The 110,848-nt window shown below is 33.3% G+C and overlaps 9 protein-coding genes and 3 non-coding genes across 22 annotated transcripts; 3 read left to right on the forward strand and 9 right to left on the reverse strand.

The window, feature by feature from the left end:
- Positions 1 to 1,178: 1,178 nt before the first annotated feature.
- Positions 1,179 to 3,929, reverse strand: LOC111022633 (vacuolar protein sorting-associated protein 55 homolog). Of its 2 annotated transcripts, XM_022299809.2 has the most exons (6): positions 3,769 to 3,929; positions 3,252 to 3,328; positions 2,783 to 2,915; positions 2,660 to 2,699; positions 1,758 to 1,842; positions 1,179 to 1,601 (listed from the first exon to the last, which is right to left on the reverse strand). In XM_022299809.2, the coding sequence occupies exons 3-6, from the start codon at positions 2,879 to 2,881 to the stop codon at positions 1,406 to 1,408; spliced, it is 420 nt and encodes a 139-aa protein (XP_022155501.1). In that variant the 5' UTR covers positions 2,882 to 2,915; positions 3,252 to 3,328; positions 3,769 to 3,929; the 3' UTR covers positions 1,179 to 1,405. The 2 variants fall into 2 exon arrangements, with proteins under 2 accessions (XP_022155501.1, XP_022155500.1); XM_022299808.2 differs by lacking the exon at positions 3,252 to 3,328 and having other exon boundaries at positions 3,769 to 3,928.
- A 5,053-nt stretch (positions 3,930 to 8,982) lies between these two features.
- Positions 8,983 to 14,801, forward strand: LOC111022632 (putative methyltransferase PMT14). Of its 2 annotated transcripts, none has more exons than XM_088119016.1 (7): positions 8,983 to 9,355; positions 10,164 to 10,829; positions 11,116 to 11,326; positions 11,932 to 12,214; positions 12,781 to 13,167; positions 13,612 to 13,689; positions 14,272 to 14,801. In XM_088119016.1, exons 2-7 carry the CDS (start codon positions 10,191 to 10,193, stop codon positions 14,510 to 14,512), a joined length of 1,839 nt encoding a protein of 612 aa, XP_087975142.1. In that variant the 5' UTR covers positions 8,983 to 9,355; positions 10,164 to 10,190; the 3' UTR covers positions 14,513 to 14,801. The 2 variants fall into 2 exon arrangements, with proteins under 2 accessions (XP_087975142.1, XP_022155499.1); XM_022299807.2 differs by having other exon boundaries at positions 8,984 to 9,359.
- A 2,347-nt stretch (positions 14,802 to 17,148) lies between these two features.
- Positions 17,149 to 22,720, reverse strand: APRR2 (CheY-like two-component responsive regulator family protein). 4 transcript variants are annotated; one of them, XM_022299813.2, is made up of 12 exons: positions 22,561 to 22,720; positions 21,587 to 21,793; positions 20,844 to 20,923; positions 20,593 to 20,659; positions 20,360 to 20,406; positions 20,188 to 20,265; positions 19,547 to 20,092; positions 19,290 to 19,430; positions 18,824 to 19,096; positions 18,667 to 18,735; positions 18,489 to 18,566; positions 17,149 to 17,870 (listed from the first exon to the last, which is right to left on the reverse strand). In XM_022299813.2, the coding sequence occupies exons 2-12, from the start codon at positions 21,714 to 21,716 to the stop codon at positions 17,703 to 17,705; spliced, it is 1,677 nt and encodes a 558-aa protein (XP_022155505.1). In that variant the 5' UTR covers positions 21,717 to 21,793; positions 22,561 to 22,720; the 3' UTR covers positions 17,149 to 17,702. The 4 variants fall into 4 exon arrangements, with proteins under 4 accessions (XP_022155505.1, XP_022155503.1, XP_022155504.1 ...); XM_022299811.2 differs by having other exon boundaries at positions 18,489 to 18,569; XM_022299812.2 differs by having other exon boundaries at positions 18,489 to 18,569; positions 21,587 to 21,859; positions 22,561 to 22,703.
- A 15,695-nt stretch (positions 22,721 to 38,415) lies between these two features.
- Positions 38,416 to 51,899, reverse strand: LOC111022634 (phenylalanyl-tRNA synthetase, putative / phenylalanine-tRNA ligase). Its single transcript, XM_022299810.2, has 18 exons — positions 51,665 to 51,899; positions 51,059 to 51,181; positions 50,735 to 50,827; positions 50,460 to 50,516; positions 46,933 to 46,988; positions 46,568 to 46,660; positions 45,912 to 46,002; positions 44,529 to 44,566; positions 44,397 to 44,435; positions 43,822 to 43,898; positions 43,654 to 43,738; positions 43,455 to 43,551; positions 42,226 to 42,322; positions 42,010 to 42,081; positions 41,831 to 41,897; positions 41,625 to 41,750; positions 38,944 to 38,998; positions 38,416 to 38,845 (listed from the first exon to the last, which is right to left on the reverse strand). Exons 1-18 carry the CDS (start codon positions 51,809 to 51,811, stop codon positions 38,786 to 38,788), a joined length of 1,473 nt encoding a protein of 490 aa, XP_022155502.1. The 5' UTR covers positions 51,812 to 51,899; the 3' UTR covers positions 38,416 to 38,785.
- Positions 51,900 to 71,348: 19,449 nt separating this feature from the next.
- On the forward strand, positions 71,349 to 77,356 carry IP5PII (myo-inositol polyphosphate 5-phosphatase 2). Of its 6 annotated transcripts, XM_088118413.1 has the most exons (11): positions 71,349 to 71,597; positions 71,725 to 71,744; positions 72,675 to 72,770; positions 72,851 to 73,163; positions 73,635 to 73,719; positions 73,809 to 73,913; positions 74,509 to 75,340; positions 75,577 to 75,761; positions 76,232 to 76,340; positions 76,516 to 76,664; positions 76,879 to 77,356. In XM_088118413.1, exons 3-11 carry the CDS (start codon positions 72,741 to 72,743, stop codon positions 77,099 to 77,101), a joined length of 2,031 nt encoding a protein of 676 aa, XP_087974539.1. In that variant the 5' UTR covers positions 71,349 to 71,597; positions 71,725 to 71,744; positions 72,675 to 72,740; the 3' UTR covers positions 77,102 to 77,356. The 6 variants fall into 6 exon arrangements, with proteins under 6 accessions (XP_087974539.1, XP_087974542.1, XP_087974537.1 ...); XM_088118416.1 differs by lacking the exon at positions 71,725 to 71,744; XM_088118411.1 differs by lacking the exon at positions 71,349 to 71,597 and having other exon boundaries at positions 71,604 to 71,744.
- A 1,974-nt stretch (positions 77,357 to 79,330) lies between these two features.
- Positions 79,331 to 79,426, reverse strand: LOC148208771 (small nucleolar RNA Z101). The gene has a single exon (XR_015788608.1). It is a non-coding gene; the product is annotated as a small nucleolar RNA Z101 (small nucleolar RNA).
- Positions 79,427 to 79,521: 95 nt separating this feature from the next.
- On the reverse strand, positions 79,522 to 85,702 carry LOC111022669 (ribose-phosphate pyrophosphokinase 1). The gene is made up of 8 exons (XM_022299865.2): positions 85,390 to 85,702; positions 85,048 to 85,221; positions 83,737 to 83,985; positions 83,322 to 83,465; positions 83,075 to 83,242; positions 82,391 to 82,460; positions 81,981 to 82,062; positions 79,522 to 81,225 (listed from the first exon to the last, which is right to left on the reverse strand). The coding sequence occupies exons 1-8, from the start codon at positions 85,525 to 85,527 to the stop codon at positions 81,045 to 81,047; spliced, it is 1,206 nt and encodes a 401-aa protein (XP_022155557.1). The 5' UTR covers positions 85,528 to 85,702; the 3' UTR covers positions 79,522 to 81,044.
- LOC148208772 (small nucleolar RNA snoR14) lies at positions 79,543 to 79,628 on the reverse strand. The gene has a single exon (XR_015788610.1). It is a non-coding gene; the product is annotated as a small nucleolar RNA snoR14 (small nucleolar RNA).
- Positions 79,695 to 79,788, reverse strand: LOC148208773 (small nucleolar RNA U61). Its single transcript, XR_015788567.1, has one exon. It is a non-coding gene; the product is annotated as a small nucleolar RNA U61 (small nucleolar RNA).
- A 1,933-nt stretch (positions 85,703 to 87,635) lies between the features above and the next one.
- On the forward strand, positions 87,636 to 89,933 carry LOC148208774 (uncharacterized). The gene is made up of 3 exons (XM_088119180.1): positions 87,636 to 87,977; positions 88,174 to 89,330; positions 89,417 to 89,933. The coding sequence occupies exons 1-3, from the start codon at positions 87,636 to 87,638 to the stop codon at positions 89,931 to 89,933; spliced, it is 2,016 nt and encodes a 671-aa protein (XP_087975306.1).
- A 6,026-nt stretch (positions 89,934 to 95,959) lies between these two features.
- LOC111022640 (uncharacterized) lies at positions 95,960 to 97,721 on the reverse strand. Its single transcript, XM_022299819.2, has one exon. It carries the CDS (start codon positions 97,545 to 97,547, stop codon positions 96,300 to 96,302), a length of 1,248 nt encoding a protein of 415 aa, XP_022155511.1. The 5' UTR covers positions 97,548 to 97,721; the 3' UTR covers positions 95,960 to 96,299.
- Positions 97,722 to 99,697: 1,976 nt separating this feature from the next.
- On the reverse strand, positions 99,698 to 106,329 carry LOC111022668 (protein NRT1/ PTR FAMILY 7.3). The gene is made up of 5 exons (XM_022299863.2): positions 106,174 to 106,329; positions 105,661 to 105,784; positions 102,921 to 103,138; positions 101,437 to 101,999; positions 99,698 to 100,785 (listed from the first exon to the last, which is right to left on the reverse strand). Exons 1-5 carry the CDS (start codon positions 106,201 to 106,203, stop codon positions 99,915 to 99,917), a joined length of 1,806 nt encoding a protein of 601 aa, XP_022155555.1. The 5' UTR covers positions 106,204 to 106,329; the 3' UTR covers positions 99,698 to 99,914.
- Positions 106,330 to 110,848: the final 4,519 nt, after the last annotated feature.

Consider the following 110,848-nt stretch of genomic DNA (forward strand, 5'->3'; position numbering starts at 1 on the left):
TCAAACATTATTATAAACAAAATTATAAAAATTTATTAACAATGCACTGATATATCATTAAATTATTATTTTATTAACAATATTTAGATAGAACGTCCTCTAATACAAACCTAACAATTCATTAAAAAATCACACCCGTAGATTAACAAAACCTTAGACCTGTAGATTAACAAAACTTTTTTTTTTCAAGTTAAATTTCTTTATTGAATGACCAAATTGAAATTATTTTATATATTGAAGGTAAAATTGAGGAAAACAATATAGATTAGGGACCATTTGAGCTTTTTTAAAAAATAGTTAAAAGAAATTGTTCCATAGGAAAAAATAAGTAGCTTACAAATTTAGTCCTTTAATTTTGAATGGTGTGTCAATCTGAACTTTAATAATGGTCTAATAACAAGTTGATTAATATTTTATTTTTATTTTTATGTCTAATAAACTAGCTTTAAAATGTCTAATGAACCATTTTAATTTTGTGTTTAAAACTGAATTTTACCTATAATTAACCTTGACCTTTCAAAATTGTGTCTAATAGAATCGTTAATTTTATTTTTTTACTGTCTAATATGAAAAAATTTAAATTTAAAAGAATAAATTTTTAATTTAACACATAAAAAAAAAATCTAAGCTTACACTCCACTTATATTGTTATACATGAACACTCTATTGATAGACCATATTCAGTAACAATTTTGTTTCTGATTTTTTTATTTTGAAAAATTAAATCTGCTTATTAAGCCTTTGTTTGACTAAGATCTTATTTGATAAGAATTTGTTTCCCTCTCAATTGTTCTAAAACAAAGGTCATCTCCAAATTGAAAAATAAAAAATAAATAAAATGATAAATGTAAGAGCTATCACACCCCACCGCATCCCCTAAGCCGAATCTAAAACTGACGAGACATCGAGAATTTTTCTCATTAAACTCATCAGAAAGTTCAAATGTGCTATCTCTAGAACGAGTTTTTTATCGAAGGATTAGGAAAAAATGGTTCTGGACCTCCCTCGGGAATGATTGGAAAATCCAAAACAAAAAATAGTTAGAAAATGCAGGCCATAAAAGAACGATTAAAATGCAGTTGTCCAAACAGTCCTGCAGTTCTTTTTAAGCATGAAGTGAGAACAGTCACAAGTCACAATTGGTTCAATGCCCATTCCTTTCCAAATACACTCAACAGTAAAAAGAATATCAACCCTTTTCTTTTCATATCAGTTTTGGTACAAGAACAAATCTTCAGAGAAAACACAACAAACCAACAAAGAAATGAAGAAATAAATAATGAAGAATAAACTTTCATTAAACATATGCAGAGGTGAGAGGTGAAACTCAGAAAAGAATGAACACAGCCAGAAGCCTCACCTGATGGAGATATGCACGGCTTCACTGCCATGGAGATGCAGTATCTCAGAACATGGTGTAGCTGTCGTCGTCTTCGTTCATCCATAAGAAACACAAAATGGCGATCACGAATACTAAAAATGATGAGAGGTCCATAGCCAGTGCCCCCCAGCCGATGATCCCGGCATGCTTCAGAATGATGGGGATGGCAATGCTTCCTATAGTCGAAGCTCCAGTCAAGAATTTCGTTGCGTTGATCCAGCTGTCTCAACGATTAGGATATTCGGAGAGAAGGGGACAAGAGTGTGAACTTTAGGAACATAAAAGTTTGTTTTTGATAGAATTTTTAATATTAAAAGTGTTTTTGACTGATTAAAAGAACTCATCAAATGAATTGTTACAGAGGCAAAAGTCAAACCTGTCGTTCGATTCGGTATATAAGGAAGAACTATCTGACCCCCCAAAGAACAATAAAGGCATGGGGAGAAGCACATACATTATCACTGCAAAGAATAATGCCACGATATTAGTCAAGAAATATATATCTCTTCTCCGCAGATAATATATTCCAAATTCAACACAGCTTGATAAAAAACAATTCATAATATATAAGCATCCATTATAGTCAACACATTACATTCAGTTTGGGTTTTTTAATCAAAACGTGATGAACGTTAATTTTACTTTCCACTTCATTCCTCCCTCAAATATAAGAAGATAAATCCACATTTGTACGGAAGAAAGAAACCAATGTTAACAGGTGAGAATAAGGAGATGTCCTGATTCTAAAGCCATTATACCGATTCTCTAAAACGCAGATTAAAAAAATCAATCACCACTCAACCCTTCAACCGATCTCTCTGGTTGAGAGGTTCATCATGTAAGAACCATTCAAAACCCTGGCTCTATCACTATGCGAATCATGTACCAGAGAAATACTGGAAAGAAAACTTCGAGTGGCAGTGCAAATGAGATGAGAATCATTTATAGTTATGTAATTAAAGGTATGTTTAAGAGTGCTTTTAAATAGTTAAAAGCACTTCCAATCAGATGTATATTAATAAACGTTTCCTCCCAAACATACCCGAAGTCACTTCACAAAACTAACAATTCCATTATTATAAGATTCTACAAATAAACAGAAGTTAAGTGGATGAAAAACATACACTCACATTGTTGATGGACAAACAAAAATCAGTATTGTAACTAGCATATGGGATATGGTATATATAAAAGGAAAAAAAAAAAAAAGTTAGCTGCAGAGAGATTTCACGTTTAAAAATGCTAGAAGATTGTCTGAGAGAGATTTTAGTCATATACCACTTAGCATTGGCCACCAATTATTGTACAGGGCACATGCCTGTCATAGTAACAAAAAATGATTTCCAAAACCAAGAATCATGAAGTTATTGCTCAGAAGTTGCAAAAGAGAATTCTACTGACCAATATCTGCATTACAATTCCTCCAGAAACCAAAATTGCTAAGAATGCCACCTTCCCCATACTAAAGCAGGCTTGCAAGGAACCTGGTAAGTCTGCCATTGGTTGGATAGCCTCACCTCATTGAGGTAAAAGCCTACACAATAGAATTCTACATGAGAAATCTATAAAAGGATAAGCAGTGAAAAACACAGTTTCATAAGCAAGTCAGTTTTACATATAAATTGACACTTTTTTTTTAATAACTGGGAGTCGGACATTACTCCCCTGTACCCAAGGACACCCGCGCCTGCCCGAACCTGATAAATATAAACTCACGATAAGGTTTAAACATGAGACCTCTAAACTAGTATGACCAAAAGACCACAAACCCTTGCCAACTATGCTACTCCCGAGGCATATAAATTGACACTCTGAATCGTATAACTTTTTTTTTTTAGTACAACATGTTGAAGGGATTCGAAGTCACAACCTCTTGGTTGGAGGTATATGTCAATTGCCGCTGAGCTATGCTAGCTTTGGCTTTGAATCATATAATTCTTCATTGAGCTGCATTGTTACTCAAACATCCATATTTACAACGACTGAGTAAAACTAGCAGAAGGGAGTCAAAATACTGGGATAATTTTGACATAGACAACAAGATAAATCTAGTGAGCATACATATGAGCATTTATAACAGAATAACTTGCCTTCATAAATAACAATAAAATCAATGAGAGATTGATATTCTTAGAAATCTAAAATGCTTAATGAACAGTGAAAATCGAAACAACTCCTCCCACAAGAATTCAGAATTCAACAACTCCTACATCCTTCCAATTCCTGTTTCATCTCAACCGTAATAGGCGAACGATTCTCGACCCACGTTTTTCAGAAGGGCAAACAATTATTTGCAGTGGCAGAGAAACTATCAAAATTGAATTTCAGCACCAGTTGCCGACGTTGATACATTGCCGAATTCTCTCAGAAAAGCAAAAAATGGGTACCTTGTGCAATCCGATTCCGAACACCGGGACGGCGTCTCAGCCACTGTCGAGGTGGAAATCGAATCAAGAGATTAAGTTGATGGACGAATTGATGAGGATAACTCCAAATAACTTTATTGTAATTGTAAATTTGTAAACTGTTGTCGATGTGGATGGTGCGAATAGAGAATAATGTTTAAAAAGGAACCAGGCGTTGAGTTATCGATTTATAGAATTGTTGATTTTTTTTTAAGTACACGCAGAACTTATAACTTATAATCTTATGGTTGAAGGTATATGTCAATCATCACTGAACTATGTTAACTGTGACATATGGATTACACTTAGTTAAAATAATGATTTAACATCAATTTTAGTGTGTAATGATTTATTCTTTGTATTTTTAATTACTAATAATTTAGTCCTTATAATTTATAATTTATAATAATTTAGTCTCTTACAAAATCTTGTCAAAATTAAGTATCGATTTAGTCTTCGTAGTTTATAAATATATTTGGTCATTCATCGATTTATCGATCTAAATGTGTTAGAAATTTAACAAAATTTTTCACAACGACTAAGTCATTACAAATTCAAAACTATTAAGACTAAATTGTTACGTATTATAATTTTATGACCAAATTTTTACAAATTTGGAAGTATAGAGACTAAATCGTTTCAAACCAAAGTTTATGGACTAAATCATTACTTCATTGAAAAAACAATGATCAAAAGTAACTTTTAACCATGAAATTATCGAAGATATTTTTAAAAATGTATCAAATAAATATTTCACCGTTTTTAAATAACTTACAAATTATTAAGGTCACGTTTACTTATCTACAATCGTAATGAAAATCAATCGTAACGAAAATCAATCATAATGAGGTCTCGTTTACTTATCCGCAATCGTAATCAATGAATATGAAAAATTTGATTTCCTATGGTGTTTACTACGAATGTAATCAAATGGTGGGATACACCTCAAATTTTGTAATCCAAATGTGTAATCTCATTAGACTCCTAGAACCTCATTAATCTCATTCTCATTCCTTATTTCGTGAACCTCACATATATATTATAATTAATGTACTGCTTTTATCCTATTATCTCTCATCTCATATAATTTTTAATTAGTTTTTTTTTTCTTTTATAATTTACTCTCCATTTATACTCCAATTCTTATTGGTTGATGTGATTTTATTATATAACAGGATAAATTAATATCAATAAATTTTTTAAATAGATATTATTACTTTTAAATATTATAATAATAAAACTTAATAATATATTATATTAAAGTTCGGTGGTTCTAAAAAAATATATATTTTATTACTATAAATTTTATTTTAATTACTCGTTATGTATTAATATTAGATGAATTGTTATAATAAAAAATATTTACTATCAATAATATAGTAATAAATTAAATTAAAATTTATTATTGTTGTAATTTAAAAAATATTAGCACAATAATATATTTTTAATTAACTAAAAGGAGAAAGGGGTATATTAGTAATTGTTATATATCTGATTCCGATTCCGATTCCAGACAGTTTTAGTAAACAATATCAAAAGAATTATGATTACGATTCCATAAAATTCCTAGAACATCAATGAAATAACCCATTACGATTGCGAATAGGTAAATGTGGCCTGAAATCAATCATAATGTTATTCCATTGACGTTGTTTACCATAAATTTTCTAAAATCATAATCAGAATCAAATATATGACAATTACTAATATACTCGTTTCTCCTTTTTAACTAATTACAAGTATGTTATTGTGCTAATATTTTTGGTAATAATAAATTTTAATTTAATTTATTACTGATAGTAAATATTTTTTATTATAACAATTTTTATATAATATTAATACATAATGAGTAATTAACATAAAATTTATATTAATAAAATATTTTTTTATTGATAGTAAATTAATCTAACAGTTAAATAAACATTAAATGATAAAAAGTAAAGTTGGATGGTATTATGTCAGAGTTATATTTTTCAGAAAACATTATCAATGACTAAATTATTATTATGCCGTAAAAGCAAAGACTGTAATATAATTATAATAATTAAAATTATCTGCTAAAATGTGGTCAAACTATCAAGATTTTCATTTCATTATGCATGATATGGATATTTTTAAATTCTTACAGTTACTTAAATAAAAATTAAATGATAAAAAGTTAAGTTTTTTTTTTTTTTTTAATGGTATTATGTCAAAGTTATATTTGTTAGGAAAAAAATTACGAATGGCTAAATTATAATTATGCCGTAAAAGTAAATACTATATTATATTATAATTATCCCTAATTAATGAAGTGTCAGTTTCAAACAAAAAAAAAATCAAAATTTTCATTTCATTATGCTATGGATATTTTTAAATTCTTACAGTAAGACATAAAATTAAGAATATGATATCATAAATAAATTGTTCTGATTAATTTAGTTTCAATAATATTAATATTATTAAATTTTACTCCACCAGCAAAATTAAAAGCTTATTTCTACACTGCTCTATAGCAGAAGATTAAAAACTACCACAGTTTAAAGAAAATACAAATCTAATAACAAGAAAAAAAATCAGCCTTGAAACATGTATTTGTGCCAAAGACTAAAATTAAATTATAAAAACATGTAAATAAGATATCAAAGTAAACAAAATTAATTGGTAGGATAAAGATATGTGATGCAATTTATATTTAATTAAAATTTTTTATAAATATGGTTTTAAAAAAATTATTTATTTAAAAAATATCATGTTGAGAATCAAGTCCGGTTAAGATATATCGTATATGGACATGTGAATATTGACATATTTATGAACAATCGTAATTAACTATATTTATACATATTCGTTTAAATAAAAAAAAGAACTATATATACACATATATATATAAACTTTAATACTAACTTAATCCATGCTTCTTAGCTCGGGATCGGGATAAAATAAGTGTTTTCACTAAAAAAAACATTTGTTTTTTCTTATTACAAAAAGCCCATCATAAACTAATCATTAATAATACTTGTTAATTTATTTTTATAAATTGTTGTATTAGTATTATGACATGTTTTTGAAGAAAAAAAATAAAAAAACATAAAAATATCCTCGAGGATCTGTCATTGTTTGTTTCAGAGGATTTTTAGATATTCGAACTTTTAGATATCTACAAATTTATACCTTCGATATTTTTAGATAACCACATTTGTTTTGTACTCGAAAATATGTAAAAACTATATATTGTTCTAAAAAAGTTTTGACAAATATTTATATAATTTTTTGTATGTAATTGATATATGTTCATGAAAGGATCCTTAAAGTCCCGTAAGATAGCCGAAAAATAATTAGCAAACACTTTGACAAGATGTTCGATTTTTCATGTCTTTTATCAATTTAGTTTATATTAATTTTAAATTTTATTTTGCACATTAATTTATATTAAATTGAAAATTTTATAAAATATTTAATACTAGCTATTAATTACAATTTTAACATGAAATTTTTTCCTATGAAAATTATATAATTGGTGACATTTTATTGAATTATTTGTTTGCATTATCAAACTAGAAAAAAGGATTGAGGGAAAGAATATTGGTTTCTATGAATTTTTTTTACACATATAATGAATGACAATTAATTTCCACACTATTTCTCAAAAAAGAAAAAATTCCACACTAGATAAATTGGGATATTATACCGTTTAATTGAAGTTTATTTTATATATAAATATACATGTTTTATTAGTTGAGCTATAGTCTAATTTGAACTAAAGTTACAAAATAAAGGAAAACAAATTACACATTTGATCTCGACATACTTTCTATTTGATTATAAATATTTTAAAAATTACATTTTTTGTCCCTATCGTTTGAATTTGCTTTCCATTTGATCCCTTAAGTTTCAATAACGACACTTTTGGTCTATTAAGGTTGGGATTTTGTTTATATTTTATATTTGAGGTTTCACAATCTACACTTCTACCTTTTAGTCATAGATTTGAAGTTAGGTTTCAGTGTAACTATTGAATTAAGTTGATCATTAGTTGATTTAACGAAAATATTACACGACTGAACAAAATTGATATTAAATGAGAGACTATTCGCAAATATAAATTAAATTATAATTTCATGGATAAAAATGGTTAGTTTTGAAACCATAAATACCAAATAGAAACTAAATCCAATATTTATAAATTAAAAGTATAATTTGCCAAAGAAAAAAAAAAGTTTTTTTTAATAGGAATGGAGAAAATGTATTTTTATAGAAAAATATCTTCTGACTTTTGTTTTCCCCATTGGTGTTTGTCAGTATAATTATTTATTTGAAAATACATCAAGCATGGGACCATCTTTATGACGCAATAAATGCTAGCTATTAGAAGTTTAGAATATAACTCCAATGTGTCGGTTAACTGTCTTTCTATTTTTAATTTTGTTAATTTTATTTCATCATTTAAAAATTTCTCTCTCTCTCAAAAAAAAAAAAAAAAACTTAATTATAAACTTACATGTAAGTAAGAATTCAAATCTTCACCATGTTATAAAGAATTTTTTATCAAAGAAAAAATCTACTATTGGCAAAGCAAAATATAATAATTCGGGCTAGTCTTCCGACCACCCACAGTTTAAATTATTAGTCACGATTAATTGAGCAAATTCATAGATAACTATATTCAGTAGAATCGAGCTGAATATAAAAATCATCATAATCTATATAAAAGATCATGAAATAGCTCATCTCATATATATCTTCTATTTCATTGTATAGGAGCTAAAAAAAATGGGTAGATAGTCTGTTTCAACGTGGAACAATGAGAAGGTCAAGCCCATAGATAATCGTATATCATCTGTCATATTAAATCGATAACAGTTTAACAGTGACTTAATTGATGTAAGAAGTACTCTTACCCAATAATAATATTAGTCCAAACCTATCAAGTTTATGCAATAGACCATGAATCTATGTTAATCTTATAAAAATCGCTCAAAAAATCAATGTTATTAATACTACAATGGTTGAGTTATGACACCTTGACAACCAAAATTAAATAAGTGACAATAAGGATGTATACGTCACGTTAATATTAAATTTAAATATATTTAAGGGGTAATTCTCTAGAATTAGTATAATATAGATTAAGTATTTTCAAATTGACGAGATCAAAATTGCACCCTTATAAGTTCATAAAATTGAACAATCCCTCTCTCTATTCTTTCTTTCTTTTTTGTTTTTTTTTCTTTTTGTGTGAGAATGAATAATAATCTCCAATTTAAAATTTAGAAATATTTTAGTTTTAATTTTTCTCATTAATTTCCCGTCAATCAATGGATCTCTACATTAGAAATCTGTCGGCGGGATAAATTCTGACCATATTTTTTTAATTCTGATTAAAATCTTCCGTTTCTTGTTTTCTATTTTAGTGCATCGATCCCACTGATCCTACATTCCCACTTTCCAGCGCCACTCTCGTTCTCTCCAGCTCAGTGAGGGCAGATCGGAAAGCTCGCCGGAGCCTCGTCGGAGATCGGCGGTGGTTGTGTCCGTTTGAAGGAATTCCGTCATTTTGTTTTTGAACTTCCAGATCCTTCGCACTCTGGCAGGTTCACGTTCATTGATCCATTAGATCTTAGCTACTGTTTTCTCTTCCGTTTATTCTTCTCGATGCAATCGTTTGAGCAGCTCCTTTTGCTTCATTTTGCTCATTTCTTTCTGGGTTTTGTCAATTTTCCGGTTAAATGAGTTTGATTCTGCTTAGCCATTGTATTGCTATGGAAGTGCTGAAATTCTCACTTAGATTGAAGTTAGCAAGGACTAAGGAGAAAGCAAATCAGATTTAGTGGACCCATTTGAGCTGACATATTTGTACTGTTGTACAAAATGTTGTTCGATCTGAATTTTTTTAAGTTAGTTTGAGTTCTCCTGAATATTTTTTCTTACTTGAGATTATAACAGGAGTAAAAAGAAGTTGAAGGGAAAAGCGAATCTGTACCTTTTCTTGGACGAATGTGAAAGTTTTATTCATTTCTTTTTTTATGAATGGTCATATTCTGTTTGTACGAATGACAAGGAGTCTATCACAGTCATGGTTGGTAACTTCAATGGTGGTTTTCAATTTTACTTACTTCATTATCCAATTTGTAGATGATGTTTTTCTGTTTATGTGTTACAGTTTTTATAATTCTTCCCACGTCTAAGTTTTGGATTTTGATGATTCGTTGAATCGCAATCTGACAAGTATAAAAATTGTTATAACCTTGAAATGGTCAGTGAAATGAAAATTATATCTTCTGTTTCGATTTCCATGGATTTCCCCCCATCTGTCAACTTGAATGCAAATCATTGGTTGCTTGATCATGGTATCTACTTGAAGTCCATGCTTCTGAGAGTTAGCTAAACTGTTGCAGGTTTGAGAGATTTGTTACATTTAGATAATGGGCTCGAAGCATAATTTGCCGGGGAACAGAACTCGGAGCCCAATATCTCTATTTGCTGTGATTGGTCTATGCCTCTTCTTTTACATTTTGGGAGCATGGCAGAGAAGTGGATTCGGGAAAGGAGATAGCATAGCAATGGAAATCACCAGGCTATCAAACTGCAACACTGTTAAAGAATTGAACTTTGAAACCCATCACAGTATCGAGATTATTGAATCTTCGAAACCAAAAATGCAGGTGTTCAAACCATGTGATGTTAAGTATAAAGATTATACACCTTGCCAAGAACAAGACCGAGCTATGAGATTCCCAAGGGAAAATATGATATACAGGGAAAGACATTGCCCTCCAGTAGAAGAAAAGCTGCACTGCCTCATTCCAGCACCCAAAGGTTATATGACTCCATTTCCATGGCCTAAAGGCCGTGATTATGTTCATTATGCCAATGTTCCATATAAGAGCCTGACAGTCGAGAAGGCAAATCAGCATTGGGTAGAGTTTCAGGGTAACGTATTTAAATTTCCTGGTGGTGGGACAATGTTTCCTCAAGGAGCAGATGCATATATTGATGAATTAGCATCAGTTATTCCAATTGCAGATGGTTCCATTAGAACTGCTCTGGATACTGGTTGTGGGGTACGTTTCTGACAAAAACTAATGAGCCGTCTTCCTGCAATAAGAGTGTCAATAGTATGGTTGAGTACAAGTATTTTACTAACTTCCTTCGCCACATTTGGATGATAATAAAGTTTATTTTATTAAGAATGTAAAGATTTGTGCATTATTCTACAAATGTCTAATGATTTTTTACCGTGTTCTATAGCATTCCATCTTTAATCTTCCAACTGCTTCTGAATTTAGTTTCAGATTGTACTTATTGAACAATTTTGTTGTATCCCTAATTACACTAAATGTGACACAGGTTGCAAGCTGGGGTGCATATTTGTTCAAGAGAAACATATTGGCCATGTCGTTTGCACCAAGGGACAATCATGAAGCACAGATACAGTTTGCGCTGGAGCGTGGTGTACCTGCTATTATTGGAGTGTTGGGTAGTATACGGCTTCCATATCCATCTAGAGCATTTGATATGGCTCAGTGTTCACGATGCCTTATACCATGGACTTCAAATGGTTAGTATCAGGAGCAATAAAACTCTGTGGTATCTTTTTTAAATTTTTAAGTGGTTTCCAATTTGTTTCTCTAATCTCTTTACTAGGAACACGGAATTTTCTAAAATCAATTAAATTTGGGAGACGTCTCTATCAAAAACCCTCAGACAAGGAACATCTTCTTGAGAAAAAAAAAAAGAAGCAGCAGCCATAAACTGGAGAGTCTTGATCAATTTGAAAGATCATTTGATAAAAAACAATAGTGAAGGGTTACCTTTACAAATTACAAGTATCATAAAGATTCCACAATTTCTCCCTAGCCAAAGAACCTAGCAGGTAGCTGTTATAGGTTTGATACACAAAATCATCTGTTTTTCCTTTAAAAGAATGACCTGTAAGCAGTTTCCACAAAGAGTCTTGAGCCTCATTTGGATAAGACCAAATAATACGTTACCCAACGATAAATTAAGAAAATCTCATGAAGTTAAATTGTTTAATAACATGCGGCAGTCATTATACTCTGTTCCCAAGATCCTAACTATCCTATCACTGCTTTTACTGATAATTTTGATTATACATTGATCTAAGTATCAATCCTTCTCTATGCTTTGAACTTGTGTATACAGATGGTATGTATCTTATGGAAGTTGACAGAGTCCTTAGACCTGGTGGATATTGGATCCTATCTGGCCCTCCGATCAACTGGAAGACGTATTACCAGACATGGAAACGTTCTAAGGAGGATCTAAATGCAGAGCAGAAGACAATTGAAAGGCTAGCTGAGCAGCTCTGCTGGGAGAAAAAATATGAGAAGGGAGATATTGCCATCTGGAGGAAAAAGGATAATGACAAATCCTGCAGAAGGAAAACTGCAAAAATATGTGAAGCAAACGATGCAGAAGATGTCTGGTGAGTTTCTGCAGATTGCTATCGGATATATACAGGTCCTGTGATATATGTTACTACTACACGCTAAATTAATTACTTTGTACATTGCTTTAGAGCTCATCTGTCTTTATGGTGTTCTATTCATTTTTCTTCCAAAGGAAGCAAGAAAAGTATTACGGCCATTTCATTATCTTGCATATAAGCTCCAACTTTTGGCATAATGAGTTAGTCTAATCCTGAAATGGCCCAGGACCAAATACTATCTGGTCTCTTGGTGGCATTATGGGAGGATAATCATAAAAGTCATCTTTATTTCCTATGCTCAACTTGAAAACTTAGGACTTCATTTTTTGGAGCACGGTATCATTGTACGTTTAGAAATGATCCATTTGACTGGAGATCAACAATAGTTGGGCGATATCTATGTTTGGCATCGAGTTCAACTTGTCTAATTCTGTATTGTTATTTCAAATAGTAGAGATGTACAAAACTTTAAAGTCAATTCTTGAGTTTGTATATTTTTCTAACCGTGACCCTCATTTTTGCATTCTCTCACTATCTTCTTTCTTTATGTATTATATTTATAGGTACCAGAAAATGGACACATGCATCACCCCTTTCCCTGAGGTAACAAATGCTGGCGAAGTAGCTGGAGGGAAATTGAAGAAGTTCCCAGCCCGGCTTTTTGCTGTACCTCCCAGAATATCCAACGGCCTGATTCCAGAGGTTACAGCTGAATCTTTTGAAGAGGACAACAAACTTTGGAGAAAGCATGTTAACGTTTACAAGAAGATAAATAACTTGATTGGCAGCCCAAGATATAGGAATGTGATGGATATGAATGCAAACCTCGGTGGATTTGCAGCTGCGCTTCACTCGAAAAATTCTTGGGTGATGAATGTTGTGCCTACGATTGCCAAGAACACTCTAGGAGTCATTTACGAGAGAGGTCTAGTTGGCATATATCATGATTGGTAAGTTCCTCTATCTCTTTCCTTTCCCAGTTATAGCCACTTGATTGAATTTAGATTTTCTGTAATCTTGATCTTTCTTACACAGATCTTTGAAACTAAACCATATTCATAGAGAGAAATCACAACATAGCTATAATTGGAACTGCAATTTGCATATTAAGTAAATTGGCTGCCTGCATTCGAGGCCTTTGGTGTTGAAAAATTCTCATCTCACAAACAGTATTTCGATATAAGGCGATAAATAGTTGCAGTTTCTAATGTTTATTGGAATTAGAGAAGAGACCTTTCAGACTCAAAATGAATTTTAACCCATAGGACTGGCTTGGTGGTGAGGAAGTTTTGTGCTAAAAAAAAAAATTCATTATTTTAAGAGTGAATGGACGTCTTCTGCTATGTAATGAGTTTATTGCCTTTAGTCTCAACTTGAGCTTTTCTTTTGTCAAGGTGTGAGGGCTTCTCTACTTACCCAAGGACATACGACTTCATTCATGCGAATGGTGTATTCAACCTGTACGAGGACACGTAAGTGTTTTAATCCTCTTCTTCTTCACTACATTGTCGGTAGCATTCGAGGCAATAGGGTTATTTGAGAATAGTTAATAATTGAGTGCCTAATAGTAATAGGAAATGGGACCTCCAGATTTTACTGCAGCCATATGCAGAACTGAAGTGACTATCTTTATTATATCTGTATATACATTAGGAGATGATACTTTTGGACTCAACAGTCAAAATGATTCAACTTGCACAGGGAAACGCTTCCTTGTTTATAATGAAAAATCAAAGGGCACTTGAAGTTGTTCTCCCTTTTATGTAGATTGCTAGAGAAGAAGTGCTTAGAAAAATGTGCCTAAGTTTACACTTGGCAGTAAAGTAATAGGCTATCAGAGTAGGATGTGTTCAAACACTACTATATTATTTTCTTCCCAATTGATATTGGTAGTTCATATGCTGGATCTCATGCTTATTTTCAAGCTCACAACTAAAGAAGAGTATTGTGATTATATTTAAACGATCAAATCTATCCTAATCCATCTTAAGCTTTGGGGTCTAATAGTGACATAACATCTCCTAATTGGCTCACGCGTTTGAAACGATAAATAGGTGCAATCTCGAGGACATACTTCTAGAGATGGACCGTATTTTGAGGCCAGAGGGAATTGTCATCCTCCGAGATGGGGTTGATGTCCTGAATAAGGTGAAGAAAATAGCTGGGGGCATGAGATGGGATGTCAAATTGATGGATCATGAGGATGGTCCTCTCGTGCCTGAAAAGATAATGGTTGCTGTTAAACAGTACTGGGTCGCTAGCAGCCCACATAACAGCACTTCCAACGATGCATAGATCTGATTGGAGAGTAACAAAATGCAAAGTTTTTGCAGCTCCTCAAAAGGTCCTTTTTGTTTTTAGATATTTATTCATGTGTAAGCTAGTGTGTTATTGGTAAAATAGAGAGAAACTTGTATAATTCTATTCAAGCAAGAAAAACTAAGATTGATCACAGGGATTAGGCAGGCTTAGTAATTTCACTTGCCCAAGTAATTGGGTCAAGGATGCTGAAGTGATCATGATATATGTAAGAAACTGAGATGCATATTGATGATTCATAATTTATTCACCAAAATTGGTTATAGATTTTACTCGTATTTTCTTCCATAGCGGCACTTCAAAAGTTTCTCTCAACTAGTGAAAACAATTTTCTTTAGCAGCTTTAGCTTTCGTGCTCTATCTCTCGAGTTTGACCTCATTTTATCTCTCGAGATTGTTCGAATGTATGTTCGAACTTTGACTTGTAGTAACTTCCATGTTGGCGTCGTCTTCTTAGCCAATATATTTTGACCCAACTATATTTTGATTAGTGTTAGCTATAGGCCTTTTAATAGATAGAAGATAAGTCCTATTTCGAGAATAGTGTTGACATCTTTTTTTAAGTGTGGTAATGTTGAGATTTGAGGTTTTTTCTTCATTAAGTTTTCAGTTTTTTATATTTTAAGTTTCTTTCTTTAAAGGTTAGATTTAATTTTATGTTATTTTATCTTTTAATTTTCAGTTGTATGACCAGTAAGTTTTAGGTTTTAAAGGTTGTTTTAAGTTTTATTTTGGTTACAATATAGGTCCGAGTATTGTAGATATATAAAGGTGAACTTCCATGAGAAGTTTGTACCACCAAAAATATTTGTAACACATATTTGGTACTATCACATTTATACCACATTTCTTGTATCACCAACATTTGTACTTTCATTTGTTTATTCACAATTTTGTATCAGTTCAATTAGAAGTTGATTTTTCCTTCTATTGATTTCTATTCTCTCACATTTCATATTTCTTCATTGTTCATCAAACATTGAGAATTTTATTATCACTCTCATTTTTTCAACAGGTAACTCAATTTAATTTTCTTGCATGTATTGAAAAGCTCCAAAGAATATATTATTGTCTCATAGCATTGAATATTGTTCTATGGTAGGTGAGGTTCTATTAAATTGAGACAGTCTCAATTACATTAGACTAATTTTTGTTCCTACAAAGTTTAGTTACTCTGTTTTGATGAAGCATATCATAATGATAACCATCTTAAATGATTTCTTTTGAGTGTAAATACAAATTTAAGTCTTACAAACCTAACTTAGTGATTGTTGATGTGACTAGATTTAATATCATAGTACATCTAAAAATCTTATTAGTTCAAAAAAATGTTGTTGATGTTGACCCAACATGAACACTTAGACCACAGTTTAAGTGCTCGACGTTAATCTTTATGGCGTGCATCTTGTGCCTTCATGTAATTACGTGAGTGATAAGAACTCTAAAATATTAGAGTTTGTCTTGGATTTGCTCTTTGAACAAAGTGGGACAACTTAATTCATAATGTCCTATAAAGACTAACATGTGTGAGATCCTATAAGAACAATATGTCAATAATTGGTACGTAAAATTTGAAAACAAAGAGCCAATAGGTTCGTAGTTCAGTGTTACATCTTGCTCATTTTCTAGAAGTGTGAGGTTCAATGTCTCATCGTCACACTTAATCAATTAAACCAACAAAATCAAACAAAGAAATGTTAAATAATCAAGCAAAAAAATGATTTTTAAATTTAAGATGTTATTGAATGCAGTTTAACTGGGTAATTTCAGTCATAGTACTTGAGGGGTAGGGTTTGATTATAGGGTAAAATAAATTTTTGGTATCTGAAATTTGGAATTGGTGTCTATTTGATATATGAAGTTTCAAAAGTGACATATTTAGTTTTTGAAGTTTGGAAATAGTTTTAAATGATCATTTAGCTCATTTTCTTATCAGATGATGAATAGAAAAATGACATGACGGTTTAGGTGCTAACTGTATTTTCTAATACGGTGAAATATGTTAGTTTAATATTTTTATTACTGGACTTATCTCTCTTTCTTCTTCCTCCCCTTCCCGACTCCATCTCCTCGCTGTTGCAACTCTTCTCATTGGTCGTTGCCGCTAAGTCTTCAATGTCTTTCCTCGTTCGCTGTCGCCCGAAATGGTTATATTTGAATATTCTCTCATATCATATCCTATGTTGCCATCTTCAAATCTCAAGGAGTGGACGAATTCTTCCTGTGAAAGAAAGATGAATGACTAGACTGAGGGTCCCAAATATGAAATGACTCTTTGTTCTAGTCCAGATCCGAATGCCGATATTTTTCTATCAGTCAATTAACAGTCAATAATTTAAGGACCATTTAGAATCACTTTCTAAACCTCACAGACATTTTAAAACTTCAAATTTCAAATAAACACCTACTTCAATGTCGATTCTATTATCCTAAAAGTATTTTCGATGTACTTTTTTGATCAAGCACAAATATTCCTCGTTCGAACATTACGGATATTCCTAACATTTACAAACCATTCGGTCATGACTTCTAAAATCTACACTACAAAAGCAAAACAAGTAGTAAACTTATTTTTTAGATAACAAAAAATTGGACAGAGAAAAAGACCATACTTGAAGAAAGATAGATAGTTCTAACTTTTCTATCTATCAAAACTTTATTCTAGAAAAAAAGTTCATAGTCATTTTACATTATTGAACAAAGACCCTATCTTGGCCCCATCACAAATCACCATCACCATCACTCACATCACCACCGTCTGATCTTTTCTCTCTCTCTCTTCTTTCTCTCTCTAAAAAAATCTAATGAATTCAATTATTTCATCCTCCACTACTCCCAACACTCACCAACCCCATCCCCCCTCCTTTTTCTGCTATCCTCACAGCCACAACTCAAATTGTGGTGTCACAGTCACCCATGTGGCCCTTCCTCCACCGTCCATTTAGTCCATCATCTCACTGTTACAAAAAGGATAGCACCAGTAGATCACAGCCCCACCAGGGAGTCACCCCCACGTGCCAATCTTGATTCTGGGCTCCACTTGTCTTTTCTTTATTACACATGGTGGAAATCAGACGGTCCAAATCAGCCAGAGCCCACCAGCCAATCAGAATTTTCTGATGTTTTTTTTAATATGATGGGACCCACCTGAGTTTTTGTTGGGATGTTATTGTATTGGTTTAGAGCCGTTGATGTGAGAAGGGACGGTGGAGATTCCTTGTCTGGAGAGCTCAGACAGTACACTCTCTGTGGAAGGTGGTTTCAGCCCCAAAGGCAATGGCAGCCATGGCTTGCTGATTGCCTCTTTCACCACTTTGTCAATTTCTTCATCTGCCTGCATCAACAACAAAAATACCTTCACCATTTTAGTTCATCTTTCGATCCCGACAACCCGGGCCCTCGTCGAACCGTATTTGGAAAACGGTAACAGGACAATCTAAAGCCTGATAAAATACTCAAACAAGTTGACAAAGGGATAGAGTGATCCAACACATGTCTCAATCAAATGGGATTTGGTTCCTTATCCCATCAGTTTGGTTTGTCCCTTTCTATTCCATTTAGATAGAAAGTTTCAAGTGATGTAGCCACCCTCATGTATCATGCCAAAAAAGACTTCCTTTTTTTCGATATGATTGAGTTTTTAAATAGAGATCTAGAACGTGGTCGTAAACGCTTAGGGTGTTCGATTTTTAAAGTTTGGATAATTGAATTTGTACACATTGTATGGAGATGTGTATAGAAATAGTTAGCATGTAACTTGAGGATTGGGTTTAAGACGTAGCCGATAGGATTAGCATAACAAAGCTGCCTATTAAACACGTGATACAGACCAGACTTTTGAGTCAACGTTGGGTCAAGGACAAGCGACTTTATAATCATACTTAGGGATCAGTTTCGACGCAAAACTTTAAAAGAGAGTATAGAGAGGTGAAGAAAAGCAAAGTTGTATTACCAGTTGAAGATCGATAGGACTCAATGCAATGCCGTAGCTTTTATCGAATGCATCGGCATTCTCGAATCTGGGAATATGCTGCTGATTCAAGGAAGAATGTGGGAAAAGAAGAGCTTATTAGATGAATCTAATAATCAACAGGCACATGTTGGATATGCAAATAAAGCTATATACCCACTTGAGGATGAGAAGAGAGAAGGCTGTGAGAAGATGGTGTCACAGGGCAACCCCATGTATCAGCATGCATCTGAAAGCATGATCACATATGTTCAGAGGTCAAAAAACTGCTAAAGCTCCTATAAAAATCTCCTGATTATGTGTGCTAGTTTTCTTACCCCAGGATACGACTTCCACGGCCAAATTTCTGGCGGTTGCCATGGCGGGTAACCAGGTGGGATCCACATCTGGATGCCTGGAGGGGGGCAAGCCATATGACCCCACGACGGGTACACGGGAGCAACCGGGATTGGATGATTTGAGTGGTAGGAAGGGGGGAAGGCCATCACAGGTCTCTGTGGATAGTAGTTTTTCCTCATTGGATCCTTTGAATGAGACCAGCTCCCATCTTCATCTTTTGGCAAGATATGTCTCTTGTGCATCCTATACTTCTGCTTAAGAGAGAACAGAGAATTAAGTATTGGGAGGGCCGAGTTTTATTTTAGCGGTTTTCAACTACAAATGCATGCTCTTTCCCTTTAAGATAATCATGCTGAATCTAATGATGTAACAAAACTGAAACTTCAAGTGAGTCATAAAACATGAGCTCAAACGGCGACTAAGAAAGCAAATTTTGATACCGACCTGAAGATGGCTTGCTACATTATGCCTTGTCAAGCCTTCAACTTTCATCAGCTCTAGGATTCGAGAAGGAATTGCTTGATTCACTCCAAGTTGTTCCACTGCCTGTACAAACTTTCGGTGTAATTCGGGCGTCCAGTCTACCTGATCCCAAGATAAGCAAAATGAATGTAGAAATCCAAAGAACCTTTTAATGACGAGATTCAAATTCAATTCAAATCAAGGACGTGTACTTCTGAGTTGAAGTTAAGGATATATACCTTCAGCTTCTTCCTACTACCTTTCGTCCCGCACAGATTACCAAGACCGCTCTTGCTCTTGTTTTTATCGGAACTGCTAATTCTGTCTCGATCATGTAATTCGTGATCGATGTTACTTGCAGCCCGACAACCATCAGCAGAGTTCTCTTCCTCTTTAACTGCTTCATTAACAGGTAACTGAGAGTTCTCCACTTGAGATGTACCTTCACCAAGTGTGTTGATACAAGTAGTTTCGACAGATTTAGACGACTCCCCGTCTTGCTCCCCGCACTCTTTCTCGAGCGAGCAGTTCATTTGATCCTGGCAGTCTCCATCATCCACCAGTCGCATTCCATGCTTTTGCTGAGGAGTTGAGGGAGCTGGATACTTATCACTTCCTTCTAGTAGCTCACGATCATCGATATCGTCCCCATTGAAGATTTCTAACTCTTTTGGGACTTGATTATCGTTTTTGCTGTTTTCCAATTCAAGGTGGAGCATGGAGGCAACAGATTCTTTGATAGGCTTTAAAGAACTTGGGATGGCGCTCGCGCCTGCATTGAATGCCTGCTTAGGATTAACATATCAGAAAATTTTGAAGCTTAAAACATTCTTCACTACTGATAATGGGTTGGAAAATTGTTGCAACAATATAAACAGACCTTATGAACAACATGCTGCCATATATTCCTCAGTTTGTCCTCAGAGAGCGGTTTCTGAAGGAATTCGATTGCACCAAGCTGAAAATAGGCCATCAAAAACACTAGGTCACAAGTTCAAAGAAAAGGAATATAAGTAAAAAACCAGAATCATTAAATGTCCGGGGAGAATTACCGCTATGCACTTCATCATCGTGCTTAGGCAATGGATACTTGAAATCACTGTTCACAAATGAAACTCTCTCACATCAGAGACCATAAAATCTTAAAGTTCCAACAAGTTTCCTATCTTTCAATATCTATATGAAACTTGATAATGAGTAGCAGTGGCTTTACAACTTTCACTGTCAGCAGTGGATTTACAATCTAGAACAAAGAAAATTACAAGATCAGGTTTCCTGAACATACTAATGGTAGGCAAGTCCTTAGCAGCTTCAAGAAACTTAAAACTCCCATCGTGACTGCTTGTCGCTACCTGTAACCAAGCGCAACATCATGCCATTAGAAAGGTAATCAAGACCAGACTAACTAAAGAAGTTTTATAAAGCAGCGCCATAGTGATCCACCCGATCGATCCAATGTGCAAGAGAGTGCTATAATATCTTCCAATGGAAAAAGAACGAACTTGAGATAAATTTCAATCAGTTGTCAATCATTACCTCCACAATGGCGACGTGAAATGTCTCGGGTTTGCTCAAAATGGCTGACAATGCATCATTCTCATTGCAGAAAGTCACAACTGTAATGAATATATCAAAGGTTTCAGATATATGCACAAAAAGATATAAACGAGAAGACCTTGCGATTCGAGTAGCTAATTCTTTTGATTGTATTTTCCAAGGTTTTCCCAATTCAATTAACACAATGGTTTTGGACATGAATTGCTTTGATTGGTAATGGTGCTCTTCTCAAAGTAAGATTGATCTTTAAATGTTTTCTGCATTTATACCAAGCAACCCCAAAAAGACCAGATTCTCCACACACAAAAATAGAGGAGAAAAAAAACTGGGAAGGAAGTTTAGAGGAAATGGGTACCTAGACAGCAAAACACTAAATCAAGCAAGTCAAGTGGTAGGGTAGATGGGTGATTTTGGTAAAGGAATTATTTTTATTTAGTGGAAAATAGAGTTGTATTCTATTTTTTCACGTGTTTGGGAGCATATTTAGAATTTCAAAACACTAAAATTATGTAAATGCTATTTTCAAAAGTTATACTTGGATTACGAAATCCATACTGTTTTCAGAAATTCACTAAATTCATTTGATTCGGTGAATTTGAAATAAGCAATCAAATTTGGATAACATCTCAAACATGTCCTGAGATAAAGCTAAATTTACAAATGGTGATTTTTTTTTCTTTTTTGGGAAGAACAAGGATGGGGGAGGGAATGCAATGTCTCACCAACATACTCCATTTCCTCCAGCTTTGCTTTTATCTCAGCAGCAGAACTGCTGTCTCCATCAAGGAGGAGAACTCTAAGCCCCTTTGGAAAATCTTTCCACCCGTGTAAATCACTAGCGGTGCAAACCATAGCTCGTTTCGCATCGTTTCTCGAATCACCGAAAAAAAGCGTTGTAGATCACAGCTTATCAACACCAAATAAGCTCTCTGCATAACCCAAAATAGTTCAAAGGACACTTCATCGTTGCCTGTTCTATAATCTAGACAAGTACCCTACAAGTGTAGATCACATCCAAGCTATAAAAGTAACAAATAGTAGTCGAGACACTCGAAGAAATTGAAATATTTATTCAGAAAAAATATTCCCAGTAGAAGTATAAAGAACTTAGAGATCTGGCAGGGAAAACACATCAGACAAACATGATATCAAAAGTTCTATGCAGTCTTTGAACAGTGATCCAAAACATCTTCTCACAACTAAGGATCATGTTTAAAGGGGCCATCTGCCATTGAACTGAGTGGCAAACTAAGCAGATGAAACCTCAGAGTAGCAAGGAAACAACCAGATAAACTAGAGCTAAGGAGACATGACAGTTGACTGAGTGATCTAAACTTAGAGACACAATAACTGAGAGAGATCTCCGATTGAAACCATTCACTTGTACTGCAGAGGAAAGGATTTTCCATAACAATGGAGTAACTGTAAGATCCCCCAAAAAAGCAAAGAAAAACAAGCAAAGAAACAATCCATTAAACAGAAAAAGGAAATGGAGGGAGAAAGAAAAGGGGAGAAGAAACAAAAAGGGAACAATCTGGGGGTAGCAGATCCCAACTCATCCATGCAGATTACAAGAACAAAAACCCACAAAACCCCACAGAAAGAAAGATGAAAAATCTCCATTTCTTCAGAAAAATGAGGTAATGAAACAACGTTACAAGACAACAAAGGAGGCTCATCTTTCAGTTTTCACTACCTTCAGAGAGAGAGAGACAGAGGAAATGGCTTCTGGTCTTCTGAAGCAGCCCCTCTTCTACCCAATCCCAGCGAGAGCGAGAGAGAGAAGGATTTCAACAAGCAAGTTCAGCCCAGCTTCTATATAATGTCACGGACCACAGAATATGCTAAAAAGGTTTTGCACTGTTAAAAGGTCAATATTGCTTTTTTCGGGCACTTGGCTGAGTTGCTCGCCCTTTTGATGAATATCCAAAGACATCTAAAAGTTAAAAACAAAACAAAAAAAAGATTAAAGAAAAAAACAGCTCCTTTTTATTTTCTTCCGCTTAAAAAGATCAATCCTTTCACCCCCCTTTTAGGCAATGAATTCAATCTTTAGTCTCTAAAGAAAATCCCCCCATTTCCCAATTCTCTTTTGGATACTTCACCAACCCAGAAAATAAAATTAACCCAACAATTATTGCAAAGTTTATATACATAAAAACTTGTCCTTTTTCAAGCAAAGGCTATGTTTATCATTAAAAGTAATGTATGGAAATTTAATGTAGTTTTGAATAGAATGGGGTTTTTTTCAACTTCTGATGTTTTAATTTATCCATCTACTCTTCCTGTGGATGCTATTCCATAGGACAAAAACAATGAACATATTTATGATGTCTATATTTTTGCTTATGATTGTGAAATTGGAACTCATTTTGGAAAAAGAAGGGACCATGGCTCTATTTTGGTTGGTTGGTTGTTCATTTTTTCAAATCATGATGTGCTTATATGCATACAAAATAGATACGATGTGTAAATAAATATCCAAAAGGTTGTTCTTATTATTCTAAAGTCATTGGCAATAATTTTGACAAATATTGTATTTGAATTTTCTCTATCACTTTTCTTTCTCGCACGATGAAAGAGAAAAAAACAAAGAAAACAAAGAAAGGAAAGATAATTTTATTGAGATGGTTTAATTTTTAAGTAAAAATAATCTACTAATTATCAGGTGAATGTTTACTAAAATAGTATTTTTAAAACGATTATAAAATGTTTAAAGTAATATTGAAACTTTGGAAATAATAAGGATATTTAAAAAAAAAAACAAAGTTAAGGAGTATTTTATTTTATTTCAGTGGACTACATTGAAAGTTATAACTTATTTACTTGAATTTATGGAGGGTATTTTCGTCAATTCAGCTATCCTTGAGAATTAGTTAATCAAGTTTTAAGTTGGTAGTTTAGTTCGTTATTTGTATTTTATTCAAGTAATTAAATGTAATTATCAGGTGTGTGAAGCTCTATATCCTTATGATGTACCCCCACTTTTAATATGGGCCGACTACGTCATCATAAAATGGATTCTTTTTTTCATTATTTTGAATATGTTTTTTTTTTCTAAAAAAAAATTACAATAAATAAATGTGAAATTATATAAAATTATGGCTGGATGGATAAATTATTTTTTGAAACCAAATTAAATTAAACATACATTATCCGTGTGTGTGTGTATATCCGTATGTTATATATATTATATTTTTTATTTTTTAAAATTTTGATGTTGTTGGTTGAACTTTTTACAATTTAATTGTTCTATAAGTTACATGTTCATAAATAAGAATGGTATACTTTAAATTTTCCATTTATAGAAGAAAAACCAACGAGGAGAAATAAAATAGATTATATATAGTGATTCTTTATTATTGAGATTAAATAAAATGTTTAATAAAAGAAACCTATCAAACTATTACTGTTGAGTTATGCTTGCTTTTGACATGTTGAATGTATTATTTAAGATTATGTGATAAGTTAATTTCAAGCATATTTAAGTGTTTAGTGGCATGGGCATTGAACGGATAGAGTTAATGACAAAAATCTATTAGACTAAAAAGTAAATTTTTTTGAGATATATTTGAAATTTTTTATAGTACGTGAATTAGATAAGTATAATTTAAAAAATGTTGGGATCTATTACAAATGGTTTCAAATATATATATACATTTTTGCAAAAGTAACGGTATCAAATATAGAGACTAATTATTAATTAGACACTGTCTTAAAGATTTAGGATCAAACTTATAATTTAATTTTTATAATTATTGCTAATTTTTCAAGTATATCTTTTGGAATAACTAATAAATGTAGTATCTAAAATAATAACTATATAATAAGGACAAAACTATTATATATATATATATTTTTTTTTTTTGCTAATTTTTATTTTAGTTTTGTCCTTATTGTATATTTCTTTTTCAACATATTCTTATAGTCAATAACGGATAAAATTCTTAAATTATTTCTAACGTGACATTAAAAAATATATATCCGAATGGTTAAAGTGCAATCGAAAAATATTAATACATAAGGACAAAGCTAAAATATATAAAATATGGGGGATTAAATCGAGAAAATTGATACAAATTTAAAAATAAAAATTTTAGACAATTATTCATCATTTAGAGCGAAGATGTGACGTGATACCAATTGAAAAAAAAAACCTCAAGTTTATAGGTATTAATTTTTTAATTCTAATTAATGTTTTTTTACCGTTTCAAAACTAAAAAAAAATCTAGTCACTCCACTGGGTATATTGGTTCAAAAATGTGTATATCATTTCTTAAAGGGATGACCATGTTAGGTGGCGGGTATGTAGTACAGATCGTCTCCCTACCACAATTTTTTTAAAAAAATAATATAGATTTTAATTATAAAAAATTGTGGGTGAATCAGTAGAAATTTGATAGAAGATAAAAATTGTAACATTTATCTACGTTTAGACTCTAATTTGTCGAAATTCAAAATTTAAGGTGAAAATAGATATATCTTATCGAGCTTTAAGTTAAGAGACTGAAATTTCATCCCAAAATTATATGTTAAACTTAACCCAAAAAAATAAAATAAAAGGTTGGGGGAAAATCAATTTTTACCCAAGTATCCTAATTTAATGAAAATCAAGTATTTCTAAAAAAAAATGAAAATCAAGTTTCACATAAAATTAAATATAATTAATACACAAAATCGACAATTAAATAACTCTATCTAAACTTACAAATTAAAAAAATCATACTCTAATGTGATTTTTATTTGAATCATATCATATGAATTACATACTAAATATATATTTTATATTAACATACAGGTGAAAATACTTTTTTCAACAAAATTTCAAATGAAAATGTATGAAAGGTAAAAATTTGCGACAGTTTTTAAAATCTATGATAAAAATTACAAATTTAAATTTGAAATAGAACTTGATGAAATGAAAATTTAAGGTAAAAAATCGATATATCTTACCAAATTCAGTATTAAAAAATTCAAAAACTAGAAAAGAAAAGTAATTGCATGGAAGGATGCGTCAACGTCATGGAGTTAAGGTGGATGGATAAAAAGAGTGGAAAGGAAGTTAACTCTCACGTGAAACTCACGTGCCTCTTGTGACTTTTTTTCTTCTTGTAATTTAAATTTTTTTGAAACTTGAAAGATAGATGTATCTATTTACTTTCTAAACTTTAATTTCTTTTTTTCCAAATATATCTGAACTTTTAATTTCAATTACAATGAATTATTGTTTACATCATAACTTAAATATTCATGTGATATATTTTCTCTGCTTTAACAATTTGTGTAGGGTGAAATTCGATTAACCAGTTGAATTAGGTTTAATATTCATGTTATGTACTATTGATTTGATTATTGAGTAATAATTTGACACATCATAACATTAGAAATTAGAAAAATTAGATAAAGCAAGGATAGAAGAGGTAAAAATTCAATTTTTCTGTGTCATCCCATTAGAGTTGATTCACCTAGGTTATTTTGTTAGGCTACCTAGCTAGTGTCAAATTATCACCCATTAGTTCAAAATGGGAAAGTGGAGGACAACCACACGAAACTGAATCATATTGCTTTATTTTTCCTAATTTTTTTTTACCAAACTCACAACCTCTTGATTAGAAATATATGCCAATTATCTTGAGTTGTGCTCATTTTGGCATGTTGCTTTCTTTTTCCCAATTAAAAGTTAGAAATTTTGGATTTTTAATGTGCGAAAGAAAGTGAATTGATGAATTTAATTACATTTCATTTGTCGTTTGTATCTTTTTGAGTTAAAGTTACAAAGTTACATTTTTGTTACGTAAACTTTTTACATATGTGTTTAATTTTTTGAGAGATCACACTTTCTCATTTGAGTTCTTCATCCTCTCGTAAGAATTCTTTTTTTTATTATTTTTATTTTTAGTGTTGTTCTTATTTATGTTGAGAGCAAACGTCTAAGAGTTTTGCTAGATATTAGTAGTTTGAAATTGTTGTTCTACCAGAGTTAGTCGTTGTATTCTACTAAGACGATCGTTGTAGTCTGCTAGCAATTTATGTAGAACGAATAATTGTATAGGGCGTATGTTCATCGAATATGATAAACGTTAAATTTGAATATGGATGAAAATGTGGCAAGATTGGAGATGCCTTCCACGTATATATCTTTGTCTTGCACGAGATTGTAATCCCATGTCCACCACCATTTTAGGGAATGGAGATATCCCATTAATGCATAGATTAGTTCCTTGGGTAGTTCTATGTTGGCTTTTGTTTGTGTTTATTTTATATGTTGCTTTTGTACATACTCGAGGTAACTTCTGTATTTAATCTGTGTTTTCTCTTAAAAGAAGTATGATCCTCTTGAATTGGTCATCGATGGATTCGTTTGGTTTGTATCCTATATATATATAGATGTATTGTTGGAAAAATTACTTGCTAAAAATATTTTTCCCTTCATACGATAAGAGAAATATAGAGAAAGCGTAGTAAACGACAAAAGAGATTTATATTAGTTCACCCAAACTATGGGTTACGCGTCTAGTCTTTCGCCACAACGGATTCCATTATGATATTGGGATAATACAATGGACAAATATAATATTCTGTCAAATCTAGAGGCCTTGACAAAGCTACCTACTAGGAACTACAACAATAGAATCTTAGGGAACACGAATGAAAAACCTCATCAAATACTCACGAGAATAGGCTGCTGACGATGCTCTACAACCTTGGGATCTCGCCTCTGAAACTCTACCAAATACCATTGTCCCTGTCCTCTGAAAATTCGTGCACCTATACGTTCAACTGTGACTTTGATATGCAACAACACATGAACGAAAGGACTCTATTTATAGGAGGCCAAATATCCTAATCTTTATAGGAAAACAATATTATAACCCTTATAAGAAAACAATATCCTAATCCCGGTAGGAATTTGGTATTCATTTTTTTTTGTTACAAAAGTCATAATTTTTAAAAATTGAAAACAAAAAGAAATAGCAAACAAATTTGTTATTTAACAAATTGTTATCTAACAATTAGTAAAGAGATGGGAAGAATTGTCAACTTAATTAAGTTTAACACGTTAAAGTAGTATTAGTAACTTTTTCTATACATCAAACATTCAAATCATCATGATTAATCATGTTTAAAAAATGTGCAAAAGGAGAAAATGATTGAATTGAAACTTGAAAGGTATCCATAAAAATAAGAGAGAATATTATAATGTTTTGACACCCTAACAAAACTTACCACATGATGTTCACTTTGGCAAAATTTCAAAGAAAAACTCATGAGAAAAGCAACCTTATACTTATTTTGTAAGGTACATTTCAAACCTGAGGTGAAAGATATTATCATTTTTAATCTCTATACTTTCTTTAAAGAAAATAATGTTTAATCTCATTATATTCCACTTTTCACATTTTATTAATAATTAATATTTTAATAAAAATAATTTTGAATCCTCGTCACCATATATTGTACTGAAAGAAAAAAGTATGACCAAATGTCACGGTCGTACGTTTTTCAACCGTGCGGCGCCCTGATCTAAGCTGGACCATGACTAGCCTTACGAGGAACTCTAGCTCCAATCCACTTTTCACGCCCCTTTGTGGCTTCGTCGGACCTTAGGCGAGGTTCTTTCTTCCTCGACCGAGCTTCACTTACAGCGGAATTCTCACTTGACTCGGCAATGCACGTCGCCCGTACGTGCATTTAAACTCTAACGCGACTCTAGCCGGCTTGCCTCTACACTAGGCCAAGTCCCACGGCTCTACCTTGCCTCTACTCTAGGCCAAGGTCTTCTGAACGCGACGTCGCAACTTGTTTTCAACCATCTTGGTTCTCGGTCACTCGACCGTCCCGCTCCTACGATGAGCCAGAACCTTACCGGGATGAGTTCTGACCTATAACGAGGCCAGAACGAGCTTAAAACGCCAACCGGGACAACCGGGACATTCCTGCCGCTTAACTATGTCAGAACTAGCTTATCGGGCCCATCAGACGCCTTTAAGACCATTCCTGCCAAGAAACTAGTCAATAACGGGCTAAACGGCCTTACCGGGTACTGCCGGGATGATTCCTGCCGACTTCCGGACAAGGAATGACTAAACTTGGCAACCGGGATGAGTCTTGCCGCTTACCGGGCCAAGACTAGCTTTTTCTCACTTACCGGGTGCCCACCGGTACTTTAGGATGTCACCCCGAGCGTCGGGATGTCATCGGGCTTCACTGCTCACTTGGGCACGCATACCGAGAACCGACCCATGTGCTTGTCTTAATGATCGGGACCTTCCGGACATCCAGCCATCCGGACACTATCGTGGCACGACGACTCTTGCGCTCGTGCCGTGTCGTTTGAGCATACCGTACCCCATAGGGACCCCCGTGGTGCAACCTCCGACACATGGACCGAGGCGCAATGCCCGCACACCCGTGCCGCCCGACACTGTCCTCGAGTTTTCTATCCTCGACGGAAGTCGCCCAAGACACTCGTCTTGTAGACGCTCGCCCTCGCCATGACACACGCATGTGCCATGGGGTGGCTCACCTAGGCCCTGACATGGCCCAGGGGTGGTGGAGAGCCAACACCATGCCTCCCCCCTAAGGTACATTCTAAGGCAAACTTGACTTGGCAGACATGAACGTCGAAAGTGGCGAGGAGTCACTCGCCAACGTAGAGCGCACGTCTGAACTCCGATTGACACGAAACTTGGCGTACTTACATATCTCACTAATATGCATCTAACTCTAAAGCCGCTCGTCCAAAATCTCGACGGAACCCCGACTTCTAGGGTCATGGCCCGGAGCCCCAACTGGCCCCCGTTGAGCTTGTCACCGACACCACTGACGTCGCCTTCGCTTTGCATTCTGCCTATGCCTTCTCTAGGCATTCTTGAGCACATCCATATGGTGTGATAGGTGATGCACCATCCTCCTTGGTCGCATCACGACACTTCACTCTCGGCCCTTGACATGGCCCGATGGGCGACATATGCTTGTCACTGACACTTGCACACTACGTGGGCGTCACAACCTACTCTCCACTAGTATGGTTGTGACATTCTCCCCCACTTAAACTGTCATCGTCCTCGATGACCTACTCGTGGGGTACAATCCAAAGATAAGAGTTAGGATTGTAACACTCTCCCCCACTTAAACTCGTCATCGCTCTCGATGACGTCTTCTTCAGACTAGCTAACTGACTCGGCTCTTTCTCAGCGTTGCAGCAGAACATCAACTTGGCACAATGCTCCTAAAACAGTCTCCTTTCGCGGACCTTCTCGCGCCTTGCTTTCGGACTTGGCCCAAGACATGATTCAGAAACACAGTACTAAACTTTGGGCACACTTTGGCCCTTGCTTCAAGCCCACTTGGCTTCAACTCTCAAGTTCTCTGAACAACTGACACTTTACTGAGGCAGCTAACACTTTACTCTGAGGCTCACTTCAAGTTGGCCCTACCCTTCAGCCAACGTCTTCAACAGGCCACCTGTCGTGGCACGCGCAACTGCAACAAGCCTTTTCTCAGACCACTTGCTGTGGTAAGTAAGCAAACTGCACAAGGCTTCTATTACGCCACCCTCTAGGGTAACGTTCTCATGCCGCGTCTTGCGACAAACGGACAACTCCAACGGCTGCCTTTATGCCACCTTCGTGTGGCAAATACACTGCACGACTCTTCTCTGCCTGCAGCTTCCCACGAACATAATCGCACCAGACTAACGCTCCTTCTTGAGCAACTACTGGCCTCTTGAACTTTTCTGCGAAGTCGTTCACTCTAAACTCGTCATGCAACCTGGCCCATTCTCTCGGGCGCACCAGCAAGCCCGTACTAAAGAGTGTTTCAACTTAAGGGACACGCGTGCTCACTTCTTAAGCACAACTTGGGGCAAGCGACCCATTGTCTCGGGCCACTTCCCTTTCCTGAACTGGCTCTTTGCTTTAGCCACACTGTCCACCAACTGTGGACTTACTTGATGCTTCTCTTGTACTTGACCGGTGCATGTCGCCCTGACCCCCGGCTTGTCTGCTTGCAGCCATTGACACTATCCCTCTGATGGTAATGGCTCTTTCGAAGACACCCTACCTGGTTCGTCTTCGGTTTCTTTCATGCTTGCTCTTGCGCACTCAGTCTAGGCCTACTTTGTGACCACTGACGTGCGTTTCTTTCTTCTTGCGGCTTATTCCGCCCTTGGCTTCAAGGTGGCTCCACGACTTTTGAAAGCATCATTAAACGCTGCCTTCTTGATCGCTTCCGCTCACAACGAAACCGCCAAGCCTTAGGCAAAGGACTTGGGTCTTGCTTTCTAACGGGATGGACTTCCCCCAATCGAATGCCTATTGACGACATCGTTTGAGTCTCAAGAAGTCCGGCTTCAACTCTTACTTTCTGCCTCTGATACTGACTGACGCAACTGTCCTGCCAAACTGGCACTCTTGACACACTTGCGGAGTCTTCAATCTGAACTTGGCTTTGTCAAACTATCCGACTAAACGCATAAAGGATGGGTCTGAACTAAGTCGACTTGGGCCTGGTCTTTACTCACGGAGCCAACTTTAGGCTCTGATACCAAATGTCATGGTTGTACGTTTTTCAACTGTGCGGCGCCATGATCTAAGCTGGACCATGGCCAGCCTTACGAGGAACTCTAGCTCCAATCCACTTTTCACGCCCCTAACATTACACATATTTCCACTCAAAATTTGGTATTTTTATTATTTACAGCTTAACAAACTTATTATGAAATGTATTTTAATTTTCTAATAATTTAATAAATAAAGGAAGTTAATTAAAATTTTTGATATGAGGCAAAGGGACACCTTTAAAAAATATTCATGAGATCATCCAACCTAGAATTGTTTATGACGAAACACGCTTAATAATTAGAATCTCTAATAAACGCGTTGTTGAATAAAAAAAATTTGTTTAAATTTTGTAAATATAGATTAAATTGGTCTTTTTTAAGAAGCAAATAGACCAAAATAGATGTTTTGAAAGTACACAAACTAAAATGAACAAAAAATTGAAAATCTAAGTAGCAAAATAAACTAAAGCAAAAAACTACGAGATGAAACTAGTATTTAAACTTGGTTTCCTTACCCAAAAAAAAAAGAAAAAAGAAAAAAAACCATAACTTGATATATAAACAAAGTGATTAAATAATGAACCTTTTTATTAAATATATATATATATATATATTTAATAATTAACTAAAGATAGAAGTAAGAAGTCAAATTTGATTAGGCTACGTATCTAATATGTGGCCAATAAAGCAATTCAAGACTTTTCAAAAACCAACATTTTCAAAATAAATAATTGTAATTAACGGATATGATCTATTTGTTTCGTGATACTACACCCGTAAAGGGTTTAAATATTATTTCTATGTTTAGGTTTGATTAATTTTGATAAGTAATTTCAATTTTGATCAATTTTAGTCATTCTACTTTTAAAAATTGATTAATATAGTTTCTGCTTTTATCACATATTTTATGAATAATAAAAACTCCTTAATACAAATTTATGGTTTCGTTTCAAGAAACTTTTCGAGGGAAATGTCATGCTAAAATTGTGATTTGAAGAAATGAAATAAAAATGAAAATGGGTCACTTTTTAAAGCTACAATACTAAAATAGACGTTTTGAAATGATGAGAACTAAAATAGACAAAAGTTAAATATACAACGACCAGAGTACACATTTTGAGAGTGAATGACCAAAATGAACCAAAGTAAAAAATACAATACCAAAATAGTATTTAAACTATAAATAGTTATCTAATGAATTTTTATCTTTTAATTATGTATCTAATAGGTTGGTAAACTTTTTAAAAATCTAATAGGTTTAGGGCCATTGATACAAAATTACAAATTTAGAGAAACTTTTTAAAATTTAAGGATTTATTAGACAAACTTTACCTTTCTGACAGAAACTTTTTAAAATTTAAGGATTTATTACACAAATATGGGAGTTTTAAGATTCAACTTATAAACTCAAAATAAAGAGCGACATTATATTCTTCTTTACACGTATTTTTCCATTATTTTTTTTTTTGAGCAAAGTATTTTTCCATTATTATCCACTTATGATTATAAAATATTTTTAAGCATAACCTGTTTTAAATTAGTTATATTTTTAAATTAATATATAAAAATCAATAGCACTTTCCCAACCTTTTCAAAAAGAGAGAGAAGAAAATCACTTTCCCAACAACTTTTAAATAAAAAAAAAAGAAAAAAAAGTTTCAGAACAATTTGAAAGAAAAAAACACCCTTAATTTGTTGTTACTTATTTCCAACTTTATATAGCAATTAATTTCATATTTTAAACAATTTACAAGTAAATTACATTAAATCATTCAAAAATCGAAAGGTGTGTAATAATTTTCTATAGTTTATTTTTGGGTAAAATACACTTTTTGGTCTCTAAGATAATGATTCAAAATAGTCTTCGGACATTTTTAACTGTTAGTTTGACTAATAGAAAAACGATGTGGTATTTAAGATGGTGATTGCCCTATGTTATGTGACATTAATGAGTGGCGGTCAAAATAAGGAGTGGAGAGTAAAAAAATAATTAAAAAGATAATTAACAAACTGAGAATATTCTACTACATAAAATAATTAATGATCACAAAATGCTAACGAAGTATTACATTTCTTAGAGAAAAAAAGAAACAACTTGATTTCAAAAATTTATTTGTTTAAAGTGAAGATTCTCAAGTAAAAAAGTCAAGAGAAAATGATTATAATACACAAAATAAGAAATGATATTACGAAATGTTAGTTGAGTACCACATTTTTTAGACAATTAACTAAATAAAAACACGACAGAGACTAGATACATGAAAAATGATTTTTTTTTTAATTCAAACATTCATTTGGTAACTTTTTTTAAGTGCGGAGGTGAGAGTTCGAACATATGATCTTTTGGTTGGAGATACATGACTTAACCAGTTAAGTTCATGTTAGTTTTAAGCAAGGTTTTAAATGTCGATGTCGATAGAAATGTTGAGGTCTCAATTTCATAGAAATATCGATAAAATGTCGATGTCGATGTATATTTTCGTAAAAGTTAGAAAAATTAAAAAGTCATAAAAAATATTTAAATTTATAAAATAAACATTTTCCTATTTCTAAATTAGTTAAAAATAATTAATATTAATATTATGTATATATTAGTGACATTTTGTTGATATTTTTCATATTTATCGATTTTATTGTAGTACAATAGAAAATGTCGATTTACCCTTCATATCAATGTCGAACCCATGAAAATATGGATATATCGATGGAAATGTCGACATGTCGACGGATATTTAGAACCACGGTTTTAAGTGAAAAGTTCGGAGAAAATGATAATAACACCCCGAATAAAAAATGATTACAAAACGTATATTTCTTAGAGAAAAAATATATATACACGCAAAAACGAAATACGTCTTTTAGAAAAATAAATTAAAATAAAAAGGATGCAAAAATCATTTTACAAATCAAAAATTGAAACAGAAAAATTGAATAATTTCTCAATTGGTAGGATCATATGTCCCCAAAATTACATGATTTTAAGACCCACAAGGATCATGTATCTTGATATCTCTGTCTCCCCACCCTCAAAATATTGCAATTTCAAAAGTTTCCATCATTTTCAAATATGAGTATTGGAATTTTGTCAAACACTATGGTTTCAAATTGTCTATTTAGTCTTTTTATTGTGCATGTTGCTTTCATTTGAATTTGGAAAAGAAATTTTGTGAAGAGAGATCTATCTTATAACACCAATATTCTAACTTTATATTTATTTACACTATTAACTCAAACAAATACGTTAAATTATTGTGCTGGAGTGTGTTTGATCAAGAAATGACCAAGTCTCCAAGCTCCGGATCGGCTAGGACGAGCTAGACTGAGCTCCGAATGCCGAGCAGAGGATCTGCAAAACAAAGTAGATACTCCGATGTTAAAGTCAATAAACGTTCAAGTCAACTCGAGAGAGAATTGGTTTGGTCGCGTACATCAAAATGAAGCGGAATGGTTCTATTTGTAGGCAAAGTCCCAACAAGGCCCCAATGACTCTTTAAGGTTGCCATGGAGTGCGGCGTGATGTTGCGGAGTTTGTCGGAGAATAGGCTGAGCCGAAATGGTCTTAGTCATGCATTTGATTGGCTCGACCATCGCATAATGTCGACTCGACATGAGGACCCACGATCGAGACAAATATTCTTGCGCAGGATGACACATGTATGGCTGTACATCCAATCATAGCATGTCACGTGTAGGTTGAGAATTCACCTCCAACCGAATGCATAAGTGATTGCGATTTAAAAGATGAAATTTTTTTTCGAGTAAATTAGAAGAAATGTGAACTGGATTGTGATATAATAATTAAGGATGAAATAGAGTGATACTATGTTTAGTAAGGACTACAACTTTTCTCATGGGTAGGGCCTATACACACCTACCGAACTAAATGAGATGAGAATTCATAGGTTTTAGGAGATGTTGAATTAATTTTAAGGATGAGATGGAGAACTTATTCTACGGCCTAACTTAGACTCGTTTTGTCCCCACTCTCGAATAGTTTAAAAACCGTTTATTTTTTATTTTTTAGTTCAACAACGTGTGAGTGAAGATTAAAACTTCTGACCTTTTATCAAATCAACTGACCACGTACCTTTTTATTATATTTTTACTATTATCTTTGACGAAAATTCGGTCACTTCACACATAAAATAATTAATAACCCACATGTGTGGGCTATTATCAGTAAAATTTAATTAAAAAAAAAAACTATAGTTTCACCGGTTTCGCAACCTACAAGGGTATTTAACATTATTTCTACGAACACAAGTATTTTACAAAAGTACGATTTCTAAATATTTTAGGCATATATTTCGACCACCCTGCGGGTTGAACTTAAAAAGAGACACAAGTCGACCTGACCTGATTGAGCTGGTCTACTTGAACCGACCCAATGAAATTCCTCTATGAATTAGCAGAGATTTGGAACACGAGATACGCTCTCATAACTCTACTTTTTGCTACTCTCAACGAAATCCTTTGAAGACGTAGACATGTAGTGTGTTGGGCTCAACACCACATTGGTGTGCAAGTTTATTTTCTATATGCAGGTATTCGTCAGAACTATCGACGTCAAAGACCGAATCCAAATTCCTGTATCAACAAATAAAAAAAATTGTTTAGAAAAAACTTGTTGACAACTCAAAGTCATGCATGTAGAGTAGTAGTTATCTTTGGTACACACATTTAGAGCCACAAATTTGAGATATTGTTGTTCATTTTTTCCTTCATCTTCTTTTTCCCATTGAATTTGGTCACTTTTCTAATGTCTTTTAGCTATGAATGACAGAATCTGTTTCATCCTTTTTTCCATTGTCTGTTTGATATGTGGATAGAAGTCATTCATCTGCAATTTTAACTGTACATTTTTGTCATTTTATTGCTGTTTCTATGTACCAGGGGTAATTGTTGAAAATATTGGGTAGTCCACATAATATTTTGAAGAAGAAAATTTTGTCAAAGGTGCAGGTTGAAATTAGAGAAAGATCACAACAAATCGGGTCAATTTGATAGGTTCTTTGGTAACATTCTCTTTCTAATTTTATTAAGAAATATAATCTTTTGAGAAACTATTTAAGTTGGTTGTTTCTTATTCCCATTTCTAATTTGTTATGACATAAAAATTTTGTTTTATCATTCTTAAATCCATAAAGTTGGGGCAGTGATGAAATTCTATGTTTTTTTTATTAAGAAACAAGAAACAGAAACAAGAAACGAGAATATTAGGGCTCGTTTGGTAACGTTCCTGTTTCTTTATTTTTAATAAAACAAAATGTGTTGCATGGTTTCAACCTCTTTTTTGATAAAACAATGTTTTTATTTTGTTTTGGAGTAAATTGAAAATAGGAACAAGAAAAGAGAAACTTGTTTTGATTGTTCCTAAAATTTTTATATAATTGTGAGAATGTTCCAAAAAAAAAAAAAGGAGAAACAAGAAAGAAAGTTGAAAATTGAAAATGAGAAACGGAACCTTACTGGGTCCTCAGAGACTATCACCATTGTTGTTTTCTATTTTTAATTTTTAGTTTTTGGAAAATAGGCGTGTTTCGATAAACAATTAAATTTTCTATTATGTTTTTAAAAACGTTTTTGAAAATCTAAGTAAATTTTAAAAGTGTATATTCTTAACGACATATTTATAAATATGTCTTTCGATCTCATTTTTCTTCTATTGCTGATTTTTTTTTTCTCTCACACATTTATCTTTAACAATTTTTTTATTCTAAATTTTTTTCTTGCCTAAATTTATCTTTTTTCTATCTCTAAAATTTTTATATATTAGATGTTTGCCATTACTTTTTTCTCGAAAATTTTTAGAAATAGAAAATGAAAAGTAATTATCCAACAGGTTTGGTTTTCTATTTTAAAAAAAAATTATCAAACAAATATAATTTTTGTTTTTTAAAAGCAAAGGCCTAGAAACAAAAAAAAAATTATAAAAAAACCTCATTAACTAAAAACTAAAATCGTTAACGAACGAGCCATGTATGATTAAACCCTACCGATTTTACTTCAAAAAAATCCACTTGTTCACTATTAAAAAAAAAAATTCCTATTCAATATCAATTTCATTTTTTTTTCACTTGAATCATGGTCTAACATATTATTAAATATTTTTAGAACATCAAGTTACCTGAAGAGAGAGAAAAAAGATCAAGGTATTAAATTTACACTTATATCCTTCGACCTTGACATAAAATGTGAATGACATTTCGATAGTATCACAAAAAAAAACATAGACAAAATGTAAAATTAGTATTAATAAATGTTAACTAATTTAAAAAGAGGGATGCTTTTGTTATTTTTAATATTAGTTACAAAATTGTATAATTTTTTTTTAAGAAATATCCATTGAAATTAACATTTTATTAATATTCCATAAAATTGAAACATCAAAATTTAACCATTTTAATTTCATATGAAAAACAAAATTTTTTCTATATTATTTTGCTTTCTAGTTGAACATCCAAATAAAAATATAAAATTATATTCATTTCAAATCATTCTCATTCCAAATAAGATAAAGAAATTAAAAAAAAAATTGACTTGTAAATTAAAGAATTTAAAATCGTTTGGTATCAAATGGAGGGTTAAAATTGTATCTATCAAATATTTGTACTTCAAAATCTTCTAACAAATTCTTAAACTTTCAAACTATATTTAGTTATCGTTAAAACTTAACTCCCCATATGTTTAAATATGGAAAGAACTTCCTCTAAAGATTTAGGAGAAAGCTCATCTGAATTCCTATTTTGTCCTCTTTGCGTTTGTCTATATGGTATTGAACTACATGGGAATTCAAGTTTTATCCTTTAAATATTACATGATGGGTTAATTTCAAACGGATATTTGGTGGCACAATTAGTTCACAACTAAAATATCCTTAAAATATAGAAACTAAATAAATATCACCATGAAAATTCAACAACTTCAAGGCCCAACTTATAATTTAACCGAAAAACTATATCAACTTAAAAATAAAACCGAATCAAATCAAATCAAATCAGCCATCTAATCCTGTTATTGTAGCTAACCCATAAACATCCCCTTATAAATCAAGGATTTCAAGAGAATATCTACATGTCATCAAGTTCCTTCCAAAACTAACATGTAAGAAGAATATGGCTCCTCAATTGTGTGAATTAAAAAAAAAAAGGATCTACTTGTTTTTTAAAATAACCATTCCTTCAATAATGCATTAAATGGATAGTGTGTTATAGAGGTGTCTTGAAATTGAATCAAAGCAACTTCAGAGAAGGGGCATTTGATCGATCGAGTTTGCCCTCCGCTAGTCAAAACAAATCAAAATGGAGATCAGAATGGTACCGAAACACTCGAGTGCGCTTCCAGAGTTTTGATTAGCTCAAGAGGGATTGATTCCGAGGCGGCACATCGAATTTTTCTTTATTAGATTGAGATCCACCTGGAGAAAATATAGAGTAAGGGGAAAGCAAGCGAAGCTAATCAAATACATTATGATGCATTTTCGTAGGTTGTAGTTAGACAGAGTATTGGGACTACCTTGTGGCCGAAGAGATCCCGAATGTTATCGATACCGTACAGGATCATGGTCGGTCTGGTGCAAGGACAAGATGCAACAGAAGAATCATCATTTTAATATTCATCTAAAAAGTAATGGGTATTTAGCTTTAGTCTCTTGACATCTATTCATTTACAATTTTGCTCTTCTTTTGGTCCCTTTAACTTTTATCCATTTTTCCTCTGGTCTCTCAATGTCTAAAATCTTAATTTTAGTTTTATAACTTTCACAAACTTCAAAATTAATCCTTATTGTACCGAGTGATTTACTTATATTTGACATATTGAGGTATTGGTAAATAAAATAGCTTAGTTTCATAAACTTGAAGTGTTTTTATAACAAAACCCAAATTTTAAGTTTACTGGAAATTAAAAGACTAAAAATTGAAATTCAAAAGTTGAGGATCAAAATTTTAAAAAATAAAAATAAAAGTTTAGAAACTAAAATAAAAATTTCAAAAGACCAACTCAAGGCCGAAAACATAAAAGTGTTGTAGGATTTTTTTAGACTGGAATCATCATTGTAAGCCTCGGCAAAACTTATGTTTGCCTCATCCCTAAAAAGCTCGATGCTCTACAAGTTGGGGATTTACAAGATTATAGTTAGAGTCCTCTAAAAAAGGCTAAAAGGTGTATTGCCACCCTATTTCCGAAGAGCAATCAACATTTGTGTTAGGAACCCAAATATACTAAACGAAACTAAGTAACTATATTGCAATATCAAAAGAAAAATTACAATACCAATAGCCTTTCGAGAGGGCTATATCTCTCCCGAGAACTCTCTCAAGTTTCTCACCTACTCCAAGATATCCTTCTCTTCTTCCTACTACCCCTATTTATAACAAACTCACCCCAATCTAATTACCATAATGTCCTTAACTATAATACTAATACTATTCCCAAACTAATCCTAATAGGACTCTCACAATTTGTTCTAGGGTGACAAATCCTTGATGCATCACTAATAGCCAATGAGGTCAGAGGAATGAGATAGGAAGAAGAGAAAATGTGTGGTTATCAAACTTGACATAGAGAAAGCTTTTGATAAAGTTGATTGGGATTTCCTAGATGAGGTTCTAATAGCAAAAGGATTTGGCATAACTTGGAGGCGATGGATTCGAGGCTCTATCTCTCAGTAAACTTCTCCATAATCATCAACAGTCATCCGAGAGACAAAATTATCGCATCTAGAGGTCTTCACCAAAGTGACCCTTTATCCCCTTTCTACTCATTTTGGTTTTTAATGTTTTTAGCGTAGTGATATCCCAGTCAGCAAGCTTTAACCTCATCTAGGCTTCGACCTTGGTAACAAATCTTTGGACATCCATCATTTGCAATTTCCAGATGACACCATCCTCTTCTCTCCATTTGATGACCTCCCCCTCACCAACATGTTCAACATTGTTCGGCTTTTTGAGGAAGCATCGGGGCTCAACGTTAATTGTCAGAAATCTGAAATTTCGGGTATATTGGAGGACAGCAAGCTGGATTCTTCAGCAAATAAGTTTGCTTCCAAAAAAGGTTCTAGGCCAAACTCGTCCCTTGGACTATCCCTACATAGCAAACAAAGGACCCTCTCTTTTTGGGACCCGGCTGCAATCTTGGAGGAATTCTTTTCTTTCAGGAATTCTTTTCTTTCAAAAGGTGGGACTTACCCTCATCCAAGCCACCCCTTCAAACTTACCCACCTATTACCTTTCTCTTTTCCCTATGCCATCTAAAGTAGCCAAGGAACTTCAAACCAGTATCAACCCCTCTGCAAAAGGCCCGTGGAAAGCAATCCCAAAGACCCAAAATGTGATCTGACCGTTTGGCTAACAAAATTGGCAACGGAAGCAGCACTTCATTCTAGAAAAATCCCTGGCCAAATGATAAACCTTTGGACCACACCTTTTTTTAATAAGAAACAACAAGCTTCATTCAAAAGAGGTAACAAATGAGCAACAACCTAAGGGCGGGGGCCGAGAAGGCACCCCCAACAAGCTAATACATTACAGCTTTCCAATCACGAGAGTAAGGTTATATTGTAATTACAAAAGAATCTCCTATTAGTAAGGCACCAAGGGGCCGTTGTAATTTGTACCACACCTATTCCCTTCTTTATGCCCTATCATCGAGAAAGGAGGCTCCAATGAAGGACCTCTGATCGGCCTTCAATGATAAAGATCTTCCTAATGAGTGGATCTTTGAGGCTATAGTCTACTTAGTTATTAATTAGTGTAAATGTTCCCCTTTGTTTCAACCTATAGCTACACTTCCCTTTTAGCAAATTGGGAGTGACTTCATGTAATCCACTGAATAATACTTTTGTAATTTCATATCATATCATTAATGAAATTGTTTCTTGCACCCAAAAAGTAGTTCAAAACTCAAAATGGCAAAAGTATATTTAAACCTGAAAAGTCACATTTCCGAGACAATGTAAAAAAAAGTAGGAGAAATTACAAAATAAGCATAAATTTAATATGTAATTTAATTTTAAAAGTGTAGTATAAATTTGACTCTGAGTGTTTTATATTACATTCGAGTTTAAATTTGATTTGGACTGCTTTTTTTTTTCTTTTGTAAAATTTCAAACTTTATGCTATATTTAAAAATACACCTTCATTTATGTAAATACCTAAAAAGTATCTTCAGCATTTAATAGGACACAAGAACCTTACCTCTCGAGAGAAAGACCCCATGCAATAACACGGACGTCGTCTGGAAACCCCATAGGAAGCAGCATTTCGGGTCTAAAAATTCCTGAATTTCCAACTTCCACCCATTTTTTTAAGCCTTCGTGATAACTGACAAACATAATGAATCAAAAATTTGGAACACGTGAATGTAATAATTGCAATCTCAAAGAAATTCAATTGTTTGTCACCTGAAAATCTCCATGCTGGGTTCAGTATACGGATTATAAGCAGGCTTGAAACGTAGCTTGGACATGCCTGATGAAAATAGAATATGCACTTGAAGTGAATCCTATTGTTTCCTTTCAAATACTATTAGGTTATATATTAGAAAATCAACGTTTGGCTAGAACATTTACTAATTTATTACCTAGACGAGAGAAGAAGTCATGTAATACTCCAATCAAGTCTCCAAGAGTAAGTCCTCGATCGCATATCAAACCTAAAAACAAGTGGCAAATATTTACATTTGTGATTGATTGTTGAAATGTAACCAAGAGTTTTAGTATATTTAAGAAATAAGAATTGTCATAGTTCAAATGTGTTATACCATAACCCAAAAACCTATAGGCTAATTCATAAATACCTTCTATCTGGTGAAATTCAGCCAGATGGGTTCGATCTACGGCTTCATTTCTGAAAACACGGTCAATTGAGAAATACTTCTTGGGTGCAAATGGTTTCTGTGAACAAATATTGAGAAGAAAGAGAGATTTCAAAACACTTAACTAGAGAATTTGGGGAAAACATACAAAAATAAATTGAGAGATGAAATTGGAAAATTGATCGACCCAAAAGCTAGGAAACTAGCATAAGCAAAAGTAGTCTAAGCTTTGACTTAACAAATAGACAACACCATTCTCTCGCTCTTTGAATTTTTTTTTTTAAATTCGGTTAGACAATTTAGGCTCTGTTTTATAACTATTTCATTTTTTATTTTATGGTTTTAAAAATTAAGCTTAGAAACATGTGTTCCATAATTTTGTTATATAGTTTTTATAAACATTTCCAAAATCTACGCCAAATTTTAAAAAATATATGTATAGTTTTCAAAATCTTATTTAAGTTCTTGAAATTTGGCTCATAATTCAAATAAGTTTTCAAGAAAGGTGAAAAACTCCCCCAACGAAATTGTAAAAAACAAGCATAATTTTTTAAATAGGATACTAAAAATGAAATTGTTATAAAACGGCACCTTAGAACCATCATGGGATGGCTCAAGTGGTCAATAAGGGCCTTTGTATATAGTAAAGGACTTAGAGGGAATGAGTTCAAACCATGGTGGCCACCTACCTAGGATTTAATATCCTACGAGTTACTTTGTCAACCAAATGTAGTAGGGTCAGACGGTTGACCCGTGATTAGTCGAGGTGCGCGCAAGCTGGCCCGGACACACGGATTTCAAAAAAAAAAAATAAATAAATAAAACGGCACCTTAGTGATTAATTTAGCCACCCCGAGTCACCCCAAAGGACATCCTACATTTCTTTTCAAACATATTAGCCGCCTTAATGTAATAGTGAGTAGTAGAATAGAGTGGGGTCCAGAGAGCGAGTTCAATGCTAAGATTAATTTTAAGTAAAAAGTGGAGCCAAGAAGTTCTCAGGACAGTACAAGAGTACAGGACTCTCAGACTTCCTATGTAATTATCAATCAAAGGATTTTCTCTATGGTCGAGCGAATGTTGGCATGCATAACAGTTCATCATTTGCCCCATTGTTTCTGTATTTAATAATGAATATACCAGCTAACCAGCATTGATTATATTATAAATCAACAGCCACTGAAGAAACAAAACATCAAATGATGACATACCTGTGCAAGCGAATATAACACCCTGGCGGACACAGCAGTTGTATGAGTTCGCAGTAGGTTCTTATTTGCTTCCTCTCTTTTCCAATCATATCCATATCTGAAAGAGGCAAAATAATAAAGAGAAACATTAAACTAAACAGTCTTTGAAATACCACGCAAAGAAGGAAAGGTGATGTTTTGATGAACAAAGATATCACACCCTTTGGATCCATAACCACCAGACTCATGGACTCGCTTCACCCGCTCCACATAATCTTCAGGTAGTTCCTTTGTGCTGGAAGGAGCTACAGATGTAACAGCAAATAAATGTTAAGAAAAAATTCTAAACATAAAAATTTGTGAAGTTCTGCAATCAAGTTAAAGAGACCTAGCAAAAAGAAAGTATCGTGTGCATCACGGGCAGGGTGCTGTTGTGGTTGGAATAATGTATCAAAGTTCCAGTAGCTGTGTGCACAGAAGAGAGAGAAAAGTTAATAAGAATTTGATATAATATTTTGACAAAGAAAGTTTTTTTCCCAATTGAACCCAGTGTTTTTTAAGGTGTAAGGATAGACATCTTTGGAGTCTAGGTACAAGCCATGTACATATAAAGTATATATAAACAAAAGAAAAAGACAAGGAAAAAGGAAGATAAATATGCTACGACTACGAGTCCTCGGATATATAAATGAAAAAAGGGTGAAAGTAGAAAGGTAAAAGAAAAGAGCAATTTGTAAAAGATATCTCTCACTATGGTGCATGCCAAGTTAGGTTGCCTCACCTAAGTGTCCCTTTTCAGAATATTCGGGAGGAAGCTAGCTTTTCATTTACATCATAATAAGAAAATTAAGAAACAACACCAAGGGAGCAAAAGGAAAATACATTCAATTTCTATATCGCATTGAGCCACTGACATAGCTAATTTCAATAAAACTATTGATGAAACTTGTGAAGCTCTCCTACCTGCTCTCGACATATTTATCGGTGGCCATCTCTTCAAACCTACAATCAGAAACCGAAATATGGAACTAAGACTATAAATTTTTATTTAAAACAAAAACTAGGAAAGAGATAAAAATAAGAAAAATCACTCACCCCATTTGACGAAATATATCTTTTAATTGATCTCGGACCTAAAAGTCAAAAAAATATTCAGTCATAAAGAGCAAAAGACATTCAGTTTCACTACATAAATAGATACTGAAGGTATGCATAGACAGAAGGGGGAAGCATGATCTACAAGTAGAATCAGGTTTTTTAGACCAAAGTTCAAAATGTTGACGTCCCGATTTTACGAACATGTCGATGTCGACGGATATTTAGGAAAAAATCACAGAAATTATGAAAAATAATAAAAATTATTTTAATTAGTAAATAATACTTTAATGGTAACTTAATTAAGCTACAATTGATCACTTTTAACCATCATATGTAAAAATATGAGTAACTTACTTATGAAAATGTCGATGTCGATAGAAATGTCGGAAGAAGATAATGAAGATTGATGAAAATTATTTGAATTAGTAAATTGAAGTTCAACGTTGCTTATTTGTGTTTTATTGATAATTAATAATTTATAACCAAATCTAGCATAACTGAACAAGATATGAAATATTGATATACATGCCCATGTACATATGATGATTATTATTGAATGGAATTATGAATTTGAAAATTTTGTAATTAAATTTGAAGAATTGAAAAAAGAAATTCAATTGGAATAAAAATAGGTTAATAGTGAAAATTGAAATAAATAAATAAATAAATAAATTTATATAATATTAATATTAATATTAGAATTAGAAATATAGAAGAAAAGAAAAAAAAAAGAAATGCAAAAGGGAATTCATAGTATTAATATTAGAATTGGAAAAAGAAAAAAAAAGAAAGAACAGGGCAAAAGGAATCCCCCCCAGTCCCAATCCCACATCGGAAAGGGACAGGCGAGGGGAGCGCGCCTATAAAACCCCTCCCCACTTCCTACTTTCGTTTAATCCATGGACTGGGCCTTGCTCTTTTAGTTTAAAGTTTTTTTTTTTTTTACGATATTCGTAAATACCGTCGAGATGTCGATATTTTTGCGACATCTCGAGATATTTTAATATATCGTCGATATGGGGGAAAAAAGTCGATGTCGAGTCTGTAGACATGTCGCGACTGACATTTAAAACACTGTTTCAGACTCAACGATCAAGCTGAGGTTAAAGCCCAATGGTTGCAAAGGTCTAGATAGTCCTTCTGAACCAAATGTATGCGCTACAGAGATTCTTTAAATTAAAGTTCATACGAAGAGACTCATATTCCTTGTTATAAAAATATTGAAGTTTCTGGTTCTTTGAATTATTTGATCAACTACTGGAATAATCATAAGCTCACAAAGTATGTCCTTACTTAAGTGGTTTAAGGTTAACTAATAATTTTTTTTAAGAGATGGATTTTCCATTTCCACAAAATAAACATTAAACAGAGTATTCTTACCTTGAGCAATGGATGAAGATGACCGCCCTCAGTAGGCTGGCCTAGGGCATTAAAGTTATAGTCCTTAAACTCTAGTCCTCTCCAGTCTCCTCTAGATAGTGTAAAATATTAGATAAGCCTATCAGTTTCCAAGCTGTTTAAAGTTACAACACATGAACTAGAAACAAATGAGTAAACTGGACATGATAAAAGGTTTCATTTGCAATTTCATTCGTCCAACAGCAATGAACTGACATGTATATGCCTATAGTGAGTATCTTAGACTATGTCACATCAGCAACCAAGTATTAAGAGGAAAAAAACGCCAGATTAAGTACCATAACTGAAAAAGGAGGAAAAGAAAAAGAAAGAGACAGAGACAGGGAACAGAATTTTAAACCAAATTTTATAATTCACAATACGTGACAAATGAATGATGAATAAGTAGGAAATGAGAGTCTTTAATGTCAAACCAAATACCAAGTCTCAAGAACTGACTCTGGATGCACATATTATATGTATACTGATTCTGGATGCTCTGGATGCATATATACATAAAACAGAAACACTTTTAACTAACAACACATCGGAGCAAATCTTCAGAGAAATTATGAGTTTTAAAAGCATACTGTCTTGAAATAAACTCAGCATGAAACAAGATAAGGCAAATGGAAGACCTCTGAAGATTTTCTCGTGTCAAATCTGTAGTAGTCTTTTTCCTTCTTGGAGCATAATTAGGACCCTTCTTCACTGAATAGCCCTTCCACGTTCTAAAAAGTCAAAATACGTATTCTTAATATAACAAACAGAAAGAATTACGTAGCAAGTGCTGAAAGCATATGAAGAGTTACTCTTCTTAAGGTATGGGAAAATTAAGCCTAGTCCAAGACAGTATGAAAACTTCCTATCAAAAGAAAAATGCGAAAACTAAATACAGAGGTCCAAGTGTCAAGCACATCCACAAGAGGAATATAAATAAAATTAAAAAAATATTAAAATTTACTGAATAAACAAATCAGAAAAGGAGAAGAATGATAATTACTGTGATACAATTAGCTTTCTTGCTTTGAGAGCCTTAATGTCATCATCTTGAATGGCCTGGAGTCAAATTTCAAAATCATGAAGTATTAGCTGATCTACACCAAGATGTTTTACAAATGGAAAATACTTAGCTCCTTAATGCCACGGTGACAACCAAATCTTGTCCTTACAACCATTAAAATGTTGAGAACTCATTATTTTTTTAAAAAAAATCCATGTTTTTTCATTTCTCACTCTTAGTTATCAAATATTTAATGATGGTAAGGACAAGGTTGCTCCATACGGTTAAGGAGCCAAGTATTTTTCTTTACAAATTATTAAAACAAAAATACAACAATCTAGACTATGGTGATAACGATTTTTAGATAGCCAAACCTCCAACCATTTGAACGAGAAATTTGTTTCAGTGAGAAATCAAGTTTTCTTTGAGAAACATGAATGAAAATACAAGGGAATAAAAAAAATCAACCCCTCAAAAAGAATCCGAGCTAACAAATGGACTCCAATCCAAAAAATAAAGTCTAACTACATAATTACAGAATGGTTCAGTAACCAATGCCAATAAAGATGTGTTAGTAAACCTAACAACTCTCCACAAAGATGTGTTAGTAAACCTAACAACTTTCCACACCTCTTCCCTAGACATCTCCACCCCTCTAAAAATTCTACCATTTCTCTCAAGACATAAACCCCACACGTTAGCAAAAAAATAATAAAATAATAAAAAAGTGAAGGATTATACCCTTATCTCAAAACGAAAATAATACTACTTATATAAACAAAAGAAGAAAAAAAAGTGAAAAATATGAAAGTACTACCCATCTGGTTGCCCCAGAGCTTCTCTCTCTTCTCCTTTACCAAACTTCTCTTTTCTCTTCCCATGGCCATGCCCACACTTCTCTCTCGCTTCCTCCTCCTCATGATCAGAAGCTACACTGTTGTGGACGACACATACTGGCGCATGGTTCAGAGCGACACCAAAGAATTGACATTGAACTACACCTGCACCACCGATTCTGAATGCACCCCGATTCTATTAGACGACCTTTTAAACAACTTCTTCAAGCACGAGGTCATGGCCCTAAACTCATGCAGCTTTGTCGACACCACCACCATTGCCTATCCTTAACCTTATCATTCTCCTTTTTAGTTTCGATAACCCTCGTAAAATTTATTAAAGACTTTCCAGAAATCCTCAATAATGCCCTCCCCACTATCCAAAAAGAAGGTCGTATTGAAGCCATCAGGCCCAAGAGACTTGTTCCTATCAAAACCAAAAACCACTTTTCTAATTTCATCCAGGATGAATGGGGCTTCTAGGCCTTCCTTTTCCCTATTAGGAATGGGACACCAATCCAAACCTTCCAAGAAGGGCCTAGGAAATGAGGGAGGAGCATAAAGGCCAGAGAGAGAAAGGCAATCTCCTCGTCCTCTCTCACCACCTCCCCATTGATTCTAGGCAATCAATGTGGTAATCAATGTAATTCCTATCTCGCTTCCATCTTGCGTAATTAGGAAAAGGATAAGAGTTCCAATTTCCCTCCTTCACCCAACTAACCTAAGCTTTATGTCTCTCGTTGGCATCCTCCTTCCAAATAAACACCACAAAATTTCCTTTCAACAATATTGCTCCTCCCCCAACTCAAGTGAAAAAACCTCCTTCCAGAACATCTAAAGATTTGATCCTCTCCAAAATTTCTAGCTATAGAAGTTAATGTCTCCGAAGACCGCTTTATTCCAATCCCTCAAACTACCTTCCAAACCCCTTCCAAACCACTAGCTATAGAAGCTAATGTCTCCAAAGACCGCTTTATTCCAATCCCTCAAACTCCCTTCCAAACCACTGAGCTTCATTATAAAACAAAAAGCTTCCCATGCCGGCGACCCTAAAGCCCTACTAAAACAAAATAGATGATTTAAATAACATGCGAGTGAACCACATATTTTCAAACCCAAAGGGGCTAGAACCCCACTTAATGAGACCGAAATCCAAACAGATAGGCTAGTGATCAGAAGTTAATCTAGGGCCTATGTATAGTATTGCGAAAATCCGCCCCTGGCTCATGGAAAACGGGAACATATCAAGTCTATAATTAACCCTACAATTAGACCAAAGGTACCTACTATTAGACCAGAGGTATCTTCCATTAGCACTCGGCAAGAGGAGAATCAATGAGCTCATAACCATCAATAAGACAGGTGTTCTACCTCCATAAGGAAACCAGGTGACACATCAACAAAATCTATGTAAAAGCTATGAAGATCCATGATCCAAACATTGTTGGTAGTTCAAAGGAGTCAATTGGCATGGTATTTTTTCCTCCCCAAAAAGAAATAGTAGTATTAATTCAAAACGCGACAACAAAATGGGAGGATTAAACAACCTCAAAATCAGACAGGGTGTTTTTTACTAATTACGTTTACTAATTAGTTGACTTGTATAACAAATGAGAAATTACAAAAAATTCTAGAAATACTACACCCTCTTGAAACACAAAATTTGATGCTCTGAAGAGTTTCCAGCAACACTGAGAAAGCGTTCTAAAATTTGTATTAATTATTCAGAGTGATTATTTTGTAAGTTAACAATTCAGTCTGCTAAATCTTAAAAGCATGCAGTGAAATAGGTAATGATAAAAAGCTTAAAGAAACAAAAATGAAGAACTATTTGCATAACATAAGGAGAAATGACAATCTAGTCCCTAACAACATATTTTTGAAAGGCAACAATGAAAGAACCATGTGCAATCATCGTCAAAGCAAGCCCACTTCGAGTTAGACTCGACAACCCACGAGCCTCACCCCCGCACGATGAAGGGCCTGGGTCGCCGTTCGATCCGGCTAGAAGCCGTTGGGGTGTGGGTGGCATTGTCAATTGCCATCGCACATTCCAACGACCATCTTGCAAGCACTCTACCAATTGTCGATCCCACCCACGTCTGACGCCGACGACCGAGGCCAAGCATGCCCCCGCCATGAACGGGGTGGAAAAACTTGCTTGGAGCTCGAGAATCGACCTCGGAGTGGATGCCCATGGGATGGAGAGCAACGCTGCAACATCTCATGCCCAACAAGGCTCATACCGAGCGTACATGGCACCTTAGCCCACCCCATCGAGCACAGTCCGTTGTCGTGCCGCATGCCAACCCAGGCCTCCGACCATGCCCACTCCCCAAGCAAATGCCCATGAGAGGCACATGCTGCTTGCGGCATGGGTGTGGCCACATAGGGAGCACCCCTGTACCATGCCTCTAGTCCCTAACAACATATTAGTCATTATATCACAAACTCCTATCATTTAAAAGTATATAAATAGTCCAATACCACTTTCTAAGTCCCAAGCGATCTGATACGAAGCTACAACACTTTATAATATTTTACAACTTCCTTTATAGGGATACGGTATGACCATAAACAAGAAACGAATGAAATATCCAAGAATCTGAAATTCTCTCCAGTTTCTTTTCAAAAAAATATCCAAGAATCTGTGTTATACAAAACAAATGAATTATGTAAACCAATAATCACCTTTCCATCTTTTATCTGTAGGAGCAAGTTTTTCACCTTATCATCAACATGTTGAACCTACAGCCAAAACAAACTTATCAGCAATCATAAAGAATACACAAGAGCTTTAACTTTTAAGTATAATATCTAAACTAGAGAATAAAACTGGTATGAAGTTAACCGATGGCATGTTCTGGTTACAATATTATAATAATGCATATAACGAAAACACCACTTGAGATCATTTTATCAATATAATATTGATACTGAACACCCACAAAGAGAAAGTGCCTAACCTTTCGGGATATCAATTGCTTCCCCATTTCAACCCATTTGTTCTTTGCTGCTTGGGCACAACCAATTTTGAAAATAGATGGACCCAGCTTTTTCTGCAACAACCAACCAATTGGACATGGCCCACAAACAGCTTCAGCAATAACATTGGCCCAAATCCGCCCATTGGAAAAATGAATGAAAATGCTAAAATATAAGAGGCCTAAATTCCCACCCCAAACAGCTCTCAGATCATCAAACTTAGATGGAAAATAAAAAATTGGGATAATCCTCAGACTATGCATCAAGATGAAACCAAAATGAACATCCATGATTGCCAATGTTACCTGTAATTCTTCCCTTGGAATTCCCTCTGGTGGAATTTCCAGGAATAGCTGCACCTCTGGTGATCCCGTTGCAGTATATGACTCGCCCTCATCAGTAAGAATCCATTTCTCCTTCTTAATGTCCTGAAAATCTCTCAAAAAGTGAGATGCAAATTCAATGATTCATGTAAATTTCAAACTAACTGTATAAGAGATAACGAAAGACCACAAATGAATCGAAGAAAAAACTTGAAACGGCTAGCCAACTCAACACTAACAAGTAACTATCGAATACAAGTAAACCAAACAAGATATTTGTTTCTGATTAATTGACCGCTTATTCACACACCATCGAAATACAAAACTTAACAGAAGTTCCGCGTTCACAAAGACGACAAATGCTTTTAAAGTTACAAAAATATGCTCAACACGTTCCAGTTAATGCTAAGAAGCAAATGACATAAACAAAGCCTCGCAAAATCGTCATTTCCAGCAGAAACCAACTTAAAGAGAACCACCCAGTGCTCCACAGTGAAAATTCTAAGAATAAGACAGTCATCGAGAGAGTATTCATAGTGGCAGAAAGAAACATATAGGATTTAAGCATAGGAAAAGAAGAAATTGTACTTCAGCTTCAACGTATCTGAAGCCGTTGAGACTCTTGATGACGTTGACAACATCGCTGTGATCGAGTCCAAACTCGTCGGCGAAGCGTCCTGAATCTGAGATTTCGATGTTCTTCTCGAGGTAGCCGAGAATCGCTTCCTCCGCCATCTTCTCGACGGCTCTCCGGCGGCCTCTTCAACGCTCCAGGAGCAGCTGCTTTACAAACGCTGAAAATGCTCAGAACAAGCCCTGAACTGGTTTTGACGGCACGGTCAGTAGAAGAGAACGGATTGATTGAGACTCGCTTATTGGGCCTGCTCATTTTGGGCTTTACAATGGTGTCAATGGGCCCCTTTACAGTGTTCGTGGGTCGTCGGATCTGTTCGTGAGTTGCCCTGGTCGCGAATCTCCCCGTCAGTCGCGTTCCCACATGGTCTCGCCGTCAGCCACCGTTGGTGCTCCGTGTCACTACATGTCGTTGGAGGTTGCCACCCTGCTCATTGTCGGAGAAGACATCCTATGGAGGGGAGTGACGTGAAGGAGAAGATAGAGAGGGAGATACCAATGAAATATATATCAATAAGGATATATTATTATCATACAAATTGATTAAAAAATATATATTATATAACTTTTTAATTTAGTATGTATTATTATACAACAATTTAGAGGAGTATAGGTTTATCATACGATATATTAAAAGATTAAAATAAAAAATATGTTATATAAAGGTTGCTGGAATATATTAAATAATCTTAATAAATTTAGTGTATATCAACAAAAATTAGTACGTATTATATAACATTTTGGAGGAATATATATGTTTATTATACTATTAAAAGAAAAAGACGTGATATGAAAAAAAAATATGAGATATTTTTGGTAATAGGAGAGAGATTTTGATATATCCAAATATGAAAAGGAAAAAATAAAAATCAAATATAATAATTTAAATAAGAAACAAATCAAATTGAATAAAAGAGCAAGAGTTCAAGGCAATGATTAATAAACAAAAAAAAAAGTTAAAATTTAGGAATCCAAATATGTAAAATTTAAAAAATAGAAGCTATTTGTGAAATATAGTTCGTAATATGTCCACAAAAGTCAATCTCGATATATAATACTACAAAAATGTTCATTTTTGGCTCTATAATTTCAAGTTCGATTTGTTTTCATTTCAAGATAATATTCGGTATAAGTACACAATTAATCCATTTGAACTTTCAAATTACAAAAATAGCTTAACTAGGAAGAATTTACACTATTCTATGTATTAGTCTTTTATAGATATAATCCATTAGAAAATTACAAATTTCTTCTTTAGAATATAGATCTAATAAAAATATAAACACAAAATCAAAAACTAGAAAAAAAAAATTAAATATCGATTTTGATACAAATCACTAAAATATTGGCTATTGATTTTACAATTCAATCGAAATCGTCAAACCCCCTCCCTTCAACAGAGGATAGCAGCTTTAAGAAAAATGGACGTTCTTGGCGTTCTCGGATGGCAATGGTTGTATTTTGTCACCAACAGTTTCTAAAAATGACCACAATCAAACCAACGGCAAAGCACTCAAGCAGTGACGACCCGATAGCAGAGCACGCGAATGGCGTTGACACCCAACTGTGGCGCAACGGCTTTGTAGGCATGACGACTTGAACAGACACACACACATGTCCCATGGTGGGTGACGACGAGATCTGGAGGTGGGTTCATGGTCTGCTAGTGCGTCATCATCTGCTGCTTGCCGGAGAGAGAGGTCGCGGCAATTATATATTGTATTTGGGTACCAAATTCTTCCTTAGGAAAGAAAATACGTTACGAAAAACCGATCTACAAACTATCTAAAATCTCATCTTAATAAGATTGAAGAACTTAGATGTTGAATTCACGATCTACGTTGTCAAAGCACTTTACAATATCTAACGTAGTGTTGTACATTTGTAGCGAGACCACGCTCGATGGATATTAAAATGTTATGAGTTATTTAAACATGTTTGTTTATTGTTTCTCGTTTTATCATTGATTTGTTGTTTTTAATTTTTTATTGAGAAAATATAAAGTGTTGGGTGACTATTTCTTATACCCATTATCTATAATTTTAAATTAAGAAAAAATAACCATTCAATTTTATATGAAATATATATATTTTTAAATTAAATATTAAAATTTAATAATTATAAAATAATAGTTTTACCTGCATTATGGAAAAAACTGAAAACAATAAAAAAAAATACATATATAAAAACTTGATGTTGTTGATTCTGCACAATTTTATAAATATTTATTAAAAATGAAGAGAAAATATTGAAAAAATCAGTTACCAAAAGCTTACGTTTCGAAAAAATTAGAAGAAAACAGAAAATATTATCATTATCTCTGTATTATGTGTTTCTTCTTCCTAGTTTTTGTAAAACGTTGCCAAAATCAAGAGAAGATTTGGTAATTGTTTATAATTCATTTTTTTATGTTAGTAATAAAAATCTATTTACGTTTTTTGGAAGGATTTTTTTTTATTTTAACTAAAATCACATAACAAATGAAAGATTTAAATTCTATTTTCAACCTTCAACTTTTCGATTATTTCATTTTTAGTCTTTATGCTTTCAATATATTTATTTAGTCTTTAACATTTAAAAATAAAAAATAAAAATTTTTGTAATAATTATTTAGCCATCAATATTTATCCCACCCAACTAATTTATGCCAACAATTAATATATATATATATATTTTTGATACTACATCATTTTGTGAATTTTTAAATTACAAAATTTAAAATCACATCTTAAACCTTGAAAGGGAGTGTCAAGGTTGTGTCAATCTGATATTTGAACTTCAAGATATTCTAACAAATTCTTAAACTTTCAAATTATATTGCATGATCTTATTGTTAAAACTTAACTCACAACCTAACATAATGACTACGTCATTATTTAAATATTAAACGAATATTTGGTGATACAATTAGTTCACAATTAAACAAGCAAATTATCGACATGCACATAAACTTGAAGTTGATAGACTTACTAAAATATCTTTAAAATATAGTAACTAAATAAATATCACCTTGAAAATATAGAGTAAGGGGGAAGCAAGCGAAGCTAATCAAATACATTACGATGCATTTTCGTAGGTTGTGGTTTAGACAGAGTATTGGGGCTACTTTGTGGCCGAAGAGATCCCGAATGTTATCGATACCATACAGGATCATGATCGGTCTGGTACAAGGACAAGATGCAGCAGAAGAGTCATCATTTTAATACTCATCAAAAAAGTAATGGGTATTATTTAGCTTTAGTCTCTTGACATCTATTCATTTTCAGTTTTGCTCTTCTTTTAGACCCCTTAACTTTTATCCATTTTTCCTCTGGTCTCTCTCTCAGTGTCTAAAATCTTAATTTTAGTTTTATAACTTTCACAAACTTCAAAATGAATCCTTATTGTACTGATTGGTTTGCTTATATTTGACCTATTGGGGTATTGGTAAATAAAATAGCTAGTTTCATAAACTTGGAAGTGTTTTTATAACAAAAACCAAAATTTAAGTTTACTGGAAATTAAGAGATTAAAAATTGAAATTCAAAAGTTGGGAGGATCAAAATTTAAAATATATATATATATATATATATATATATATATATATAAAAGTCTAGGAACCAAAATAAAAAGTTCAAAAATTCAAAGACCAACTCAAAGCCGAAAATAAGAGTGTTGTAGGATTTTTTGAGACTGGAATCATCATTATAAGCCTCGCCAAAACTTATGTTTGCCTCGTCCCTAAAAAGCTCGATGCTCCACAAGTTGGAGATTTACAAGATTATAGTTGGAGTCCTCTAAAAAACGGCTAACAGGTTTATTACCACCATATTTCCAAGGAAATCAACATTTGTTGCACGAAAACAAATCCTTGAGGTAGTCGAGAATCGCTTCCTCCACTGTCTTCTCGATGGCTCTTCGGCGGCCTCTTCAACACTCCACGAGCAACTGCTTTACGAACGTTGAAAATGCCCTGAATTGGTTCGGCAGCACGGTCAGTAGATGGGCCCCTTAAAATTTTACTTATGTTATTTCAACTTCGGTTCATTTTAGTCTCCGCCTCAACAGATCTCCAATAACTCAACCTCGACTCCTAAATAATGGCTTAAGGAAGCAAGGAAGCTCATAGAATTTCTACGGTAACATAATGCGATAGATAACTAGACATACAGTAGAAAAACTAAACTAAAAATATGGATAGACTGTTGTGCTACTGATAGTGCTATATACAGAACACAATAATAGCAGCTATTGCACTATGCTCATCCAAATTGGTTTATACCATACCAACACGTAAGGAAGATGCAGTGGTTTTTGTACTTTTTAAAAAGTGAAATTTTTAATCTTAATTTACAAAATTTTAACACAAATTCTACACATAACCGTTCATGATTACATTTCTTAATTTAATAACGTTATCGTTTCTTGTTTCCAATTTTATTAATAAACATAAGCATTTTACAACTATTTATGTTTATTGGTTCTAATTTTTTAGAAACATTCTTAAATTTGTATCGACATTTTGCAAACATAAACAAAAAATGTTCTGATTTCCAATTTATTTCAACATAAATAAAAATCTTGTTATGTCAATATATCATTCATGAGTATTGAGGGTCATGCAATTCTTTTTTATTTTTATTTTTTTAATTAAAAACGAATAAAAAAAACAAGAAACAGATAGTTACCGTATGAGTCCTTAATTTATGTTTTTATATCATTTATTTATCATCATTTTAACATAACACTTCACCACTAAATGTCTTGAAAATATAGTCCTCGATTTGTATTAAAGTATTTCTATTACGTATAAAATGTGTTAATTTTTTTCAAAGAGAGACCAAGTTTAACAACCAAATTTATAATTGGCTGAAATTAATATTGTTTACAAACGTTTTGGTATTTTGTTCAATTTAGTATCTATTATTTAAAAAGTTTTAATTCAATCTCTAGTATTTTAACATTTTTCAACTACACTATTGTCAAAATTGACCAATAATAAACTTACACTACACAATACTTAATAAATCGGTAGAAATTTACTTAGTAGATAAAAAGTTACTAATTTTTCATCTGAAATTTATGACTTCTATAGGTTTCTACTTTTCTTATTTTAAGTGACTTAATTCTTTCTCTAAATTTTTGGTTGATTTGTTGATTATCATATCATGTAAATTTATAATCGACTAATTTTACCATTCTTTGACGAGAAGTAGCATACAATGAAAAACGTTAAAACATCAACGATTAAATTAAAAAAAAATAATAATAATTGAGACTAAATTACCTGATAAAGGTATGATAATATCTCATTTTTTATGTCAACGTGGAGGGCAGTGATGAGCAATCTTCAATCTGGAGAACATATGACACGTGTAGAACAGCGGTTGGACGACACATGGGCTGTGCGGCAGTGACCTGTCACCCCAGCAAATGGATTTTGATTTTTAGAAGACGAAGGCATTTGGGAAAATGAAAATGACCCACAAAAATTGGAGTGCATTTCATTTTCGACGTTTTCCGCTGGCCAAGAATAAGATATTAATTTTTATTAATTTCTCAAACTTTTCATTTTAAATGAATAACTAGGTTCCATTTCTTTATATATATAAATACATATATTGGAAGTTTTTTCCTTTTTCTTTCTTTTTTTTTGTGGGTCATATTTAAAAAGTTGGGGGTGTTTAAACTATTTGAAATGATTTGTTGCATGAGGACAAAACAATATTATTAGTGATCTCTCCGAGCGTTGTACATTTGTGCTATTAACATGTTATGTTATGGTAATATTTTTATTTTTTATTGATTGTTTTTCGTATTTTATCAAGAAAAATGGAGTTATATTTGAGAATTATTTATTGTTCTCTATTTTTTATTGAAAAAATAGAAAACATGTTTCGTGACTTTTTTTAGGTAGGTTTGATGACCATTTTTTGTTTATTGTTTTCTAAAATTTTAAATTAGGAAAAAGTAATATTTTTATATGAAATTTAATTTATTAAATTAAATTTTCATATTTAAAAATTATAAACTAGTAGTTTTATCTATGTAGTGGAAAAAAATTTTAAATAATAATAATAATAATAAACTAATTTTTATTTACGTCATTTTAGACACGTTATTAAAATTAAAGAAAGATAAACAAATAGTTACCAGATAATTATGCAATAAATTAAAATATTGTTGAACCAATTTTTATATTGTTCTCTTTTTTTGTGTTATGTGTGTTTCTTCTTCCCAGTTTTTGGAAAATGTTGCCAAAATCAATGGAAGATTTTGGTTTATTGTTTTAAATTTTAATTTTTTGTGTAAGCAATGAAAGTCTCTTATGTTTGTTTGTGGTTTTTTTTAACTAAAAATGCATAACAAATATAAGGGTTTAATTCTATTTTCAACCTAAAACTTCTAGATTTATTTCATTTTAGTATTTATATTTTTTAAATATTTATTTTAATCTTTAAAATTTAGAAAAACAAACTTTTAGTAATTATTATTTTACCGTCAATATTCATCCCACCCAATACTCACTCCAACCAATTTATATACCTTTTTATATGTTCATGTCGTCAGATTAAATGCATATTTGAAGCTTCGCTTCTCAAACAAAAATTATTATTATTTAAAGTTAAAGACCTATGAAAAAATTTAGAAATCGTAATAAAATAAATTTAGAAGTTCAAATACTAAAATAAGATTTAAATTATATATCAATTCTCTTTTATCTTTGTCAATCAATGTTATTGTCCGATGGATAAATATAATTCAAAATTTCTAATATAATTGAATTATTTTTAGATGGATACAATTCATATTGTGAACTAGTTATTTATATCAGTCATAAATTTAAATTAATCTGTGATTAATTTGCATTTAATAAAAGGGATGTACCCTTTCATAGATATTATTTTCTATGAGATTTTGCCAAAAAATGCCAAACCGGCGTGACAGAAGCCACGTCAGTTCCACCTATAAATTTTTTTTTAATTTTAATTAAAAAAAATTAAACTTCCACACATCAACTAGTTTTTATTTATTCTCTCATTTGATTTGGGGTCTAAAAAGGTGATAAACTTTTGGATTCGAAAGTTAGTTGTCCAAAATTAATAATTAATTTTTTTTAAACATAAGTCGCATTCCTACTTTTTATCATATTTTTTTCATTTTCGATTTTTAATTTCAAAGTTATGTTTCTTTTTCCAAACTTTTAGTTGTTTTATAAATTTATTTGTTTTTAATATTGCACGGATTGTATTCCCTAAAATTTATTAAATAAAGTTTTTTAATTGTAAAGTTAACGTTTTTTTTAACTCTTTTTCAAGTTGCCTTTATCGAACTTGATGAAATCCCAATTGTCTCTCCAGATTAAACGGGTGACTCAAGTTTTTTTGTTAAAATGTAATTTGATAATTAGCTCGTTTTTTATTCTTTATTTTTAAAAATTATATTTATTTATTCACGATTCTTTGATCATGTTTTCACATACCTTTCTTAAAAAATACAATTGATTCTCAAATTTTGGTATAGATTTTTAAAGTACTTTTAAAAAGTAAACAGCAAAAACAAATAAGTGTATAGGTGAAAATTGTATTTACCAACTTAATTTTCAAAGACATAAAATAAAAAAACAAAATTGCTATAAAACATGACCTAAGATAAAAAATAAATTTGGCCCCATATATTTAAAAAAATTTCAATTGATAAAATTAAAATTATTAGGATTTAATGGTAACAACCTTATTACTGTGAACTAGTTATTTTAATTGAATTTTAAAGAGTGTGCTTGTTATATATACCCAAAAAGAACGTGACTGTCAGTCTGTTATGAGTCATAACCTTAAATTGAATATTTAAAAGTTATTTTACAAGTGATTTTGATATGACCAAAATCATTTTCGTTATTGCTGGCATCATTCTATTTGTAATAGGAATGTTTCGTAATAATTACAAATCGTTTAATTTTATAAAATCACTGGAAAACAGACGTTTTATAGTATGCATGAGGTTTTTTTTTTCTCCATATTTTCTCACATAACTATATCATGGTAAAACATTACTATTTTAAATAAAAAAAAAACCACTTTTAATACATGCCAGTTTTACAAGGATACACAAATGATTTTATACCTTAATTTTAACTTTAATTGAATCTGAGAACCTAATAACATTTTTTCCTTCTATAGGTTTATAATTAGCTTATCATTACTGTGATTGGATTAGTCTATTTTTTTAATACTAATTTTTTGTGATCGTTGACTTGAGCATAACTTAACTGATTAAAATATATATTTTTAATTAAGAGGTTGTGAATTTGAATATTCACTCTAGCACATTGTTGTACTAAAAAAATGTTACTCGTAGTGTTAAATACTTTTTAACTGGGTTTAAAATTCGTTGGTTTTATTTCTTTTTTCCTTCGAGATAAAAGGATTCTTTGGTTAGTTCCCATATGACAACCTAATTTAATTTTGACGAAATATTAATTTCACTCTTACCCAATTTATGACTTAAAATTGACATCTAAATTAAGTAATAGAAGTAAAAGTGCAAACATGAACTTAATTTAGTGGTAATTGGCAAACACAACCAAAATGTCATGAGTTTGAATCTCCACCCCACTTATTGTACTCAAAATATTGATATATCATTTTTTCTTTAATAAAAAATGTCAATATCGATGAATTTGTATGAAATAATTATAAAAATAAAAAATTCATTACAACATTAGAATTAACAAATAAGCATTTCATTTTTTTATAATAAATTAAAAATTATTGATTTTGTCTTTTTTTTTTTTTTATTTCATGAAAATATTATCCTTTTGAGTCTACTTTGAATGGATAAATATAAATTTAATATCTAAGAGATGGGTAAGGAATTGGCAGGAAGTGTGTGGCGGTTCATGTAAATAAGGAACAGTCCAATGGGGAGGCGGAATTGTGTCCTCACAAAAAAAGTCAACTTTTAGTTGGTGACTCACAGCTATTCTCACTCTGGCATTTCTGTACTTTGTACTTTTTTTCCTTTTCCTCAAAAGATAATTCTAGAAATTTCAGAATCTTGCTGGAAATTCCAATATACTTTTCCCCCCTTATTCGTCTTTTAATTAAGAATAAATTATTTCTTTTATAAAAAATTGACAAATTAATTAATTTTAAAATGATATATTTATTTTTCATTTTTGGTTTTTATATTTGAATTTTTTTATCAACGTGAACACAATTCAACAAGTTAAAAAGATCAAATTATTTGTAGTATCTCTTATAATAATAATAAAAAGAAACTTTCACCTTTCTTTCCACCTCTCGTGGAAGCATATTTATATCTTAACATTGAGATTAGAGATCATTTTTTTCAATGTTTTCTCTAATTTAAATTGTAAAAATATTTTTTAATTTATTTGTTTTAAGATATTTTTTTAGAACATGTATTTTTAAATTTAATAAAAAATTGAAACCTATGACAAATAGTTTTGAGAAATGATTAGTTTATAAGTTTGGTCTCTGAGAGCCTGTTCAATAACAAAAAGATGTTTTATAACTATTTATTATTTTTTTAGTAAAAAATGTGGACGTGGAGATTTGAACTCACAACATTTTTATCGAAGATAAGATGTCTTAACTAGTAGAGTTATACTCAGGTTGATTTTTTTTTTAAGTTTAACTAGATATAATATAAGAAACTGTATAACGTGCATTAAAACGAATGTAGTACAATGATGACAAGTCTATAATATTCAAGCCACAAATAAAAATAAAAAACAATAATAAAAAGTGCACATATTTCTGTCAAACCCAAAGTATTAAATTTGTATCTACATGTCAGATATTTTCTTAATCAAAATCTTCGTGATGTTGTAAAAAAAATCAATGAAATACAAAAAAAAAGATTAACAAAAATTTCATTAATGTATACATAATATTAATAATAAGAATTTTAAACTTAATTAAATTTAATGAAAAACTTTAGTTATTAATTTAAATAATTTTTTAATTAATTTTTTTTTACTTTTATAATTTTTACAGGAATATCATTGACATTAACATTCTATTATATTTCTATCCGTATTTCATAAGTATCGAGACTTGATCAAAGCCACAAATAAAATTGAGAACAAATAATTTTTATTCTTTAAAAAATGATAAGCATAAATTATAAAATCGAATTGTATAGAGAAATAGATAAGTATGTGTATACAGAAGAGGAAATACAGAAGTATCTTAGAGATAGGGGATGGAACAACTAGACAAATCGATTATCAATAGATAGTTTGGGTGGTTTTGAGCCTAAAAAAATATCTTTAAGGTCTTGGGTTCAAGCCACATGAAATGTAATTCTAATCAAATAATGATCTCATGTACGAATATGAGGATAGTACGCGTGTCTCGGATATCAAAACCCAAAGGCCTGCCGGAACATAAAGGTTCAGAAAAAACAAAGAACAAGAAATAGAAATCTTATAAAACAGGCTCTAAGGTGCCTTTTAATAACCCTTTATTGTTAGGTCTATGTTTTTAAAATTATGCTTGTTTTTTCCATCTCATTTGAAAATATATTTGAATTTTTAACAAAATTTCAAAAACAAAAACAGATTTTGAAAATTTATTAATCTTTTTCAAACTTTGGCCTAGATTTTGAAATATTTATAAAAGCTATAAAATGTTAGATATTTTGTCCTAAAACTCGTAGTTTTGTAAACAGTGAACATTAATGTGAGGTTATTCAGACAAGTGTTGTTAAATGACAGTGAATTTGTTTTTTAATAACTCTTAAATCCAATAAACTACGAACCCTTGACTATTATAATGAGTACTTGGATTTTATGTGGAGATATAAACTGGATCAAGTTCAAATAAATAGCCTAAACAGTCTATAGTACATGGATCAAGTTGAGTACTTTTTCCTGAAGACACTATTGAATACAACCCACTTTATGATTGTTACAACTGTTGTAAGGTGTCATAAACGAAGTGATCCTGATTCGTTAACATATGAACGAGGATGTCTACACAATGAGATTGTGTAAGACTGATCCTGAAATAATCACTGTTACGTATTAACGCTGTTTACGGATAACACTGATTAATTTCGTTTATCGATGACCTAGATAACTTGATCTAAATTCTGAGCCGTCTATGAACTCCTATTTATTCAGGATTCTCCCTTGATCTGCATAGGTGAGAGTAAGCTCATCAACGCTGCTCAATATGCCTCCCATTCCAAGGATAAGACTGGGTAGATAGCTGGGGACATAGAATTAGCAAGACGAAATTCACTCCTACCCGATTTAGGAATAGTAGAGAGGTTGTTCCCTTAAGGGCTGATCCTGGGTCTTGAACAAGGGGCCCCATCCTCTCACTGGTTCGAGAGAAATTGGATTTAGTGATTTGTTCATAAATCAATTGTTCATTAGAGGGATAGTGGTACTTAAAGAGAAAAGATGTAACTCATGGGTAAAATGGTTTTTTGAGCTAGCTAAGCTTACGAACGACCTGTGAAGGATCAACTTGCCGATATGGTTATATCGAATGGACACAAATATATCTATAGTGAGGGGAGTGCATCTACAGGCTATAGTGAACAGTCTTGTTAGTCAACGAATGTTGATTAACTAAGTTAAAGAGTTTGACCAGTTAGTCTCGAATCGTTGGAGCCCATGATCTGTAGGTCCATCGGGTCTCCATGCTAGCTCATAAATGATAAAATTGATGAACTAGGTGAAGCAAGAATTTGAATTGAATTCGGATGTTTTTAGGGAAAATTGTATTTTATATGAGATGTAATATATAATTTAATAATTAATTGAGAATGAATTATATTAGAGAGTATGACTTATTTAAATTAGTTTTAAATAAGTTTAAAGCATGAAAAAGAGTTGTAATTTGATTAATGTGATTAATCAAGCTTAGGTGTCAAAGACCAATTAATATGAGATATTAATTTGACTTGGTTTTTGTTTTAATAGAAAATTGATATTTCAATTTTTGTTTTTATAAAAAATTAGTTTTATAAAAGTTCTATTTAAAAAATCAAGTTAGTGGAAAAATCCAACTTAACTAGTGGTTTTTGAAGTATTTATTTAAGACAGTGACACCTATCTTTTACATGCTAGTGGGGCTTGAAGTGGAAAGGTGCATGCATTTGATCTTTATATAGGTGATGAAGATCTCTTGGAGAAGACTAATGCTTCCTTACATAAGTGCAGAATTTTTCCACTCAAATTTGATTGTTTTCTCCTAGCCATTAGTGTTTTCCCTTTGCTTTCACTCATAATTCGGTCCTACAACCGTGTTCATCAACCTGAGGATAGCACGGATTTGCCGTTGGTGGTCCTATTGAGTTAAGAGAAGAAGTTATAGTGGAGATCTTCAAAGGTATAAAGTTAATCACTTTCTCTTTACCTTTTTCATCATATTTTCAAGCATGCTTATTTTAGTTAAATTGATTCATTAAGTGTATTATGATCTTTATAGCTTCCGCTGTGCATGTCTAAAGTTCGATCATAAAATAAAACAAAGGAATGTTTAGGTGAAAATAATGTTTATAATCTTAATTTTAAAAAATAGAAAACTGAAATTGTTATCAAACTAAACCTAAACTTTCAAGGTTGTATTTCTTTCAATTCCTATACGTTAAAGAGATTCTAACGAGTCCATGAAATTTCATAGATGTGTCCAATTTTTAGTTTATCTATATTAAATTCATAAACTTTCAATTATTATGTAAACAAGTTATAGTTGTCAATATAGTAGATACGCAGATTGAACTCTTAAAATGAGGGAATTGTCAACATGAGATTAATTTAATGGTTAATACACCTAACTCATTCTCTCTCGCGGTCGGTGGTTCGATCCATCATCCCCACAATTGTTGTACTAAAAAACATAAGGGAATTAGGGACATGAAATGTGTTTATCTGTCTGTCACTTTCTTATTAATATTTTTAAATGCTAAATTTCGAAATGATTTGGCCATTGTCTTTTGGATAAATGATTCCACTTTTTTTTTCCGCGCGCAAAATGGTTACCAAGATAGCACTTATTACAGTCTAGATATTATTTAATGAAAAAGACTTGAGATTTTATTTAACATAATTACAAAACCAACACATTACTTTATAGAATCTATTCTTAAACGTGTAAAATTAAAAACGAATTTTATAAAAAATGTAAAATAAAAAAGCTTAAATTTTAGCTTGATTCTCGTATTGCTCTGATCTAAACTTTTAAATGTTTTTGTTCCGTCATCAAGGGTGCGTTTGGTTGTTAATCATAAAACAGAAATTTGAAAACAATGGATTCAATGAAAACAAAAATTGTATTCTTTTGTTTTCAGTGTTTTTATTTGATAGCAGATTTGGTAATTGAATCTCAATTTAAAAAATTGTTCAGCAATGTATTTGTAAATTAGGAGGGGTTACAAACTAAATTTTAGTTTAATCTAAACTTATATTAATTAATTTATTAACATTTTTTTTATGAATTTTATATAATTATTATTTTACAAGGTTATATAATTTAGAATACATTATATTTTACCTGTTTCAATTTTAACAAGCATGAAATGAGTTTATAATGTGAAGTAATATATTTTATGAAAGTTTTTATATTTTTAATGTAAATATGCATTTTAAAATTTTCAAATTATGAATCTGAAAACACTGAAAATATAAAAGAGTCGGAGTCGTTTTCATAGTGTAAATGGAAATCCTACTTGTAGTTGGTTGATCCATTTTAGTAAGTGATTAAATTTGTTTCATTTATATTGAAATATTTTACCCTAATTTATTCTCCTACTTGATATTAATTATGGGAAGTAATATTTTGATATGAATGTGGAAAATCTCCTAATAGGATTTGTTAGGGTCTGGAAAATGACCGCCAAATTTCCATTTCCATTACCTTATCTTCCTTTTTTTTTTAATTATATATATTTTTTATTTTGGATTTTAATATCTTCCCTCCCTCTTTTTTTTGAATGGGTGTTTTTTTTTCATTAATTAGTTATATAATAATAATAATATACTCACCTTTTTTCTCCACTAAATTAGAATAATAAGTGTCACACCTTTCTCCTAATTTTGAAGATATTGAATACTTTGCCACTGCATATATTCACACTACTCATGGAAAGTTCTTACCTTTTCTTTGCGAAAAAAAAAATCATGGAAAGTGCCTAAACTTTTCCACTTACAAAGAGTTGTTGAAAAATTAGCTAATAAATTACTAAAAAAATAATCCAAATTTAGCTAATAAATTACTAAAAAGTATCCAAAATTACTCAAAACCTAGCCACAAGGATGCTTAAACCCCATGCTAAAATCTGTAATACCAAAAAAATAATATTTTCATTCCAATTAAATTTTATTTCGATTCCTAGTAAATAAACGAGGACAAACAACAAGTTTTCATAAAAAAGAAAGGTTTGATATAACTAATTTTAAAATAATGAAGACCACTTTCATTTAATTAAAAAAACAGTTTTAAAATTTTTTCTCTAATAATCAAAATAAATTTAAAAATATAAATAAAATATTTAATTAATATATATTTTTGTAATTGTGACAGTGCTTTTATCGAGTAAGTGACACTATTTAAAATATCCTTTGAGGACATCAAAGATTGTGCGCACCAAAATAAAGCAAGAAATGGCCATGTAGCCATATTCCATGGTACCATTTCTAAAATCCAAATCTCAATTTTTCTCCAAAAAAAAAAAAAAAGTAGTAATAATAATAAATCGTGTATTTAATATCTTAGATAGACGACTATCAATACATAAATGATGAATTTTAACATTTTATAAACTTTATTTTAAAAATTTTATTGCATAGATAAATGAAGTTGAGACATCTTGAAAGAATATGAGTGAAATTGAAAAACAACATCTTTTTAACTTTTTTTTTTTTTTTTTGAGAAAGTTAACGTTTCTTTTCGATGTACTAGTAATATGAAATAATAGGTTTAAATACTATTTTGATATCTGTATTTTGACTTTAGTTCATTTTGATTTTATACTTTCAAAATATTTATTTTGGTTCCTATACTTTCAAATTTTGTTCATTTTAGTATTTTTACTTTCAATAGTCTTTTTTGGTTGCTGTACTTTTAGAAAGTGTGACCAATTTGGTCTCTATTTGCAAAATCTTAACACAAATTTTATACACATTGGAAATCATATGATACAAATTTATGACTATCTTTCAACAAGTTTAACGAAGGAAATGTCATGCTAAAATTATGAAAAATGAAACAAAAATGAAAATGAAGAGATAAAGATGGTCATCTTGGGGACCAAAATATAAACGTTTCAAAAGTACCTGGACTAAAACGAAACAAAAGTTAAAAGTATTAAAACTAAAATTTTACCAAAGTCGAAATTATAAGACCAAAATAATAATACCTATATTACAAACATTAATAAAATCAACTTACATATTCTTCTTATAGTATGAAAAAAGAAAGATTTAAGATTGGTATAAATGAGAAGCCTATTTTGCATTTAGTCCAACTATATAATCAATAGTACCAACTAAATTATAGAAGATAATGCATTAAACTTATAAATTTGTCTTTTCATATTAGTTTAGTACTTTTCTTAGTTCTAGGATTTGATGTGGAAAAGGTGTGATAAAAAGGAAAAAGAAAAGTAGAAAAATGAAAGAAATTGGTTTTGAGAAATTACATATTTAGTTTTCTTGCCCTTACTTTTTGAATAGTGGAAACCACTGATTATCCATTCAAAAGATTGATGATGATGCCAAGGGGAGCCCAAAGTTAACTTTCAAAAAATAAAAATAAAAAATGAAAAGTCAATATTGGAATCTTCAAGTACCACAACTTGGCATTAGGAAGATTCAGACTTATTTCTTGAAAGCAATCTATGATTAAGTGAATAGTCTCTCTCCATTTCATCTTTTAAATCTGATTTAAAGAAAGCAAAGTTCAATTTTCCTTCTTGGAAATAATTTGACAAAATTTCAACATCCATCTATCTATATGTGAATTTTGATTCAAAGTGAGACTTACGTGTCACATGTCTACTTAAAGATGTCGGTATTTTTATTTTGAAAGAATTTCACCCCTTTATTATCATCCTACGTCATGAAGACTTGGACGGATGCTCGTTGGACTCACCTAAATAGTCTAACAACTTGTGTGGATGCTCGCTGGACTCACCCAAATAGTCTAACAACTTGGGTGTTTTTGTCGATTGTCAAACGGTATCTTTTATTGTAGCCAATATATTATTGTCAAAAGGTTGCAACTATAAATCTCACATCAATTAAGAGTGGTCAATGTGTTTGTAAATTATCTTATAATGTGATATGTGGTTGAGCTTTTATCAGCAGTGTGTTTTAGATCAGATTATAACGAATGAACAGATCATGAATGACTATTTAAAAGGTGATTTGGTTGTTGTTTGTTTGACATAATGGTAGTTCGGATATGATAAAAAATATTGCATTATATTATTATTATTGGAGTTCAACAAAGGTGGGAGGATTCAAACATTTAATCTTAAAATAGATGACAAATAATACCTTAATCAGTTGAGTTAGATTGAGATTTCGTATAAAGATCTCAAATTGACAAAAAAATTGAAGATAAAATTAGAAGCATTTTAGCCTCTAATATTTAATTTCTACCATATTTTTTTTATTATTTATTGAGAGATTTTGTTTCAACTTTTGCCATTATCGAAAATTACAGTAAATATTAGGATATGCTTGAAAGTAATTTTTGGCATGAACAAAAATTATTTTTATTTAAAATAATAGTATTTTATAACGATTATAGAAAATGAAAAAAGTAATGTCATTGAAAAAGTTACTCTCAACCATAACTCTCTCACTTATTGTACTGAACAGTGAACACTACTGTTTGACTGGTAGATAAAATATTTCTTATTTATTTATTTTTTTTTAAAAAATTATTGTGAAAAGTTGACTCACAAGTCACAAGTAATAACAATTTCTCATTATTGAAGAATATTAAAGTATTTTCCAATTGTTTAAGCTATTTGAATAAGGATCACATAAAATCAAATCTCCTACATTAAAAAATATTTATTTTATTCAAATACATTAATTTAATTAATATGATAACACACAAGTATTGTTTGAAAGACCAATAAATGTTAACATATGATTCAAAAGAGATAAAAATAATGAAAATTTGTGACATTATTATCCGTGAGAAGTGAGAAATTTTGAATAAGTAAAAGAGAAACATGCATAATTGAGTCACTCATAATTAAAAAAAAAAAAAAACTCATCAGGATCATAAGAAAACAAAGGGCTATGTTTCATCCTTTTTTCTTGAATAACAATCCAAACCCTAATCCCCATTTTTTTTTTTTTTTGCAATATTCATCTAACCCTTTGACTTGATTTGGGGATATGGGGTCAAATTGTCCAAACCCTAATTTTAGAACACTCATTTCCCCACATGCCCTTTTCACATATATAGAATTTTGGTTTTCAAAGGAATGGGATTGATGGTGCCCTAATTATCCCTTCTTCCAAAACCCTAAAATTTTCAAGATTGGATTTTGATGTGGTTTTTCAATGATTAATTAAGTGCTCATAAATATGGGATATGGGTTTTGGTAGCTAGACATATTTTATGGTACAATAAATAATAAATAAAATGTGTTTTTTAAAAAGTGTTGCAAATATATAGACACAACATTCAAGAGTTTTTTTTTTTTCATCCTATTATATTGATATAAGTTATGAGGTGATGAATTCAACCATCGATCTTTGAGATGGTAATAAGTATCTTATCAATTGAGATACGTTCAGATTGATCTCTCGCTTATATTACTATCTAAAAGAATATGAAAAATATCATGAACACTAGTGTTGTGTTGTTTCTTTTATTCCTTTAATTAGTTCAACAATGCTAGGGTAAAGAATCGGACTATCGACCGAATAATAAGTTAATGCCTTTTAGTGCTTATCAAATTGGTTTATGAAGAGCCAAAACGAAGCTCATCAAACAATCATATTTATTACCATCTCAAAAGTCGACAGTTTGATTTCTGATCCTATTCTATAATCGTAGAACTAAAAGGAAAGGAAAAAAAACCGCCTATCAAAAAGTGTCTTTATCATGGAAATTAATTATGCCTAATCATCCACTTTAATTTTGAGATTGTCCCATATGTTTTTCCAATTATAATTAAATTGGGAAATCCTTACCCATACTAGAAGCTAGACATTGGACCATATATCTAAAGAGAAAATTGTCATCCTTATATAGAGACATACATTTAAGGGTATTACCATCCAAACAATGAGACGTGGATTCGGAAAATATGACTTACATGTGAGATTACTAATACTCCAATCCACATAAACGATATTTAAGTCGATCGATTCTTACATCGAAACAATTCTCTCGCTTATATTAATATATAAGGGTGCGTTTGGTTGATAATCAGAAAACAAAACATAGTTGCATTCTTTGTTTTTCAGTGTTTTACATATGTGTTTGGTAGCAGATTTGATAATTGAATCTCAATTTAAAAAATTGTTTTAATAATATATTTGTAAACCAGGAGTAGTTACAAAACTAAATATTTAGTTTAATCTAAACTTATATTAATTAATTTATTAATATTTTTTTTATAAATTTTGTATAGTTATTATTTTACAATATTATATAATTTAAAATACATTAAATTTTACGTGTTTTAATTTTAACAAACATAAAATGAGTTTATAATATGAATAATATATTTATCAAATTTTTATCTTTTTGTAATTCTGCATCTTAAAAATTTTAAATTCTGAATCTGAAAACACTCAAAACATAATAAAGTTATTTTTTTTCCTTCATAATTTCTACTTTTTGGATTACATAATCCAAAAGCAATTTTAAAAAACGAATCTCTAGTCAATCTGTGCGCCATTTGTCTTTTTTCCCTATCTCTTGTAATCGCTCTTCTGTCAATTGGAAAATTTCTTAATCGCGAGTTATCTGTTCAACTCGATGGATGTCTCCTGTCATAATTAGTATGGGTATTCTTGCCTGGTCAACAAGTCAATTCGTCGGTCTAGGCCTTGGTCTCGGTTGGCAAGCAGTTATATGAAATTAGTTCCCCTTTTTTACCTAATGGGATTATTTTATGAGTCTCAGTACTTGAGCCTTGAAAAACCAGAATTCGAGCTTCCAACCAAACCGATCCTAATTATTTCGAGTTAAACAATGGTAAGAAGATAGTATTGATTGAATTAAGATTGACCTTCCATTCATATTCCTATCCAAAAAATTAGAAAATAGTATGAATACTATCTTTTAATTCTACACTAACAAATCATTAACCTTTTAAATGATAATATGTAAATTTATCCATCCAACTACTTTATCTATTAAACTAAGCTCGGATTAATACACGATCATCCAATTCAAGATTGTCCCTTCCGTACCCAAAACCCCCAATTAAAATAAAATCTAGTTGCTCCATCCAATGGCCCCAATCACCAACCCTCACGATTTCATCTTCAAATGGGCCACCCCCAAAATCCATGATGATCATTGCTCATTACTGTTTCTGATCCAAGCTCTCACTCATTCCCATGTCTTTTTTCAACCCAATTTCTTATTCTATTTGCATGGCTATGGTTCTCCCCTGTCATCATCGTCTCCCCAGACTTTTCAATTAAATACACAAAACCGAAGAAAGTTTCGGGTCCTCTCAGTCACATGTAGTGCGAGTGTGGGCCTCCTCCTTCTCTATTTGCTATTGAAGTTCTTGGTTGGCCTACAAATCGGCCAAACTATTTGATTAAAATAAACGATTCAGTGAGGCGGGCAGTGAATTTAGTTTGGGAGTTTCGGATTTTTGCTGTATGAGGAAATTAACGTCGGCCTCCATGTTGCCAATCGGGTCTACAGCTGTAATTGTGTGTTTAATGTTGTTTTTATATATTTGAACTAATTGCTTCTCTTTTGACTTGATTTTTATATGTTTTTGATGTCAACTCAACTCTCAAGCCTCATTTTGTTCATATGTTTGTTTTTATGTCACAGCCAACTTTGCCAGCTGATGGGTATGCAAATTTATTATTCTTTATATTGTAATTGTCAAGTCTTAATCTATCTTTGCTTCTGTCATTTTGGGTTAATGTGGTCTGATCTACATTCGTGTTTGGTTTGTGGTGGGGTAAGTCTGATATTGTTGGGTTTACATCATATGGAACTTTAGATTTGAGAAAAGAAAGAGAAGGAAAATGGTGGGGGGAGGGAAGGAATTGGTTTACAGAGAAATCCCAGCTCAGTTTTCTTGATTCTTCTTTTTGTTTTTGGATGGGGTAGTTTGATTTGAAAGTGGGTAATTTTCTTTTTTCGTGTTTTGCAGAACTATTTTTCTCTTTGTTTGGACAGTGACTTTGCTGAATGAAGTTTTGAAATATTTTGGGTACAGAAAAGAAAAATAAAGAAAATAGAAACCCTGTTCAACTTTCTTCATCATTAAGTGGGTTGATTTGTCTTTTTGTGATTTCAACAGTTTCATTTGGATCTGATTACCTTCTTTACTTGGTTTTCCAATTTTGGACAGAGAAAAGCCTTTGTCTTTGTTGAGACAGTGGTTTATCTTACCTGTAGCATGAATTACTTTAAGTGCTCTGCAAATTTCTTTTCATGAAAAAGATTTTATTTTAATTAAATGAATCTCGCTTTCAGTTTGTTTGCTTTTCCAATAAAACTATGTTTTTCTTAATACATAAAATATATTGGACAATATGGACGTGTGGGGAAGGACCATTGATCATAATTCGTCTCTGTACAAGTTGGGTTTGTGGGTGGCTTCTACGCATTCTGTCCTTTCCTGTTTGGTCCCAATTTGGCCCTTCCATATAAATGGCGTCATACAAGTCTACCATAAACCTGGTTTTGTAGTTGTCCTGACTTCTGACAAGCCACAACATTAAACTATCAATCTCCCAGAAATTGACATTGAATTTCTGTTGCTGCTTCAGTTCTAAGCATTTCACCTCCGGGAATCTGAGAATCAATCTTCTGCTGACAAGTTTCGGACAAAGGCTATGCGGGCAAGGAGAGGAAAACGCTCTGAGGTATGCTTTGATGAACTCTGATACTGTCCTTTTCGAACAGTTTGTACTGATCTTAATTTTCATCTTGAAATTCTTTCCAGGCCTTTTGGCCTTCCATTGTGATGAAGAAATGGTTAAATATCAAGCCCAAGGTGTATGATTTTAGTGAGGATGAAGTTGATACTGAAACTGAGAGTGAAGATGATGGTATGTGTCTCAGGCGCAGCCTGGCAAACAGTAGCATGCCTTTGTTGTCACCAAAATTGTCCATTTCTCATTTTTGTTTTCTTGAATTTTACCCTTTTTACAATTTTGTTCCAGCTTGCTCTCTCAAGGATGAAAGAACACATAATCACGAGGATCGTGCTCGTAGGGCACAGAGGAACTTATCTACATGTTCAAGTCGAATTTCAGGTAATAGCTCCATAGCAGTATTATATGATGTTTTTAGGATTAACCCACTTCCTCTTCTATAAGTTCAGTATTTGAAATTTTGAAAATATCTTATCTCATCGCTATTAAAACCATGGCTTCGAACTCACCTGATATTTTTCAACCACTGGGTGGGATCATGTTCTAGTTAAGCTGGATTTGGGCAAAAATTTTCTGAACTCCTGACTGAGGATCTAATATAGGCAATGCTCATTCTGTTCTTTTGTACCCTCTAGTTTTACATATTGAATGCTAAGTATGGGCTTAAACTTTAAGCTTCCTAACATGCTTTGAACAGATTATGGCATAAAAGGAGAAATATCTTCATACAAACAAGGATCTTTCCGGGATTTGTTTCAAACCTGCATTACTATCTCAAGATTGCTATATCTGTTGAACTATGTCTGGATTGCGGCTGATTAAATATTAATGATTCTCATTTTAATGATCCAGACGTTCCTCGTAGTTACCAGTCGAGACACAGACGGGGCAAATCAGAAACTCTTCGAGTTCAGTACATAAATACAAAGGATCTGAGGTTTGGCCGTAAACTACCTCTATTCGAATCCTGATGTCAGATATTCTACTTTGGTTCCCACTGATTTTTGGGAATATGGTTTTCTGTAGGGTAACGATAGCAACGTGGAATGTTGCTGGAAGAGTTCCAGATGAAGATCTTGAGATAGATGATTGGCTTTGTACAGAAGAACCTGGAGATATTTATATTATAGGGTGAGAGAAGATCCTCATTCTCTCATAGTTCCAATAGTTCATATCATTTGAGTGAATTATGAATATGCTCTGCTGCCGCTGGAAATCTTTTGTGTGTATGCATATATATAGTCTTGGTTTTGCTTAAGATTATCCAAGTTGCTTCATGTCTATATTTATATGTTATATCGTTAGATGATATCTAGAAGATGAGGATTTAATACATCCAAGCACAGGGAACTTCTACATAATATTTCATTTGATTGTTCTCTTTTAATGAAAAATACATTTGAAATAAAAAGCAAAATGTAATTTTAGGTGCAGGGTACTTTTAGGTATTGACATGTGAGTGTTTTGCAGGTTAATTTGATGCAAATGTATGAGGTTTACTGATGAACTTTTTTGTTGGACCTACTTGTAAAAGATTGTAGAACAAGGACTAGTAGGTTAGTTTTGAAAAAAGTATAAAGTAATGAAAGATTAGGGAACTCTTCTAATGGCGTAAAAATGTGCCAGACCCTGCCAAACTCCATCAATTCTTAGGTCCGGTCCCTTTTCTTTCTTATCGTCATCCATTTCGACACTGATAAAATCTTGCCATACTTAATGCTTGCAGTTTCCAAGAAGTCGTCCCTTTGAATGCTGGGAACGTGCTGGGAGCAGAGGATAACAAGCCAATTCCGAAATGGGAGGCAATCATTCGAAGGACCCTCAACAAGTCTTTTGAACCTGAAAACAAACATAAAAGCTACAGTGCCCCACCCTCTCCAGTATTGAGGACTTCATCTGTTGCGGATGTACTTGCAGATGAGGTTAATGATGAACAGTTAAAGATGATAGGTGATGAATTTTCTGGGAATGTTGGTTTTGATTTGGATCAGCATCCCCTGAACAAAGTAAACGGCTTGAACGCCAATTTACGGTTAAGGAGAATTTATGGCATTGACTGTGACCACAGATTAGACTGGCCTGAACATTCATTAGATGCAACCCCTCAAGTTATCTCTTCGAATTCAAAACTCCGGAGAGTACTGAGCAGTTCTGCAAGAATTGGCTTCCAGAACTCGGAGAATCCTCTAATATTCCCTCTGCAGAGTTTTTCGAGAAACGGTAATGGGTTGAAAAGGGCATTCCTTAGTTCTGGGAATCTAGTGTCAGCCTGGAGGGAGCAGCAACAGACTTCAGAAGTTTTGGACTCCCTTTCTGATGTATCTGACACTTTTGTTGAAGAGGAGGATGATACTTTCCCAGAAGAACTTATAGAGCAACAAGTTGATGGGGATCCAGAACACTGCATGAGATCTTATCCAAAATACGTGAGAGTTGTCAGCAAGCAGATGGTAGGGATATATGTGTCGGTTTGGGTGCGTAAGAGATTGAGGAGACACATTAACAATTTGAAAGTTTCTCCCGTTGGAGTTGGTCTTATGGGCTACATGGGAAACAAGGTAAATTTACTAGTCTGCTACTTTCTGTAATGTTGAACAACTCTTTGAAACTGTCATATTATAGGCTTCACATTAGTCTAAATTGAATTCATATAGTTATCCCATCAAAAAATGATAAGTGCTCCTTATTTACATTATACTCAGTAGGAATACTTGACCTCTACATCATTACTTGTTTTTTAGGGAGATGAAGTTTGCTCCTTCATTTACAGTGTAATTTACAAATTTCAATGCAGGGGTCGGTTTCTGTGAGCATGTCTCTTTATCAGTCACGGTTATGCTTTGTTTGTTCTCATTTGACCTCTGGCCAGAAGGATGGAGCTGAACATAAGCGTAATGCTGATGTGAATGAAATCATAAGGCGAACATGTTTTTCATCTGTGTTCGATTCAGAACAGCCACAGACAATACCGTCTCATGAGTAAGCAGTCTTTAGCCATTAGATCGATTTGATAGTCAAAAGCATCCCTTTTTAGCCTTGACTTGCATATTATATTTGATGAATGGGGGAGTTCTTGAGCGATCTGTTTACACAATTCTTCACCACTTTCTCTTCACTATCCAAACATTTTGAAATTTATGAAAGAGACTATATATTTGACTTGGGGGGGGGGGGGGGGGGGGGGGGGGGTGGGGGGGGTGGTGGGGGTTGGGGGCGGGGGGTGGGGGGGGGGGGGGGGGGGGGGGGGGGGGGGCGCCCATTAACTTGCAATTTTAAGAAGTTAACTTTCCATATTCTATCCACATTGAACTTGTATTGATATTTTGAGTTAGAAGGTGCTGCCTTGTTCTCTTAATTGGAAAATGAATTTGGTAGAATCTTCTATCTTATATTTAAGTATGACCATCATCATATGGAGTAAGATTGTGACCAAATGTTTTCATAAACAGTCAAATATTCTGGTTTGGTGATTTGAACTATCGTCTAAATGCTTCGGACTCGGAGGCAAGGAGGCTTGTTGCCCAGAAAAAGTGGGACGAACTCATCAACTATGATCAGGTAACTGATTGCTGATTGGCTTCAAAATCTTAAATAACTCAACCAAAACCTCGAAAGTTCTCAAGGAAAATGTCTCTTAATAAAAGTGTCAAAGCAACAGACATCTGATATGTAGTTGATGACATCTCTGTTTTGAGTACTTGGATTAAAGGGAGTAATGGATGTATTGTGGCAGCTTATCAGAGAACTGCGCACGGGGCATGTGTTTGAGGGATGGAAAGAGGGAATATTAGATTTCCCGCCAACTTATAAATATGAATTCAACTCCGATAGATACAATGGCGAAAACCCGAAAGAAGGAGAGAAGAGACGGTCTCCAGCATGGTAAGTCCAACTTTTTAGAACCCATTAGGCTGCAGATGGTTAGCACAATTATGGCTTCAACTCCCTCAATTGCTTGACTTCTTGACCGGTTTTTCTAACTCAATGGAATTAGTCATCTACAAGTTGCATTGACAATCGAACACAAGTATCGAATCACCAAAGTGTTTATCGCATTTTTAAAACATTGGTTGAGTTTTGATTGTAAATTTGACAGGTGCGATCGGATCTTATGGCTGGGAAAGGGCATTAAGCAACTGTGTTACAAGAATGCAGACATAAGGCTATCAGATCACAGGCCAGTGAGCTCAGTGTTTCAAGTTGAGGTTGAAGTTTTGGACCATAGGAAGTTGGAGAGAGCTCTGATTTACACAAATGCAGCTGCAGTTCATCCAGAGATTTTCCCTCTTGAAAGTGGGGAATTTGGCTTAGACTTCTAGCTGAGCAACCCCATTTCACTTCCACCAGGTTACAATAATGATATATATTTTATTCTTTTTGTTTCTTTTTTCTAAATGTTCTTGAAGGAAATGTAGTAATGAAAAGTTGGAAAAAGTAGGAAACCCAATAGTGTTTTCTACAAATATTAACATCATTGTTTTGCACCAAAACTTGAAACTTGAGGGATAATTAGAACTTTCATTTCATCTTTACATTTGTATGAGATATTAGAAGATGGGTTGGTTGAGAGTTGAGTTTAAAGATTTAACTAAGATGAAACTTTTCTTTGAAATTTATTGTCATTTGTTACCAAGACACTGTTTTGTTTGGGTGAATTTTGATGGACCAAGTAAGGGTATTCATGACATTTCACTTGACAGAGTTCTCGATGAAAAATGAGTTATAGGTCTTTGTAAACTTGTTTTCCGCATCTCTTCTACTTGTCAAAATTTTAATCTCGATATCAAAAATTCTCCCTTATGGTTGAGTACCGTGAAAAATATGTTGGACTTTATAAAATGCAAAATTTTCTTTCTCGTCATATGAAAAATTTTCTTACCATCTCCATTTAAATCTTAAATATCATATGAACTATGTATTAAAAAAATGTAATAAAATGAAGCCAACACGAATACTAACAATAATTGACATTTATTTTTAACTAAATCTCTCACCCTCACTTATCGTAAAAAACATCATTCACTCTTTTTTTCTTTTTTTTAATAAAAGACATTATTTCTCTTACTAATTACTAAATTTATGTCAATCACCAAGATAGTCAAATGTGTCTAGCCTTCTAACCTTCCACCCATCTGGTATAAAAAAGAAAAATTCTACATTTTTGTTTCAATGTGATTAATTATATTTTAGTCCTTTTTTTTTTTAATTTTTATTGTTATTTACATTTTTTTGGATATCTCACTTTATTCTTTTCCTCACTGTTATATCATTCTCTTCATTCATACCAGTTCGGATTTAAACAATTTTATATCTTTATTTTCATTTGAAGATTTCTAATATAATTTTTATTCTCAAAGATTATTTTACCCTTCTCTTTATTTCGTTCAAATTTGATCATTGGTTTTTTCTCGTGTGTGTGTTCATGGCTCTCTGTATTCAATTCAATTGTCATTGATGGTTTCCAAGAAATAAAAGCTAAAATTACAAATCCATAAGAAAATTTAATGCAAAGTATCCCCTCTATTCAAATGTTGCCACATGTAATATTCTGTGTCAACCCATTGGGAAAAAATATATTATATATTAAATAAATGAGGTTAACATATTTGAAAGTAATACTCAATTTTTTAAACTCTCGAGAAAAATAAATATTTTTATTGTTACTTGAAAATGTTTCACATTTTCTTCACTTGCATAATATAACCATTCAAGGATGTATAAGAGTTTTTATACTTTTTTGTTTCCTCTTATTTTATCTTTATTTCTTTATTTTAATTTTCTTATCCAACAATGTTATATAACTTTCATTATATTGTTAAATGCAGAAAAATATGTATATTGTATTTACTTTTATGTTTTCTTATTTCTTCATTGTTGCAAATTCTGACTATAAATAAATATAATTTTTGTTGATTAACGGTAATGAAAGCAAAAATTAAATAGTAACCTTGAAAAAGGGAAAATATACTCCCATCCCATAGTTTGAAAATTTTCTACTCTCCCCATTTAGAATTTGTCATATGTTTATTATTATAACTAAATTACTTCACAAGATCCTCTCTCAGAGTTTAAAATGATTCATTAGATTCTTTAATTTCTTTATTCTCCCCTCAAAATGTTAAAATTATTCTTTTTTCTTTTTCTTTGTTACGAGCATTTTCAATTTTTTCTCTTTTTATCCTTTCCTAGAATAAAATAAATATACAAATGAAAATGGAGAATAAGATATAAAATTAAAATTTGTTCCAGCTGGAAAATCTTTAATAGTTTGAAGGAAGAAAAAATGAGATGACACTCCCTTTTTTTTCAAAAAAAAAAAAGAGTGAAATGTCCACAAATTTATAATAATTACAATTGAAAAGGAAAAAAGGAAAAAAAGAATGAGAACATTAGGTTTGAAAGGAGAATGAAAGCCAAGAAGTGGAAAATAAGAAATCATATGTAATAATTAACAAGAGATATTTGAATAATCGATCAAAAACAAAGAAAGAGTTGAAAAAACAAGATCTACAAGATGAAAATTGTTGGAAATGTTAGAACAATTATAAAGGGGGCATCAGTTCTCCAAGGTGAAAATAGCATCAATGAAATGATTCAGACGCAAATTACCCATTTGATTATATGAGATTCATCATCTGCCAGAAAACGTTGCAGCAACAAAAAAAAAACTTGAAACAACAGAGTACAAAACTTTGAAAGAATCAGAGGAGAAAACAGAAACAAAAACAAAAACAAAGCAGAGAGAAAAGCAAATTGAATAGCGATCGGAACCTGTCGGGATTCATGGAAACATCACACTAATATAGTCAGTGGATTGACAGACATGAATTTCTATCGTCACCTCGCATTTTCAGATCCAGAAAAACAAAAAAGAGGAAAACAAAATCAGAAGCAGAAGAAAAACCAAAACGAGAGCTCAGAACTTCTTAGAGGGTTTGTGTAGCCATCACAGGCGACCGCTCGGAAGAGGCCGGCTATGGCACAGAATAGATCTTCATCATAGCTTCAAAAAGACGACGATTGAAGAAGATGATTAAGATTTCTTAATAGCAGAAAACAAGAAAAATTAGATTGAAAACGCCACGGAATTGCGATGGAAAAACGAGGAGAAACCCTAGGGCTGAAGAACAGCGAATTTGCAGTGATGAAAAGAGGGGAGAAAGAGGGCTTTTTATAGACCCGTACCGGCTCGGTCGGAATGCCAGAAACCCTAATTCGTTTCAATTTTGAACATTTTAATGTTGTTTTAAGTCCCTCGCTTCTATACATATTTCTTTTTGGTCCTTTTTTAATTATTTTTTAAAAATTCAACGTATGTGTGAGATTCAAATGTCAAGGACATTTTTCCTTTTACTAGCGTAAAATTTTGTGGTTTTATTTTTGTGTGTAAAAAATATTAAATTAATAAAAAGCTAAAGGATCCCACCTCAAAAGTCTTGAATTTCACTCCTTTTTACAAGATTTTAAAACAACTCCAAATATTTGAAGGTACATATGGTATATGGTAAATGGCAAATTTATTACGCCAAGTTAGAACTCAAAACATACACTCAAAAGTTTATGAAAGTTCAAAGGACGTAATAAAAATTATACCAATTTTATATACGACGTCAAGTTGTAGTTAGTCCATTCATTTTTGTCAGTTTTTGTATTTGTAAAGTATTTTACTTTGTCCTTACATTTTTCTTTTTTCTTTTATAACATTTCACGGTAAATGATAGTTGAACTATGCTCAATTAGTTATTTAATAATTAGTTTTTGTTATTAGTTGATTAACAAATAAATTATGTGACGTCATTAAAAAACTAATATGATGCCACATGTATTTTAACGTCAACTAGAGATTGATCTATAATGAAGGACAATTTTAAACTGTTGTCGAGACGTGAAAGTATATGGACAAAACTGTATGTGAAATGTTAAGTTTTCTTTTAATTTAGACTTATGTTTTACAATTACCATTGATCGAAGTGACTTTGACAATAATCAACCCATGTGCATATGAAAATATTTCACACTACCATGTTTTAAAAAATCAAAACGATATGGATAATTTCCTTCCTATGAAAATATAAAATTACAAAACTTTATTATGTCATATAGAGCAAAACTCCCGTCTAGGAATTACTAAAAGAAATTATTGTAACAGAGAACCAGAACCAATAATTAAGAATGGATGATTTTAAAAAAGGCATGAATATTCCTTTAGTATCTGTTTCAGAAGGCTGTATAATATTATATGAATCACTCTAATTTGGTGTTTTATTTAAAAATGCTACTCACAGAGCAATCGTCGTGAACTCGCCAAATGGTTTCACCCAACAGGTTTGCTACTGAAAGAACTGTCAACTGAGGGAAGTAGTTCTCTGTGATTGCTGGAATCGTGTTCGTAACTATTACCTCTTGAAACAACCCGCTCGATAACCTCTCGATCGCCGGGGGGCTGCAGGGCGATGAACAAAATCAACCAAATTGGAGAATAAATCATACTGGGGAAGAAAATTTCCAGTGAGGATTATCCAAAAGCTGGACATCAAAGAAATTTATATCATGAACTTTAGAGCACAAACAAGTTGGATACATAAAAGCGCCTTGACCCATATATATTCTCTTGTCCATATGTCATGCATCGGTTCCTTTTTTCTATCAAAATTTTCGTCCAGACTAAAACATTACATTACATTCCTAAAAGTATAAGAACGAGTTGATGATGTGGCATTTAGGGTTTAGTTGGAAGGAGGCTATCAAAAGTCTTGTCATTAGGTTGTTTGAGAGATAAGATCGGTTTTGATGAATGGATTTAGCCTTTGAGCTTTTTCTTTCAAGTTAGCTAGGAACTTCTTTTACTTTTACGATTTCATGTCTTTGAGTTGTATGAGAACATTCAAGTAGGGTTGATCGTCTTATCTTGTAGAGTGTTCGAGTCTTAGGCTAAGGAACTTGTTCTTTGTCTTGACTTTTGAGAGCTTTGATCTCAAGGTAATCCATGTCTAACCTAAATTGAATCGATTTTGGGGTTTTAGTGTTTGTAACTTAGGATTTTACTTACCTAAAGAGTTCCTAATTCCAATTCACTAGGGTTTTCATATTAGACATGGTCTGAAATAAATTATTTGGTTTAAATAAAAATATGAATCTAAAACATTGTAAGAGCCAAAGGATAAGTACTAATTATATCTATTTTAAACATGTTATTACCTAAATACAGCATGAGTGCAGCAGGCATAAACTTCCCTAGCACCCTCTTGATGTAAAAGAGCTGCACCTTTTGAAATAGTCCCTGTACCCAAAAAAAAATAAAAACACAAAAGTTTTCAGTTACAGTCACAGGCAACCTCACTGTGAATCAGAGGGTAAATCTAGAAAGCAGTTCAAACTTCAAACAAATAAGATGGGTCACTCGCCAAATACATGGGGAACGAACATTTTCCTAGCAAGTTTGAGGACATGAAAATATATAAAACGTTATTGACCTTCATTCTATGGGAAACTTCAATGCCTTGTATTGATCTGTGTTCTTTCTTGTTTTGTTCTAAACATTTTTCATATATTGCATCTCAAAAGAGACTATTAAACGACATAATATCAAGGTATCCACGACTTCTCACCAGCAGTATCAATCATGTCATCCACCATGACAGCAACTTTTCCTTTCACGTCACCAATTAGGTTCATCACCTGCAAGGTAAATTACAAGCATTGGTATTTCGATGTGAAAGATATAACATACCGGATCAATCCAGTAATGCAACATGTCTGTCAAACAGCATATAAAAAAAAAACTTCAGAAAGATGTTTAATACGTGGCCTGGATTTCATTCATCATGGACCCTAGTACTCCCACCTCTAGTTTAGGTAAAAAGAACCCCCCTTTTATCCATTTGCCATTCTAAGATCTATATCTAAATTATTTATTGTTCTGCATTTTTTTCTAATATCCACGAATATCTGTACGTTTTTGCACACACCTCGACTAGTCTCATAGGCCAACCACCTTACCCTAATCGATTTGCTTGCTAAGAAAACTTGAAAGATTTTAAATCCTATGTAGGTGACCATCATGGTTTGAAATCTTCCTTTAAGGCATTTTCTTTTTTCAGTAAAGTAGCTCCACTGTTTTGCATTATAAGCATCTCAAAATCACAGTCTTCTGAAGCTACTTACGATTATGATTAGTGAATCAAAAAAAAAATTAGTATAGAAAGTAAATAACTACATAGTACATTCTCATCCAAGTTTTAAACAGGCAACCAAGACCAAGAGGATGGGAAAAGGATTCGGTTGGATATTACCTCAGCAACATTGTGTGCTTGCCGCCTTTTGTCTACAATGGCTAAAGGAGCATCAGATAATTTTTTGGCAAAAGCACGAGCCCTTGCAACTCCGCCAACATCAGGAGAAACCACAACCAGATCATTGGAACAAATTGTTTTGCTGGCAAGGTAATCTAGAATCACAGGCTTGTGTACAGTTACAAAATTAGTGTTATAAAAAACCAAACATTATATAGATGTAAGAAGCAAGTTAAATACTAAATACCTCACAGTATACATGATCAACAGGTATATCAAAGTAGCCCATTGATTGTCCAGAATGGAGGTCACAAGCAAGAACACGATTTGCACCTGCTTCTGTTATAAGATTAGCAACAAGTTTGGCTGCTATAGATTCACGACCTTGAGTCTGGGAGGCAAAACATTTCCAAGAGAGATAACTTAATACCCTTATAAATCACACCTTGATATATATACTCCCTAGACTAGACTAAAAAAGATGAAACATCAGTAATCAGTTTTAAACTCTGACGTGTTCTCACTGTAATCAACCTTTTTCATAGTTCCCATCTACTCAAAACTATTACTAGACAATGTTGAGATTTGAGTATGTCTCTTCATATCACAAGCCACATATTTCATTAATAGGTTCAACAAGCTATTTTGAAGATCAAACTTGCCTTTCTATCAGCTCTGGCATATCCAAAATACGGGATAACTGCAGTGATGTTTTTTGCTGAAGCTCTCCGACATGCATCTATCATAACAAAAAGCTCCATGAGATTCTCATTTGCAGGAGGGCAAGTGGGCTGTATTATGTAAACATCACATCCCCGCACACTCTCTTGCAACTGGACATAAATTTCTCCATCAGCAAATCGCTTAATGTTAACCTTTCCAAGTTCCAAACCCATATACCTAGAAATTTCCTAAAAATAAAAACGGGGAGGTTAGAAAGTACATCCATGCAAAAATCTGAGAAGTACAGGGGAATGGCAGATCAAACCAAATAATTGAGGATGTTAAAAGCTTTGCATAGATTAATCAAGCTTCAAACACTGAAATGCAATAAAAGAAGAAGACCAACAATCTGAAACTTTTAGGTGAACAAAAGTTTGTGAGCAAAAATCAAGACTTTGAGGTAATTTATCAACAAATATTTATTCCTATATCATGTAGCGTATTTCTTAAGTGAATTTCTCTTAAAATAAAAAGCAAAATTTTGTACACCAGAGATTATTGTTCGAATATAACAACTTCCTTTAGTAGATAAACTGACTGGCCGATGAGGAATCAAATTCTGGACATAATAGCCTTAAATATTCAATTAAAAAGAAAAAATATGGTAGAACCCATAGATTCTAGACAAGCTAACGCATTAAGTAGTCTAGGAGAGTGCAACAACCAAGGCATCCGCATGACATATGCTTATTAGAAGCAGTTCTATATGTGGAAGGATTGACCTAAATACTTAAGATTTTCTTCAACAAGAAGTTTCTGCAATCGAGTAAAATTGGGGGTGAGTTTTTGCGCTTCATAATTTTTTTCATTAACTAATCTAACTGCTTCTCTGCATACTCGCTCGTTATAGTTAGAGGCAATGAACGGTGACAGTAATTAGTTGGTTGTAAACTTCAATACAAAAACATGAAATTTCAAGAATAAAGATGACACTGATGCAACTTGACGGCAGTGGCACATTATTTATTGTATTCTGAATAAAATTCAGACTATAACTATACTAGTGAATATTGCATCTTTCTACATGACCAATTTGATAATTCTAACAAATGGAAAAAGTTGACGAAGACTAACTTTAACATTTAACAAAAATAAATTGAAGATGGCATCGGATCAATAAAACCTATAACAATAGGAAATACACTGGATTTAGAATTTAGGACCTAAACAATATTTTAATAAAAAGAAACCATAGTTCGTTAATTTGCCAAACAAGTATTTGAGTAAACATTGACGGGAGTTTTACTTACCTGAGATAGTGCACGATTCGCAGTACCAGAGAACAATTTCAAACGGTTATTGCTTCTGTCGATTGGTCTCCCCATTCTAGCCGATTCCAAGAACTCCGGCAGACTACGTTCATTAAGAATAGGAATTATTGGCTTTCCATTACCATATCTGCCCGATTCAGGCAGATTACACTTCTGTTCAACACAAAAACTCACATTGAAACCACAAATAAACGAAATCGCAACAACAACACTCTCGAACAAATTATGATCCACAGACGTCGAAATTATGATACATCCAGAATGAGAATGTTGCAGAAACTGTAATTCAAAATACACGGAAGGTAAACAGAGGGAGCGTACGAAGGTATAACGGATGGAAGTTGTGGAGCGCGAGTCGTCGGAGAAGGAATCTCTGCGGCCGAGGAAGCAGGTGCGGTGCGAGGAGGAGGAGGAGGAGGATGAGGATGGACAGGAGGGGAGAAGCAGCGACGCAGCCATGTGGACGAAGCTAGGGCGAAGGAATTCTGGAGGTGTGGCGCAGTGAGTTTGGGCTGGAGCTCGTTATCTATGGCGACGGTGGTCCGCCATTAACAGAGGACTGTGATTCGAGTTTTGATTGATCTGTAAGGAAATTCGTCGCTGGTAGCGGATAGAGTAGAGGCGCCGTGTGGTGACACGGATTCTGAACTCCGTCCGACGTGGCAATTACAGATGAGTTAGGTTCGTTTTGACACGTTTTTTCCAAAGTTAACAATGCTATTAAAGAAAACAAATAGTAAAATAAACATCACATACTTCATAAACGTGACGGAACATAACAACTATTCATTTAAATAAATCTCAGATAGGCTTTGTCAATGGTTGAGATCTATACTGAATGCAATCTCATCAAATTGTAGTATAAGTATAAACATCACTCTAAATAAGATATGTAAAATAATGGAGGCTATATGAGAAGTTGATTTCCTTTGTTTACAAGGGTAAAAAGAACATAGTTAGGTGTTGTTTTCTATTATTTTACGCTCAGTAACCGTGTTTTTAAACTTAGTTTAGTGTCAAAACCTTTTATTCGGAGTTTTCTTGTGTTTTGCATGTAGGACATTTTTATATCACTTAGAGTTGATTTGTAACAAAAATTACGATTTTGTGTAAGAAATCACCAAGCTAGGCGATGGCGCCTTGTCCAATGTCGAGATTGTCCTTAATGTGAAGCTCATTGCATGAAAGTTGACAAGAGTTGGAGAAGTTTTGAAAGGATAACTCTCCACGAAAAGGCTCAACTCCCTAATCACCTTGAAGCTCTCTACAAATTCAATAGCTTGTAGCTTATTACTTTTGAGTGGCAAGTTTTGAACTCCATTTAAATTTAATTTCAGCAAGTTCATTAATCTTTCATCTCAATTATCTCTTTTTACAAAGTTTGTAATCACACAATCTCGTGGAATGAATTTATATCTTCAAAATCACTTAGACATAAAAAGACGACGAAGAATAATTGATGCAAAATATAGAGAGGTGCTTGGTGTTGTGGGCATGCTTGTCCAGGGTGTGTTACCCATGGCCGCATGTCCAAACCATCCTCACCACTCGCTTTCCTTTCATGTCTTTAAAGCTTTCTAGTGTAATTTTCTTGTATCGGGTTTTTGGGGTTGTAGGTGGAATTTGGCCGAGCGACTTTGGAACTAGGTGTGTATTAGTAAGATATGTAAGCATGCCAAATTTCAAGCCAATCGGAGTTCACACGGGCCCTGTAGGCCACCGAGTGACTCCTCGCCACTTAGGACGTCTACACCTGCCACACCAAAAATGCCTTATAATGTACCTTAGGGGGGACCAAGTAGTCATCAAACCTCCCCCCGACCAAGTGTTGTATACTTTCTTGCATCCAATGTCTACAATGTTTGTTTTAAAGATGTTTTCAACTGTTTTTCTCTCTCACGTTTTCTAAAACCAATTTTCTCCTAAAACGTCAACAGAGGCTAGACCCACGACCGAGATTGTCCGCAACTTACAGTTTTTCCAGGCTGACTTGCTCGTTTGAGCTAGAGCAAGTGTCGCACAATCGCTCGAGCTGCTTTGAAAAGGTGCGATTGTGACAAGTGGTATCAGAGCTTAGTTAGCTCCTCGACCCGAAAAAGTCCGGAACCATGTCGGCGACAAAACAACTGAGCAAGTCGCACGTCGACCGACTGGTAGAGATAGAAGAACAACTTCTCTACCTAAGAGAAGTCCCAGATTCCCTCCGTCTGCTGGAGGCGTGAGTTGATGAATTCTCCGAGAAGTTTGGAGAAATAGACGCAGTGAATGCCCGCGTAGACGGGTTGCCGATACAAGATATAGCCATGAGGGTTGAGACCCTAGAAAGCAAAGCTACGCGTCCTGGTAGCTTCGAACGTGGAGATAGTTCCACGAACCCAAACACACAGATAAAAGTACGTAGGGGTGAGTTAAACAACTCGCATTCGGCAATGATGCAATTGTTTAACGAAATGACAGAAGACTTCAAAGTAACCATCGACACCCTCTGAGCTGAGATGACTGAAATAAGCACTAGAGTGAACCTAACCATGCGAGCCGTGGGAAATCAGGCTCCCAACCAAGCGAACATGGGGTTCAACAAGTTGAAGGTCCCAGAGCCCAAACCATTTAATGGCAATAGAAACGCAAAAGATCTCGAGAACTTCATGTTCGACGTAGAACAGTACTTCAAGGCTACGAGGACAACGTCAGAAGAGATGAAAGTGACTTTGCCCTCCATGCATCTTACTGATGATGCAAAGCTGTGGTGGAGATCTAAAGTCAACGACATTCAGAATGGTCGATGCACGATCAATAGCTGGGATGATCTGAAGAAAGAATTGAGGGGTCAGTTTTTCCCCGATAATGTCGAGTTCATGGCTAGAAGGAAGCTACGTGAACTCCGACACACTGGAACAATCCGGGACTACGTGAAACAATTTTCTTCCGTGTGATGCTGGATATTCGCGACATGTCAGAGAAAGACAAGGTGTTCGTCTTTATCGAAGGATTGAAACCGTAGGCTAGAACCAAGCTGTATGAACAAAGATTACAAGACCTTGCCACCGCCATGGCCGCTGCCGAAAGATTGCTAGACTATAGCAGTGAACCATCCCACCCGAAAAGAATGCTACAAACCCCACTGGGGGAAACAAGACGTTCAAACCCTTTACCCCAAAGAGTGGGGGAGCTGACAAGAGACCTCAAGGCCCGAATCCCGGTCCTTCCCGAGGACCCTATCCACAAAGTCAAAACGCTCAAAGGCCGATATCATGCTTCTTGTGCAAGGGTCCCCACCGGGTAGCTGAATGCCCACACCGAGCGGCCCTTACTGCCCTTCAAGCATCCGTTCAGTCGTGCAATGAACCTGAAGTTGAAACGGATTGTGAGAAGGAAGAAGACGAAGAAACATCTAGAATGAGGGCGTTAAAATTCCTATCTGCCATTCAAAAGAGGGTCAATGGACCCAAAGGAACGTCCGAAAAGGGGCTTATGTTCGTAGATGCTACGATCAATTGTAACCCTGCAAAGAGCACCATGGTGGATTCAGGTGCAACCCATAACTTCATATCAGAACAGGAAGCCCGCCGATTGAAATTGACTATTGAGAAAGATACCGGTAAGATGAAGGCCGTCAACTCCGAAGCTCTACCCATTGTGGGAGTTTCTAAAAGAGTGATGTTGAAATTGGGGACGTGGACATGCAGTGTCGATTTCGTAGTAGTTCGCATGGACGACTTCGACGTTGTACTGGGGATGGAGTTCCTCATCGAGCATAAAGTTATACTGATGCCTCTGGCCAAGTGTATGATTGTCACTAGTAATAGTCCCACTGTGGTCACAGCTATCATCAAACAACCTGGTGGCATAAGGATGATATCCGCGTTACAGTTGAAGAAAGGCCTCAACCGGGAGGAACCTACCTTTATGGCCATTCCGATGGTCGAACAGTCGGTGGAGACAAGAGATGTCCCACCTGAAATTCAAGTTGTCATGAGAGATTATGTTGACATAATGTCAGATAGTTTACCGAAGACCTTACCCCCTCGACGAGGGATTGACCACGAAATCGAGCTCATTCCAGGAGCTAAACCTCCGGCAAAGAATGCTTACCGGATGGCTCCACCGGAGTTAGCCGAACTCCGAAAGCAGCTAGATGAGTTGTTAAACGCTGGGTTCATCCGTCCAGCTAAAGCTCCCTTCGGAGCCCCTGTGCTGTTTCAGAAAAAGAAGATGGGACGTTGCGTCTCTGCATTGACTATAGAGCCCTCAACAAAGTCACGGTTCGCAACAAGTATTCCCTCCCAATCATAACCGATCTGTTTGATCAATTACATGGAGCTAAATACTTCACGAAATTGGATCTCAGGTCGGGCTACTACCAAGTGCGTATTGCAGAAGGTGACGAGCTTAAAACTACTTGTGTGACGAGGTATGGGGCTTTTGAATTCCTCGTGATGCCTTTTGGATTAACGAATGCCCCTGCCACATTCTGTACTATGATGAATCAGGTCTTTCACGAATATCTCGATCAGTTTGTGGTAGTCTATCTAGACGATATAGTGGTATACAGTCTGACGCTGAAAGAACATCAAATCCATCTCAGGTTGGTCTTCGACAAACTAAGGCAGAATCAGTTATACGTAAAGAAGGAAAAGTGTGCGTTCGCACAAAAGCGGATCACGTTCCTTGGCCACGTGATCGAACAGGGGCAAATCAGTATGGACACAGATAAGGTAAAGGCGATCCAAGAATGGAGAGTCCCTACCTCTGTGACCGAGTTACGCTCCTTTTTGGGGTTGGCCAACTACTACCGACGATTTATCGAAGGATTCTCAAGGAGAGCCACCCCAATGACAGAGTTACTGAAGAAAGAAATGAGCTAGATGTGGTCAAAGGAAAGTCAGAACGCCTTCGAAGATCTAAAGGCGGCCATGATGAAAGGCTCAGTACTTGGGTTAGCCGACGTGATGAAGCCGTTTGAAGTAGAAACGGATGCTTCAGACTACGCTTTAGGTGGTGTCCTTCTCCAAGACGGTCACCCGATCGCTTATGAAAGTCGCAAGCTGAATAATGCGGAACGATATTATACCGTATCAGAGAAAGAAATGCTAGCAGTCGTTCACTACCTCAGGTCTTGGAGGCAGTACTTGTTGGGCTCATATTTTGTGGTAAAGACGGACAACAGTGCAATTTGCCACTTCTTCAATCAGCCTAAGCTAACATCCAAACAGGCCGGGTGGCAGGAATTGTTAGCCGAATTTGATTTTAAATTTGAACACAAGGCCGGAAAGTCCAACCAAGCTGCCGACGCTCTTAGCCGTAAAGGTGAACATGCGGCCCTGTGCATGTTAGCCCACATTCACGCCAGCAAAGTGGACGGGTCGATCCGTGACCTCATCAGAGAATATCTTCAAAGAGACCCCTCCGCCCGAACTGTGGTCGAGCTGGCTAAGACTGAGAAGACCCGCCAGTTCTGGGTTGAAGGGGACCTATTATTTACAAGAGGAAACAGACTGTACGTGCCAAGAATGGGAGACCTGAGAAAGAAGCTCCTACATGAGTGTCACGATACTCTATGGGTTGGTCACCCGGGGTGGCAACGGACTTACGCCTTGCTGAAAAAGGGGTACTTTTGGCCAAATATGCGGGAAGATGTGATGCAATACACGAAGACCTGTCTTATCTGTCAGCAAGATAAGGTAGAAAGGACTAAAATAGCAGGGTTGCTTGAACCCCTACCAACTCCTACGAGACCATGGGAGAGTGTGTCGCTCGACTTCATCTCTCACTTGCCCAAGGTAGGAGAACATTAAGCCATTCTTGTCGTTATCGATCGATTTTCCAAATATGCAACTTTCATTCCGACTCCCAAGACGTGTTCCGCCGAGCTGACGGCGCAGTTATTCTTTAAACATATAGTAAAGCTATGGGGAGTTCCGACGAGCATCGTTAGTGACAGGGATGTCCGATTTACATGAACCTTCTGGACGAAACTTTTTTCTATTCTGGGTTCAAGCTTGAACATTTGCTCGAGTTATCACCCACAGACCGATGGTCAGACAGAGAGATTCAACAGCATGCTTGAGGAATACCTGCGTCACTTCATCGATGCCAGACAAAAGAACTGGGTCCAGCTGTTAGATGTGGCTCAGTTCTGTTTTAACGGCTAGACAAGTTCTTCAACAGGAAAGAGCCCCTTTGAGATTGTGTGCGGAAGACAGCCGTCTATGCCACATATTCTTGACCACCCGTATGTGGGGAAAGTCCTCAAGCTCACAACTTCACAAAGGAATGGAAGTAGACGATAGAAATTGCTCGAGCATATTTGGAAAAAGCTTCCAACATATGAAAAAAATGGGCCGACCGCAAGAGACCCCTCTCGAATTTCGAGTAGGCGCAAAGTTCTTATCAAGCTGAGCCAGAACAGATTCGTTTCCGAGGACGCAAAGACCAGAGACTCTGAGTGAGATATGAGTCGAGACACCGTGGAAGGTTAGCATACTAAGAGAATGTCGTGTATAAGTGGTGTGTACCAGCTGTGGATGAAGATCCGACCGATTCTATAAATGTAGCAATTATAAAACTTATCAACGATCCTGAGTGACAATCGCTGTGTGAGTCCATCGATCAAGCAGGAGAGAGGAGAAGACTAAGAAAGAGATATCGAGATCCTTGCAGAGCTTCGACGAGAAAGGTGGGGAGACCCCGTTCGAAAAGTTCGCGAATTCCAGAAAATCGGTAAGGACACTACCTGACCTTGAGGATGACGACCAATGCTGTTGTGCGGCCCGCCATCGACTTCAAACGGAGAAAGAAGAAGCCGAGAATCCTGGCAGATAGAACGAAAGGTGGGGGACCCGTTCGAAAAGTTCGCGAATTCCTCGTCAATGGAGGACCTACCTGATGCAGAGACCAACTGGGACGAGAAGAAGACCTTGAACCTGGAAACGAAGATCGAGGACTTCAAGCTGCCGCAGTTGACAGTGACGTCAACCGTTTAGTGGGGAGAATGTTGTGGGCATGCTTGTCCAGGGTGTGTTACCCATGACTGCATGTCCAAACCATCCTCACCACTCGCTTTCCTTTCATGTCTTTAAAGCTTTCTAGTGTAATTTTCTTGTATCGGATTTTTGGGGTTGTAGGTGTAATTTGGCCGAGCGGCTTTGGAACTAGGTGTGTATTAGTAAGATATGTAAGCATGCCAAATTTCAAGCCAATCGGAGTTCACACGGGCCCTGTAGGCCACCGAGTGACTCCTCGCCACTTAGGACGTCTACACCTGCCACACCAAAAATGCCTTATAATGTACCTTAGGGGGACCAAGTAGTCATCAAACCTCCCCCCGACCAAGTGTTGTATACTTTCTTGCAATCAAAGCTTTCTTGCATCCAATGTCTACAATGCTTGTTTTAAAGATGTTTTCAACTGTTTTTCTCTCTCACGTTTTCTAAAACCAATTTTCTCCTAAAACGTGAGCGAAGGCTAGACCCACGACCGAGATTGTCCGCAACTTACAATTTTTCCCGGCTGACTTGCTCGTTTGAGCTAGAGCAAGTGCCGCACAATCGCTCGACCTGCTTTGAAAAGGTGCGATTGTGACACTTGGCGCCATTGAAATCACAATCTCTTGATTGAAGATATATGCTCGCTTTGACATTATAATTAGAGTTTTATTGAACAATACTTACGGTTCGACTGTGATTTATACACTTGATTGAACAATACTTAGAGTTCAACCATTTATACACTTCTTAATATTTAAGAGTTTAATTACAACAATTTATTAGTTTAAGAGACAATTAATTACAAACATTTCTTCAAACAGAATGAACAGAGATAGAATCAAACTGTAAGACGTCTTCGACTAAAAAGTTGTGAGTTAAAATTCAGACCTATCACTGTATATTTTGTACTAAAAACAAATGGTTGATGAAATTAAAAATTTGATGGTGCACTGTAACGTTTTTTATGGTTTATAGGTGATTTTTATAATTTTTCTAAATTTAAAAGTGGATGTTTGATAACTAATTAGTTTTTTGTGCGTTTGATTTTTTAGAAACAAGTTATAATTTTAGAAACATTTTTAAAATTACGAAGAATGTTTGAAAATGGAGAAAAGACCATTCTAAAAACAGTTTCAAAATTTTAAAATCATGATACTTTTTAGTGCAACAAATACTGAAAAATTGAGTGCCCATTTCTTAACGTTCTCGTTTCTTATTTATATTTCTTCATTCTTGATAAAGAAAAATAGAATTGCATTATCCAAACACCCATAAATTCGAGGATTATCAAACAATATTTATATTTATGTTTCACAACAAATTGGAAGTGAAAACAAGAAAGAAAATTGTTCCCAAAATTTTTATACAATTTTTAGAATGTTTCCGAAAAATGAGAGGCAAGAATTATAATTAGTTGCAAAATGCTTAACTTTCTTAATAAAATTTGAAAACGAAAAACAAGAAACAAAAATGTTCAGCCCTCAACTTTTGAATTTTTATAGTTCAACGATGAGAATTTGAACCTTTAAAATAAATAATATTTGAATCAATTGAACTATACAAATATCCATAATTTTTGTTAGTACAACATGTAAAGGTGAAAATTTGAACATTACGATCTTTTAGTCAGAGATAGGTAGGTGTCTAAACCAGTTGAACTAAATTCAAACTAGCTAGATATATCGATAATTGAATTTTCGATCTCAAAAAAAGTAATAAATGTTTTATCCACTTTCACTGAAAGAATCCAACCTTGTAACACTCCCCCTCTGCAAATTTATTTCTTTTTAATTTATTATACTTTAATTTTATTAAATAAATTACATTTGTCAAATTTTTTTTCCACATTAAAGCAAAGTCGTATAGCAATCTGTATTTTAATCACACTTAAAAAGGAAAAATTGCAAACTTAAAACTACAATGACCTATTCTCGAAAATTTACTTCCTTTTTCTAAAGTAATTTTCTCTATTAATTATTATTATTATTTTTTTTTAATACAACATGTAAGGGTAAGGGATCGAACTCACAACCTCTTAATTGTAGATACATGACAATTACCGCTTTGACCATTAATTATTATCTTATGAGTAAATTATTTTAAAATGCATGAGCCTGTCAAAAATCAACCAATATGTAGTCCTTAATAACACCGTCACAAATTATTAATAACATGGATTTGTTAAACACAAGATTCAAAATCCGAAGATCTGTTATAAACTTCTTAAAGTATGAGAACTAAAAAGACAGAACTTCAAAAGTTTAAAAACTAATCATAGACATTCAAAAGTTTAAAAACTAATCATAGACATTCTAAGGTGGACACACCTCTAAAAGTTTACCGAACTTATAATTTAACTTTATTTTTGTTAGGGAAGATAAGAACCTGATACATTGAAGATTTAAATAGGAACTTTTTGATTTTTAGACAAAGTTGAAAAATTAAAATGAGGGTAAAATCACTAGTTTTTGCATTGAGTTTGCTTTGTTTCATCCTCTATAGTTTTTGTATTTGATGAATAACATAACCTCAGTTTTGAAATCATTCATCAAAGAAATTCTCTCTCTAGCTTTGTTATTCACTGTCTTCACAATATCAAGAAAAGCAGGCATCACAAAATCCCCTGAACATCAAAAGTTTCTTAGCCAATGGGACGGAATAATAATGATAAAGAAAATTTTCTGTCGACAAGCTATTGAACTGAATTCAATATGTTGGGGTGGAAATTCAAAACTCTGGCCTATTGGTTAACTCAGCAGCCAGTGAGAGAGAAAAACCAAAGAGTGGCTGGCTAGAACTAGAAGTAGTGTGGCAAGGTTAAGTTGTTGATTAAGATTTCATCTTAGATTTCCCCAGATAGTTTATAAAAAAGCAGAGAAATTTGGAAGCAAAAAGATGGAGGAAGTTGGGAGAGATTGAAAAGATGAAGTTCTGTATAACTTGACTGTGATCGGAAAACACAGAGCCTTCCAAGTACTGAACCCGACCCACCTCCATTCTTCTAGCTTATACCATTTCAGCTGAGTAATACTAATACTGTGTATGACTTCATTTAATTAGAGAAGAAGGTGATCTGATAAGTTACCAAGTGGTAGAACTGGACCAAGTGCAAAAGAATGAATGATAAGTTACCAAGTGGTAGAACTGGACCAAGTGCAAAAGAATGAATGATAAGTTCCCAATTTTAAGAGGACTTTACTTAAATGATTTGATAACTCTGCTTCTATATGGGAAATCCTGTATAACATCAGAGAACTCTATATTTTATTCAGAAACTGAAAATGAATAACAGATGCACCAGTATAAAAGCTTAGCTGCATTATGCATTTTAAATGTAAATAGAGCTATGATAATTTAAGTTTTGGATGTGGTTCCTTCGTTCTTTCAGGATGCGTCGATGTATGCCCAGAAGAATTGGGGATCTCCTCCTTCCCCTTGACTTATTTAAGATGCAATGGTGTACACTGTATGCCTAAAGGTTTTGGGGTTCTGCATCTTGAAGCTTGTGGTGGCTTGAGTTCTGGTGCTAAGATCTCAGTCCTTTGATTGAAACTTCATTTAAGAAAAATGGAAGACCCTATGAAGCGAACTTTAGACACGTGTAAGGGTATTACCGGCGTGTTCATTCCGCCTCTAACTGGAGCTCTACAATCAGTCTTTGTCCAAAATGGTGTTCTTTGTGCAGAACCCAAGATTACCCTTTTTCGATCACTGTTCTCTCTGTTTTGTGGGAGCATATTACTTTTGTGGCTTTATCTTGGTATAAACTTACAAAACTTTTCGAAATTATGAGTATTGGAAGGTTTGGGTAACATCCTTAGCCCAAGTTGAGGCTCCCCTCCCTCTACCCCTTTGTATATTTCATACTTTCAATGAAATAGTTTATCCAAAAAAAGAGTCTCATATACACGATATTCTCAGATATGCATATAATACAATACATTAAAACAGTAGTTGAATGCATGAACCTATCAATCTTGTGAATGTCATCAAAGAAATTAGCCAGATACAGATTCCAGTAGCTATCGATAAACCTACTTAGAATTCACACTTCAAAGTAAAATTGCAGAGGTAAACTAAGCGTGTAAAATGGAAATTCTTATCCACATTTTCAAACTGTTCACGGTCAAGGAATGATGCATACTAATAAGCTTTCAACATTCTTGCTAACCTTCCCGTGTTATCCTCCTCGGAATGAAACGGAACTATATACACTCCAAGAAATCGTATATTGCAAATACTACTTCAAGCCTTGACTTGGGAAGCAGCCTTGATGGCTCTCTCCAACTCCGATTCAACTTCATTCGCTCGGTTTGTGGAACTATGCCCTTTCGATCCATTCTTTTCTCCCCCTCTCCTGTTGTTCTTACCCTCATTCTCTTCTTCAGTACTCTTCTTCTTCCTCCAATCATTTTCTTGTCCACCATTCCTTTTGTTCTTGGACTTGCTTTCTTCCCAGCCACTCCTGTTGCTCCTCCTCCATGGCTCCAACTCATCACCATAATTCAAACCAGAAGATGGTGCAGCCCCATTTCCCATACTTCCAAGTTTCATCTCCTCTAAAATTTGCTTCATCTCTCTGTTTTCTTTTTCCAAAGTTTCCACATCCTTTTTCATCCAAAACAACATGCCCTTCAACAACTCCACATCTCCCCCCTCCTCCGCTGTCTTCTTCTTCTCCTCCTTCTCCTCCTCCACTCTCTCAACAGAAATCTTATTCACAGTCAGAAATGGCATTTTCGTCACCGGATTCGTCGGGAAGTTCATCCCCCACCGGAAATTCACAGCCACCCGCCTGGTCACAGGAATGGCTGTCCTTGCCATTACAGCCACCCCGGAGAAAACACCATCTCTTATGCTTTTCGTCTCATCCAAATGTCTCTGAAAAATTCCTCCACTAGACTGAACTCCAAACTCCTCCTGAGAACCATGGCCGCTACTAGTCTCCAATTTCAGCTCCTGCCATCCCATCGACTCATCCACCGCAAACCCACTCCCAAATTTCGGATCCGAAGCAGACCCAGGATCCAACCGAACCCCATCGCTGGGCTGAAACGCAGAGAATTGATCGTTAGGGCTCGAAACGGTGCTCTTCCTGAGGCAGAAATTGCCGAATTGGGGCTTGAGGAGGAGAGAGAAAGAGGGAACAAAGGGTTTCGCGAGGGAGAGGGAAAATTGAGAGGAAAACACAAGAGGCGAGTCGTCCGGGGAGCCAAAAAGGCCAAGCCCAGACTTGAGAGAGAGAGTAAAAGGACCAGTCGAAGCGGTGGCGGCGGATGGAGAAGCCGCCATGGGAGAGTAAGTGAGCTTCAAACAAGGGCCGGAGAGGAAATTGGTGGAAAGGGAAAATGAAAGGTCGGAGGAGGAGGAGGAGCTAATGGCGGAAGTGAAAGAGGAAGTAAAGGGTTGATTGAACATGGTGATGGGGAGTTTCCCCTTTACGATTGGGTTCTTGTGGTCTTGATTATCGGGGAGCTTCAGAGAAAACTTCATGATTGAGGAGCAGAGGAAGAGAAGAATCGATGAATCGTGAGGAAGATGATGATTTTTCAGTGATTTTTCAGGGCTCTGTGTGTGGAGAAATTAGGAAGCCATGGGAAGGAAGTGAAGGAATGGTGGAAATTTTGATTTTTTCTTTTTTCTGTTAATAATTTTTCTTACTTTATCCGTTGCAGGTTCGACCGTTTAATTAGAGGATATTCTTTTTCTCTTTCCATTTTTTTAGGCGAAAATAACATTAAATTGTAATTCCAGCAATATTTTAAACTAATATTTTTTTTTAATTTTTAAAACTATTTTGTTGCTTTAAAATAATAGTTCTGATTTATTTCTCTTTCTTTCTCCCCTTTCTTTCTTGGAGTATATTGATCCGATGGATATGTTTGATTTTTGAAAAACTTATTATTCTAATATTTTCTGACCTTATCTATCGCACAAATTACTTTATGTGTCTCACTCGTTTATTTTAATTATAATGATAGCGGTAACAATAACGATAGCATTAAGAAATAGTGATAGCAATAGTCCGACAACCATTCCAAAATCGATAGAAATAAATTGTTTCTATAATTAAATTGAGCATTTTAATTTTGAAAGTAGAGGAAAAAGGAACAAACAGTCAGCTAAAAAAAAGGAATATTTTGATTTTGAGAGCAGGGAAAAAAAACAAACAGTTAGGATTTTGATTTTTGAGATTTTAATTTTGAGAGTAGAGAAAGAAAAGGAAAAATAAACAGTTAACAAAAGGAAAAATAAACGGAAGATTTTGATTTTGAAAGCATAAAAAATAGAAACAAACAATAAGGGAAAAAAAATTAAACTAAAAATTTTGATTCTGAGAAGGGAAAATAAAAAGGAAGAAAGACGACAAAAATATAACTTAAAAATTTTAATTTTGAGGGTAGAGAAAAAAAAAACAAAAATATATGAAGATTTTGATTTTGAGATCTAGAAAAAAAAAATCTAACTGAAAATTTTGATTGTCAATTTTAAGAATAGAAAAGAAAGGAAAAAAAAAAGTGAAACTCAAAATAAAAGGTTTTTTTTTTACTCAAGGAAGTTTTTGTTTTGAGTCATGTATTGAGGGCTCCCAAGCTCAATATTATATTTATGACTATAAGAAAGAACTATCTAGTTTTTTTTTTTTTTTTTTTTTATGAATATGTACACCAAAGTCTTATATTTGTTGGGAAATTTTCATATACTTATAAACTTAAAAATTATGCTGTTGTTATATATTTATGGTTCCGTTCTCTTTTCTTCTCATCTGGTACTAAGTAATATGTAATGTGCTCATGCACGATAATTTTTCAAGAAAACAATTTAAAAAAATATATGCATGATCTCCATTTGACAATTTTACTGTTCAAAATCGCGTGTACTCCTTTAACATGATCTACTAAAATTGTATCAATCGTGCACAATTAATCAACAAATTTTGTTTTATTTTCTTAAAACTACATTATTTTTGTAAAAAAATTCCACTAATCTATATTTTTCTCTCCCAAACATGTCATAGGAGAGAAGCTCATGAAAGAGTTTTTCCTCTCTTATAAAACTCAAATGAAAGACATTTTTTTACTTGGTAAAGTTTTTGTCTTGAATTATGTATTGAGGGCTCCCAAACTCCAAATATCTTTTATGGATATGTACACCAAAATCCCTTATTTGTTGGGAAATTTTCATATAATTATGAACTTAAAAATTATGCCTATCTTAAACCATTATTGTTAAGTGTTACCATTGGTTGTGAATAACAAATTTTGATGAAGCACCAACCAATAATTACACTACTTTTCTTTTGTAAATCTCAACAATTATACTTTAGCCCTCATTTTAACCTTGATTGTCAATATCAAATCTAATTCAAGTATTTGACTATTCATTTGTAATCGGTTCAAGTTCAAACCTTCGAACCTCATATGTGGCTAATCTCACATAATTCCACCAACAATTACTTCAAAATGAATATTGCAATGATCTAACATCCCCGAGCATATCGATATCATCCATACACTAGATCGCACACGACACGAGATTACCGAAAAGAAAAGAAATAGCCTTTCGGATATTGCATAATAATACAATCTCCTTTGTCAAAAAAGTGACAAGACAAGGAAAAAATAAAGTATAATCCCAAGAGGTAGCAAATGATGATGATATTCATATTCCTATACAAGAATTAGTCAAGTACCCATCAAGTAGTGAAGCAAACAAATTACTATCATATGCCAACATTTTCCAACAACACCATCAAGTCTCCATTAAGGCACTTAACAACATATGTAAAGTTGAAGAATAAGCCAAAAATGGAAGGACACCCCCCCAAACCCGAACTCGAACCCGACTTTAGCTTCATTTTCAGACTTTGAAGCTTTCAGGTTCTTCAGTTTGTTCATATTTGTCTTCCAATTTGATGGATTTGTACCACTTAGCACAGGCAATGTAAATAACAAAATCAACCACAGTTAAGGCAGCAAGAAGAAAGTAAAACCTGTCCAAATGGCCCTTGTTAAGGTTACCTGGGATCCAACCAGGCATGCGATCCACTGTTGAAATCTTCATCACCATTGTCACCAACAAGCTGCTCACATAGTTCCCTAAAGAGATTGAGGTCATACAAAGGGCACTCCCAAAGCTTTTAAGGCCATCTGGTGCTTGTGCATTGAAGAATTCTAGTTGACCCACATACATGAAAACTTCAGAGGCTCCTATCAGTGCATATTGTGGAACTTGCCAAAAGATGCTCAAGGAGCTTGAGCCTTCGCAGTGGGTGCAGTCGGCTTTGGCGTATTTGAGTCGGTAGCACTCCACGATTCCTGCTGAGACCATTGCCATCACGGCTATGATCAGCCCCACTCCCATCCGTTGCAGCTCGGTCAGGCCCTTGGAGCTGGACTTTTTGAGCTTTCCGACGAATGGGTCGAGGACACGACGGTAGAGGAAGATGAAGAGGGCGACGCTAAGAATGTCGAAACTTGACATGCTTGCGGGTGGGATGCGGAAGCTCGAGATGGTAGTTTTCATGGCTGCGCCTTGCTCGACGAAGAGCGAGGCCATTTGGGTGAAGACTACTGAGTAGATTATGGTGCAGAGCCAAATTGGGAGCAGTCTTAGAATGCATTTTACTTCTTCTACTTGTGTGATTGGGCAGATACGCCATGGGTTGCACACTCCTTGCTCTTGATCACTTAGATCCCTTGAGGAGATGTAGGCTGCTTTATCCAAAAACCTGTAATTATTGCAGAGGTTAAGAACAAGAAGAAAGTACATTAAAAACACCTGTTTGATAACGTTACCACTCCTTGTTTCTTATTGATTGTTATATAGTTTTACAAACAGCGATCAAGTGACTTGTAATATTAAGATTATTTTGCAACTACTTACTTCCCAGTTTTCTTAAAAGGTTGTGACAACAAACTAAGACAACACAATTCTTAAAAAATAGTTGATCAAACATAGTTCCTCTTATTTGTTTGTTCTTCCTAATAAACTCTAAAACTTGTACACCATTTAGAAGAATGAAACTAAAAGAGCTGTGTTTGACATCTGGTTCTACATGGTATCTCTTATTTGTTTGTTCTTCCTAATAAACTCCCAGAACCTCTTGTTGTAAAAACTTCTATACAACTTTGAGAAAAGCTTTTGATAGACAAAAAACCAGAAACACAAAACAGAGTGCTTAAAACTCAGGATCCGAAGATTACATGTTGGAGAAAAAGCTTTGGAAAACAAAAAACAGAGTGCAGAACAAAGCTCAGGATCCAAAATCATAAGTCAAAAGTCAAAACCCATCATGCATAAGAGTTGAAAGAGCATAAAAAATGGACAGAAGAAACACAAAATTTCACTTCAGCAACGGAAAAAAAATCTCTGCTCTTACTTGAATCCATGGGTGTGGAGAATCTTCCGGCAGCCATTGTCAGGGCTTCGCTTCCCATCATCCTCAAACAGCCCCTCTCCTCCAGACGGAACCCTAACCCGCCATTTCTTGGCCGCCGAGACAACGACTTGACAGACCCTGGTGAGGGGGTTTCCGGTGGGCTTGAAATGGCGGTACCGCGAGGTTCCGGCGAGGAACAGGAGGAGGGCGGCGACGGCGGAGGCGGCGGAGACCCAGAATCCGAGAGCCCACATGCCCTCGTCCTCGAAGAACCCTAGAATGGTGTTGGAGAAGAGGGAGCCGAGGTTCAAGGCGAGGTAGAAGTAGCTGAAGAAGGCGACCTTGGAGTAGCCCTCTTTGGGGTCCTCTTCGTCGAATTGGTCGGCGCCGAAGGTGGCAATGTTGGGCTGATAGCCGCCATTGCCGAGAGCTGTGAGGTAAATCGAGAGGTAGAAAAGGGAAATTTCGGTTTTGGAATGGGTTCCGCAGGGCGTTTGCAGATCGCCGCAGCCTTTGGGTCTGATCAAGAACAGGTGGGAGGAGAGTGATAATGAAACCAGGCCCTGTAAATTTTTTTTTTGAACAAATTAGTACAAAAAAAAAAAGAAAGGAAACTTTGTAATTTTATTATCAATTGTACAAAAAAGAAAATTGGGTTTATTATTATTATTTTAAAACTATATGAGAATAATGAGATTTTTTCTCTTTCTTGAATTCAACCAGTGACCTCGGGATCTTCGACCTTAGAAAAATATTAGGAGTGGATTATTGAATTATTTTCAAGTTAACAATATTGGATAATAATTCTATTTTTGGTTTTGTGTTTTTTGAAAATTAAGTTATCTGCGTGTTTATTTGTTTTGTTATATAGTTTTAACAAATATTTTCAAAATCTATGTCAAATATTGAAAAAAAAAGAAAGAAGAAAGAAGAAAGGAAGGTTTATGTAATTTTGATTAAAAGCTAAAACTATATAATAAATAAGGTAGCTTTGTAAGGGAATTTATGTAATTTGCATAATTAATACACTTATAATTAAGGATAAGTAAATTCATGTATGAAGACTAAGCTAGATTATTGATTTCTTTAGATACATAATCCTAACTTAGAAGTCAAATACTCTATTGACATGTTAGGCTCACAGAAGTCTGTCAAGTCTATATTTGATACGTGAGTTTGTTTATCTCGAATTATGTAAGTCAAATGTTTTTCTTGAGATATTAATCCGTAGAAATTGAGTTTATACTTTCTTCGAACTATAAATTTATTAATTCTACGAACTACCAAAACTCACGATACATAAACTCAAACTAATCTACTTTTTATATCATATTTTAACATTTACAAGTTACAAACCTACGAATCAAATCAACCTTATAGAAGCGTTTTTCACATGCATTTATAAAAGAACTTCGAACCTCGAAAGGTTATACCAAATGCACTTTCATTGAAGGAAAAAAAAAGAACCGTTGAGGAAAACTTACGATGACAAAAATGATCTGAAATATGGCACAAGTTTTGTATCTGCCCCAATAGGAATCACTGAGGAAGGCCCCTACGAGAGAGAAGATATAGACAGTTCCAGTCCATTTGCTGACATTGTTAGCAGCATCAGCATTGTTTTGTTGCAGAACCCTTGTTAGAAACAACACCAAGTTTACTCCAACTCCAAAGAATGCCAAAGTTGCCAATCCTTGGTTCACTGCCATTCATGCGTATAGTTTAGGAACGCAATCCGAACTTTTTATAACAATCAAACTCGAGTGCTTTTTACGTACTTCAAACATTTTTGTGGTTACGATCTTAAAAGAAACTGAAATGAAAAATTCATCAAACAGTAGATTTCAAGAGCACCGATTTTGATTTTTTGGTCCAGTGATTATTTAATCACGTTTAATTAAGTTTAATCTAGACACAATTCAAATAGTTTAGGATATATATTTTTAACCAAAGGTCGGAAGTTTAAATCCCCACCCCTATATTTCGTTGAGTTAAGAAAAAACCTATTATTTTTATGTAATTTGAACGTTAAAAAAGGTAATGTACCAAAATAAACAAGAAAATAACCTTTAAATAGGCCCAAACAAGAAGTAAAAGTACCAAAGGGCTTATAAGAGGGCCCAGATAGAGCCACTAAGCCCAGCCCAAAGAGATAATCAAATTTGAAAAACTAAAATAAAAACAGTAATTTAAATGGATTAATTCTATTACTTTTTTTTTTAATTTCCTCATTTTCCTTAATACTTTTGAGGTTTAACCCCTCCTAATCTAGATTTATTAAAAAAAAAAATACACACACATAGATTATTTCTTATACTAGTACTCCTAATTTTCGGGTTTTCCAGAAAAAAAAATGTCATAACTATGAAACGTCTCATCGTACCCACAACCGTGTTTGGCTCCTAAAAATGTAGGTGTAGTGTAGCGACCTGTCTGTTCAATTTTATTTATTTATTTTTAAATTAAACTCTCCTATTGCCTAAATCTAGATCCTAGACCATGGAGGCTGGCAACTTCACTGTGGTTCCAAATGGACGATACAGTTTAGCAATGTATTTAAAAATTTCCTTCTAAAAAATTTTATTATTATTTTTTTCTCTATTCAACAACTTGATCAGTCTGTCATTAAAAAGCCATCACCCACCACTCAGAGGCTGCCACCTCATCGCCCTTTCTTGCGCAACTCAACGTCAAATAATTGGGCTGGGGCCCATAATGCAACGAGAAAGTGGATGTGGGCCACGTTCCGACTTGGCCCAAAATTTAGGGCTCAAGTTCTGTCCCAAACCATCCAATTCCGCCACGTGGCAGCATTCAGCACCAAGAGAAAAACAAAAAGAAAAAAACTAAAAGAGAAAAAAAGTTTTAATTAAAAAGGACTTTTCGTTACGTGCAAAATATGTAATCCCTTGTAACTACGACATCGAGCATTATAAAGCAAAAACACAAATATAATCACTTTTATAAATATTTTACGAATCAATTTCAATTTCGTCACTAAATTTTGCGGCCAAACCTGAACTTAACTTATAGTATACGACAAATTCGAACATAGTTAAACTAGTTAAGACATATATCATCGATTAGAAAGTTAAATGACGTTGAACTTGAAAAAATATATAAAACTTACGTTATACAACTTCAAAAATTAATAATTTTGACATGTCCTAACTTATTATTATTATTTTTTAAATAAATGAAAATTGGATATAACATATAAAAAATAATTGAAATAGTTAAAACTTATAAATATATAAAAGTAGGGTTTTTAATTACCATTATGTTTGGTGATTTACATGTACATCATTTTAAAATATTTCATCATAATAATCTATACGTGCTTTTTTAAAGTTGATAAATTTCAACTAAATAAGGACTCAATTTAAATTTTTTAAAAATATATATACTTCTTATAACTTAAAAGCTCAATTATTAATTACCAACCGAAAATGTAAGCTCTTTAAATATTACCAAAAAAGAAAAAGGAAAAAAGTACATGAAGGACACAAAAATCAAGCAAAAAATATATATATATTTTTTCCAAATTTTCAAATGTTTGTTAATTCCTTTAAATTAAATTCAATATTACGTAGAATTATATTTCAAGGAGCAAAAAATAACATTCAATATCAAGTTTAGTCATTTCAAAAAATAAAATTGAAAGTCGAGAAATCAATTTTAAATATACATACATATATATAGTTAGTATAATAGTGGGCATTTATGGCTTTGTCCAAAGAGAATGAATCACTCTCAAACAACACTCTTTCAAGACAAGACTTTGTTTGTTAAGTCTGCTTTCAAGTTCTTAAATGTTTTTTTTTTCCCAAAATCATTCAATCAATCTAGTCGCCAAATTTCAGCCTTCAATTTTATTATGTGACCTTTTTCACACGTAAATACAAAATATATAAATTAGATACATTATCCGAGGTATTAATACTTTCTTTCTATTAGTTATAAGTTCGTATTTTAATAAAGTTCGTATTTTATCGTCGATATAAACTTAGCTTAGTAGTAATAGATATCTATCATAAACTCTCAAACATAAGTTTAGTTCAACGGTAATTGATATCTATCATAAACTCTCTAACGTAAACTTAGTTCAATGGTAATTAATATCTATCTTTACCAAAGAGTACGTATTGTCTTTTTTAAATATTAGATATATCTCGAAAGAGAAAGAAAAAAAAATAAAAATAAAAGTTTTTGAAGGTAACTTACAGAGAATGATGATTCCTGCCACCCAAGTTCCAGATTTTGATCGAATTGCAGGGCGGCCATGCCAATCAACTGTTCCATCAAGAGTGAATTCTTCTGCTGCCACAGCCTCTTCTTTCAACTTACTCTAACAATTTAAAAAAAATAAATAGATAGATATTATAATATATTCATTTTTACTCTTAACAATTTAAATTAGAAATGTGTTTCAATTGATTTGTTTTTGGTGTTTGAAATTTGGTAAGATGTAAAACACTAGACAAAGAAATAGGTGGTGAATTAATGGACTTTATTGAGTTCTTAAATTTTGGATACTTTATTTAAGAAGTAGAATGGGTACCACATAACACTCGACGCGCTCACACCATTCATCTCAAAATGAGTAGATTTAGACATATATTTCAAACATGCACAAGCCAAAAGAATGAGAGGAAAGCGTTCGTTTGACACGAGCACGAAGAAGAAGAAGAAGGAAGATGACGGGATTTGAGTAGCGAGCGAGCTGATCGAACTCACCTGATCCTTGAAGGGTTTTAGGGCAGCCATGGATATGGAGCTTTGGAGGTTGCTTTCCAATGAAAGAAGAAGATTGTAATGCAATTGAGAGGGGGAAGTGGTGATCTTGTCAATCACCAAAAAGTGGAGGGGAGGAAGTTTTTTGAGACTGAAAGAGAGGGAAAAGAGACTATAAATAAGCACAACAATGCAGATCCAACGGTCGAGATCTTGTGGGTAATAAAAGTAGGACAATCCACTTGGTCCAATCATCCTCTAATATGTGTTTTGTTTCGATTAGACAATTGGATGAGAAATTAAAAGATTAGATGCGTATAGTTAAAAAAGTAGGTATTTTTTCTATCTCATGTATCGGGATTATTCTCGATTTTAAAATAGTAATAAGTATTTTATTCACTGAACTATACTTGGGACTCGTTCTCTCACATGTACTAATAACTATCCGATCATTTTAATCTTTAAAAAAAAGAAAAAAAACTCTCTCAATATAATTAATTATATATACAATTATCTCTCTCTCATTTTTTTTTTTTTTGGAAAGATCTCCCTCTCATATGGGTGTTTTGTGTTTTTTTTTTCTCATTGCTTTCTTAGTTGGGTTTACTATTCAAAATTTTATAATGGGCCCCTCTTCAAAACCCACTAGATTAATATGAGTAATATATCAATTGATGTTAAAAACATTAAAATTTAAAAGCTGTTTTCCTCATTTAAGATAATTAAATTAAGGCCATATTTTAGTATAAATTTGACTCTATATTATCAAAATTTCCCAAATGAGAATAGGACTATGGATTTGTAGTACACGGGAGTGTCGTTTTTTAGTTCAATAATTACGGGGAGGGGGAGATCGAGTTATCGACTGTTAAGATGGTAACATACTTTTTTTATCCATTAAACTACAATTATATGAGAGAATTTATTGTGATTTTCAAATTTTCACGCTTCCATATTTGTCGAGCAAAAAAAAAATTATAATAATTGGATTAATATATAGATTACTTTTGACAAAAATAATTGTCATGATGAAGTTTGAATTCTGATGAACCAGTCTTCTTTCTTTTGTAGTTCAGTTTTTACCTATTGAATTATATTACTAGATCAAATCTCAATTATCAAAGTTTATTTTGTACTATTCTCTCTAAAGAGGAGGAAGTTGTCTCTAATAACAAATATAAAAATTTGAAACTAGGTTTAATTTCAGGAGGGCTTACTGCAAATATGAAATATTGAAAGTTAATAATCAATCATATAAAATTAATAGTTGATTTGAGCATAAATTAGTAGATAAATTACCAATTACCTTAGGTAGGATCAAAACTTCAATTTCCCACTGTTACCGTATGAGTAATCTCCCACGCTGCAATTGTTGAAATCTTGGAAAAAGAAAATTTCCACCCCACATTTGTTACAAAAATTATTCAAAAATAATTAAAAGATGACCCGATTGCTATTCTTTCTAAAAAGATCGATATTTTACATTAAAATACATATTTAAAAATATTTTAAAAAAGAAGATTATCAACTCAAAATTTCCTTTAATCATATGGATTAGATTATCAACTCATATTAAGTGATTTTTTTCTCTTTATTTAACATTAATGGAATTAATTTAATTAGGTATATTTCTTTCTCGTACAAAGTTGGGTTTACTGTTCTTTTCAACAAGGAAAAAAAAGTTGGGTTTACTATTGAAGAGTCTAAAGGGCACCTTTTCAATACCAGCTATGCAATCCATTAAATAATTTTAACATAATTTTAAAAGAATTTTTTATCAAATTATTGACAAAAAAAAAATGTTGAAACTAATTTCATATTAATCTTGTAAATTTTTACTTCTTTTTTTAATCATTCATCAAGGGGTAAAAAAAAAGAAGTAAAAATTATCTAAAAAATTACCCCTTGATAATTTATCTAAGAAAATAAAAATAAAAACGTTGGAAATTCATTTCACTTAGATAATTTTTTTTCTTTTTTTAGTACGATAAGTGGACGTAAGAGATTCGAATCTATGATTTTTCAATTAAAAATAACTGTCAATTACGTTGAGTTCAGTTCAAATTGGCCTAAGATAAATTACTCTAAAATTAATATAAAATACCATAAAATATGATGAGACATTCAATGAAACCACTTTATTGTATCGAATGGGCCTCCAATTCTAATATATAAATGGTTTTTTCTTCTTCCTTTTAGCAATTTCAATTTCCTTTTCAAGATGTTTAAGAAAAAAATTAAACTTTTTGAGCTTCGATATCGTATCAATATTTATTGGGTTTCATCTCAAGACTAATTGATAATGAAATGAGAAGAGTAGCCCACTTATATTATAAACTTTTGTTAAATCCTTTATCTTTCCGATGTGGTATCCTTACCAATATATGTATGACAGTTTCAAATTTTGCTTCTAACTTTTTGAAATTTTCAATTTTTGCTCTTGATATTTTTTTTTTCACTTATATATCTATGATATTTTCTTTATCCCGCCAATCTAGAATTTTAATTTGGTTACATTTCAAATAAATATTAAGTGTAAAATTGAACCTTTTAAAATTTGAGAGCATTTGGTAAAACTATATAAACTTGAAAATTTGACAACTTGACGAAAGAGGCACACGAAACCCAAGTCAAAAAAATTAACTATTGAGTAAAATCACATCAACTAAATCAAAAAATTAATAAAATCACTGGTGAAACACACAATCTAAGTCAAAAACATTAATGAACAGTTGAAAAATTTCATGTATATTTCCTTTGGGAAAAAAAAAGAAAAAAAAGTCGTGCTTATTTTTTCATCGTTTTGTTTTTCCTTGATCAAAACAAGAGAATAAAGAGAAAACGCTTTTACTACGCTATTGTGTGTTTGAGATGATTTTTGAAAATAATACTTTTTAAATAAAAGTACTTTTTCAACAAAAGAATTACTAGTTAATTGATTTTAGATAACTAAAATTGCTTTAATTAAAAAAACATTTTGGTAACCAATAAAAATATTGAATTGTTTTAAAAATTCTTTTTGAAGAAATATTGAGAGTTGATTATAAAAAAAAAATGTTATTGAGAGTTAGATTATAAAAAAAAGTGACTTAAAACAAAAGTGCTTAAACTAAAAATGTACATATTTTATGCTAAACTCACTCAATATCTCTTCGTTTAAATCTTATTTTGATTATTATATTTTTAAAAGTTTATTTATATTTTAATCCATGACATTCCAATTATTTATTTTTAAATTTTGAACTTTAAAAAATGACGTCAAATTTGGTCATCTTTGCTATTTTGTCACCTAAAATTTGCTCATCTCGATACTTGTCTTAGTTGACTTATTTGGTTCCTAATACATGCCCATATCACATGTTAGTACAAACTATGTTATCTAGCAAGGACAAAAATGATTATTATTTATTTAAAGTCCAAAAATGAAAATTAATATTTTTAAAGTTCGAGTTTCAAGATAGAATTTTGTCCTAAATTTATAGAGACTACAATGAGATTTAAACCTTTATATTCGTTTAGATAGGAGAAGTCTTTCTTTTAATGGTCGGGTCGAGATATTTTATAAGATTTCCATCCCTTGTGTATACATAAAGAAAAACAATGCTTTAGACTTATTATTATTTTGTCATTTGTAATAGAAATAAATTTATTTCATCAAAACTGAAAAATCACAAAACAATGGTAGTATAATGCTAATAATATAATGTTTTTATAAGATTTAGTTGTAGCCTTAGAGAAATATCTTTACATAATTTGGATAACATCAAATGCCAAAGTTTAAAATAGAAGTACAAATTAATTGTTCACAATAACTTAATTTCATAAATATTCTAATTAATTGGACTGAAATAAATAGAGTTGAATTTGCCAAGAATCTTATAATTTGAGGCTTGAGGACTTTAGTTTTTCTAGATACAAAATGCAAGATAATTGACTTTTTTACATTAATTTTATTTAATAATCAATAAGCATCTATTTAATACTTTGGCTGGCTGTAGATTTAACATATTTTAGACAAAAGTATTATACAAAAATAGCAGCTAAAAATATTGTTACATATATAGCAAAATTAAAGTGTATATGAATTAGTGATTATTATGATTATAATTTTTTTAAAGCAATATTTAGATTAATATTCTATTGTATAATCTGATTTTTAAACACAAAAATTGTACCTACAGAAACTAAAAAAAAGTTTTAAGAATTTGGTTATAATTCAAAAATATATATCTCAATTTGATGGATTATTCAATCTAATTCAATTCCTTACGTTTAAAAATTAAGCTTAGATATTTGTTTGTTTTCTTGATTCAATTTTTGAACACTTTTTTGGACTTCTGGTAAAAGATTTTTTTTTCTTTTTTGTTAGGTACAACAAATTGGGATGAGGATTTGAATTCATAAAGTCTTGGTCAGAAATAAGTGCCAATAAGTACCAATTACTGTTGAACTAAGTTCATGTTGACGGACTTTGAGTAAAATTTTAAACCTAAAAAGGACTTAAAAAAATAACGAGAGTTGCTAGTAGAAAATGTAATTTAAAAGGAAAAAGAGAAAAGAAAAACTACTATATATTTTAAAAACAAAAAATTAAAATTAAAAGATCATTATGATAAACGGAATCTTTGATAAATGAAGGTGAAATCAAGAAAGAGAACTTTAAATTAGACCAACTTGA

Source organism: Momordica charantia (assembly GCF_013281855.1).
Source record: "Momordica charantia cultivar OHB3-1 chromosome 10 unlocalized genomic scaffold, Mcharantia_2.0 BLBB01000010.1, whole genome shotgun sequence".
NCBI classification, from domain to species: domain Eukaryota; kingdom Viridiplantae; phylum Streptophyta; class Magnoliopsida; order Cucurbitales; family Cucurbitaceae; genus Momordica; species Momordica charantia.

What these genes read in the sequence shown, in the direction of transcription:
- LOC111022633 (XM_022299809.2), bottom strand. Translation starts at nt 2,881, where the DNA reads ATGGCAGACTTACCAGGTTCCTTGCAAGCCTGCTTTAGTATGGGGAAG. An exon ending in TTGGTGGCCAATGCTAAGTG is followed by an intron (nt 1,843 to 2,659) that starts GTATATGACTAA and finishes TATTCTTTGCAG; the next exon opens with TGATAATGTATGTGCTTCTC. An exon ending in TATACCGAATCGAACGACAG is followed by an intron (nt 1,602 to 1,757) that starts GTTTGACTTTTG and finishes TCGTTGAGACAG; the next exon opens with CTGGATCAACGCAACGAAAT.
- LOC111022632 (XM_088119016.1), top strand. Translation starts at nt 10,191, where the DNA reads ATGGGCTCGAAGCATAATTTGCCGGGGAACAGAACTCGGAGCCCAATA. An exon ending in CTCTGGATACTGGTTGTGGG is followed by an intron (nt 10,830 to 11,115) that starts GTACGTTTCTGA and finishes AATGTGACACAG; the next exon opens with GTTGCAAGCTGGGGTGCATA. An exon ending in TTCAACCTGTACGAGGACAC is followed by an intron (nt 13,690 to 14,271) that starts GTAAGTGTTTTA and finishes AACGATAAATAG; the next exon opens with GTGCAATCTCGAGGACATAC.
- APRR2 (XM_022299811.2), bottom strand. Translation starts at nt 21,716, where the DNA reads ATGGTTTGCACCGCTAGTGATTTACACGGGTGGAAAGATTTTCCAAAG. An exon ending in GGCAGCATGTTGTTCATAAG is followed by an intron (nt 20,093 to 20,187) that starts GTCTGTTTATAT and finishes AATCCTAAGCAG; the next exon opens with GCATTCAATGCAGGCGCGAG. An exon ending in GTCCTATCGATCTTCAACTG is followed by an intron (nt 17,871 to 18,488) that starts GTAATACAACTT and finishes TTGTTGATGCAG; the next exon opens with GCAGATGAAGAAATTGACAA.
- LOC111022634 (XM_022299810.2), bottom strand. Translation starts at nt 51,811, where the DNA reads ATGGCGGAGGAAGCGATTCTCGGCTACCTCGAGAAGAACATCGAAATC. An exon ending in TACAGATAAAAGATGGAAAG is followed by an intron (nt 46,989 to 50,459) that starts GTGATTATTGGT and finishes ATTTGACTCCAG; the next exon opens with GCCATTCAAGATGATGACAT. An exon ending in GATAAATATGTCGAGAGCAG is followed by an intron (nt 43,899 to 44,396) that starts GTAGGAGAGCTT and finishes CTGTGCACACAG; the next exon opens with CTACTGGAACTTTGATACAT.
- IP5PII (XM_088118413.1), top strand. Translation starts at nt 72,741, where the DNA reads ATGCGGGCAAGGAGAGGAAAACGCTCTGAG. An exon ending in GGAGAGGAAAACGCTCTGAG is followed by an intron (nt 72,771 to 72,850) that starts GTATGCTTTGAT and finishes AATTCTTTCCAG; the next exon opens with GCCTTTTGGCCTTCCATTGT. An exon ending in ATGTTCAAGTCGAATTTCAG is followed by an intron (nt 73,164 to 73,634) that starts GTAATAGCTCCA and finishes TTAATGATCCAG; the next exon opens with ACGTTCCTCGTAGTTACCAG.
- LOC111022669 (XM_022299865.2), bottom strand. Translation starts at nt 85,527, where the DNA reads ATGGCTGCGTCGCTGCTTCTCCCCTCCTGTCCATCCTCATCCTCCTCC. An exon ending in CGAATCGTGCACTATCTCAG is followed by an intron (nt 83,986 to 85,047) that starts GTAAGTAAAACT and finishes TTTTATTTTTAG; the next exon opens with GAAATTTCTAGGTATATGGG. An exon ending in ATGCCAGAGCTGATAGAAAG is followed by an intron (nt 83,466 to 83,736) that starts GCAAGTTTGATC and finishes TTTGCCTCCCAG; the next exon opens with ACTCAAGGTCGTGAATCTAT.
- LOC148208774 (XM_088119180.1), top strand. Translation starts at nt 87,636, where the DNA reads ATGGGGTTCAACAAGTTGAAGGTCCCAGAGCCCAAACCATTTAATGGC. An exon ending in CTGGAACAATCCGGGACTAC is followed by an intron (nt 87,978 to 88,173) that starts GTGAAACAATTT and finishes CCACCCGAAAAG; the next exon opens with AATGCTACAAACCCCACTGG. An exon ending in GAGCCCTCAACAAAGTCACG is followed by an intron (nt 89,331 to 89,416) that starts GTTCGCAACAAG and finishes ATTGGATCTCAG; the next exon opens with GTCGGGCTACTACCAAGTGC.
- LOC111022640 (XM_022299819.2), bottom strand. Translation starts at nt 97,547, where the DNA reads ATGAAGTTTTCTCTGAAGCTCCCCGATAATCAAGACCACAAGAACCCA.
- LOC111022668 (XM_022299863.2), bottom strand. Translation starts at nt 106,203, where the DNA reads ATGGCTGCCCTAAAACCCTTCAAGGATCAG. An exon ending in GGCAGGAATCATCATTCTCT is followed by an intron (nt 103,139 to 105,660) that starts GTAAGTTACCTT and finishes CATGAATGGCAG; the next exon opens with TGAACCAAGGATTGGCAACT. An exon ending in TTCAGATCATTTTTGTCATC is followed by an intron (nt 102,000 to 102,920) that starts GTAAGTTTTCCT and finishes AAAAATTTACAG; the next exon opens with GGCCTGGTTTCATTATCACT.